The sequence below is a fragment of the Dermacentor andersoni genome, chromosome 2 (assembly GCF_023375885.2).
Source record: "Dermacentor andersoni chromosome 2, qqDerAnde1_hic_scaffold, whole genome shotgun sequence".
NCBI lineage: Eukaryota > Metazoa > Arthropoda > Arachnida > Ixodida > Ixodidae > Dermacentor > Dermacentor andersoni.
The window spans coordinates 10,616,679-10,738,574 of NC_092815.1; the positions used below are offsets into that span (position 1 = coordinate 10,616,679).

The 121,896-nt window shown below is 45.5% G+C and overlaps 1 protein-coding gene across 2 annotated transcripts; it reads right to left on the reverse strand.

Annotated features, from left to right (window-relative positions):
* Positions 1-45,102: 45,102 nt before the first annotated feature.
* LOC126543003 (uncharacterized) lies at positions 45,103-113,861 on the reverse strand. 2 transcript variants are annotated; one of them, XM_055077561.2, is made up of 16 exons: positions 113,445-113,861; positions 113,048-113,161; positions 112,538-112,617; positions 112,326-112,378; positions 105,096-105,256; positions 103,393-103,479; positions 102,764-102,888; positions 97,903-97,963; positions 97,647-97,734; positions 92,377-92,460; positions 91,632-91,709; positions 79,614-80,167; positions 56,230-56,786; positions 54,886-55,385; positions 46,659-46,741; positions 45,326-45,457 (listed from the first exon to the last, which is right to left on the reverse strand). In XM_055077561.2, the coding sequence occupies exons 1-15, from the start codon at positions 113,526-113,528 to the stop codon at positions 46,659-46,661; spliced, it is 2,709 nt and encodes a 902-aa protein (XP_054933536.1). In that variant the 5' UTR covers positions 113,529-113,861; the 3' UTR covers positions 45,326-45,457. The 2 variants fall into 2 exon arrangements, with proteins under 2 accessions (XP_054933535.1, XP_054933536.1); XM_055077560.2 differs by lacking the exon at positions 46,659-46,741 and having other exon boundaries at positions 45,103-45,457.
* Positions 113,862-121,896: the final 8,035 nt, after the last annotated feature.

Below are 121,896 nucleotides of genomic sequence, written 5' to 3' on the forward strand. Positions count from 1 at the left end.
CTGTGATAGCATGGTTTTGAACTATTTACCAGCAAGCAAATTAGCGGAATATGAGCCTGTGTAGGCTGCATTAGTGCTTCCCTAAGGAGTCGCCAGTTTTCCTCCACAGATCGGGGGGGAAAGTTACGTGTGAACGAGAAGTATAAATTGTCTAAACCTATGTTGATTGCAGTGAAGTCAGCCTTTTAATATTTAAATATGCGCTTAGGTGTCGAAGTGTATTTGTATAAGGATAGCTCTAATATAAGGTAAACGAGTAGCTGATCACTAAAACCAGGCATCAAAGAAACTGATGCAACTGTTTTTGGGATGGATGTGAAAACGAGGTCTAGAATATTATTGGCACGGGTGTGTTTACAAATCATTTGCACTAAGAAAAGGTCTAGCGTAAGCTCCACGAAATTGTTGAAGTGTTGGCAGGGTGACGTTAGGTTAGCCCAGTTAATTTTGGATTAATTAAAATCAAGTAAGAATATGTTAGCTTTTGAAATTTCGCTAAAATTGTCGTACAAATACTACATGAACGTATCTGCGCTGTCTGCCGATCGATAACACATTCTCAATACATTCTTAGAATGTGAAGATGGTACACAAACCAGGTTATTTCAAGAGGGCTTGAAATTTCGAGTGGAAAGACAATAATGCTCTTAACGGCTATCAACACCCCACCGCCCCGTCCCTGTATTTACGACAGATGCTGTAGTCAACTGATGGTTGTGGGAATTCGTCATCAATGATCTCGAAGTGAAGCCGCGTTTCTGCGAGTAGAAAAATATTGCAGATGCTGTTTTCTAGACGCGAGCAAACTTCAACACGTTTTGGAGTATACTGCGTATATTCGTGAAATATATCTAAAGCTGCGCTACAGCATTATGGACACGTGAAATCTCAGGTGGACGACAATCTGACGAGACTAGCTGCCTTTGAAACTGTTATCTCGATGATTGAATAACGCTGTCAGTGGAGTGAGTGAACACCACGCTGTCAGTGGAGTAAGTGAACACAGTATTTTCGATCTCTAGTTTACCGACGGCTAGATTAAACGACACATTTCTGGACTTCGCAAATCCGATTAACTTTTTTCTGGCTACACGTATTTGCAATGAAAAGTCTTCAAGAACAGCAAAATTTGTATTTCTGAACGCATAACCTTTTTCAATTACTATTTGCTTGCCCTTGAAGAAAGTGAGTTTTGTAATAACCATTCTGCATTTCCCCACTTGACATTTTCAAAGACAATCTGCACGCTCAACTTCCGAAGGTTGAATTGTAACGCCAAGCTCTTTTGAACATACATCAATGGCGTTGCCTTCTCACGCTGACCACGTTTCATTGGAATCGTTGGGGATGTCAAAAAGAACATTACATCACCTTAGTCGATTTTCGGTATCATCACACCTAGATTCAATAGTGTTAAGTTGCTCAGATATTGAAATAGTAATTTCAGGCGTGCGGACTGGCAATGCATCTTGGTTTTAAAGCGCAGCTCTTACGCGCCCATTCCCGCGGCGAGCGTTGGCGGCGGCGGCGTAACCAAGCGAACGAGCACAGCGAAAGATGAAAGCGAGCGCGAAGCGCAGCGGGGGATGGAAGGCGTGAGGAGGAAAGGGGAGAGGAGGGTGCAGCAGAACCACGAGGCGGAAAGCAGAGGAGGGCATGGGGAAAGCGTGAGGAGAAAAGCGTAGTGCGGCGACGATGGCTACAATATGGTGCCAGAGTAGCACGCGTCGTCTGGTAGGTCTGTCGGCGGCGGCTGCTGTGAATCGCGCCCACGTGCCACACCCGCGCGGGCCCTCGCGATCTCCCGATCAGCGAGGCAGTCGCGCCACACTTCGCTCCGTTTGCAGCGTGCCGCATGAGACAGATTGTCCGCGCCAGCCAATATATCGCAAAATGAAAGCACGTATAGAGCTGCGCTCAAATTCCTCTTTAAGAAGTACCGTAATCGTCAGCGATTTTTTTTTTTTTTGACGATGACATGTAAACCTCAAGAACACGTATCCTTGAAGATAACTGCTGCAATTGCACAGCGATAGAAGCTTGCCAGTGCTTAAGTGCCTGTGAATCGCTATGCATATCTGCCTGTCCACTTTCAATTATGGTTACGGGTTCTAAAAGATCAGTTAGCATTTCTTCAGGTCCTGGATTTTCCTCAATATCGCCAGAGAGAAGCACAGTCATTATCTCAACCCACATTAAATTAAATTATGGGGCTTTACGTGCCAAAACCACTTTCTGATTATGAGGCACGCCGTAGTGGGGGACTCTGGAAATTTAGACCCCCTGGGGTTCTTTAACGTGCACTTATAAATCTAAGTACACGGGTGTTTTCGCATTTCGCCCCCATCGAAATGCGGCCGCTGTGGCCGGGATTCGATCCCGCGACCTCGTGCTCAGCAGCCCAACACTATAGCCACTGAGCAACCACGGCGGGTTCTCAACCCACATTGCTATAAAGCTGCTGCAACGCTAACACAAGTTAGAGAGCTCAGTGGGGCACAACACCATGAATAGGCAACGTTTGCCACTCCGAACGAAAAATAATTGACTAGCCCTCCCGCCGTGCGAAAGTGGATGTCCAGCGAAGCTGTTGAAAACCACCACTACAACTGCTGAGGGGGCACGTAATGCTTTATTGCTTTAGAGTAATAGTACTAATGGTAACTTACAGTAATGGTAGTAATGGGAGCAATGGTGATTCAAACAGCACGCCGTCGCTGCTCGTATTGCCATTTCTTCCTCCCTTCGAGCTCCTCGTATTCACGCTGCTTCTCGGGAGTCCTAACTGTGCGTTGCCTACCTATAGCGATGCTGCAACAACAATGAAATCGGTTGCTAGGCTGGTTCTTTTATATGTGAAAGGCTAGTGACGTCACTCCCCACATCGCAAGCTGCCATCGCCGCGGCAGCTTGCGCAACATTAATCTTTACCGGGAAACGTATGTGGGGAGCGCCACGTGCTTCGCATTGTTATCAGGAGCGCCTTATCATCAATTATTTGGTTCGGATGCTTGTTTTCTACCTGTTCTTTATTTAAACAAGTGCTGTTCTGTATGTTCTATGCGTGATTTCAAAGAATGTATGAACTTTTCGCTTCACTTTTCTGAGTGATTTAAGCCTGCTTTACCTCCGTAGCGGCGTGGCCACTACCTCCGGGATCGGCCCACATTTGTGCCCACGGACGGCGCCGCGAAAAATATATATCAAAACGTTTATTAAAAAAAGTGCGGAAAGCGAGTGGGTGGAGCCCCTAATTCAGGGCCCCGCTGGCTTGAGCGGTCCGCCGTGCCTAGTCGAGGAGCGTTAGTTGCATCTCCCAATCCTCTCTGACGAGCCAAGTGTCCCGCTGCTCCCTTCCGGAAAGTTTGCCGGCTATTAAATTAAAATTAAATTATGGGGTTTTACGTGCCAAAACCACTTTCTGATTATGAGGCACGCCGTAGTGGAGGACTCCGGAAATTTCCACCACCTGGGGTTCTTTAACGTGCACCTAAGTCTAAGCACCACGGGTGTTTTCGCATTTCGCCCCCATCGAAATGCGGCCGCCGTAGCCCGGATTCGATCCCGCGGCCTCGTGCTCAGCAGCCCAACACCATAGCCACTGAACAACCACGGCGGGTAGTTTGCCGGCTATTCTCGGTGTATTAATTTTGGGTGGCCTCTTCTGGCAACCCCACGAAATGTGGGCGAGAGTTGGCCGGCCTTCTCACCATGGACAGCGAACGCTGTACAGCGTGGGGTGAATGGCATGCTTCAAATAAAGGTTTGGAAATGTGTGCGTCTGCATTCGGCGCCAGGTCATGACAGTCCCGCCTGGATAGGTCAGGGTGTGGTGGACTGTACTTTCTTCGATCGCGCCGTAGTTGCTCAAGGATGTCTCGTGGTAAGAAGGGGTTTCATCAGAGTGGTCGGCCGCTCGATTGACAAAAGCACGAGCTGCACCGTTCGCTGTCTCATTGCCCTCGAGTCGTGCGTGGCCTGGGCACCAGATAACCATGTGTTTCAGCGTTAGGTTGGATCCTAATAGGGCGAGTGGTGCTGTGTGGTAGCCTCCCGGTGAGGAAGAGTCTACATGTGAGTTGGGAATCTGTAAGAGTTGTCGACAATTGTCCCAGAGCGTTCTTAAGTTTTAATAGCTAGTGCGATGGCTCAACTTTCTGCGGTATTCGCAGATGCAACTCGAGCCGTGGCGCAAGTCACAAGCCCTTGATCTGCGGCAACTCTTACTACTGCGAGGGCATACTTGTAAGCACCACATCGAGCGACATCTGTGTCGACTGTATTCTTATTTCCCCCGAATTGCTGCATTAATTTTCGAGCTCGAGCAGTTCTACGACCCCGGAGCTATTTTGGACTCATGTTCTTGGGGATTGGAGTACTATCATCCTTTCACGAAGGATTTAGGCAGAGATTCCAGTTCTTCTCCCGCATACTGTGGACGAGTAAGGTAACCTACGCGGCAAAGTAATTTTCTGCCAGGGGAGGTTAAGCTAAGCCTCTCCCATTGAGATATGAGCATCGCTGCCCGTAGCTCCTCGTGGTTATTGTGAATCCCGAGGGCCGGCAGGCGTCCAGTAGAGGTTCCCTGTGATAGGCCGAGAGCCGCTTTGTAGGACGTTCTGATCAGCGCATCTAGGGCCTTCAGTTCTGTCTTCGTGGGGTCCTGGAAAGGGAGGCTATATGTGAGACTACTTAGCACAAAAGCCTGAACAAGCCGGATCGTCTCTGTTTCCTTGAAACCTTCTCGGTGTTAGGTTACTCTACGAATCATACTGGATATCAGTTTCACCGTAGTCCTAAAGGATTTAATTGTGTGGTCTACTCGTTTGTTGCTTTGCAGCCACAGTCCGAGGACTCGCATTTTCTGAACCTCCCTTATCTGGCTGTCTCCTAGAGATAGGGGGACCGGCTCGTGAGTTTGACGGCCTCGACCTCGAATCCTGATAAATTCTGATTTATTGGGAGCACAGCTCATTCCGCTTCTTCGAGCGAAGGTTTCAACAGCGGTCGCTGCTTCTTGCAGGATTTGTTCTTACGGTCCTAAGAGCCGCTGGTTGCCCATAGGGTAATATCGTCTGCATATAACGCGTACCCTAGCCCGGGTATGACGTCGAGTGTTTTGGCTAAGCGTCTCATGCCGATATTGAAAAGAAGGGGGGAAGAGTATCGCCCCTTGCGGTGTACCTCTATTGGGCATGGGAAAAGGGTCTGAGCGCGTAGTGCCAATGCCTATTGTCGCGATGCGAGAGGTCATGAAAGAGCGGGCGTAGTCATGGTGGTCAGATGACTACTATGACCACTAAAATAAAATTATTAGCACGTAATTTTATACGTTATCTTTCGCTATTTAATGGAATGGCGAAAGTCTAATTCTTTATTGAACTGAAATAAAATGGGTTGCTTCACTGCATCTATTTATTGTCAATTTTCACTTCAGTTGGAAGAGAAGTTTCATGTGTAAAACCGGCTAAGCAGTTAAATGAACTGTGCAGCAGACTTTTGAAGAGTGAAATGTTCAGACTCTATACACTTTTTCCATGTCTGTTGCACACCTCATTGCTTCCGCCGATGAAAAGACTCTTCAAGAACAGCGCATGCTCCGGAGCTATCAAGTACGACGCCATCTTGAAAAGGCCGCATGACGATGATTTTGTTTGCTTCTGTGATTGGCTGACGAAGTAACACAACCCCGCACGGTCCGTGTGCCTTGGTTGCTAACTGCTGTTCTTTTTAAGTTGTATTCTACTATAGAAATCTTTATTTTACAACTTCGCTTGTTTACTTGTTCTTGGCAGTGTTCTTCCTGTGCTTCTTTCCTGCGCGAGTCTATTTGATGTGGTTTTTTGTTTGCCAAGTAAAGGAGATGTGTATCCCGCAGGCCTACCTATGCGATACACCTTGTTTCATTTCTCTTTTGCGGGTTTACACGTCTTTATGGCGAATGGTGGATACTCATATTTGTACTAGTAAGGGTACCCCCCCCCCCCGTCATTTGCATAGAAGGTTACCTTGGGTCGCCCCCCACCCCCCTCCCCGAAAAAGAACCCTGGGTACGTGCCTGGACTGAGCGCTTGGGCTCAGTCAAGGCACCGCGCTGTAGAGAGCGCGGTTCGTAACCGCGCTCTCTACACTGGCCACGGATTCATCGACGTAAGCTTTTAGGCTTTGAAATTCTGCGTACATATGCTGCTGAAAATTTTGAATGGTTTGTAATTCATGCACAACTTGTTGGAGTGTGACCTCCATAAAATTCGGCGTCGTTATAACCTTGAAAGGCGTGCCTGCTGCTTTAGTATGTGCTGTTTTGTTCGGTTCGGTGCAGCGACTAGCCTTGAGGGAGGCCAACTCTCGCTTAATTTCTGCCAAGCTCTCGCGGAGAAGCTTGTTTTCGTTAATGATCTTCTGATATTCGGGATTTTCTGTTACAGGAGCAGTAGGAGAAACGACTCGTGCCCAGCTTACCATGTTATTTTGTGGCGCTTGCTTGGTCACAGTGCCGGGAGCCCCAGATTTAGGCGACTTTGACGATTGGGAATGAGGTGTGTTTTTGGCATTGGAGTTCTTTCATGTTCGCGATCTTGATCTGGATCGACGGCGAGTCCCTGATACCTCTGGCGAGGGATCCGATGCTGATTCTCCATCATCGGAACTGAACCAGTTGACGTGGCTTCGTTGAGCTGTCCTTCCGGTAGTCCGTTGAACGCCAGTCCTCGGCGTTCTTTCGCTTTGGGGTTTGAGACGTTTCTTACAGCTTTGGTCTCCTGTCATTTGACCCTCCCCACAGGAAGCACACTTGGGAGCGCACTCGTGTCCGGCTACAGGGTCCCGTTGTCCACATGTACGACATACTGGAGTGTCCGGCTGGGGACAGACGTACGATCGGTGACCCATTTGGTGACACACTTTGCACACCTGAGTGGGAATCTTATAGGGGTAGCGAGCAAGTTCTCCGTTGTAGTAGACGTAACGCGGCGTAATCGCTCCAAAAAAAGTGATAACGGCCGTTTTAGAGTTACGGAACATGCACGCTTGGAGAATTTCAACCCATTGCGTGCGTATGCGTAGATTCGCTTTTAGCGCTTCAGGCATCGTGTGCGGGTCCACGCCGTGAATGACGCCCTTGGTTGTCCCGTCACTTGTCGCTACAGAGGCGTTGACCGAATGAGGCCGGCTGTTGATGTTCAGCTTTGTAATACGTCTAACGCAGTCCGCCACTGTCTGGTGCGGCGTGGACACGATAAAGATGTTGAAGCCTGCCTTGATTCTGAGCAGAAATTGCTCACCTGATATTCTCCCACTGCATGCAGCAATCACGGCGTCCGCCAGTAGTGGACTAGTCAGGTTCTTGACCGGTAGCCCTTGATGCAGTCGCACCACTATCTTGAAATCGTCCTTCGGTAGGGGGGGGGGGGGGGGGGGGGGGTAACCACCTGTATGCTGGTTTGTGTTTACATTTTCCAGCTGCATGACCAGCTGAAACTTGTTGATTCTTCAAGGTCCCTGAATATCCCAGTGCTTTGATCTTCTTCTCTTTCGCATGGTTTCTTCTGTGCCGAAGCGTGAGTACCGTCTGCCAATCTCCGTCTGTTTGGCTCTCTGCCCCGGCGTTCTGGTCGCTGGGTCGTCTTGGAGTCGTGAGGTTGTGAGCAGCGGAGTCTTGAAAATCCTTGTTGTCAAGGTCCTGGTGGCTCGTGTCCGTCATCCGCGAGGATCCGGGACGCGCAGTCGCGCCGGAGGGTTGATTTGCAAAAGCCATCGACCGCGCATTCGCCCCACACTGGCGTTCCAGCGGCCGCCTACGTGGCGGCTTTGATCTTAGCGAGCTCGCACGAACGAAAGCTTGTAAAATAATAATTTCCGGCCACTCACAGCTGTGGGTAGTTTCACTCGAAGCGGGACCACTTTACAGACTCGTGATGATCGTGGAAATCGGTCGCACACACAATTTTCCACCAAAATGCAGGAAAATTCGCGGAGCGCATGTGGACACGACAGTACTCGCCGTCGCTACAAGCGCACTCCCCACGAAAAATGGTGACCAGCGAGAGGCCAGAAGTTTTGCTGTAAAACAGTCAAGGTGTCTAACATGGAACATTAACAAGGATGAGTGAGCCCTTACTGCAGCGATGTTGCGCCCGAGTGAAGCGCTTGCCGAGGGATCCTTTTGTAGACTGAGCATGAGGTTAATAACGGAAGCGGTAGATGTAGATCCAGGTTGCGGACCAATGCGGTTAGTGCAGCCACAAAGCACTGGTAGCGTCCAATGGTCGAGTAGATCCGGGGTCAGATATCTTGTTGGCGCGTTCGCACTGCACGCAGCAGCAGGCATTGAAGCCGCCGGGCACGCAGCTACGGGCACAGTCATCAGCACGTCCACCTGGAACATTAACAAGGGCGAGTGCGCCATTCCTGCAGCGATGTTGTGCCCTCTGCCGAAATTAATAGGATCACTCAACGTAGACACGCCCGTAAATGCTGGGCACTCCGTGGCAAGAGACGTTGTTGAGCAATGTACGAGCCGAGGCACGCCAGAAAGCTGCCCGCGCACGACAGGTGCAGAGGCGCTATTAAGATGGGCGTCGTCGTCCAGCGCCAATGTACGAAGCTGGAGACGAGATGTGGGGCCTGCGCAGACACGCAGTTAGAAAATGTGTGGAAAATGTGAGGGACCTCTCGTGATTACGGAACGGCTGGGCCCGAATACTTGGCGCGTGATTGGTACAACGTATGAAAGCGGCTCGAACAGACGCAGGGACAAAAAAAGCACATTTGCCTTGCACGTGTCTCGCCTGAAAAAAAAAATTTGGAGGAGGCTTAAGCTTCGCCTTTAACAGTGGAACGTGATAGCATTCAAACATGCAAAGATGCCTGACTGCTTGTGACGCTTCCCGGCAAGCGCAGCTTTCTTGCGGAGGCGCGAAGGTGAGCGCTATCTGGACGGTGTTGTTGCTAGGAGCCGAGCGGGCCGCGCCGCTCTATAGATGGCAGAAACGCTAGAAAAGGGGTCTGTGTTTGAGTTTCCGCGTAACAAAATTGTTTTATGGTATATTGTAATTACAATCTGACGCTATCATGTCTGTAGTTTGTATTTAGATCGTACTTTACGATTTTTCTGACGCGTTTTATTTTGAGGAATTCAATTATTTCAGTAAGGCCCCTGCGCCACGTGGAGGGCCTGCGTAGTTGTGATTCGGAATGATTTTTCGCCAAACAACGTCCGACGCTAACACCAAATTTTTTGACAGGCGCGGCCCTTATGCGTTGAAGCCCGTCGGAGATGATGTTCGCTTCACCTGAGCGAACGCAGAGTCGCCGATGGTGGGGAAGCTGAGGAGGAAGACGTGAGGTGAAAAAGAGGAGCTCTGGCGGTTGGTCGATTGTCTGTTTCTTTACAGTCAAAAGTTATTAGCGTGAGTGAAGGCCTGGCGTAACAAGCCAGCGTAAGCGAAAGGCCACGTTAAGGTTCCCGCATACACGAACCTTGACAGCGTCCATTTGAGCCATAATTTAACTATTTCGCAGTAAACAAGCCTACCACTGAATTATGAAAGTAAAAGCTTTTAAAAAAAGCAATCTGCCCTGTGTCTATTTTCGATCATATAGGATCCTATGTAAAATATTGACTCGCCATCCCGGCCCTGCGAAAGTGGATGGCCAGCGAAGCTGTTAGAAAACCACTAAAATGTCGTCGATGCGGATGTGAAATGTTCTTCGACACTCGTCATATTCGCGCTGCTCTTCCGGAGTCTCTGCGTGGTCTACCCGTAGCGGTCTTGCAATGAACTGAATGAATTGCTAGGCAGGTCGCCCTATTATATATGAAGTTCCGTGACGTCACTCACTGATTCGTATGCTGCTGTTGCCCCTTTCCCACCCGAGCAGCGTATGCAACCGTAATTTTTACCGGGGAGCGCACGCGGGGAGAAGGAACGTGCCTCGCATTGTTCACAGGCACCTTATCATCCATCATGAGCTTTTGACGCTTGTTTTGTGCTTTTCTTCATTGAAATGAATACTGAGCTGTGTGTAGTATGCCTGATTCCAAGGGAGATAGCGCTTTTCTTGCGGTTCATTTTTTTCTGGCGGACACGAAAAATCTTCACCAACTAGAGGCTAACAGCTTATTAAAATATGGGGTTTTACGTGTCAAAACCACTTTATGATTATGAGGCACGCCATAGTGGGGGACTCCGGAAATTTAGACCACCTGGGGTTCTTTAACGTGCGCCTAAATCTAAGCACACGTGTGTTTTCGAATTTCGCCCCCATCGATATGCGGCCGCCGTGGCCGGGATACGATCCCGCGAGGCTAACAGCTTCGCTGTAAAACACGTTCCCGTACGGTGATTGTATACGGGTCTCCCTGCTGAATAAATGCAGATAGAGTTGGAAATGGAAACGAAAAGTTTTGTCTCCCTTGAAATTTCGTGAGGGTGAGCAAATTAGACATCCGCTCTATAGGTCCTAAGATGGTAAGGCCAGTGACACACTTCTAAATCTCCTTTGAAGATCTAACTATATAAAAAAAAATCGCATGCAACTTTTTGTAGCTATGAAGGCAAAGCTATGGGGCGCGTGGCTGCTGCACATGTGTTACCGCGCCAAGTAGTCCGGCAGCGTTCGAGCGTGCTTTTGGTTGCTCGGAAAGGAAGCTGAATCGATGTACCATGTACGTGCGACGGTTTTGCGTTTGGCCGGACGCAAAGGGCAAGAACCACAAAATAAGTAAACTTTTACACTCAGTGGTGTGTTCTGTCCTAGTTGAATGTTGCTGATTATGTTTTCTCTTCCCCAGCCTAACCTAACGTGGTTTAAAACGCAGGACTCTTTTCAGAAGCGTTCTCATTTGTGCGCGCTTGGCCTCCGTAGCTTTCCCTTCATAACCACAGAAAGCTGTCCGCGAGTATAGTTTGCCTGCACCGTGCGTGTGACAGTTCTTGAAAAAAACGCGTGTTGTCTTTTCTTTTCTTGCGCGGCATCTGTCTTCTATCATCACCTCTGCTGCCATTTCCCACGCCGAAACGCATTCCTGTCTTCGCCACTGCCGCGTTCCTTATTTGTGAATTTCTCTTTCGCACAGCGGACGCATTTCGCCTGAACACCTCCGATGAGCGTCGCGCACAGTTTCATGCGTTTTTGCGAGTCTGTATTTTTGTGTACATGGCAACTCATTCAAGATCATTTTCTTGCGCGTTGAGTCTTTCTTCGTGTGTTTCCTTCCCTCGATTGCCTCAATATAACTTATATCAGCTTTTTCTTCTTCTTTTATCTTGTTCTTTTTCATTTTTTTTTAATTTTGTAAGGCTGCCCGCAACAAGCCGCGCAAGGAATGAGCCGCTTATTTTTCACCGTCCGGAGCGAGACTGCATTACGTTATCGAAGCGTCGACGAGCATGCGTATACGCATGCTCGTCGAAGGGAAGGGAAAAGAAGAAGGGAAAAGCAAGAAAGAAAAGACAGACGCGAGGAATCGGTAGAGTCAACGCTTCGGAGCTTTTGCATCACGCAGACGACGACAGAAGACCGAGGGATGAGAAGCTTCTCTCCATTCCTCGGAGGCGTCCAAGTCAGCTCACGCTTCTTTTTATGTTGATGATGCTGCTGCTTCTGTTGCTGAGCGATAACAACGCCCTGCGTCTATCGCCATTTTCGGCTCCTCCATCGACTTTCTCTCCCTGCATTTTTCGGCCGTCATAAATAAAAAACGAAAAAACCTCGCGGCATCAGCGACTCTGTTGCGACCTGACTCGTGCTTCCTTGTTTGCGAAAGCCACCGCGGTGATCGCGTGGCTTATAAATGAGCCTCGGGGAGGCTTTTGTGCTCGGCGGACAAGATGGGCGCGCGTGGCACGGCGCTTGCTTTCTATCCCGGAACGCTTGCTTGCCGCCTCGCGCGCGATGCCCGCGTCTCTCTCCCTCTTTTTTTTTTTTTTTTCGCCTCTTTCAGCTGTTACTTTATGCTCAGCAACCTCTGTTTCCGTCCCAGCTGCTCGCGGGAAAAGCGAGAAGAAAGGAAGCAACCAGCCTGAATGCTTGGTCCCGCTGCAGCGAACGCGGAAATCCTTAGTGCGTGGCCTATGCAGCACAAGGATCGACTTGTTCCGTGGTATGGCAAAAGAGTGAATGAAAATATCGGGTTCCTTTTAAGCGCCAAAGTCAGCAAAAGTCTTGCCTCTTAGAAAATGATTGATGAAGCTTTGCCTCCCTAAACGAAGCAAGGCGCACCAAAATAAACCATTACACAAGCATTCTTACGTCCCGCCGTCCGCGTCACAATGCACCAGCTGGGATCGAGATTTCGCGAACCAATGCCCAGCATAGTGACGGGTAATTAAGGAACGATTCATTCAGCGGTCTGCCAGACGTCGATTAGTGGATGTACGGGCCTTCGACGTGACTATATGAAAACAGGCAAAGGTATTTACTTTTATTTTAGAACTAGCTTCAGGTGGTGCTTTCCTATATAGTGTGTACAGATCATTCAGATTCAGCCAATGACAATACCCCACCTAGGGAGCACTTGGTTCACGTTTTCTTTTCGCTGTATGCGGTGGCGCTAGCTTCTGCGGTGTGAACTCCTACGTGGCACAATGTCCCATGGCATTGGACGTTACGAAGTCAAGTACTATTTACAAGGTGACCGGACGCTTTAGGCAGAACAGCAGAACTTCAATACAGAGAGGATGATGATATTTGGCCAACTGGAGAGGACTCCCATATACGCGTATGCGAAACCTCGCTTTGTCGGAGGAGTCGCGCGTAGCGATAATGGAATTGCCGCGCCTGCTCGGTCGCTGAGGCGACCAATGGGACAGCGACCGGAGCACAGAGCCGCCGCACCCTGGCGACCCGCTGCTGGGTGACGTCGCTCCGAGGGACGCGGCTTTGCGCTCGCTGCAGCTTCCCAGTTTCGGTTTTGCGCGGTTTGATAGCCGAAATGTGTCGTGCCACATTTCCTCGGGTAATCGCATTTTTCCAGATCCAAAAGCTGATATGGCCAGCCCGGAGAGTTCGCTTCAATTTCCCAATTATGATGCGCAAGCAGGAATTAAAAGCGCGCAAGTTAATTAATATATTTTTGTTAATTTGCGACTGATTACCACGTATCACACGTCACCCTGTGGTCGCCACCGCTGACGGCATGTTTCCGAAGGAACCACACTTTTATTTCAACACGGCTATTTTCAAATATTACTTAACGTCTCCGTAGAAACACCCTGCATACTTGCACGTGCGCGCTCGCCACAGAGGCAGGAATGAAACGCGCGAATCAGCGCGCGTCGAACGTGACCGGCGTTCTACGGGAGCATCACATCACATAGCAACAAGTTTCTTATAAAGGTAAGAGCATGCCAGATCGCGACGGTTGCAACGTTTTCTGCGCCGCAGTACAATAAATCAGTTTTCGTGCCGTCGCCGTCATACTACCTTGGATTATAAAAGTGCACAAGAGAAGAAAAAGAGGGCAGCACAGAGCGCACTGTCCAACTTATACGCCTCGTGTATCAACCGGTCGAGAGTCTCCACTTCCGCACTGCCGAAATTTATATATGGTGCCGAGTACATAATGCGGCTCACAATCAAAGCCTGCACTAGCAGGATCAGGATCGGTTCCTTGAGTCCCCTCTTCCTGCTGGTAATCCATTGCACGATGCGCAAGATATGCGTCGTCGTGTGTTGTAGCTTCTGTATGGCGTATCCTCCGCCCCGTCCTTTTGTAAGTGTAAGCCGAGGATACGAAGGCTGTCCACCTTGGTGATTACCCTATAAGTCCTAGTCATAGGTCGATGGTCAGCGCTAGGGCTGTTGATCGTCACCGTGGGTGCTTCTTGTTTATGAGGAGCGCCAACTTCTCCTGCACGCGTTGTAGTCTGCTTGTCTCCACGTCTCTTGCTACGACGTCTACTGCCGCCTGTAATGCATCTTGTTCTTTTCCTATGGACCCTCCGACCGTCCATATGGTGATGTCGTTTGCATACAAGGTATGTCTGATCCCCGGTAGTTCTCGAGTTGGGCAGGGGGTTTCATCATGGCCACACTGAAAAGTGTCGGAGACAGCATTGACCCTTGTGTCATTCCTCTATTAAGTGTGTCTACTCGCTCCGATCTCTCATTTCCCAGCCCTAATGCGGCTCTACTATCTGTTAGAAAAGCCCTCACGTAGCTGTAAGTTCGTCGGCCGCAATTTGTGTCAGCATGACTGGCTAGTATGGCTTCGAGCTCCACGTTGCCAATGGCCCCTTAGGTCTACCGCATGCAAGAATTGCTTTCGGATGCCAAAATAGACCGCCAAGTTTAAATTTCTACTCAGTTAGGTATAATCTAACTAACACACTGGAGCAATGGGAGGCACAATCCGCCAGCTCAGACCCGAAGGTGCAGAAGGCTCTTCTGGGTCACGTTCGGCTGGCGGCAGAAGCCAGTGGAGCCCTGGACTTGGGGCGCCACCCATCAAGCTCCTAATCCCCTATTCCCAATTCAAAAAAGTTATTCTCTCTCTCTCTCTCTTCGTGCAGCCACGGCGTTGCTGCATTCAGTACATCTTCTCTGAGCTGCAGAAGCACGTCTTGCGTTGACAAGTTGGGCCCAAAACCAAACATCGTGTTTGGCGTCAGTTGACGTTCTTGGAGAAGCGTTTGTAGCCTGTCTAGGATCACGCGTTCCATCAATTTACCGAGGCAAGACGTGAGTGAAATGGGTCTTATGCAGGCCGTTTCTCCTGGCTTTGACATTAGCGTAATATCCGCGTGTTTGAAATCCGGAGGTAAGGTCCCTCTGCTCCAGTGTATATTGAAGAGTTCCAGTATAGGCTGCACGGTTGCATCGCCCAGGTTACATAGCAACTTGTTGGTGATTGTCCTTGCCCGGGGTGGTGTTTCGAGGGAGTCTTGCGGTCGCTGGCATCAGCTGGGAACGCTCTATGTCCTGGTCATGCTCGCTCTTTTCTAGTCCGGCGTAGTCAGCAGCGTATCGGCTCCTAGTATCGGCTGGCCAATGTATATGCTTTGTAGGGCACACAATAGCTGATCATCTGTACCTCCGTAGTTGTGTAGTATTCGGCTCATCGTGTGGTTGCTTTCTCTCTTGCTCCGGGTTGGATCTAGTAGACGCCTGAGTATGTCCCACGTCTTCTCAGCGCCTAGCGTTCCTCGGAAGGAGTTACAGAACTGGTCCCAGTTCTGTCGTTCAAGCTGCTTCGTATAGCGCTCCGCCTAGTCCGTTAGCTTCCGATGAAGCCAAGGAAAGGATCACCGAAACTAGCTGTGATTGAAATTGAAATGTAGAAAATGAAGAAGAAAAGGGAAATGAAAGTGGACAAAAATATAACTTCCCGCCGGTGGGAGCCGAACCCATAACCTCCGCATTACGTGTGCGTTGCACAGCCAGCTGTGCTACGGCGACGGCTATCAATTCATTTCCTCAATTCAATCAATTATTTTCCATTTTCTTCTTTATTTTCTACGTCGCAATTTTCGCCACAGCTAATTTCCGCAATGCCTTCCTTGGTTTCATTGTATTTTGCCTTTCTGTGCTCATGAATTACAAAAATTGAACCCTTTGGTTTTCCTTCTCCTTCCGTTATATATATACTATAATACCGAGACCGATCAAGTTGTCCAGCGCTGTTTATTCCACCAAAGGCAACGCCCCCAGCTCACGCGCGAAGAAGTCGAAGAACAGTGAAGATGATGATGGCTATGTACAAATGAAAACGACGAAGTACGTTAATAGTGCTTACACTAACTTCCCCCCGTCATGGAAGCGGCCAGCCTGGCCGCAGATTAGAGATTATCTAAACGGGGAGTGAAGGGCTTCATCCGCGAGACGTGAACAATTTCAGCATTCCGGCGGCGCCGGTCAGTGACGGAGTGTACTGGGCGAACGAGATAGTTCACTGCAGATGTTTGCTGCACAACGGTGTATGGGCCAATGTAGCGTGGAAGGAACTTCTCACAGAGGCCTGGGGTGCGGACTGGAGTCCAAAGCAGGACTTGGTCTCCAGGGTGAAAACGTAGGTCACGGCGTTTGTTGTCGCAGTAACGCTTGCGCTCAGCTTGGGTAGCTTCTGTGCTTTGCCGGGCGATTTGACGGCAATGTGCAACTCGGGCAGCGAAATCTTCCGGAAGCGACGCGTTAGGCGAAGAAGGTGCGAAAAATAGTTCTCTGTCGAATATGGTGGAAGGAGATCGTCCATACACAAGGAAGAAAGGGCTGTAGCCGGTAGTTCGTTGAATAGCAGTGTTATATGCGAATGTCACAAAAGGAAGAATTTTATCCCAGTCAGTGTGGTCAGGACGGATGTACATGGAAATCATGTCAGACAGCGTACGGTGGAAGCGCTCAGTAAGGCCATTGGTTTGCGGATGATAAGTGGACGTAGATTTGTGGACGGTATTAGTGGCTCGAAGAACTTCCTCGAGGACTTGTGAAATGAACGCCTTGCCACGGTCACTGAGAAGAACGCGAGGAGCCCCATGGCGCAAGACGATGGCGCGCAAGAAAAAGTCGGCGACCTCAGAAGCGGTGCCGGATCGCAGAGGGGCAGTCTCGGCATATCTTGTTAAATGGTCGACCGAAGTGACAATCCAACGGTGACCGGAGGGTGTCAACGGCAAGGGACCATATAAATCAATGCCAACAAATTCAAAAGGTGCGTCCGGGCAAGGGAGAGGTTGTAGTAAACCGGCAGGAGGGGATGTCGAGCGTTTGCGGTGCTGACATGACGCACAAGAGGCAATGTATTTGGCCACCGTTGAGGATAGGCCAGGCCAGAAGCAGCGGGTCTTTATGCGGTCGTATGTCTTGTGGAAGCCTAAGTGGCCAGCCGATACATCGTCGTGAAGTGCCTCTAATACCCGCAAACGAAGGCAGCGAGGTAGAACTGGGACCCACCGGTGACCTGTTGGGTGGTAAATGTAGCGGTGTAGCACGCCACCTTGAAGGCGGAATTGTCGAAGTTGGCGTCGCAAGCGGCTGTTGGGCGGTTCGGCGAACCCACTAAGGCGATCCATGAGAGCTCGACAGTAGGAGTCGGCCCGCTGAAGCGAGACGAAATCAGAGCGTGATGAAAGCGTAACTTGGTCCAGGGATGTTATCGAGAGTTGGTGAGAGGCAGGCGTAGCATCGGAACGACGTGGTTGGGAAGACGACGGCGCGTTACCTGGAGAGAGTGAGAGTGGGCAGCGAGACAATGCGTCTGCATCATGATGGTGTTTTCCAGACTTGTACGTTATAGTGAAGTCATATTCCTGCAAGCGGAGTATCCAGCGTCCTAAGCGTCCTGACATGTTTTTCATTGATGACAGCCAACACAGAGCATGATGGTCGGTGACGATGGTGAAGTGGCGGCCGTAAAGGTATGGGCGAAATTTCTGAATCGACCAAACGATAGCCAGGCACTCTTGCTCTGTAATGGTGTAGTTCCGCTCAGCTGGAGAAAGTGTTCGGCTGGCATATGCTATGACTTGCTCTTTAGATGCTGTATTACGTTGCAGAAGTACTGCGCCAATACCTTGTGCGCTTGCGTCAGTATGGAGTATGGTGGGGGCACGATTATCGAAGTGGCGAAGCACTGGTCCGGAAGTAAGATGCCGCTTAAGAGCTTGAAAAGCCGACTCGCAGTCGCTAGTCCACGTGAAAGAGGCACCGGTAACCAGTAGCTTGTGTAGAGGAGCTGCTATTGCTGCGAAGTTGCGTATAAACCTACGAAAATATGACGCCAAGCCGAGGAAACTACGTAGATCTTTCTGTTGCTGGGGGCGAGGAAACTGAAGAACGGCACTAATCTTGTCGGGGTCAGGCTGGATGCCATCTTTTGAGACGACGTGACCCAATACTTTTATTGTTTTGGTTGCAAATTTGCATTTTTTTGTATTGATCTGGAGACCAGCATTCGCAAGGCACTTGAGAACTTCGTCTAATCGTTGAAGATGTTGGCTGAAGTCAGACGAAAAGATGACAATATCGTCCAGATAACAGAGGCATGTCTTCCATTTTAGACCACGAAGTACGTTGTCTATCATGCGCTCAAATGTGGCAGGAGCATTGCAAAGGCCAAAAGGCATCACGTTAAATTCATAAAGGCCATCCGGTGTAGCGAATGCGGTCTTTTCTTTGTCAGTCTCGTTCATCGGAATTTGCCAATATCCTGATCGAAGATCAATGCTGGAGAAATACTCCGCCCCTTGTAGTGTGTCCAAAGCGTCGTCAATTCGAGGTATTGGATATACGTCCTTGCGTGTGATCTTATTGAGCGCTCGATAATCCACGCAAAAGCGAACTGAGCCATCTTTCTTCTTTACCAGGACCACGGGAGACGCCCATGGGCTAGATGAAGGTCGTATTATCTTCCGCGCAAGCATGTCAGCGACCTGTTGTTCAATGACCTTTCGTTCGGACGGCGATACACGATAGGGGCGTCGTCGTATTATAGCGGAACCTTCGGTTTCGATACGGTGTGTAGCCGCAGGAGTTTGGCTCAACACAGAGGAACAGCTATCGAAACAGGCTTTGTGTTTTGCCAAGACCACCATTAAGGCTTCGGACTGCGCGGCTGTTAGGTCAGAACCAAGAACGGCTGGAGGAGGGAAAGAATCATCCAAACCTGAGGTTGGTGCTGGCGATGAAGAAGGGCAAAGCGTGACTAGAGAGATTGGTTGAGTGTCGGCGAGGGTTGCCACAGTCATCCCTTTGGGCAGCATCACAGGATCTGGGGTCGTGTTGCAAGCAGACAGAAGGGCGCGGCCGCGTGAAAACCGGACGAGACAGGTGGCAATGAGAATTCCGCGAGAAGTACAGCGGGAAGAAGGGGCGACTAGGGCGTCTCCGTCGGCGATCTGACTGGACGTTACGGCTACAACGTCTTCGTGACCAGGACGCAGGACGTAGTCTGAAGCGAGGACCAAGTTCACGCATGAAAGTGAAGAGTCCGCAACAGGTTCAAGCTCTGTATCTGTGATGTGGACAACTTCTTCTCTACATGAAATGACGGCTGAAGCAGAATGTAGGAAGTCCCAACCAAGTATAAGTTCATGGATACACGTTGGAAGGATGATAAACTCGATGTGGTGGCGTATGCCGTCGATGAGAACACGAGCAGTACACTGTCCGTCAGGGTGAATGAATGCATTATTAGCGCCACGCAAAATAGGTCCAAGATAAGGCGTTTTTACTTTACGGAGCCGGGAACACAGATCACTCCGAAGAACAGAAACGGCGGCACCGGTATCGATGAGAGCTGATGCGGGAACACCTTCGACAGTCACAGAAAGCATGTTGGCCGGGCGAACAGGAGGAATTTTTGAAGACCGATAAGAAGCAGTTTCCCCTCCAAAAACTGCAACAGTTAGTTTTCCGAGTGCTGGTCGACAAAATGGGAAGTGGGACGAAGTGGTGATGTAGAGCGCCGGTAAGGGGATGGAGAACGACGTCTGGCCGAACGGGAACTATGAGGCAGATTGGGAGCAGCTGGTGGAGACGGAGAACGCTGTTGAGGGAATGAGTGCGGTCCGGGATAGTAGTCGTCTGATCGGCGAGTGCGGTCTCTTTCGTGCTCAGCATAGCCTCGCCTTTCATCCTGCTGGCGCCGGCGGCAGAAGCGAGATATATGGCCGCGTATGCCACAGTAAAAACAAACCGGACGAGGTGGACGCCACTGAGGGTACGATGGCGCAGCAAGTGCTCTGGTTCCCATCGAAGCCAAATGGTCATAGGAAACGCCAGTAGGCACGGAAGTCACGGTAGGGGTGGGTAGCGAAACAACATCCGCGTAGGTAGGGGTGGAGCGCGCTACCGGAGCAAGATGCGTCGTGGGTGTAGTCATCGCTGTCAACTCCTGCTTTACGACCTCGCGCAAGTCGAAGGTGGGGGTTGGTGCGCAGGCAGCAGGGGGACGCTTTAGGTCTTGTAGTTGAAGCTCCTCGCGGATGATGGTGCGGATAAGAGCACGTAGATCTGGAGAATGAGCAACCTGAGGATCGCTGCTGTCATGTGGAAGACGAATAGACTGCAGCTCGTCGAGGCGTTGACACGTTGAAGTGATGTCTTGGACAGAAGCCGGATTTTGCACGATTAAGGCGTTGAACGCGACAGGCCCAATGCCTTTTAAGATGTGGCGAACGCGTTCGGCTTCCGTCATGCTAGGATTCGCACGGCGGCACAGAGCCAAGACATCCTCTATGTATGAGGTGTAAGACTCTTGGGGAAGTTGGCGGCGCGTTCCCAGCTTCTGTTTGGCGACTTCTGCACGGCCAGACGAGGAAGCGAAGATTTGCCGCAGCTTCGAGGTAAACGTGGTCCAATCCGCGATGTCGGTTTCGTGGTTGAAATACCACGTCTTTGCAACACCGGTCAAGTAGAAGGCGACGTGCCTCAATTTCTGGGTGTCGTTCCACTTGTTACAAGAACTCACGCGGTCGTAGTGGTCGATCCAATCGTCTACGTCATCACCGCGGAGTCCCGCAAAGACAGGGGGATCGCGCTGAGGGCTCGTCACAGTCCAAGAGGGCGCCGCAGGTGGGGTCGTCTGTGTGGTAGGGTTTGAGGCGCCGGAAGGGCCGGGGTCGGAAGTGTCCATTGTTGTAGGGGTAGTTGGGTGCAGGCGGCGACCGGAACGGAGCTCCAGGGAGGACGGGAACGCGAGAGGACGTCGGGATCTTGACGTACCTCCACCACTTTATAATACCGAGACCGATCAAGTTGTCCAGCGCTGTTTATTCCACCAAAGGCAACGCCCCCAGCTCACGCGCGAAGAAGTCGAAGAACAGTGAAGATGATGATGGCTATGTACAAATGAAAACGACGAAGTACGTTAATAGTGCTTACAATACATATATAGAACGGCTATAGAAAAGACATAATCTCAGTGAGAATGGTTTCGTCCGCCATTAAATCTAAATTCTTCATCCTCGCTTCTTGCCCTAGCCCACTTCGTCTTCTTTCATGCAACCAGCGCAGAGCGGTTCACTCTTCCGAACTTCTTTTGATTACACCTCTTACTGTAATACTTGCATATGTTGCTGGTAGAGTCGCACTCGGTTTGACCGGAGGCTCCGGTGTACTATATGTCCTTCAATATTCCATGCTGGTATGCGGTCTTGACTACTTGAAATGGTCGTAAAATTTAGAATATCAAGGCACAGCTCCTTTCCTCACAAGGACATAGTATCCAGGTTGTATGTCCGGTATCTCACTGTTGTGCCTTTATCAAGGTTTCTCTTCATGCGGCGCTTGTAGACCTGTTCTTTGACAGTTTCAGTGAGTTCAAGGTTTTCTAGGAGGCCTAGCTCACGATCTGCAGGAAGTACGGGTGCGGTGCCCACAGTGGCAAAATGAAGACTGCAGCCTAAACCAGTGGTGTACGATCTGTTGTGATGTGTGTCCGTGTGTCTCCTTTTTTGTCCTCGTCTTTACTACGCGCTCAACTACTACCATTCAAGGTGAACCAACAAGCCCATTTCGCCACACTTATCGTTTCACAGCGCCCTCGAGGCAGCACTTTCAGCCATCTGCAAAGTCTGCATACATCTTCATATACTGTGTGGCGTCTCGTATGGCACGTTCCGCTAGGCCGCTTGCTGCAGGTTGGTATGGAGAAGAATACTTGGTCCGTGCTCCTGTACCCGCTTCGATAACTTAGCACTCCGGAAAGCCGGCCCGTTGTCGCAGACTAGCGTCGTTGTGTGTTGAAACATTCAACCTTGATGAGATCCATAATGCTGTTTGCGTCTTCTTTATCAGTTTTACTTGCAATCATCCTTGTGCACACATCTATGGAAAGTAGGAAAGCTTGAGTTCGTTTGAATCCTTCCCCCTTCTTTTTGAGCTCCGCGAAATCCGGTTGAATTGCTTCGAACGGTACGCTTTGATATCCGGGCTTTGTCATAGCGTCTGTCGACTGCTTGAATTTAACTTTGTTCCCCTGGCACAGGTGGGATGCGCGAATGTAATTACTGATGTCGTTTTTCATGCCCGGCCATGCAAATCTCATGAGTTATTTCTTATATGTGCGCCAGAAGCCATCATGTCCGCCAGATCCAGGAGTGTTGTGGTACAGATGAAGAATCCTTTGAAACATAGTACCTTTCCACAACTTAATATTATTGATTACTTATATTCTCACTTTATCCGTGTACAAGCAGCGCTGGATTAAGGGGGGACTAAGGGGGCTGCTGCCCAGGGCCTCACCTCGGACAGTAGGAGAAGGGGGCCCATTTATTCTAACCTGCTTATTATATGGAACCATGGGCAACGGAACTTCGAGCGACATCTATGAAGCGAGAAACCCCAAACGAGCGGACGGGGCCCCCCGCCTAATGTAACAGCATGCGTTTAGCCTGATCATTTGGGGAGAGCTTGTCGAGCTGCAAAAACAGGAATCCCCCGCCACACCGGCGGGGCCCTCTTTCTTACGAGACGAGGTGCGTTTGCTTGGAAGAGTTTTCGTGGTTTACTGTCAGTCCGTCTGCCCAGTGCTGTCTGGAGAGGAGGGGCAAGGGGGAAACACCTAAAACATGTAATGTGAGATGAGTACCTAAATCTTCCTTGGCCCTCGTCACCACCACGCCACCCTCCACCTCACAAATAGTTCCGACGCTGTCCTTCTCATAGAAAGGATGTGCTGCAGTACCCAACAGTGCCTCCCATTCGACTTTTCTTTACCGTGATGGTAATTTGGGCGAGGGAGGATGAGTCCGATAGCAGATGACGATGAGTATGATGGCAGAGTCTAGGCAGGAAAGGAAAGAAGACGTCACACGTGCTTTTGTCCGCGTGCCGTGGGGCATGGAATGTTCACTGTTCGGGCTAGGGTTGTGGAAGAGTGAAGGGGGAAGTTGGAGAGCAGGACACAAAGGCCTGTCTCCAGGGCCCATTCCTGCCTAGTGGCTGCGCACCCTCGCGCGTGCTCGACGGGAAAAGTAGGTCACACTGGCCGCTGAACTTGCCAGAAAGAAGTAGACAAAGATGACTCAGAAACGACGAAGGGCGTGCAACTTCGCCCGCGCTAGGAGTCGCCCTCTCCCCTTCGTTCTCGCGCTCGGCGTCGACGGGGCAAAAAAAGATCGAGAACCTCCTAGAACAGACGATTGCTCCTAGCCAATAGGAAGACGAGACCGAAATGGGAGAAGGAGTGAGTTTGTACGGAGAAGGAAGGAATTTGTACAAGGAACTCTATGCGTATGTGAACGCCTGCTTTGGCGCAAGTAATAGACAGACGCGGCGCGCGTCTATAAAAGGAAGTTGATCGCGGGCTCCGATTCAGCCCCGATCCGCCGGTTAAGTTTGCATAAGCCCGCCCGCTGAGGAGCTTCCGGGGGACGCACCACTCTCGGCCAGCCACGCACCATACAGGAAGCGTGCGCCAGTCATCGGGACGGCCACCGTTGGACACCTGCGGTCGCGTCGGACTGACGAAGTGCCCGGTGAACAATTAGCATCCATTCATGCGAAAATGCTCGGTCGGAAGCATCAAAGTGGTGCGTCTAAACGAAAGGCGAAGTTAGAAAGAGAAGAGCGTGAAAAGAAGCTACCAAAGATGACAAAGTACCTACTGAATGCAGCTTCCGCGGAGCAGTATGATCGCTCTACCCAGAGTCCGTGTCAAACTCCCAATAGTACCGACTATGCTTCTGTAGAGGACTTGCCAACTCCATCACCACGGTTTCCTGGCAAGAAGCAAGGTTTGACTCATCTTGGTTGTCTGGATCCTGTGAAAACGGTGCCAACCTCGGTCGTCCATATTTCTGAGCAACCGACGATAACCGAGGCCTGTCCTGTTCCTGAGTCAGCAACGTCTATGCTAATCGGCCGGGCCCCTGCCACAGGACTCCAGGTGTCCGGTCGGCCACGCCCGATTTCTACTACTGCTGATCAACAGGTGCCAAATCTCCCCGATGAGCCTCCTTCTACTGACGAGCGCCAGGAAACAACACTCCAAGAGCCGACTCACTTGTTTCCTGTTAGTTTGGCTTCAAATAATCATGTTTCCACCCGCAAAGTGTGCCTCGGGAGGACGAATGAGACGGCTTCTCGTTGCGGCAACAGAGAAGTACAGACACCCCCGCAGCAAGAGGTACGTTGCGACATTCTCCGAAGTGACCCTGCTAAGTGGCCGGACGTTATTACTGACAGCTTTCGGAGTGTATGCCTTGAGAAAGGGCCATTGCATTTTCAAAATCGGGCAGAAAATTTTCCGTCTTCCGAAAGGCAATACAGAACTCAGAAACGCTATATGTCACCTCATCTTTTCGTGCGAAAGGCTGGGAATGGGGAGGCGTACGAGCGACACTGGTTAATGTACTCGGAGTCCAAAGGTTCCGTTTACTGTTTTATGTGCAAACTATTTTCGATTTCAAGCAACCGCAGTGCTTTCACCACGCACGGCTTTTCTGATTGGAAAAGAGCAGAAGAAAAGGTTTGCGCAGATGAAAATAGCGTCGAGCACCGGAACTACGTGGCAGCATGGCTCGCCCGCTCAAACTCGAGCAGCACAATTGACAAGGAGCTGGTTATGCATCTTGTCACTGAGACCGCTTACTGGACAGAGGTGTTGAAGAGCGTAGTCGTTGTAGTTAAGCTTCTAGCTGAGCGCAACCTAGCGTTTAGGGGCAGTGAGGACATCTTTAGTTCACCGAGGAATGGCAATTATATGGGAGTGCTTGAGGTCATTGCCAAGTTTGATCCCTTTCTAGAGGAGCACATCAAGCGCTACGGGAACAAAAGAAAAGGTCACCCATCGTATCTGTCAAAAACCATTTATGATGAATTTATCGATCATATGGCAAATACTGTCAAGGAACGTCTCGTTGACGAAGGGAAACGCGCAAAATACTTCTAATTGTTGATTCGACTCAAGACCTTACTCACGTCGATCAGCTGTCAGTTGTTTTACGATACTATTTAAATGGGAAAGTGTACGAACGTTTTCTTGGATTTGTTCCAATTGAATCGCATCCGGCTTGTATCTTTTCGATACCGTGATGTCCCTCTTGACGACCAATGGCATCTCAATTGATGATTGTAGGGGCCAAGCTTATGATAATGCGAGTAATATATCAGGAAAATACAAAGGACTACAAGCTCAAATAAAATACCTGAACGAATTGGCAGCCTACGTCCCGTGTGCTGGTCATTCACTGAACTTAGTTGACGCGTGTAGTGTTGACAGTTGCATTGAGGCAGTCAAAATTTTCACTGCAATTCAGAGACTGTATGTGTTCTTTGCTGCCTCACCTAAGCGATGGAGGTATCTTTTGGACAGCATGGGCAGAACTGGCCAGCAGCTTGTTTAGAAAAGTATCTCTGAGACCAGGTGGTCAAGACACGCTGAATCATGTAAGGTCATTCTGAAAAATTTCAATGCAGTTTTGTGTTGCCTTGAAGCTATATTAAAGAATGAGGAAGAAAACGGTGACACTAGGAACGAAGCGCACTCTCTCTTCAAGAAAATTACAAAACTAGAGACTGCATTCATGGCGATTTTCTGGAGTGAAATCTTGGAACGCTTTGACAAAACGAGCGTAGCACTTCAGAAACCAGGCCTAGACATTTCAACTGCTGTAGACCTGCTGAGCTCTCTAGAAGGCTTCGTTAATAGTTTGCGACCTCTCTTTGATGCCTTCGAAGAGAGAGCACGCACGCTAAGTGCCAATCAATGTTATCAGGATGAGGGCAAACGCATCGTTCTGAGTAAGCACCCAGACGGAAAAAGCGATAGTGCGCTACAAGGTAGAAAAAAGTTTATCGGAGAGACCTACAACGTTGTACATGACAGTCTAGGCTTTGCGAGTGCGAAAGGCTGCCTACACTGAACTCTGCGAAAGGTTCGGATTCTTAAAATTGCTGACAAAAGTTGGGAGCGAGGCCTCTCTGGCACAGTAGGCTGAGAAGTTGGTGAAAACCTACAAAATTGAGCCACCATTTCCCGCTGAAATGGTTCAGCTTGCGAACTTTCTGCCCAACCCTGTGTGCCAGGACACGAGTCCCCTGGGAATAATGAAGTTGCTGCACGAAAGAAAGCTTATTGATGTGTTTCCGAACCTTTCTATTGATTTGCGAATGTACTTAAGCATACCCGTGGCAAACTGTGAGACCGAACGATCGTTTTCCAAGTTGTCGCTGATAAAAAATCGCCTTCGTTCGAGCCTCCTTGACGACAAGGTGAACTCGCTTGCTATCATGTCCATTGAAAGTGACCTCCTCCACGATCAGAACAGACTATAGACTCTTCGAATAGAATAGACAGAATAGAATAGACAACAGACTCTTCGAACAGACTATATCTGATTTCGCCAAAGCGAAGGCTCGAAAGATACCATTTTAAAAGAGGACTGTTTGCACTATACATGAATAGTTCCAATAAGTTTCTTGTGTCGCCTCCTAGCCTCCACGTTGCCAATGAGACGCTGAGCAGTGTAATTCAAGATATGCAAATCTTCGTTGTTCGTCTCTTGTTTGTTCTTCTTGTGATATTTAGCGTGCTTATAAAGAACTGTATTTTTGTTGTGTTTGATAGTGCCACGTATATTTGGTGTCGTCCTTGCTTGTCTTATCTTTAACGAAAATATTTTCAAATAATGTTTTGTAATTACAGTTGGTAATTTTCATCTGTATTCCAGTGCATGTTTATGGTGTTTGTATTGCATTAAGTATTGTATACATATATTGCATATTTATAGAGTAACGGGTATAACAATTACTGCAGTCTGATGCTTGAATTTTAATAAAGGATGTTTTGGATACAACCATGTGTCTCCTCACGGGATTAAACTTAGTGATGCAAACAAAGTTTAGCTTCAGAAGGATAGACATCTGAGCTGTGTTGTCTTTTCTATGTTCTTGTTCGTCTTGAGTGCACTAAACTTTTCCTTAAAGCCTAGCTTTTGCTGCAAACAGAATGCAGATTAATAACAAAGTGAACATATGTGTTGGTGTTTACAACAGCACGCGTTTCAAGCAAGTTTTGTTGTTTTCCTTATAATAATAAGAATAACAATAATCCTGTTGATCGCACTTCGTTCTTTTTAATTTGGTGGAATTAAAATGAAACGTGGCATATTTCCAGTAGCGTAGCAGGTGACGGGGGGAAGGGGGGGGGGTCAGTATAGGGAAAGGGGGCCTGCATGCGCATTAGCGCAGGGCCCCCATTTTTCTTAATCGGGCCCTGTGTACAAGTAGTCTAGATACTGCGTCAGCACCAGTAAAGAGTGAGCCAGGGTGGTGCGATATTATGAAATCAAACTGTTGCAGAAAGTTGACTAATCAGACAGTGACCAATCTGACATTGATTGTGCCATGCTCAGAAGTTAAGTCAGCGCTAGATGGTCAGTGAAAAGCGTGAATTTTGCACATTCCAAGTAAGTACGAAAATATTGAAGAGCTTTTAAGACGGCCAGAGCTACCTTTTCTGTGGCAGAAAAGCGGCTTTCAGCGTATAGTTATAGTAGCCCACAACGTGGTGTTTGGCTCGATCAGCTTGTCTTGAGGGTTTCTGGTATAGAACTGCATCGGTTGCATAGTGTAACGCGTTCGTGTTCAGCACGAAACGGAGAGAAAAATCCAGTATTCACAAGATGCGGTCCGACGATGTTAGTTTTACCAGCTCACAATAGGCACTTTCACACTCCTTTTCCCTTTAAAAAGGCATGTTTTCTGGGTTCAGTGGAATTTGCCGTTCAGTGAATTTGTCGGTGGAATTCATTACAATGAACAACGACAAAACGCATTCTATACTTACACAAACAAAAGTCACACAGTTCATCACACGCTGTAGTAATGGATAAGTAAGGTTAAACTAAACTTATGCACATTGAAACACAAGCATTAAGCGAGTGAACACAAGTTTCGCTTGCACTCCTCTTCACAGTAGTGGAAGTGCGGTCAATTTTTTTCGTTCCTTCACTTAGTGCAATCTGCCAAAAGCCCTTGCAGAGACCTAGTAGTGAAAAACAATGGCAAACACCAGTTTCGTCAATGATGTCGTCGATTCTCAGCATTGGATAACGTATCAATTCGGTTTGACGATTGAGCATCCGGCAGTCCGTACAGAGGCGGAATGTTCCGTCTTCTTTTGGTGCAGTAGTCATAGGAGGATCAAATGGAGGCCATACCTGCGTCCAACATTTCTTGCAACTCATTTTTCAGCCATACTTTTTTATCTCTGGACATATTATAGGGTGCTCTACGAACCACTGTTTTATCTGCGACCTCGAAAGTAACGACATGTGATTTCATCTCTGGAGGATAGCTCCCCGTGGATGTAGGCTCTGGATACTTTAACTTTTGGGTGAACTGCGCGAGGACGGGACAAGAAAGGAAACAAACACGAGCGCAGACTATGAACATATAATTTATTTGAAAATGCACAGAGCATATATACTGACGCGAATGCACACGTGGTTAGTCGGGGAATGAGTATAGCTGTTATCCAAGGTAGTCAAGCTTTTTACTGCCACATAGATTCACGGGATGCTGACGCATTTTCCTCTTCTGTGGGTTGCGTGGGCCTCAAATATTTCGCGCGTGAGGCGATTCTTGTATATTTTCAATATAGTGATGCACGCAAACTCTGGTTTGCAACCGCAGCACGTCGACACGTGCAAAGCCAGATTGCTTCCTTGGCCGGTTCTGAGCGAGCATGTATGCTCTCTGAGGCGGTCATTAACACAACGTCCCGTCTGTCCGATATACGAGAGACCAAATGACAGAGGAACGTTGCACACAACACGCTGAGGCAACCCCCAAATTTCCTAACCTGCTTCTTCTTGCCCTTTTCGATCGTCGCATCGTCTCGGTTGACCAGCCTAAATAAATGTGCTAGTTCGTTGGGCGCCGAGAAAACAACCAGCACCCCGTCCTTTCCAGCAATTTTCTGGTGTGATGTGAAATCCTATGCATACAGTGAGCTTGATGACAGCAAATACACGGTCTCGCTATGACTCTTTCTCCGGGGCTTGTGATCCGCGGTAGTCAGTAGTGTGTCGTAGACTGCGGTAACTGGTCCTTCACGATCATCACAGTCATGATAGAAGCTTCCCAGGTGTTTGTTTATGAAGCTGTCTTCACACTCAGATTACAACAACGATTCTAGATGTTCCCTCAGCTTATAAGAATCAAGTTTTTCTGTTCTATCGTCTGGCTGACTTCTCAATGTAATGTTGGCACTGAAGTCTGTAGACAACTCAAAAGGTCATCAAATGTCATTGGACCTTTCAGCTTGACTTGACTACGGATGTCGATACACAACCCTTGCGTTACCAAAGCTAGAACTGCAGGAGACGGCAGCTTCGCTTCTGCAGAATACAATAGGCGACGCATTCAAGACAGTACTCAAGCAGAGCGCCACATGTATATTTAAGCCGCAGTGCAGGGTTCCTTCTTTTTACTGCGTTACCTTGGAAAGCCACTAAAAAGTTGCTTTTCCATAGCTCACAACACGTTGGTCCGTGATCCATGAGTTGTGCATCATACTATTTTCTGACGATAGCGCCCAAATGGTAGCGTATATTCAAAATATTTGTGTCATCGGAGTGCCGATGACACAAAGATTGTCCGATTGTCACAGGCGTACTCGAAAAACCACAGCCAATTGTGCGCACTTTGCGAGTATCCAGCAATAACATCCTGCTATCTCGTGCTGATTTCTCTTGATTAAGCGGTTGTACCAAAGTTCTCATTATTTGACATTGTTGCATCATGTGCCCTTACAGTTGTTCTGCAATAGTCAAGACAGGCTCACCTTCACGGCAGGCGAAACTCATTTAGGGTGCCACGGCGTGTGGGTTCAATAACGGGTTCGCTCTGTGTCTGGAGCAGTAGATGCACTGTCACCTATCCTGTTAGCATCAGGGCTCGACGGCTGATTGCAGCTACTTTCATCACCACTTTGATCAGCCCGGTAACTCCGCGAGGAAGGTCAGTCACTGGCTCACCGTGCGCTTGGTATCGGCTAAAAACGACAGACTCCGATAACGCCTGGTTGACCAAACACGTCTCGCACAAGTCTGGTCTTCAAAAGCTGTCGGTTGCGCCAAGAGGTAGCGTTCCTAACTAGAACGGCTATATATATATATATATATATTCAAATTAGATAAAGGCGGGGAAGTTAACCAGAGTTAAAACCTCCTGTTTGCTACCCTGCTCTAGGGCAAGGGAACGGTGACGTAAGGACAGAAAGAAGAGCGTGACAAAAATAAAAGCGTGAAAAGAAAGGACGTAATCTCAGTGAGACAGGTGTCGTCCACCATTTAACCTAAGTTCTTCGTATTCTTTTGTGTGTGTGTGTGCGTGTGCGTGTGCGTGTGCGTGCGTGTGTGTGCGTGTGCGTGTGCGTGTGCGTGTGCGTGCGTGTGTGTGTGTGTGTGTGTGTGTGTGTGTGTGTGTGTGTGTGTGTGTGTGTGTGTGTGTGTGTGTGTGTGTGTGTGTGTGTGTGTGTGTGTGTGTGTGTGTGTGTGTGTGTGTGTGTGCGCGCGCGCAGCCGTAGACAGCGCCGCGTTCACGTGCCAGTGTCCCCTTTCTTTTTCCATATCAACAGAAGGAAGGAAAAATATGTCGCGAAGAGCACCCCAGCGCTATCAGCGGTCGTATCTGGTCCTTTTCTTACGTGCACGTCTGCTTTCGCGCTGAATTACTGTTAACATGCACTGGCACGCAGCATGGCACAGAAGCAAAACCGCTACGTCCAACAGGAGGTAACACGAGCAGGTAAGTCAACACAATGCGGGGAGCCGTGGTGGCCGTGGCGACATCTCGCGAGACAGCGCGCAGCTCAGCCGACGAGCACAGCACGGCGGGGAGAAGCCGCCGCGCTTGAATTTCGCGACAATGCCTCGCCTGGAATTGATAGAACTATTTAACGTTGTCAATTGCACCGCCAAACACATGGTTTTGTAGACTGCCTTCTAAATAAACCATGAGCCATTCCACTCTGTGAAGGTGTTAATTAAGGGAGAACTAGAAATATTCCGTAAAATTACGAAAATTAATTAATAAAAATTAGGTCAAACTTTGTGAATGTGAATGACCAGCGAAACTGTGTAGCATACGACAAACAGGTGACAGAGAATTTTGAGCATAGGTACGAACACATTTATTGTCTTGATCGGCGCTCATCGTGACGAAAAGTACGCACACACATTCATTTCTATATATCCGCGTTCATTCGCGTTATACATTCGTTAAATACATTCGTGTTTTCGTTTCGCTATATATCGAGGCAAAGAAATTGAGACCGAGACCAACGCACCGACTGGCAGTAGGCCAGTGCCGTCAGCGCCTTCGCAGAGGGAGGAGCAGTAGGGGAACGCTGGCATGACGGGCGGCAACGGAGCCAGCTGTGGAAAAAGACGACAACGACCGCGCGAGCAGTGGCACGAGCCCGTTCGCGCAGTTACGCCGACGGGTGCCAACGAGCCAGCTGCGGCAGAAATCGACGACGAAAGCGCGAGTCGGCGTACGAGTTTGCATGAGCCATTGCTGATGATGATAGTTTTTGCTCACAGATTTGTTGAGGGACACAAAAAATGCACGGAACCCTAGCCATAAACAGCTTCGCTGTAAAAAATTATGCAGACTTAACGCACTCGCTGGAATCTTAACAGACACGGAGCAACCTGCCGTGGGAATCTACGTGAAGCGAAGCTCTAATGAAGCAGTTAATTGAATGTTATACAAGCGAATACGATGCGTACGAATGTGTTTTCACCCTATGCAGTGCGTAACCTAATGCAATACTTATCTTTATCCCCCGCAACGATCATAACTTTAATGTCACGCATTTCCTTTGTTACACACTACTCCGTTCATAAGCCATGCCGATATGAAACCACCAAGTCAGGCGGATGCGCTCTGTGAGGCAGCGATATCACGAGGATGAATGCAATGTGTGATGCTTGTCTATAGGAAGAATGGTAACGGGGAGTACATACGCATAGAAGTACAACACATATCTAGCAGCACATATCGCAGCGGCGCATACTCATGTTCGGCGACCTTTGTGCCTATGAATAAATTTTTACACAAACAGCATCAGCTGGTAAAGTGGGTGATGTGGCTAATATACCAATCGCGTTTTCTTAAGCAGGCATTAATACAAATGACTAACAGCCGGATGGGACTCTAATGAGATAGACTAGAAGAAGAAACAGGGGAAATAAATAAATGTGCTAGTACTTCCTTACGACATTGCGTGGGAGAAGGAGAGGTCACGGACGTCCAGGCGGACGTCCGGTTTGTTTGCTACCCTGTACTGGGAAAAGGGGTAACCGGTTCTAAAGAGACACAGAAGGGAAGAGAGATAGAGAGAGCACCAGTCGCGCGGCACTCGAAAGAGAACACCAAGTCTACAAGCGATCAGTGTGAAACGGTGTCGAATACGGCAACTGAACTTTTACATGAGTAGGTGTGGGTTCGCACCATCGCACCTATGTGCGTCATGCCGGGAGATAGAACGAGTAAACCATTTCCTCCTTTCCTTTGGAAGGTATAACCCCAAAAGAAAGACGTATACTTAAAGCAGCGCCTATCGCAATTTGATCTTAGTCCCTCTCAGCCCTTGATATTTTTATATTTTGGTGCTAGCGCCCTTGATCGTGTCTGAAAGGAAGTCTGTCAGATTGTGCATGAGTAAATCATTACCACAAGGAGGCTGACATGTTCCACACAGTTTTCCTTATTATTAACACTTTATTTGCATTTGTTATTCTACAACGGCTTCACCAAAAATCAGTATGATATCTCTTTAATTATATTTAGTATTTTCATTTGAATATATGCGATACAGACCATTGAGTTAGCAGGAAGGCAATCTATTATGTTTCCGTTGCAAACCTCGGTCACTCCATCCGCACCCCTTAGGTGCCATACAGTGGATGCAACAGCAACAACTTTCTGTCTTCTATAGGGGCGTCTGTAAACCATTTTTAATGCTATAATGCAAGATCTATGCGCCCGCGAGGTGTGAAGAGACACCGAAGTAAAGAACACAGAAATGAGAGCACCCCCCCCCCCCCCCCCCCCACCGACAGGAAGCACGCGTTTCATTAACAATTTGCTCTGTCACACAAGGGACCGCGAAAGAAAGCATGTTATGCCACTTCCTTGGGGACACTGCCACAGCTGTCAACGAGGAAATTTGTCCAAGGCTTAGGTGCCCGTGGAAGTGCGCATACAGACGGTCACACTAAAAACAAGTCTCTCGGAGAGAACAGCATGTTTCAAGTGTCACTTTGTTTGAATGTCATTGCTGTTACTGTGGCGCGCCTCGCTCTGTCGAGAGCTGAACACCGACGGGCAAACTTCCAATAATCTTAGCTGTCATCCCGGATGGTCGTTCGCTCGGTGTGTCGCAGCGTGGTTCGAGACGACAGCAAAGAAGGAACCACAATTAGCGAAACGTCTTACCCTGTCTTATGGAATAAGCAACAAAGTAAGTATAAGCTGTTCAGACGGTGTACGTGGCGTTCATTATATTTGTGTCTGTCTGCAAGTGCTCAATGTTGTCGCTGAAATCGTTTTAATTCATTCCAGCCTGAAAATGCCGGTAGAATTCTGCATTAGCTCTAAATGCACTGCTTCAGCTCAGCACAGTTTACGAAGCGGAGGAAGTCGTGTAAACCTGCTACTCTATTGCGCGAGATAGCGCTTTGTTGATGGATTACAAAGGCTTGTGAAATCAGATAAGAAAAAAGCGAGAGAAATAAGAAGGAAAAGAAGGACAATACTGACACGCGTGCTGTACATGTTCATTCCATAATCATCATCATCAGGTCGAGCGCCCATTTTCCAATTGGTTGGATGTAGAAGACGACGTGAACGACGTTGGTCGCTGTGGCGCTGCCCCCAGAGTGGGTACGTGCCAGTAGATCACAAGGATCTACATCTACAGCTTCAGCAAAGGCGCCATTCGCTGCCAGTGGGCTTCTTTCGCCTTTCCTCTCACGGTAATTTATATATTATAATACGCAGAATAGTTGCCACGTTTTGAATTGAAGCGTCTGTGGTAGCGGTGAGTGGTGTTCCTCATCTCCAACTGCACACAAACTATGTGAACGATCTAAGACAAGTAACCAATCATTGCCTAATTGCATTACGCAAGAAACATCAAGGACACCATCAAATGGAACAAGCAAGCGGTGCTTGATTGTCTTCGTCCTATATCTTCCATCTGCGCAGTTTAATGACAAATAGTCACCACTCGCCCAGCACTCAGTTCCGTACACTGAGTAACAACTGTCCGCCACTGCAGTGCGTGCGCGCAGGATTAACTGCATTGTGCCATCCTCTTTCGTTTTTCTTTTTACGTGGCAGTTGGAATTAATTTCAGAAGAGAAGCACGGATATTAGGCGAAGTATTTAAGCACTGCATTCAAACATGGCAGGAAACAATCCACCGTCATATACCACCCTTGACAAGCTGGAAATTTATCAAGCATTTTTGTCGGTCTCCATGATGCTGAACAAAAGACTCGTCTCCGCTTCATGTGCATTGTCACCGAATGAAGGTCCATACCTCATTCTTTCGAATGATTGTTTGCCAGTCAATTCATATGATTCAGCTGGAATCAGTATGCGAGCACCCTAAGATCTTTATGATGGAGACCTTTGAAGTGGAAACGTTCATTCCTCCATATTAATTTTGCAGAAATTACCAACATGAATATAACACACATCAGTGTGTGACCATACCGAGAAAATGAGGCATGAAAGAAAGGCAAGCAATACAGGAAAGTGTCCCATAAGGATCACAAACATCTCAAACAGAGCCCCAGCTCCTTTTCAATCACAACATAAAAGCAACTGAAAAGCGAAGGAAGCTATTACGATGGAGCGCATTACAGCAGCCATTCTAAACGTTTTCATTCCTCCAACGCTGGACGATCAAATAAATTGTTATTTCAGAATTTAATTCCTTTTATAGTTCTTGCTTTTGTTTCCTTCCCTGTTATTTGAGATGTACTTGAGATTACACAGGTCAATTGACGCGCAAAATTTCGAATATGCCACAAAGGACCCGTCGCTTAATTTGGAACACAGCATCGAGCAAGGGCATGAAGCTAAATAATATAACAGTGATCAGAAAGAATCTCTAAAAATGAGGAAAGATTCAGAATGAATGTGCTGATCGGTACGACCACTTGGTATAGAATTGACTATATTAGTGCACGGAGCACCTAGAGTCTATATATGACGAGAGATAAAGATTCCACAGATGTATTACACATCAGCGCAAAAAAAAAAAATATTCTGGGAAATCAGATAAGAAAAAAAGCGAAAGAAATAAGAAGGAAAAGAAGGACCAACCAATGACCAACCAGTAACAACGGCGAGCGATCATAGCCATATGTCAAGCCGCCTTTTTCATATAACCGACCGAGCCGCAGGACTGCGTTTGTTGGTAGACACAGATGCGGAGGTCAGCGTAATTCCTGTGTCCAAAGCTGACCGGCGTCTCCGCGCAATGGCAGCCCCCCTACAAGCTATCAACTCTTCCGTCATTGCAACTTACGGACAGAACTCTCTTACCCTCGATCTCGGTCGTAAGAGCAGGTTGTCATGGCTATTTTGGATATCAGATGTCCGCTATGTCATCTTAAGGGCTGATTTCTTGAGCCATATTCATCTACTCGTGGACATGAGCCACTGCCGCCTGATGAATAACATCACGGGCCTGTCAGTCAGCGGTTTTCTGTCACCCGCTACTGATCTCAACCCTACTTCATCAAACTGCTTACCTGCTCTACTCAACGAGTTTCCGGAGATTACTACACAGTCTCCAATGGATAAAGCGCCTACACACTGTAACCCATTCTATTGTTACCACAGGCTCGCCCGTTCACTGCCGGCCCCGCTGACTTGGTCCTGATACACTGCGAGTTGCCCGCAATGAATTCGAGCATAGTGAAACATGCGAGCGGAGTTCGGACGAAGAAGAGAACGAAGATATGCTGGCTCGCGTGCGGCGCTGTGAGCTGCTTTCGCTGAACGATACGTTTGCATTCTTCATCCTGTAAATAAACGCGATTCATCGTCACAATTGTGGTGGAGGTGCTAGGTAAGCCAGTACTACCTAGTGCTACCTGAAGGACACCGTCTGCCAACGACGGAAGCCCAACAGTACCAGCTTCGCCGCAGCCGTCGACTTGCGGGCCTGGCACCACTACCTCAAGAAATGAGCTCGAATGGAGACACCCAGCTAGCGTCGGCGAGGGCATCTTCTTACCACTACAGGGTGCCGTGGACCTTCACAGGAAAAGCCGGCGACGACGTGGATGGGTATCTCAGCCACTATCAGCGGGGGCGCCGATCCTACGCTTGGAATGCCGCTAGCCAGTTGTGTAACGTTGGTTTGTTCCCTGATTTTACTGCGTTGGTATGGTTTGAGAAACATGAGGACACTTTGATAACCTGAGAACTATTTATGGAGAAAATTAAGAAATGCTTTGGAGACCCAGCAACGAAGAAATGTGTGGAGCATACGTTGTCGTAAACGGCTCAAGTCACCGGGGAGACTTGCAGAACGTACATTGCAGAGATACTGAAGTTGTGCAATTCGGTGGACACCCACATGGCAGAAGACAAGGTGGCCATATTCTCAAAGGTATTGTCGAGAATGTTTATCACTTCCTCATCTGCAAGTGTGGAATCAGTGGCTGACGTGATTAATCACTGTACAACCTTCTAGGTCCTTAAAACACGTCGCATCCCTTCGAAGTTTGAACGTCTGGTCAACGTGACGACGGTCGCCGCCGTCGATATATGCCATGATTCACTACCTTCTGGCCTTTCCTCCACCATTCGTCTCATTGTACGCGAGGAACTACGTCGGCATGCTTCTGTTCCTGTGCAAGCTAGAGACACGCAGTGTAGTATACATACTATCAATGCTGCAAGTTTCGACGAGTGCAGCTACTCCAACCGCGGGCCTCTGCTGAGGGCTTCACTACCAATGGCCTCTTAACGTCAAGCCGTCTTATGCGCTCCGCGACAGTTACAGCTACAACAGCCGACCGTCTCCTTTCGTTCCAGAGTGGGAACAGTGTGCCCCGTACACTCACAATACCGCGGCTTTTGGTATGCTGCATGAACGCCCCATGTGCTACCAGTGCGATGTTCGTGGATACATCGCCCAGTTCTGCCTTACACGACGTCGCCCACGTACGACATATTCCGAGCGATGTGCAGCATTCCCCCGGCGAAGCCAACGGTCCGATTACACCTACTGGCCTTCGGATCCAACTGCCCAGCAGCCCGTTTACCGGCAGAACATCTGTAGTGACTCTGCCGCCTCTGTGCGAAGCCTCACGCCGCCTACTACGCGCAAGCGATGGTCGTCATCTCCCCGGCCACGGCTTTCATTTCTGCCACTGGGAAACTAGCCTGCGCGGCCGATGGAGGTGAGGTCGACGGATGCACCGCATTGCACACAAGTATGCCTCCACCAGTTTCGATGCTTCAAAACAAGATTTATTTATTTATTTATTTAGTATACCTCAACGGCCCCAGAGATGGGGTATTACATGAGGGATGGGCTGACTTTAACGAAACAGTGATTCGGGAACAGCCTTGAATTCATGGGCGTCGGAGTGGTGCGTGACGTTTGCAGGCAGACCGTTGCAGTCCCTTGCCGTTTCACAACTCAGGTTCATTAGCTTGGTGACGATATTCCCACAATGGCTTTAATAGACAGCGGAGCAACTGTTTCTGTGATGAGATTAATTTTCAAGGAACGACTTGGCCGTAAAGTTACGTTTTATTGGGACAGACCTACTGCCTTTCGGGCAATGATCGGCGCATCTCTGTGTCCAGTCGGTGTATGCACCAGACAAAGCAGTGAAGAAGAAACTAGGCATTGGCAAGAACCAGATGTATGCGTTAAGAGACAAAGCCGGCAATATCATTACTAATATGGATGAGATAGTTCAAGTGGCTGAGGAGTTCTATAGAGATTTATACAGTACCAGTAGCACCCACGACGATAATGTGAGTGAGAATAGCCTAGAGGAATTTGAAATCCCACCAGTAACTCCGGAAGAAGTAAAGAACGCCTTGGGAGCTATGCAAAGGGGGAAGGCAGCGGGGGAGGATCAGGTAACAGCAGATTTGTTGAAGGATGGTGGGAACATTGTTCTAGAAAAACTGGCCACTCTGTATACACAATGCCTCATGACCTCGAGCGTACCGGAATCTTGGAAGAATGCTAACATAATCCTAATCCACAAGAAAGGGAACGTCAAAGACTTAAAAAATTATAGACCGATCAGCTTACTGTCCGTTGCCTATAAACTATTTACTAAGGTAATCGCAAATAGAATCAGGAACACCTTAGACTTCTGTCAAGCAAATGACCAGGCAGGATTCTGTAAAGGCTACTCAACAATAGACCATATTCACACTATCAATCAGGTGATAGAGAAATGTGCGGAATATAACCAACCCTTATATATAGCTTTCATTGATTACGAGAAAGCGTTTGATTCTATCGAAACCGCAGCTGTCATGGAGGCATTACGGAATCAGGGTGTAGACGAGCCGTATGTAAAAATACTGAAAGATATCTATAGCAGCTCCACAGCCACCGTAGTCCTCCATAAAGAAAGCAACAAAATCCCAATAAAGAAAGGCGTCAGGCAGGGAGATACCATCTCTCCAATGCTATTCACAGCGTGTTTACAGGAGGTATTCAGAGACCTGGATTGGGAAGAATTGGGGATAAAAGTTAATGGAGAATACCTTAGTAACTTGCGATTCGCTGATGATATTGTCTTGCTTAGTAACTCAGGGGACCAACTGCAATGCATGCTCACTGACCTGGAAAGGCAAAGCAGAAGGGTGGGTCTGAAAATTAATCTGCAGAAAACTAAAGTAATGTTAAACAGTCTCGGAAGAGAACAGCAATTTACAATAGGTAGCCAGGCACTGGAAGTGGTAAGGGAATACATCTACTTAGGGCAGGTAGTGACGGCGGATCCGGATCACGAGACGGAAATAATCAGAAGAATAAGAATGGGCTGGGGTGCGTTTGGCAGGCATTCTCAGATCATGAACAGCAGGTTGCCATTATCCCTCAAGAGAAAAGTGTATAACAGCTGTGTCTTACCAGTACTCACGTACGGACGGCGCAACGAGCTAAGACGGCGTGAGGACGGCGCAACGAGCTATGGAAAGAAGAATGATAGGTGTAACGTTAAGGGATAAGAAAATAGCAGATTGGGTGAGGGAACAAACGCGAGTTAATGACATCTTAGTTGAAATCAAGAAAAAGAAATGGGCATGGGCAGGACATGTAATGAGGAGGGAAGATAACCGATGTTCATTAAGGGTTATGGACTGGATTCCAAGGGGAGGGAAGCGTAGCAGGGGGCGGCAGAAAGTTAGGTGGGCGGATGAGATTAAGCAGAGACATGGCCACAATTAGTACATGACGGGGGTAGTTGGAGAAGTATGGGAGAGGCCTTTGCCCTGCAGTGGGCGTAACCAGGATGATGATGATGATACGAAAAACGAGCATGTACTGCCGAGACGTCAACGGGGAAACTATATACAGGTTTACAGTAGTGTAGCTTCCGATGGCGTGGCGTCCGTGCCGAAAGGAAAGCGGCGGCAGATATATATATATATATATATATATATATATATATATATATATATATATATATATATATATATATTGTAACACTGCGTTTGAGACGAAGGGAAGAGGACGACGGATCTTTTTGCTGCGGAGCGCAAACCGAAACCGGTGCTGGACTGTTACCTAGTCTCATCCATGACCTATAAACGCGCCTCGTCCATAACAGTGTGTGTGTGTGTGTGTGTGTGTGTGTGTGTGTGTGTGTGTGCGCGCGCGCGCGCGCGTGCGTGCGTGCGTGCGTGCGTGCGTGCGTGCGTGCGCGTGTGTGCGTGTACGTGCGTGCGTGTACGTGCGTGCGTGCGCGCCAGGTGGACGTTTCTCTGGTTGATTCAGTTCCTTTAAAAACACAGGAAAGGAACGAAAGAATGTACGAAACGCCGGGGTCCGGTATAGTCACCAAAATCCTTCTCTTTAAATATACATATGCAGGGTCCATTATGAAAGTGTGTGCATTATGCATCATTATGTGCATTATTTTGTTATGACCTGACTATCCATAGCAGCGCGGTAAAACAGGTCGGGAAATGTGGCGAGGGTTCTGCCCTGCCAACGCAGCCGGTCGCAAGGATTGGGTGGCACTACGAACTGCCCGTCTCTAGAAACTAGAGCTGCAGCATCGGGCCGCGATTAGGCTCTGCCTGGGCACTCCCTGCAGCTCCCAAGTCACTACAACCTTGGCCGAGGCAGGAGCACGGCCCCTGTCGCTCCTCCTCCTGTAACAGGGGCTACGCCATGTTGACCGCCTCCACCATGGCCCAGACGACAGTGCCCTGCTGTCCCGACTGCGCTCGCGGCCCCATTCACAGATGGGCAGACTCTGTGGGCTGTACGAGGAGGTGATTGGGAGACCTCCAGCGAACAACGCACAGCTGCCTCCTCCCCAGAGACCACCCATACCCATCACCACAGAGCTGCCCGGCGTTTCCAAACAGCGCTCCCCGACTTGTGCCCTTCATCAGCAGACGGCTGCCTCCCTCCCGCATGAGGACTACGGAGGACACCTGCAGATCTACGTTGACGGCTCGGTGATGCCGGGCTCAGGCTCGTCGACTGCGGCCTGCGTGGTGCCCGCCTTGCGGAAGAGCAGGCAGTGTCGCCTCCCCGAACATGCGACGTCAACAGCGGCAGAGGTAGCAGGCCTCCACCTGGCTGTGGACTTACTCGCGGAGGAGCTGCCAGCGACCCCAGTGACCATCTACTGCGACTCCAAGGCGGCACTTCTAAGCCTGCAGAGGCCAGAAAGCGCCAGCCTTGGGGTCGCCCTGCTCTCGACAAGGCTGATGGCGCTCCAGGAGGTGGGCTGCTCAGTGTCCCTGCACTGGCTTCCAGCCCACGTAGGGATACCGGGCAACGACGAAGCTGGTGCACTGGCAAAGCGTGCCCACCACTGCGTGGTCCCGCCCAGCCTGGCAGTGACAGCCAGTGACTCCACAAGCGACAGGCTGTGACGTCATCCGCTGGCCTGTCATCCGGACAAGCGGATGTCCTTGGGCCGCCCTCCACGACCACTTTTGCAGCGCGGCCTCGCACGCAGGCAGACCTCCCTCCTGTTGTGAGGATTGGCTGCTGCTGGACTGGGGCTTGCCGCCACCAGCACGGACTCGTCGCCCCTCCAGCCTGCGCCTCCTGTGGGGAGCCCGTGACCGTGGTGGTGGTGGTGGTAACAACTTTATTGAGACTCTGCTCAGTTATGATCTGGCAGGCCCGAGTTCTAGAATGGCCCCTCACGAGGAGCGACCCTTTCGGCCCGGGCAACAAGGGCTTTTTGTAGTTTTTCATCCGGCGTTCTGAGCAGCTCCTCCCACGTCTGTTGTGAGGGAGCTGGCAGGAGCGACCTGGGAGGGGGTAAGCCCTCGCACCCCAAAGAATGTGATTTTGGGTAGCCAATGTTTGATTTGTGCAGTTTTGACATATTGGGTTCCATTGCCCGTTGGTAATTATGGCTAGCCAATGTGGGCTGGGGAACGATTTAGTTTGGATTCGACGCAGGATCGAGACTTGCGCTCGCGTGAGGCTTGCGTTTGGAGGCGGTGTTAGAGTTGTCGGACGATCCCACCGCTGTTACAGTTGTAGTTGTCGGACGATCTCGCCGCTGCCACCATTTGTAAGGGTTGAAGGTCGTAGAGAGGAACTCGGGAGGAACTAAGTGAACAGGGTTTATTTACAGGATTTACATTTTAAACATGGGATACATTTACACAGTCTAGCGAGACTCCCAAATGGAGCCCGCAAGACGAAGCATACAGCAAACGAGCACACAGCTCACGAGTACATTGACGAGCACGGAGCACGACGACGAGCACCCTCTAGCAGCCGACAACCGCTACTTATAAGCACTCTATTTGTCCCTAGTTCCCTAGGTGAGGAAAACGTTCGACCAGTCAATTCGTAGAAAGTTCTCGTGGTCGCCTTTGTGAAAAGGGGGTAGGGGTTTTACACACACACACATGCCGCACAGGTTTCGGTGCTCTCTCCGAGGGCCGACGACCTTTGCAGCGCAGTCGTCGTGGTATCCATTGTCCTGCGTCCCCGTAGATAGGTGGTCACGCCCGACCCCAGCCGGCGCCTCTAAATTTCAGAGCTGCCTTTTTCCTGTAGTCGCCACGTTTGTCGGCAGACTGTGACGAATCCTGGGGCCCCCGTACCGCAAAGCACCCTTTTGCCAGGAGGTTCCCCCTGCTGCAGAGACCATGACCACCCGGCAAATTAACCAACAATGCACAGGGCGCCAAACGTGGCCAGCCCTGCTGTCGTCGCCGATCCTCCAAACGAGGTGCACGGTCGGTTAGCGCTGTCCTCGCTGGTTCTCTTCGGGGAAGATCGCAACGCTCGCAGCTGCAACTGGCTGAGAAAACCTGCAGGTCCGCAACTCGGCAGGCCATTCCTAACAGCGGGTAGATTCGCCTTTTTTGCTTGTAGTATACAAGCAATTTGTAGTATATATATATATATATATATATATATATATATATACAGGGTCCATTATGAAAGTAATGTGCATTTTTTGGGAAAAATAGATTTATTGACCGGACCTGTACAAATGGTTAAAATTCAACGTACTCTCCCTCTGCATCAATACACTTGCGGAGACGAGTCTGCCACGCCTGGAAGGCACCCTGAAAGTCCTTGACTGGAATGTCTCTCAGGAACGCTGCAACATGTTTTTGGACGTTTTCCACGTTCTCCCAATGCTTTCCCTTCAGCGCTCTGTTCAGTCGGGGGGGAAAAAAAGTAGCATGGAGCCAAGTCGGGACTGTAAGGGGGATGGGGTACCACCAAGGTGTTGCTCCGGGCCATAAAGTTGATAACAATGAAGGATGTGTTGCTGGAAGCACTGTCATGGTGGAGCTTGGCCGTGTCTTTGATGTCAGCCCTCACGCGCGCGACCCGGCGTTTCTATCTCTTGAGCACCAAAAGGCTGAGTTGACAGTTTCTCCTTGCGGCACAAACTCAGAATGGACGATTCCTCGGGCGTCAAAGAAGACAATGAGCATAGTTTTGATGCGAGACTTGCTCATTCGCACTTTCTTTGTGCGGGGGATAATTCTGTGTGTGTGTGTGTGTGTGTGCGTGCGTGCGTGCGTGCGTGTGTGTGCGTGCGTGCGTGCGCGTGCGCGTGTGTGTGTGTGTGTGTGTGTGTGTGTGTGTGTGTGTGTGTGTGTGTGTGTGTGTGTGTGTGTGTGTGTGTGTGTGTGTGTGTGTGTATATATATATATATACTGACATGTGTACCTTTCTCCGGCGACCGCTGTTCACCAGCTAACAGATGTTAAACGTTATCACTTAGCGCAAAACGCACCTGCATGATTTGGAACTATGTGAACGTTATCGTTCATTCTATCAGTTGTGTATGTCCTCGCTGAACCTTCTATTGGAAGATCGCACGTGCAACACGAATTGTGTGGTAGTTTCTGGAAACCACGTAGGCACCAGCGATTACACTAGAACCTTCGACAAGTGATGTACAAAAGCCGACGCACTTGACCGGCTGATCGGATTTCGACAATCACCGACTGTGTTCGCCGCTATTGTAGTGTTTTGAGTGTAATTTGCTTTTGTGGGCACAGGTTCGCCCCATAAAAAGTTAGTTATGCTATTGACAGTTTTGCTGCTGTTTTTTTTTTTTCACCGTCACTGCCAGACACTCAAAAAATAGTTTGTATGCCACTGCTTATACAGTACTGTACAGTAACTTAGTGTTGCACAGCAAAGTACAGTAATAAATAAGGGCATCTGCAAGGTGGTGCTTAAAAAGTGAGAGATTGGACTGCTACTAGCTGCTAAGCCTCTGCCGAAGGTCAGTCTGAAATTGACTGCATACTTATGCAAGTGAAAACTATAGACAACGGCCAGGACTGCTCGTAAATAAGTTGTACATAGACTGTCGATATGCTGATGGATAAAAGCAACTCACTTGAAGAAAAAAATACAAGCTGCACTAGCTATTTGTCGAACAGAGTCGTCAAAACAACATGCACTCCTGGGCGTGTACCGACATTTGAGACATTGAGACAGCATAGATATGCAGCCAGAAAATTAGACAACAGAAGCTTCTCTCTCTTCACTGCACAATAAAAAAAATATCTAGCCAAATCAGCTCAAGCGCAAGTTTCGTGTTGTTTGACTGGGTAATTGCTAAGAGCACTGGAGGCTAGTTTTGATGACTCCTCGCATTGAAGTATTTTTAGACTCCCTAATGTGCTGATAATGGTCAAATCGGACTAATAGGTAAAGCGCAGACTTCCCTTTATTCGGTACATAGCACTGCTCATGAAAGAACTCAAGCGATTAATGCTTAACCGAGAGTCAAGAGCTGGAGCCCGCTGGCAATTTTCAAGCAATTTTCACAGGCACGTAACAAGAAACACCAAGGTGAAGCTTGGCAGGAAGAGAGTAGGTATGTACACACTGGTGAGAGGCCTGCATAGCAAAGCAGATGCATTTGCTTTAGTAGCAGCACTTCAATACAGCATATGCATCTTACATTTGTTGCACATTACAGTGGATTAGCTCACTTCTTCGTGCGCAAAGTGATGATGTTCAATTTCAATGAACAGCATCATGTTGTCACAAGTTATTGCATTCCCAAGAGTAAAGGAACTAACTAAACTAAATTGTGGGGTTTGACATACCAAAACCACAATCTGATTATAAGGCACGTCATAGTGGGCAGCTTCGGATTAATTTTGACCACCTGGGATTCTTTATAATGTGCATGTAAATCTCAGTACGCGGTTGCTTTTGCATTTCGCACTCATCAAAATACGATCACCGAGGCCGGGATTTGATCCCGCGACCACACCAGCACCACACTTAGCAGCACCACGCCAAAACCACTAAGCAACCATGGCAGGTGAGAGTCAAGGAATGCCTTGCCCAAGAGCAGCTAACAGCTCACGTACGCTTTAACTCCTACATGACGCACTGTGCAAAGCATCTTGATGCGAAGCTTGCACAAATGAGAGAACATGCAAAGGTCTGTTTACAGTATTTTTTTTTTTATTGCCAAATAAAATAAGCACTCCTGAGCACTTACCTCATGCTACAGGCAAAGCACAATACTATTTACAGATGGCCTCTGATCGACACTGACATTAAAGGAACTTCATTGGTATATTTACATTTGAAAAACCTCTTTATAGAACATGTCCAAAAGGCATACGAGAGGATAGACTGAAAAGGACTGGGCCAGCAAGCCTCCTCCATGTAGAATGTATTTTATGAAAACTTGACCATTTCGGATTCGACAGACCAGCACTATTGGGACCCACCAAACCTCGACGACTGTCTCGCAGAAATGGCTCTCCCAGATGTAGGCAGTTTTGGTTGAGCCTGTAAAGCAAGAAAACGGAAATACTATACCATAAAAATCTCAAGAAAGCCATCCAATGGCATGTGTACTTCAGCATGACCGGATAAGATGGTTGGAGCAGCAAAGCAAGTGCTACAAGCTATGTCTGGTGCCGTAGTATTAACCACAATAGGATTAATGTGCAGTGATGTCCTGACATTAGTAATCCATCACACCCAATCATTAACATCAACTACTGTATAGAACTTTCTCAGCAGCAATAAGCTTCTGTGATCTTGACTTTATGTACAAGCATCACATACAAAATTAACCCCGAGTGAAGTAAGCTATGCATTCAAGAAAAAGCATAAACAACATGGCATGTTGTCACGCTTTCTGATGTTCAGTCATTCCTACCACTACAAGGGCAGGGAATTTTGGACTTCTGTACAGTGAGCACAAATGGGCCACATGCACACAGCATGTGGTCCATTCATGCAGCACTATTTTCCATCATTCTTGTTTGGCACAAGTTCGAATTAAAAGAATGTCACTGCCTAATGTCTTCACAAGGTGAGGTGAACATAGCCAAGTACTGCTTGTTTCCACAGGGAAAACACGGCGAAGGTGGGAGATGAAAATTTAAGACGAAGAGCCAAAGGAGAACAAGGTGAAAGCAGGAGCCAACGTTTCGACAAGTGGACTTGTCTTCTTCAAGGCGACATATGCTTTCCTCGCAGTTTATATAGGTGGGGTTCATCTAAAGGGGAGAGGGCATAAGATGAGTGGGAGCGGCAACAAGCGAAAAAGTGTTAGCGGCGAGGGTGTCGAATTGAGAATGAAGGAGTACTGTGCACAAGGCCAGTGACACGGTCGTTTGTCAATCACGTGTCAATCAGACGCTGGAACACATGCGGCCATTAACACGCGAGTGACAGGCAGCCACGTCATTGGCCTTGTGCACAACACTCCTTTATTCTCAATTTGACACCCTCACCACAAACACACCTTTACTCATTGCCGCTCCCACCCGCCTTACCCTTTAGATGAACCTCACCTATATGTACTGCGGCGAGGAAAGCATATGTCACCTTGAAGAAGGCAAGTCCACTTGTCGAAACGTTGGCTCCTGCTTTCAACTTGTTCTCGTTTGACTCATTGTGTTTGTTTTCACAGCAATTTTACTTAAAACAGGCATACTAAGAAACCTTTTTAAGTCATGCAACTGTGTAAGTATTGTACCTAGAGGGCACCTCTTGGCCTTTTCCAGTCTGAGTTGGCCACAGAATCCCCTGGTCGCTTCAAGTTTGGATAGGTGTAGGATACTGCACCGAAATAACACAGAAACAAGCCCCCAAAACCCAAACCGCCCACACCAACAAAAAGCAAGGTCAAAACCCAGTGCATTGCACAAAACCAAAAAATTCAGTAAGAAATATGAGAAACAAAGAACATGAAAAAAAAATAGAAATAGAAAACAGTGCAACAGCAGAACAACGTTTCAGTATTTCAAATAATGTCCATCCGTCGATCGGCAAAGGTGCGCAATAAAAAGGAAAGAACAGGATGATGTTAGTTGCAGAAGATTGGGTCCAATAAATAGTGCGTCCAGGTTGGAAGAAGTCAGTTTTTCAGTTCCAAATGATGGACGTTGCACGTTGATCAGGGCATCGAAGGTTTGCATGGCAACGCCAAGTCACCAGCCGCAGAAGGCATGAAAGAAAAGAAGGTATGTCAGAAGTTAAAAAAACAGAAGTCTGAAGAGTGTCTGAGAAAATCAAATTAATCACACAAAAGCATTTACTGTTTCAACAAGCATATGCAGGTGCTAGTATATCAGAAGAAAAATATAGTGTTGAATTCCTGTGCAGCTCCTTTACAAAAGCAATACATTTTTTTTTAACAATACAAAACATATATTGCTTTGATACCCATTTCCAAATTTTCTGTATGGCAACACTTCATACAATATCGACATGTTTGCACAGCGCAAAAGACGAGGACTGAAGGAAGAACACAACACCAGACACTTCCTTCTTTTTTCGCTTTTTGCGCTGTGCAAACATTTTGTACGCAAACAGACAGGGACAAAAAAAAGGGTAACACAAGGACGAAGCGCTCGTCCTTGTGTTACCCTTTTCTTTGTCCCTGTCTGTTTGCGCATAAAAAGTTTTTTTAAATAATGAATCTGTTCCAACTAGGCCGACTCGCAGTTGTGCAAACATGTCGATATTGAATAAAACAACTCGCCCAAGCTTCCACCTTATCACTTCATACAGTTATGTTTTACTCTACATCTTTTGTCACAAGCAAGTTTGTCAGTGATTCCACAGGTACCTTTGAAAAGTGAAATGCTACAGTATTCCTTTCCTTCTAACAGCTCCATCCTAAAATTCCGTACTTAACCCTTTCATAGCTTTTTCTCATCAGTCTCGCGATATTAATAATCATCTAAAAATACATATGGCCACTACTTATTGGGATGTTCTTCATGCCACCAGCTTCACTGTCCATTGCCTTCTTGCCAATGCAATTCTTATTTGCCCCCTTCATCACACTAATCCAACTCAGCCTTCCAACCTTGGCCACAGTGTCTGCTATGTTGCCCTTGCCTCATGCAGTTATTATCAACTACCTTTCCTTATTCTGTGCAAGTCAATCTTGTTTCTCTTGTTCTGACTACTTGAAACATTTAAATTCCAGAATTCCTCACGAGAAGCGTAAGTGAACAGCTTTAACCCTTTGAAACAATGTATACACAATTGCTTATGCCAAAGTTGTGCATCAAAAGCAAAGGCACTGATGAAAGTAATGAAATCTAAAATGTGTCACATAGATCTTAAAACACTTCTGAATGGAATTGTGCAGCAAGTTTGAATAACAAGTGCAAGATGTTTTAATAACATGAGTGGAAATGTAGATGGTTGGGTATATTTATTCAGTGTGAGTACATCGTTGTATGTAGTGGGTTCACTCCTTTCATTGTTTTTGACAATTCTTTGCACCAGGCACAATTTTCAACTGACTGCACGGGTGCTTTTCAAGCCTGTTAGATATGAAATAGTTGATGTCCTCCAAGCTGATGTTCCTGAAGAAGTTTTCACATGGAGTCCACATCCTCTAGACATGACAACACACACTAAAGGACTGAAAATTGTTAATCTATTTTGCAGCTGTATGCTTTTTACGATTCTGGAAATGTAGGAGATGCAGTTCAGGTAAGTTTTAAATGAGGAGAATCAGCGCCTGAAAGGGTCAAGTAGTTTGCGATTATTGGATACATTATGAAACCAATGTCCTGAAGTTCACATGCACCACTGTCACAAACAATCAAGAACTACTTTAAGCTCTCCGTTTCACTAAATGCAATGTCTAGAAGAAAAACCAGCTGGTAAAATACAAACACCTGAAAGGCAAATTGCTTATTATTCTTGCCCCCTTCCAATGAACCATCATAGAGAGGAGTTACCATATAGTGCGGAATATAGGTCGAGGTTTTTTCCAAAAAATATTACTAAAGTTCACCCCTCGACTTATATACCGGCCCTTGGCACAACGTGAGTAGTCGTCTGGCAACCTGTAGGAGCGCAGACCTTTCGGCATCCGTATCGTTATCACCTCCTTGGTGACCGACACGGCCCAACGTTAACGCGGCCAGAGAATCCGGACTGCCCAAGGAACAATTCAAGGGCTCCATTTATTGGGCTCGTCGCTTCATGCGACGCAAGGGACTCGCACTTTGATGGCGCACATCAATCTGCCAGAAGCTGCCAGAGGCATACGAGGACAAGCTGGTCGAATTCCAGCGCTATGTTATCCGTCTCCGGCAGCAGCATGGCTACATGTTGGGACAGATCGGCAACGCTAATGAAACGCCGGTGTGGTTCGACATGCCGTCGCCCACCACAGTGTGCGAACGCGGCGCAAAAGAAGTCAAGCTTCTTTATATGAGGAACGAGCATTCGCGCTTCACGTTGATGCTCGCGTGTACTGCAGACGGCAGAAAGCTGCCCCCATACATAATATTCAAGAGGAAGACGCTGCCGAAAGAGGCTTTCCCGCGACATGTTGTCGTTCGCGTGAATGAAAAGGGCTATATGGATGAGGCCCTCATGCTCTATTGGATTAAGATCGTCTGGAATCAGCGACCCGGTGCACTCCTGCGGTGTCTGAGCATGCTCGTCTTGGATGCCTTTCACGGGCGCTTGACCGCAGGTGTGAAGCAGGCACTCCGGTACGGGAGGACGGAACTCGCCGTCATTCCGGGAGGCATGACGTCAACACTTCAGCCACTGGACGTCGTGCTCAACAAGCCCTTTAAAGACCGTGTCCGTGAACTATATAATCAGTGGATGGCCGGCGACAGCCCGACGACCCCAACCGGCCGGCTGCGCAGGCCGCCTCTCGCCACTGTGGCCACATGGGTGTCGCAGGCTTGGCGCTCGCTGCCCAACAATATGGTGGTGCGGGCATTCAAGAAGTGTTGCATTAGCAACTCCTTGGACAGCACCGAGGATGACATGTTGTGGGACGCAGCCAGTGAAAAGCAGTCGTCTTCGGACGAGAGTTCAGACAGCTCAAACGAATGAGCAGGTGACGAGTCTGGCGGCACAACTAAATAAAACGAAGTTTTGTGCCTTATTAATTTTTATGTTCACTTCTTTGCTTCAATGTAAGGGGGTCGACCTATATTCCGCCTCAACCTATATTCCACATTATACGGTACCACAGCTCTGCTGACAAAAACAAACTCCAATTGTTAGAGACCTGCAACCCAGTCATGTTCATCCACTTGGGATGCTTGGCAAGAAAACCTGCTTGCATGCAGCCACTCAACACATACGCAAAGAAACCCATGCTATCAAAAAAAGAAAATGCATACCACCACCAAAGACAACAGGAAATGCTAATACCACATTTCCATGAATACAATGAGAGCTTTGCAAAATTTTCGGCCTCAGAATGTGCTTCGCATTGCATTGTGACACAACTACTTTTTTTTTTTTTCCATGACACTTCAAGCTGCAGCGAGCTAAACCACAAGGCAGCATCACGACCACTGCTACACCTACAGAGCCGTGTTCGAACATACGCAACCGAGCACAGCTTTGCCATGTTCGATTGTGCCATGGGCACTCCTGGAGTGCTGCCTGTCCAATAACTTTTGTGGTGTGAAGAACAATGCAGTTCTCGCTGTCAATTACCAAGACGCCAGCAGTGCCAAGTAAATTGTGATTGTACTCGTCCTTTCACTGTATTTTGCGACAGCAGTTCACAGTAACAACGAATAAAGCACCCTGTGGTCACCCCAATTTATGCGTTATTTCCCATTCACCGTTTCTTTGCAGTATCACTTCACGTTATGATTCTAACGTAACATTTTCCTTTTCTGAGAGACTGAAAGTCCCCCCTCGCATTGTATTCCTGGTTGCGTCATATAAAGGGGCACTAAAAAGAAACAATATTTCGAGCTGTAGTAGTAAATTGTTCTTCCACAATCTTAACGTAAGAAGACGCTTAATATAAGCCAGGAAAAGGCACAATAATAAAAGACAGGTGGCGACGCCACCTTGGACTTCCTGCACCATCCAGCTGTGACGTCATGGATTCTGATGACTTCTGCTTAGGCCTAGTTAAGCTTTCGTAAGTAAAGGTCGACTGCATTGTATTGCAAATTAGCCAAAGACTCAACTTAGAAAGCTTGGAGAACTTTAAAGCGCCACAATGGCCAAAATATGAGAAAATACACGTAGTTCGAAACGTGATGTCACACTCACAAGCCGACGCTGAGGTTTCAGTGCTAAATTTTAAAAAAAGATAGAACTTTCACCTTCATTTTTATTTTATAATACTCAACCTTTTAGTGCTAAATTAATTAAAATAGTGTTTTGAAAGAATGCTTTATCAGGTTAAATTGTTTCATTATTTCTTTTTAGTGGCCCTTTGATGGGCCCCTCACCAAGTCTGGACATTTCTGAGCTGACAAGCGCAGTGCATACAATGCGCACTAGCAATTATGTCTGCTAAGTGGTACGTCCTATGTGCCGCAGAAAGAGCTTAAATTTCAAACCAAATGCAGTTTGGCCTTCTCACGGGCACCGTGCTCCCAGCCGGAGAGTCGACGTACATCACACAAGCGTGCCCACATAGGTGGCAGTGCTGCGACGTCACCCATAGTGACCCACGACTTCGAGAATTATTCAAGGCAATGTCGATTATTTGTTTAATCTGTTGCTTCAACAGACAAAGTAAAGTTTAGGGAAATAATAGAACACGCAAACCGAATGTCTACATCTTTGTTGTTTCACTTCGCACCACAGCAAGAGACGCACATACTTCCATTTCGTCTGCTTGTTCCCATGTCATGCAGCCGTGTGACAAAATCTGACCCGAAACACTGTCAGATTTCAAAAACACTACACCATTCAAAAACATCATTCATTTCCGAAAAGAGTCGGTCATCTTTGTTTGCCTCCGTCCTTTGGTCATCATCGCCGTGGTGCGATGTTCGCACTCGGTCAGCAGCTGCATTGCGACGTCGTCATCGTGGGTGACATTGAAATTACAAATGACGACAAAAGCGTCCATTACATCCAGTGCACAAGGCAGGGCCCGATGCATCTTGTTCACCGCACAACACTTTCGCAATGATGTCGTGTCGGGCCCTGAAGCGGGTCAGCCAACCTGTGCTTGCCTTAAAATCGTCGATGCCGAGCATGCAAGCATAGTTAAGTGCCTTTTGCTGCAGCACGCTTCCGCTGATTGGCATTTTCTTGGCACGCATGTCGAGGAACCATGTAAACAACGCCTTTTCAAGATCCTCATGTGCAGCTTGAGTCAACTTCTTCCATTTGGCGGACGCCCCCCCCGCAGAAAGAGCACTGGTGATCGCGTCCTTCGACTTCAAAATTGTCGACGGCGTGCTGTTGGAGATGCCGAACTCTGCTGCATACCTGCCCAAGATCCAAAATCGGGAGACTTTATATTCGCGCCAGCGGGGGGGGGGGGGTTGCATCACTATTTCAACATCTGGTGGCCTTAGCAACTCGGTGAAACATGTTTTTCATCAGTGTTTTTCGTTTTTACAACCATAGACCACTGCATGCCCCACCTTTCTTCATTAAGAATGTCCTCTGGAAGACTGTACACCTGTAGTGTGGCAAACTCAGCTTCGAGAGCATCTAAAGCGTCTTCAGCAGATTCATTGGAATCTCGTGGCAGCAGCTGAGGGAAACTCTGAATAAAGAAACGAAGACTCGAGAGCGATGCCTGTGAAATAAATTTCAGGTTGGCCACCTCCGCATTCTTCAGAGTTGAGTTTCAGAGTTGCATCGACATCCATAGCGCTTCGCCTCGTCGCATTTTGGAAATATTTTCCGTAGAGGAGGCCCAACATAGTCGCTGACACCAAGGGGTAGGTTGTGTTCAACGAGGAATCCCGTAAACACGCACTCCACATGTATGACACTGTCATCGCACTTGTTCCGGAGAAAGTTCACTATGTTGCCTTGCTGCTCAGCGGTGCGAACATAGCTTTGATGCTTCGCCGTGGAAACGTGCAGTTTCAAGTCGCCGTTGACACTGTGAGACACGCTGACGTCGCATCCAAACGTTCTACAAAATGCAAAATGTTCTCCTTTTCTTGATCTCAAAAAGCACGGAAATTCAGAAGTTCGCAATAACTTCTGCTAATACCTTTTCTTCGGCTTGGATAGCGCCATGGCATCAAGCAAACGAGAATTCTAACTTTACATGGTGCACCGCACACACGGCCTAGCCAACACTAATCATACACAAAAGCAGCAGCAACAAGATGCACCATGGAGGAAGGTATGGATGAAATGCAAGAACTACATTGGCTCTGGCTTTGGTCGGCTTACTAGGCGCTGTAGTCGGCTGCTTAGACGATGATACCGATGGTGCTAGTGCTGCCGTTGTTGGTGATGCTGACGATTATGATGCGGCTGTAGATTCCGCGATGCCGGTTTCGCAAAAACCATTATTGCGCGAACAGAGACCGCTTTTCGGAAGATATAAGATAGTGATCGTACAATCGGAAAGTTCAGTCAAAAATCGGGAGTCTCCCGAGCGAATCGGGAGGGTTGGCAGGTATGCTGCTGCAACGTCTCCTTTCTTTCTGCCGCTCGAAACCTCGCTGATGATTCACGCCTTCACCTCCAAAGAAAGAAACTTCCGCTTTGTCGCCATGCTGGCCGCGCGCACAAGCACAAACGAAAATCTGCGTCACCGCGTTGCACCAGCGATAGCGTGACCTATGATGGATACGGATTGGCTGTGGCTCCCATTTGGCAAAGTGGGCCTGCATCTTGTCGCAAGGCAGTTAGCCCCATCGTCATCACCACCAAACAATGGCACCCCTCCATGAGTTTGTTTATCGGCGACGATGCAGTGGGTGCATGTTTTTGGTGAACCTAAGCGGCGTGGATGTACGAAAAAAATTGGGGTTATGTTTATTTTATCGCAAAACAAATTTTAAAGCCCAGCTCCACCGAGCGAAAATTTCGTTGAAGCAAAAACAAGCCCGAAAAATTGTTCGTTGTGGCTAGAACTTTTTTGCATTGACTTCTATGGCTAGCTGACAGGGAATTGGAAATATTTCATTGAAGCGAAAATTTCGTTGAAGCGGCGTTCGTTGTAGCGGGGTTCGACTGTATGTCATTTTCTGCCATGTTCCAACGTCGCTATCATCCGCTGCGCGAAATGAGACTAATGCAACAGCTTGCGCACAAGACAGTCATTGGAAGTGCGCCATTCAGCAAAAACATGCGAGAGAGAGAGAGAGAGAGAGAGAGATAAATAAAAAGAAGGCGGGGCCCAAGATGTGTTTGTCACGTGATCCTCTAGCTCCGGTATGGGAGAATACAGGCAAAGAATTTCTCTAGCAGAGGCTAGACAGGGCAAGTAGAGAGAGTGTCTACGTTGGTGGTGTCATTTGCCTCCTGAAATCATGGGTTCACACCACTTCAAATATTTTTATCTCTGCTATTAATGAACATTTTAAGAAATTGTTATGGTAGAACAATTGTTAGAGGACATTTAACAACTTCCAGCATATAACCGATATTTTCTATGTGGCCTGGTGAGGGGCCCTTTAAGGAATGGTACACAATAGCAACAGTAAGGAAGGTGAAAACAAAAAAACAAAATGCATTTGCAATGGTGTTTAAGCTTCCCGCCCCTTGAGACTTTATGAAGTGCATAAGTTTTCAAGGATTATGAAGCACCTTTCCTTGCCTAACCCAATTCCTTACAGCGAAATGCACTGCAACGCACGTTACCAAAATAATGGCAGGATGAAAATGGCCAGGTCACAATATATCACGATAAAATAGAGCAGAGTGCAACAGAGAAAGAAATAAAACTGAAGGATGACAATCAACCAGTACACTTCAGAGCCCGCAGCACATGACGATAACAAGTTCCCAAATAGCTTATTACTAGGTCTTACCCAGTGAGCTGATTCTTGGTTGTGTAGGCTTGGCCTGCGATGGAGGGGGCATCATCTCCCAGTCTGACTTTTTCGTCCTGTTCTCAGCTGAGCGGGTGGCAGAAGTGCCATCAGAAACAGCTAACGATGTGCTTGACAGGCTATTACCATTAGTCCGCAATGTTGGTTTTGCATAGTTGTTATACTCCTCCTCTGGAAGTGCCGATGCCTGGTAACTGCTCAGATATGAAGACTTTGCCTGTGGTCGCAAACTCCGATAGTAGAGAGGTGTGAGGCCAGATGATGATGCCGCCTGGGAGGAGGCAGACAGTGTTGGTGCTGCCTGCCTGGCTGTAGGTGGAGATGTCTTTGAATCATTGTGGTTTGTGCAAGTGCGCGGTGATGGCGGTGGTGTTGATGGCTTTGAAGGCACAGATACATGTGTGGACTCCAAGGATGAAGCTTGCGCTGACGGGAACAAAGGTGGGGGCACAGTCATCGATGGTGGTGGGACACGAAACCTAAAAGAGAGAGGGGTGAGGGAACAACAAAGTTACCAGTTATTAGTAATTCTTTGAGAAGAAAAATTCTCAAAGAAATTGAAACACTACATTCCCAGGTGCTGAGCTTTCTCCCCTCAAAAATTAAAAAAGAGCAATGACACATCCAATAAAACCAAAGGAATGCCCATACTGGGCTGAAGCACAACAGCTACCTGACCAGAGAAGTTTCCTTATGTCATGTCTTAATGCTTAAAACTATAAAGTTACTAGATATCATTATTGTGTTGAAGAAAAAGAATTAAAAGACATGCTAACTGCCCAGCTGCCAAGTTAACATTAAAAAAACAAATATGACACTTACAGCCCAAAAAGGCGTGCATAGGCATTTACATTGAGGAAAGAGAGAACACCCATCTCTAGACTGTTGTGTGTAGGTATAAGGGGCACATGGCTGCTATCCAATGTGCTTTTGAACAGGCACTCCCATATGCTCAACAATACAGAAGGCATATGGTGAAACCAAGAGAGTTCTTATCAGAAAGGTCTATAGTACTCAGTCTCAACAATTCCAAAGCTACAAGTCACATCAGCCAATCAGAAAGGAAGAACCAGAAGGAAACAGCCGATTTACTGCCTGGAGCTAACCCCCTTGTCTATGATGGCTGCTGAATGGAAAGGTCACCTAAACGACAGCAGCACACATACAACAAGGCCTCCTAAGAATCACGTGGCTAGGTCTCGTTCCTAGCTGTAAGGTTCTAGCCTCTCATTTCACTGCATGGAGTTGTTGAGACTGAGAATATGTATTGCTGCACAACAGCAGCTAATAAGCAAGTTTATGGCCCCAAGAATAACTACTTGCCTCCAGCCATCATTTGCACTATAGTTGGGAGGTGGCACTGATGTATCGGTGGGTGGTGGTGCAGCTGTGTTGGCTGGCAGGGGCGCAGTTGTGTTCGTTGGTGGGGGCACAGTTGTGTCAGCCGGTGGGGCCACAGGCGTTTGTGGCACAACGGTTTGACTTGGTGGAAGTGACACAGTCGCGTTCACTGGAGATGGCACATTACCAAGTGGAGGCACCGCTGTGTTTGCAGGCGGGGGCACAGCCATATTGGGTGGTGGTACAGACGTATCTGTAGGCAGGGGCACTGTCACATGTGTTGACGACAGTGCAACAGTGGGGCTGCTTTGTGCCACAATGGCAGCTGAGGCAGCAGGGGCTCCAGTCACTGCTGATGCTCCTCCAATCGGTGCAACACCTGATGAAGCCGATATAGTTGCAACTGCTGGAACAGCGTGTGACGGCGGTGGAACATCATATTTCTTCTTAGCAGCGTACTGAGCATACTGGTGTCTCAGGTGAGGATATACAGTAGCAGATGTGATGGTAGATTGCAGTGATGGTGGTGGAACAGCCACCTGTGGGCAGCCAAGTTAGAAAGAGCCATTGTACAGTCCCTAGCATTTGCAGCATGGTTCTTGATATTTCCCTCATTTATAACTCACGAAGTCACCAGAAAAGTATAAATGTAAGCAAGCACAATAGTTTTCAAGCACCAAACCTAATAAAAAATTTTTGCATCTCCACAGACATGTCAAACAACCATGCAGTCAGAGAGTGCATTCCTTAACACACAAGAAAACTTAATGCTGGTGCAGTTTCACAAGCAAAAACATACATCCTAAAAATATAACAAGGAAAACTCATTATAAGCAACACATTGATTCTAATATAGTCCACACTGACAATAATGCTGCTTTCAACAAAAACATGTTTGAACATTTTTTTATACCTGCTGCAAATGATGCTGAACTTTTCACGTGACATTGACTTGAATGTGCTAGCTCGACCCATGTCCTAGCCAGAACTGTTAGAAATACTTTGCAGCAAGAAGTACTTCAATGTGTTCAGCAGAAGCGTAGTTATCGGCAGACAAAGATTGCCTGTGATACCCTTTGCAGTGCTTCTGCTTCTTCTTCAATGCCTTGCACTGCGAAGGCTACTGCAAAGCGGGGTAGTGCAGACAATGCTTTGCCCTATTGAATGTCACCGTGATGCGCAGTTCAAATTTGATTTCGGATGTTCATATAGCACTTATGATTTTGGCACTTACGATTCACCAAACTCAGAGGCTATCCCTCAGCTTACATTACAGTTCACAGTGTCCCACCCTTTTTCTGTGCTACAGTGTGCTAGATAGCTACACGTGAACATTCTTGCACTGAGTAACATGAGTAACACATTTTCTTTTGCACTTATCTCTACAACAATCCCACAATTACTGAGAGCCGAACAAACTTACTCTTCATGTTCGCTCGTGCAAGTACGTATCTGGCATGCCCATCTGCTAAGCGATGGATGCCGCACTCCGCACTCACGTTGAAAGGATTCCTAATGTAACAAGCTTAGGCCACGATGGTGACACACCTCGAGGGTAGGCAACTTAGAAAGCAGACAACCTGTTCTATCAGATGTTCGCGCTCAGGCCTTTATAGTGATGTCACCCACAGACACCAACCAGAGCATGTTTTTTTTTTAGCAAGCGTGCGCGTTGCAGCACCCTGCGGCGGCCGCGGTATCTACACTACACTGCAGATGCAGCTATACGCAACTGGTACCTAACCATGTACACAACAGAGTTGGAGTGCATGCTCGCATTCATATGCTCCTGTCTGGCTGTGCTATGCGGCAATATAGTGAGCGGAGGACCAGCTTTGTCCTGTGCCAGCTTGACTGATAGATAGTAACCACATTCAAATTGCACATTTTGCACAGTAGCTCAATACGAAGTGGTATGCCAAGGTGTCTAGCCAGGATCAGCCAGGAGCTAGTGCGCGCCAGCAAGTGCACGTCTGGTCTGACTTTAAATGTTGCGTGGTTCAAGGCTAGTTGAGTGTTCAAAACTAAGAGAACTTAGCAAGACTCGATGGCTACAGCACTAATAATCAGTGTGGCCAAAGTTTCATTCCTACGCGGGCATGCACGGCCACTGTGGGCCCTGCTGAGTGATAGTATACAATAGTAGATGATGTATGATAGTTTTACTTCCTACTCAAATTCGAAAAGCAGATTTTCGCTTATTTCAGCCTGTTTGTTAAACTGCATCAAATATTGTATCGCAATAATAAAAACAGTAGGAGACAAAATTGGCTGTTCCGTATCGCCTAGCGACCTGGACATTGTTCATCGCGTACCAACCAGAGCTAACGACAAGAAAAATATCATTGCTTGGCTCTGGTATTGTGAGCAAAGCGTGTACAGCCAAACTCTGTCTTAGTGACATTGGATTTTCTGGCTCATTTAACGCTCCCGTCTTTGTAAACGAGCCTCTGACCCCATCTAACAAGGCTCTCTTTTCCAAAGCCCTAACTTTGAAGAAAGAAAGGAACTGGACGTTCCTTTGGACGGACAACTGCCAAATCAAGGCTAGGAAGACTACTAACAGCAATGTTCTCTGCATTCGAGACGAATCTGACCTAACCAAAATAGACTAGAGCTCATTGTTTAACCAATTGACATAACAATTATGGATTCCCTACTGAAACCACATTAAGTGAATTCCTTTTTAAGTGGATTTCCTTCCATCATTCATTTTAATGCGAGGGGTTTCGTAAGCACTTTCACGCAATCGATAATTTTTTCGAATCGCTAACTACTTCGTTTTCACTAATTGCCATTACTGAAACTTGGTTATCTGATGACGACAAAAATTTGTACTGCTTCCCTAACTATAAATCGGAATACTGCAATATATTAATGAGCTGTCACAGTGGTGCGGCCATATATGTTTCTCCTAATATTGCTTATCAAAGACACGACCTTTCCTTAACCATTACTAATTGCAAATCTGTTTAGATTGAATTCAGTAACCGCTCCTTGCTCAGGACAACAAGAATTTCATATTTGGCTGCATTTACCGTTCTCCTTCATCAGTTAATGATTTCTGTACCAACCTTGATCATATCTAACCCATATCACTAGAAAATAAAAATGTTGTTATAATGGGTGATATAAATATTAATTTACTCGATGAAACATCACCCATATGTATTCACTATACTAGTTTGTTCCATAGCTACAGATATGATTGTTTATTTGGCGTCCCCACACGCCAAGTTTCTAACCGCACAGGAACACTTATTGATCACGCTCTTTTCTAACCTTCATTCACTAGAGGCCAAAGTTTTGCACCTGGACATCACTGATCATCATTATTCCCTGCTCTTAAGCTTCTATTCCAACGTACGACCTTGCCCACCTTCACACAATAAAGATGTTCTGGACAAAGTCGGCATCATAACTGCTGTTGCTAACACAACTTGGTCTGAAATTAAATCACTAAACGACCCACAGAAAGCCCTTTCAACATTTTTTTCACGTATTATATAATACTTACGACATTTCACCTCCAAAAAGAAATGTGAAAAAACTGTAGCATTTTCTCACAATCCATGGATCTCACAGTAGTTATTAACAGCTTTGTGCAAACGGGACAGCTTATATAGGAAAAACAAAAGGCAACTGTTGAACATGAACTTACGTGCCCAATATAAAAGCTTCTATAACACTCTTACCTCTAAACTAAAATCAGCTAAATGATAGTATATAGAGCAAAAAATTTTACAGGCGGCTAATAACACTAAAAAAAAATGGGACATTGTAAACTCCTTCTTAAACAATAACACACGACTAAACCAAGTATCCAGAATTTTAAATGATGGAGTGGAGCTCAATTCCCCTGCCGATATAGCTGAGGCTTTTAGTAGTTTTTTCTTTCTTAATTTACCTTCTCCTACACAGGCCATCAGCATGAATCGTCTACCTCATTCATTGCTTCTATTTCCTACAACACCAGAAGAAATAACTGCTGTTATAAATGATCTAAAAATGACATGCGCTGGAATTGATGAGGTCCACCCTGCTAACATTAAATTGCTTGTGCACTTAATTCCAGATATACTTTAATTTAATGTTAATTTATTATTCAAGACTGGTTTATTTCCTTCTGATCTTAAGCATGGCAAAATCATTCCAGTTTTTAAAAAAGGCGACAGCTCATTATTAAATAACTACAGACCTATTTGCATTTTACCATTCTTTGGGAAAGTTATTGAGAAACTAATTGAAATTCGGCTAACCAAATACCTTTCTAAATTTAATATCCTCTCTTCATGCCAGTTTGGTTTTCGCCATGGATATTTTACAAAGCTGGCACTCATTCACCTTACTGACCAACTAAAAAAATTAATTGACGAAGGATTTCTCGCCACCTCAGTTTTTATCGATCTAATGCAAGCACTTGATAGCATAAATCATAATATCCTTTTCTCTAAACTCGAAGCAATTGGTATTTGTGGGCCTGCACTCTCACTACTAAAAAGCTACTTATATAACAGAGTTCAAGTTGTTTCTATTTCCAATGATTATTCTCAACAGCAAATTACTAACGTTGGTGTGCACCAGGGATCTATCCTGGAGCCACTTCTGTTTTTGGTTTATATTAATGATTTACCTAACTGTCTTGCTTCCACAAAACACATTCTGTACGCAGATGACAACACTATATTCACCTATCATAAAGATATCTCATCTCTCGTTAATAAGTTAAATGCCGACTTAGAAAATATCCTAAGGTGGTGTAATCTTGACATATTATCTATTAATACAACTAAGACTAAATTTGTTGTATTCTTTTCACATCAGCGAAACATACCATCCATTCCAACTATCACTTTTGGTCCTAACCGCCTTCCTCCAAGTTCATGTTCATCTTCCCTTGGTATTCTACTTGATTGTAATTTGAAATATCACAATTATATTGCTCGCATAAAAAAGAAAATAGCTTATGGTATATGCATCTTAATTAAAACACACCCTTGCTTCACACGTACCACATTACTCTCGCTTTACCACTCTTTTGTCCACACTCACATTACTTATGGCATAATATGTTGGGAAAACACCTATAGTACTCATATTGGGTCTCTCCAGACAGTTCAGAACCGAGCCATAAGAATAACTTACAGTACATGCTTTTCTAATGCCAATTCCCTACTACATGAGAATAACATCCTTACCATTTCTGGACTCACTAAATACAACCTAGGTATTTTATTTTTCTACAGATTCGTGAATAATGAGCTACCATCGATCCCATTTTCACCATCTAACCTGATGATTCATAGTACCACCAGATTTGCATTGAATAACAATTTTCTTTTACCAAGAATCCGCACTAACTATGGTAAACAGACAGTAAATTCACTTCTATATCAACATGGAACATTCTTCCTTTCACAATGAAAACGCAAGATCTTTATCACATTTTAAGAGAGAACTAAAAATGCATTTTTTATTGACAGATTAACGACAAGGATTACTGTAATCGATCTTTGTTCGCATTTTTTTTTTCTTTGGTTGTATATAAACTGTTGGTATTTTGTTCCCGCACAATTTTTCCTGCCACCATGAGATATGCTAAACCTTGTTATTATTTGTAATCAATTCTGTATTTTGTTCTGTAACCGTTCCTTTCTTGTTGCTCGTATACTTCCTCATTATATGCTACTGTTGCTTTGAGATGTTAACAATAACTGTTCTTGTATAGGAGGTCCTGATTCAGTCTGACTATGGGACCTCCTTCTGCATACTAAACGCTTGTAATGTGACCCAACTTCTAATAATAAAATCTGATTCTGATCCTAACAATAGGAAGAAGCACACTGATTCAAGCAACCTTCTTTATTGATGTCAACTATTGGCCGATAGAAGCCATGTATGGGATTTTGCTATATGGTGAAATATGCCAGTCGAAAAAGAGTGAGGAGAAGACTTGTGTAAAAAGAGAGCATTTGAGAAAAAGGTGACTTTGCACTCTGTTTGCAGGCTCCACGCACCACACACAACTACAAAATTTGGCTGAGATGTTTATAGCAGCTAGTGCTATCCGCTGACTGTGTTTTTTTCCCCCAAGTCTAAGGGGTGATTCAGGACCCCTTTAAGTTAGCTTTAAGTAGCTGCAGTACTTAAAAGCCAGCTCTGGGCAGTTTCTTGCACCACCCTCAAAAACAGTCCGTGCCTATGTTTCAACAGTGCAATATATTAACTCCGATGGATTTACGCGACACTTGACCCAAATTTATGGCAGCTGACAGCTTCGATTGAGCTAGTGTATCTATGTTGTGACAGACCTGTTTTAGTTAAAGCCATGTTATGATGAACACTGGTCAAGAAAATGGAAAAAGGTAAACCTCAGTATTCTTGATCCTCCTTTAACAATTTTCACCATACTATCAGCTACAGCTAAGGTTCAGCATTTTCGGTTTTAGCTGACAAAAATAAAATTAAAGAAACTGTCTATTTGTTTGGGTTGGGCTCAGTTTTAAGTGAGAAGAGTGAGTAAACAATTTTCCTCAAAAGCCAAGATGGTGATCAGCTCGCAGCTGCAAACCTACACACAACCTACAGCAAGAAACCTACAGCAAGAAACCTGGTGAGGTCAAAGTCACCTGCCACCCAAGCTACCTTTACTCTATTTGCATCTGTTTTGCCTGTCGCTGCAATGAAAATGAGAAGCGGGGAGAAGAGGTGTGCAGAAAAGGCCAAGGGAGCTCTGGCCAGGGTCCTTGGAAGTCTCTGTGCGACGGTGGTGGGCAAACTGGGAGGGTTCCCTCATGGCAGTGCAGGGCCGAATATACCTTGTCATTTTTTTTTTTTCTTCTGCATTATCCGCTGGATTTCATAACCTTGATAATGTTACAGATAATGTCTCTCTCTATTTTCTTCAATATCAACTGTGTTTTGTAAGTTCCTGCATAGCCACAGAGCCACACAGCATTTTACCCTTGCTAGACACTTATTTTGCATGTTGAATGTGTGTTCCATCACAAGTGTGTGGAAGGGTAGGATGAGCAGCCATACATTATTCACCGTCAACAAAATTAGCAAGAGATATTCACCAAAAAAAGAAAAAGAAATAGTAAGCTTGAAAAGTTTATCCACCAGAAAAAGCCGATAAATGTTAATCTAAAAGATACACTCACAGAAGGAAAATAAAATTTGGGTGGAAATAAAAATCGAAAACACTGAACCCTAGATTAGCATACCAAGGACAGAAAGGTTAAAAAAGAACTGCATTTATGAAACATGAAAGTACTGCACAACATTGTAGTGCAACATTAAAGGTGAAAGCAAGCACAGGAGTGCCTACTATACATAAAACCATCATGTTTTATCATGCTGTAATCTCTCCACATATTTCATTCTGTACCTTTATTGCAACATGAAATGAAAACTAAGGATGGGGCTTATGTTCGGAAAGAGTATTCTGGAACCTTAGTGCCCCTCATACTTGAGCCCCACTTGCAAAGGCTTACTTGCACATTGATTTTTACCAATTTATGTGTTCACTCCTATGGCATGTGCCAGATATAATTAGGAATTGGAGCTTTCAGTCTTTACCGATAAATGTTGAAAACTACCTGCCGATTCCATAAAATGCAGTTTAAATCAAAAAGTGCCACATTTGAAAGTTCATCATGGCTTGTCCCACTGAATTCACACATGACTGAATCCCTTCAAGTGCATTGGGTGTTCATGCTTAACCCTTTGAGGGTCGATTTTTTTTGCCATATGCGACTGCCCAGGGTCGATTTTTTTTTATTGCAGATTCCGACTCTTCTTAGGGATTTATTTTGAAAAAAAATTACCATGATTTTTCTAGGGTGACCGTAAAAGTGAGAAAAAGATATTTTGTGTTGGTATATATGCACTCTTCATTCATGAATAACAATAAAAAAGGAAATGAACTTATCAGAATTAAAAATTTGATGCATCTTTATGCACATAGTTCAAGGCTTTGAAAATCCGCACACGAGAATATTTCGCAAGCCTCAAATGTTCCTGCTCTTACACTAATAGGTATGCCCATAGCGTAATCGAACTGCGTAGGTGCACACACTCAGGAAAACTATTTGGTTGTGTGCCCATCAAAAAAAAGCACTTCCTCTAATCTTCATCTTATCGCCAACCAGCTAGGGCAATTAGTTTTCGCAAGTCTTAAAAGAAAGAAAAGAAATGGAAACGCATGCACGGCGGCATCTTTCCTATGTGCACCACTGTGAGCACTAAACGAGCAAGAAACAAGCGGTCGCCCTTTGAGCGATTAGAAACGAGATAGCCATCAGTTTCGCAAGCAAAAAAAGCCGAAACTGCCCACAAAACAAAATCCAAACGGCCGCCCGCCCGCGCGCACGCCAATGCGCGAGCGGTAGTACATAGACGCGCGGGAGCAAACTAGCGCTAAAACAAACCATGCAAAGAAAACCAGGAGGGAGGTGCGCAAAAAAAATTCCCTGTATCCTCGCATAGTGGCAGCACACGACAGAAAAAAAAAGTTAGGAAATTGGCGCTCTTTTTAAACATACAGACGGCGTCGTAAATATATGGCATCGACCATTTTCGGACTTGTTCGCGGCGCCGTATATTTACGTCATTGACTGTCAAAGATACACTGACATCAAAATTTCAAACTCGAGATGTTCATGTAGCTCAGTTCTATTGCTCACATAGGTAAATCTGACAGAGTATTGATGGCGAATGTTGCCTAGAAAGTGTTTTAATATGGGTTTAAAGTAAGTGAGAATGCTCATCCAAGTTGGCAGAATCTCGCGACATCGTGATCAATTTGATACATTTAGTGGCTGCTAGGGTTGTGCGTCTGTTTGCAAGAGACACATGGTACAATCTGGCGTCTGACTTGTACCAATACTCCACGCAACAGATTGCCAAGTTCCAACGCAATGTGGCTTTGGATTGGACGATGTACGAACGACCAAGTCGCACAGACTATGTGATATCTGAACAGAGCGGCACCAGTGGCAGGCTGGTTTTCGCCAGTCCATCATAACAGCCGAGGCGAGGCGTTCACGTCTTATCGTTGCTCACACAGGCATAAAAATCAACTACAGTTTATTTCTAACACGAAATAGTAACTAATAGAATAAAGTTATGTTGAAAGTGTGTCTGTTCTGCAAAGCAGTGCCTAGTACTAAAACATGAGCGTGATCGGGAGAGCTGTGATGCGAGATAATTTCGCCTCAGCTTACACGTTTGCTCTTCATACCCTCGGCATCAAGAAAACAAACTGAATTTATTAAAGCACAATATAATTGTGCAAACTTCAATCATGTTGGCAAAAATAAGTGCTCTACTGAGGAGCTGCAGCAGGATCGCAAGCATCGTCAACTGCGACGGCCAGCAAGTAGGCTTGGCTTGATCAGCGGCTGCCACTGGAGCCGCAAGTCATCGAACAGTATCCTTTTGTAAACTGTTTGTCACTCGCATGGTGACATACTCGTGTAAAGCAAAGAAGCGTCATGCAAAGACGTTTGTTTTGTACTTCCTGGTTATGAAAATTACCATGATTCTGACGCCGATGAATGGTGTAACACACTTGCCACTAGTAGACGAATTCTGCAACTGCAACCTCCTTAACATCACCAGTTCTTGAGCACACAAGACCACATGTCAGGTCAATTGAGACCGCCTTTGGTCTGGTGCTAATTTCTTATGGTTTTGGGAGCGTGTCACAAAGCGACGTTAAAATTTATCACAATTAACAACTCTAGCATTACATATACGTCACACTGGAACACTTGTGGTTTCATTTCGTGATGGTCAGACACAGACCTACTCATAAAGCATAAAAGTCACAAACAAAAATCTTGCTGTCAGTTGTCCTTTAACCCTTTAAGGACAGAAGACAAGCTCAGCTCGGTAAACAAAACATCCCAAAAAGACAAATGGCGAGACTAGCTCTTCCAGCACCTTTTTGTTTTTTTGTACAGGACTGAAGATGACGAGCGCCTGCGTTGCTCTGCGCTTCTTCTAGATGACATGCTTTATTTTGTGCTTGTTGTAAAGCATGTCATCATTTTGTGCTTGTGTAAACATCCAGTGGCACAAGGAGCTGTTGAGTGATGCTCAAAGCTTAAACTCACTTGTGTACAGTGAAATTCACTCTCATTACAGTGTAAAAAACTTTTTGTTCTTAATAAACTTCACCTTGCAGACAGAATTTCTTTGCAAGATCTTGCCTTATATGATCCTCAGAATTGTTTGCACTTGATTTTAGGAGCAAAAACTAACTATATGCAGTGATGCACACGTTTGTTGCAGCGTAAACAAAAATTTGTTTACAGAGTAAAATGTAAGTTTCTGATAGAAATTTTTCCTGTGGTCTAGCTTTATATGATCGTCAGACTTATTTGCACGGAAATAATATTAATTTTCCTTTTTAAAGATTTTTTTTTTCGCATTTTTATCATCCTTAAAGGATGGTACATGGTACCCCTTACTCGCACTCAGCCAGTACAGCAGCTTTCACTATGTAGGAGTGTGAATGGGGTGTCTGGATGAGGGGCCTTTTTCTTTTCTCCAGCCTTGCCCAAAGCTTGCTCGAATTCTGGGGGCCTTGCCAACCATGTCATGACAAAGGGATTGATTGAATAAGGCAGCTCTGTGCACATAGATTACTCCCCGCTCTTCCTGTGTATGCACATCAGGTAGCGTGTCCAGCAGTGGAATAAGCAATAGGGATGTGGTAACAGGGCAAAAAATGCAGCAGATCCAACAAGTTGGAATCTATATCAATTTTCGTCAAACATGGATGCCTATGAAGATCATGCCTGCAGATCAAACCTTCTATTTTATAGCATAACCAACCACTTGGAAGAAACTCGGAACAAAGCCGAGGGTTTGCTGATTGAACTATGCAAAACAAAGCTTAACGTTGATTTGCAGCCAGTTGACATTAAACACACACAGGATTGGCTCTTTTGATGTAAACAAAACAAGACCTATAATTGTCAAGTTCGCGAACTTCGAAGTTAGAGCGCGTTTTGGCAAACTCAGGTAAATTTAAAGATACTGATTTCAGTGTATCATCAGACTATTCACCAAATACTCCGCTCGCCCGCAAAAAACTTGTTGCATTTGCAAAACCTCAAGGCAAACATTATAAGGTTCATCACAACAGGTTAATAATGAATAGCACCACCTATGTATATGATCATTCTACGGACAAAGTAATCCAACGACCATCATAGCTAAAAGATGATACTGGTGAACAACAAAGAAAATGTCTTCTTTCGATTTTATATACTAACATAAGAAGCATTTTGCCAAAGCTCGACTCAGTTTCTAACCTTATTTCCACGACAGATAGCAACGTTCTCATTCTAACGGAAACTTGGTTAAACACAACCATTGACAACACCGAAATTCAGATTGCCTTAACCGACTTCGATATCTTCCGTTGCAATCGTGGTGTGAGGCGAGGAGGAGGAGTGTTAATAGCCACTAGCAGCAACCTTCATTGTTTCAAAATTGATATCTCCTCTCCATTGGAAATACTGTTTGTGTGCACTAAAAATTCTCACCCACCCTTAATATTAGGATCTTGTTACCGTCCTCCTGATGCAGATTCAAGCTTTGTTGCATGCTTCCATGAGGCACTTTACATTCTAACACATTCTTTTCCTAATGCGCCAATCATTCTGTTTGGTGACTTCAACTTTCCAACAAAAGTATGGTCTGACATAGCACTGACATTATCGAAACACAACACAGAAAGTGAATTTCTCAACATGTGTCTTACGTTCGGCTTATCTCAGCTCATCTTCAACCCAACAAGGCATATAAATCAATCATCCAGATTGCTCGACCTCTTCTTTACCACGCATACTGACAACTTTTCTGAGCTAACAGTTTTGCCCGGGCTTAGTGATCATGCTGTAATTCACGCTACTTATCAATTTCATATAGCATATCCCCCAAAATAAGAAAAATCATTACGCTCTACGGCAGAGGTGATCATGTGGCGTTCAATGAAAAGTTAAGTCAGTTCAGTTACTCCTTTCTTGAAACGTTCATTTGTCGTTCCGTTGAAGATAACTGGTTAATGTTTAAATCCAAAATGCCGGAACTAACGAAAGCTCATATTCCTACCATCACTGTAACTGAACGGCCCTCATCCCCTTGGTTTAATAATGCATTAAAATGCCTGAACAATAAAAAGAAAAGGCTTTATCGTATCGCCAAGCAATCTAACATGTCATGCGCATGGGAAAAGTACCGCTGCATTGACCAAATGTTTCAGTCACAAGCTAACAAAACTAAGCGGTCATTCTTTTCAACCTCACTTCCCGATATACTACGTAATAACCCTAATAAATTCTGGAAGATTGTCAATCCATGCCCAAGGAAATTGACCAAAATACTTGACCAAAATGGCGTCCCTATCCCGGATACTGAACTCGCAACAACACTTAATTCAACATTCTGTTCAGTTTTTACATAAGAACCTGAAGGAAATCTTCCTTAGTTTACTAACCCTCAATATCCTCTCATGCCAGCCATCACGTTTGAACCTGATGGAATTTGCAGTCTAACAGAATCTTTGAAGCTAACTTCATCAGCTAGTATTGACGAAATTAATGCAAAAGTGCTTAAAGATACAAGAGATGTCACTAGTGTCATCTTATCACAAATTTTTCAGCAGTCACTCTCGTCTGGACGTCTGGAGTGGTGTCACAGGACTGGAAGACAGGCTGGAAGCTTCTTCAACATTATGTCTTGACTACTAGCCAATTTCCATTACCAGTGTTTGTTCCAAACTGATGGAGCATGTCATCTTTTCCCACATCATGAGATTTCTAATTTCTAACTTCTTCCATCATAGTCAGCACAGATTTCTTAAGAATTTATCTTGCGATACTCAACTTGCACTCTTTATAAATGACATCAGTTCCCAATTAGACCTTAATATACCTGTAGACTCATTGTTTTTAGCCTTCGAGAAAGCTTTTGATAAGGTTCCCCACAATCGTCTTTTCTTGAAACTTTCAGTCCTGAATCTCAATCCCCTAATTTATAATTCGTTGCGCAGTTTTCCGACTGGCCGGCAACAGTTCGTTTTGCAAATAACTTTTCATCTCCTCTGTCTCCTGTGCTTTCTGTGGTTCCTCGAGGTTCTGTTCTTGGCCCCCTTCTCTTCTTAATCTACATTAATGATCTTCCTAACGATATATCTTCTAACAAACGCCTATTTGCGGACGACTGTGTTATTTACCGACCCATTTACAGCAGCTCAGATATCCCTGTCCTACAGCGTGACTTACAAACAGTTGAAAAATGGTGTAAGGCATGGTTAGTCATTAAATATAAATAAAACCTCATTAATCTCTTTCCATCATCGGCATTCTTATGTAGCACTCTCATATCTCTTAGGTAACTCAGTAATATCATCTGTAACATGTTATAAATAGCTAGGACACAATATCTTTCATGGTCCTCTCACATCGCTAAAAATAACGAGGCTAACCACACCTTAGGCTTCCCCCGGCGAAATCTGAAATTTGCCCCTCCTTCGGTAAAAACTCTTGCCTACAAACTGTGGTAAGGCCAAAACTTGAATACGCATGCTCAGTTTGAGACCCTCATCATACTAACCTTTCTAACACGCTTGAATCTGTCCAGAACCGCGGAGCCCGATTTATCTTTCATGACTATTCTTCATATACTAGTGTCACAGTGCTAAAATCTAATGTGAATCTTTCCAGTCTAGAAACGAGATGTCAAGTGTCCAGGCTCATTCTATATCGCAAGTTTTATCATGCCCCGATTGGTAACAGCGTCATATCACCAGCTCACCGCCATTCATCCTGGACTAATCATTCAAAGTCAGTATACCCCCAGCATGCGCACACATTATCCCATCTGCATTCGTTTCCCCACGTACAGTGAGAGACTGGAATGATCTGCCTGAAGAAGCGATGGACCACTCCAGTGCGATCGAGTTCAAGACTGCTATCGAACACCTTCTTCTTTGAAGCTGCCCACCTCTCGTGTAAAACCACTCTCCAGGGGCATTTGAGGAATAAAATAAATAAATAAATACACAGCGGACCTCTGTGTGAGTGCATATGGAGTCAAAACAGGAGTTGGTGTTTACTGAATGTCCACACAAAGCGACACGGAAGGCTTTATTCAGGCATTCTAGAGAGGCTAATGCAATGCCACTGCCGTGATGCAAGAAGGCAAGCTTTCTGGTACTTATTTTGTTTGTTTTTTTCCACCGCCCGACCGGCACCACCACGGACGGACGGACGGAAGGATGGATGGATGGATGCTATCAGCATCTCCTTTGAAATGTGGTGGTTGGTTGCGCCACGAGGCTTTCATTATTATTTTGCGTAATCTTCTACCTATAGTTAAAATGAAAAAAAAAATAGATTCCCAGCAACAAACTTTCTTAACCACTACTGGGAACTTTGTTCTTGTATGCCTCCTTTGTTTGTGATCTCCCAACTTTTCTGCCACCAAACTTCCAATTGCTTCTTACTGATTTTTATAGCAGGCATGTTTACTTTCCCCCTGTTATCGCTGAACCCAATCGTTTCAAGGAGGCCAGAGGAGCCTAAACTTACCGCTGGGTAGATATTTTCACATTCTAATAAAACATATTCCATTGTTTCTGTAGCTTTACGACAGCATGTGCATGGTTCTTCTTCCTTATTGTACCTCGCTCGTTAGGTACGCATTCTAAGGCATTCTGATCTCACTTTGAAAAGTAAAGCGCTTCCCTTTGAGTTATCATAAAATGTTTCTTTCCTGATTTCAAATTTTCCACTTGGGTAGTTATTCAGAGCAGGTTTCTTTTCATCGCCGCCATACATGGGATTGTCTCAGCCTCTCTGACTTTGCGTTTGATGCTCTTTGTTGCCATGTCACTTACTATACCGGTCGCATAGTTGCTAGTAAGCTTACTAGTTCTTTTCCTCTACTCTGTTTTGCTGTATAAACATCTGAAAACTCTAGCAACCCATTTACTATCTTCCATATTGCCAAGTCATTGCTCAAAATCAATTTTATTCTGCGCTTTCCTCACTTCGAAACTTGTCCAGCCCACATCACCCTGCAAAGCTTAATTTGTAGTCTTCCCGTGAGCGCCCAATACGAGGCATCCTACTGACCTTTGGTTGCCACACAGTCCTAATTGTACCCCTGACTTCAAGAAAACAACTACTCTTCCAATGCAACTCCTGGGACCATTACACCTTTCCACATACCCCGGAGCACCTCGTACCTACTTTGTCCCCATAGCACTCTGTGTTTCATTATGGCGTAATTTCTCTTCCCTTTCACTATTACCGTTTTTTCCTGCGTCTCCAGATATCTATCGCCTTCATTTATCCACACACCAAGGTACTTGTTATTTTTTTACTCAAGGCATTTCCTGGCCATGTATCAACACTGTCTGTTCACTGTTTTCATTGCATACAGTAAAACCTGATTTTAATGCTAAATTTTAATCCTAAATTCTGACCTTCTTGCTCACAGGCATCAGTCAAATATTGCATATCAGTTTGCTTGCTAGCAAGCAACACAATGCCGTCCGCATAAACCAAACCTGGAAGCTGCTGCTCTACTACTGTACCCGCCTGTTTGTATGAGAGATTAAACCCGATATTGCTTCCTTCTAGCGCCCTCTCCATTCTCACCATGTACATCATAAACAGCAGTGGGTATCCCTGCCTCAGACCCTTGTTGATATCAACTTTCTGCTCGCTCCTCCTTTTTGCTCGCTCATCATAAAGGGCATCCCTGCCTCAGACCCTTGTTGATATCAACTTTCTGCCCGCTCCTCATCCCTTCCCTTTCAACGCAAACAGTATTTTCGAGGTAAACCTCTCTCAAAATATGTATACAATCACTGCCTAAGCCTTCCCGTTTCATAATATGCCACAAAATGTTGCGGTCTACATTGTGATGCACTCCTGTAATGTCTAAAGAAGCCAACTATCATGGTCTCCTTTCTACTCTGGATATTTCAATACACTGAATAAGAACAAATAAGTGACCATCCAGATGCCTACCAATCCTGAAGCCATTCTGATGTTCACCCAACATGTCATTACTCTCTATCCATGCTTGCAGTTTTAATTTAATTGCCAGCATTGTTAACCTGTATAATACTTTAGTAATGGTCAACAGTGTATATGAGGGAATTCTATCTTTTTCCCCCTTTCCTTTAATAAATTCGTTTTACCTTGTCGCCAACTGTCTGGTATTCACCTATCTTGTAAGCATTTTTCTACTGCTTTCAACAGAGCTTCCTTAATTTTTGGTCCTAGTTCATCAATCAGCCTAACGGGAACCTTGTCTAACCCTGTGACTGTACGCTTAGGAATTTTCTCTTTGGCTTTCATCTAGTTGAAATTTCTTAGCACCAGGTCCTCTTCCACCTGGTTCTCGCTCAAGCTCTTTTTTTCTCTAAAACAACCTCGTCATTGCCTTGGAATGATTCAGCTGTTATTTTTCGGATGTAATTTGCACCACCACTGCCGCAGATGCGAGCGCCATTAGGTGGTGGTGCAAGGAACCCAGCAATGCACATACTCTGCTGTGGCTTGTTGGCCTATTCGGCAAGAGAATAGCCAGGCCACAGCAAGCACACTCCCGAAACCCAGCAAAATTCGCGAAAGAAAGCTCTGCTTTTAAATGTGATGCCTTCCAAGCAAGAGTGCCGACAAGTGCCATATTTTTCAAGAATTATAAATGCTGATAAAGGCCTGCCAAATTTCAAAAATATATATGTCAAAAAATACAATCCATAGATATAATGAACTTGCTTTCTTGCATCAGGCTTGACAGCATCAACTAAATTATGTACTGTTCAACATATCCCAGAACTAAGGAGTGCAACTTGCACCGCACTCAACAAATTCATACCTAACATAGTATGCCAGAATCCAGGGAAAACACGGGGAAGGCAGAAAATGGAAATTCAATACGATGGGCAAAACAAGAACAAGGTAAAAGCGGGAGCCAAGGTTTCAACAAGTGAACTCGTCTTTTCCAAGGCTTGAAAAAGACAAGTCCACTAGTCAAAACATTGGCTCCCGCTTTTACCTTGTTCTCGTTTTGCTCATCGTATAAGATGCCCTAGTAACCGGTGTGGTAAAACCAATCTTATTAGTGAATATTTTAAGTAGACAAAAGTGTCTAATTCTGTTTCACAAACAAAAAAATCATTTATTTTAGTATATCCCTCTTGATGTGTTCAGTACTGTGAAGCACCACACACTAAAAATGGCACAAAATGTGTCAACAGTCCTTTGCACAAAATTTTACATTTCATTTGTTGTGCTGTACACTTAAGTAGATCATATATGTAAATTGTATTATAACATACAATGAAAAAAACAACAATGGGAAAAGTTTTGGTTTTGAGTTCTCTTTACTATAACATTTTAATTTTTTCTTTTGCTTTATTCATGCGATTATTAAAGAAGTTTGCACAAAAAGTTCCTCAGTCAGTAGCCAAAGATAGTGGAAGCTCATTATCTGTACACTTAAGTAGATCATATATGTAAATTGTATTATAACATACAATGAAAAAAACAACAATGGGAAAAGTTTTGGTTTTGAGTTCTCTTTACTATAACATTTTAATTTTTTCTTTTGCTTTATTCATGCGATTATTAAAGAAGTTTGCACAAAAAGTTCCTCAGTCAGTAGCCAAAGATAGTGGAAGCTCATTATTGAAGTTAAATGTGAACAGTTAAAAATGGCGAGAGCCAATGCCATAGTGTGTTAGATATTCAAATTATATTGCGCAACAAGAAATGACACGGATGGATGGACGACACAACAAGCGCATGTTAGATATGTCGTGGCATTTAACTGAATCTATGAAGTGCAGGCAAAATAAATGAAACCCTGAAAATTCAAAATTTTGTACTATAGTGCCACTGTGCCAAGCAGGAGTAGTAAAGTGCTCCGAGAGTTTCATGCAAAGTGCTCTGAGGATTTGCGAGTAGAATCCAACTAAGAAATACAACAAATAATTAAGGGATCATAAGTGCTGGCACATACAGCAGAGATTGCGTTAAGCGCAATGGTTTTGTGCAGACCGCAACCACTGCTAATGGCTTCTGTCACCAGGCTCACGCACGTATCATCATGTACCACCAATTCTAGACTGCCACATTATTCGTACACAACTGTGTAGTGACTCAAGAGTCCAAGGTCACCATAATGCCATTCAAAATATTAGTTCACTATACAGACCTGACAAGCCTACATAGCTACGTCCATTTCTTTCGTCATCGCTGAGGCCCTCATAAGCTCGCTTCCAGCTGATATTTCCATATCTTGAATCACTGCCGATGCATTTGGAGCATATCCACGAGACAATGTGCTCAAATGTGACGTGCACCCAGTGTGGCTCCTACACTGGCACAACAGATGACCAAGTAGCGAGTTCTGCCTTCCGGGTGCCAGTTTGTGTTTTTAGCCACCCTCCAGCTACATTTGCATGCAAAACATGCGCAAATGGTGATTTCACTTTCAGACAAGATTGTTCTCTTTTCTTGTCACAAAGATAACACACATTAACCATACAGAATTGGGAGTGTGGAAGAAAATCAGCTCGCTAAATCGCACGATAACTTGCATGGTGTTTAGGATGCTCGTTACAGTGGATTTTGCTATACTGATGTTTGTTGTATTGAGGTTCGACAGTACAGTCTTTAAACTGCGCCTCTTGCCAACCATTGTAATGTGCAATGAATGACTTCTCGAGTTTTACATGCCAAAATCACGATTTGATTATGAGCCACGCCATAGTGGGGGACTCCGGATTCAGTTTGACCACCAGAGGCGGTCTTTAATGTGCCCTCAATTCACGGGACACAGGCATTTTTGCATTTCACCCCCATCGAATTGCAGCCACCGTAGCCAGGGTTCGATCTTACAACCTCATGCTTAGCAGCGCAACACCACATCCGCTAAGCCACCACAGTGGGCAACTGTGCAGACAATTTCCCAAGGCATATACTGGCCCAAACTGAAGACCCTCTTATATGCCATGTAGCATAACTGTCAAAACAGCTAGCAATAATTAAAGAAGGAATACCTATACAAAATGTCCTCAGTACAAAACAGTTGCAATTTTAATGCAAAAAGAAGTAAGTTCTTGCCGGATAAAGTTATACAGTTAAACCTCAATATAACAAATTTTAATATGATGAAATTCTTGACATACCGAAATATATAACTTTTCATAACTTCTCGTCCATAGAACATGTATTTAAACTTTAATATAATGAAGTGTGTTTATACACAATTTCAATATAATGAAATTTCACTGCTGCTGCAAAGGAATAATGACACAAGAAATGGAAACTTCCTTAGACGCAGATCATCAAATGGTTGAAATATAAGCGGCTGCTTGTGAATGCACCTCTCAAATCGCACACCACGCAACCGAGAGTGATTGCCTAAACGGAGCAACGTCATGTATCACCCTCACAGTGTCAAAACGTTCCATCAAGAGTGATTTTATTAACACATGCCTCACTTTTAACTTATCTCGGCTTTTCATGAAGGCTACAAGAGAATGCGCACGTTCACCCAACGTACTAGACCTCGTGCTCACAACCCATGCTGATCACATCACACCACTCATGCACTTGCCTGGCCTCAGTGATCATGCAGTATTTCAAGGTACATAATCTTGTGACCTAGCACACATTAAAAAAGCAAACGAAAATGCTAACACTTTAGGATAAAGGTGGCTATGGCGCCATTAACAAAGAATTAAACTACTTTTGCATAGATTTTATCAATGACTTCTCTTGGCATTCAGTTGAGTCGAAAATAATAGAAAAATTAAAAGAATCAGTTGATTTATACGTCCCCACCATCACCATAACAGAACGTCCAGCTTCACCGTGGTTTAACATGTCAAAGCGACTAAAAACAAAAAAACAAATAAAACACACTTTCTGCATGCAGTAGGTGCCACATCATAGAAAAGAAATTTCATTCTCTTGCTGCCAAAATGAAACGTTCCTTCCCATCATCCACATTTACCAGCTATGTTGCAAAACAATATTAAACAATTCTGGCAAGTTATAAACCCTGTCCGTCTATATCCTCTGTCATGACCTCCACTTTCCTATGCAAAACGAGGACGTTGCTGAAATACTACATGCTACGTTTGCTTCAGTGTTTACTGAGGAGCCCGTAGGCAATCTGCCAGATTACCCCAAAACTGATCACCGTGAGATGCCCGGTACGTATCACATTTGAAGATAGCAGCATAATAAAGATAACCGAGTGTCTGAAACTGAGGGACAACAACAATGTTGGTCAAACTGTGGCCAGACCTCTGTTTGAGCGCGGGAGTCGCATAAGTGTGTTGCCGTACATACACACTGTCTCCCATAATGAAAAACATTGCTCAACAAACTAATGCAGATGTGGTCTTCTCAGCAGCAGACAAGCTGGAAAAGCTGTGCAAGGTCACGGCTCCAAACGCACATAAGAATCTTGGCTGCAAAATGAAGCAAAAAAAATTTGTAGTTGGTGCTGCATTAGTAATTTATTGCTTACCACTGTCATGTGGTCACAGCTATGTAGGGCAAACTAGCCGTTGCCTTGGCAATCGATTGCACGTGCACAGTAACAATGTCAAAAATGTGGTCGGTGGCTTTCTTGCAATGCATTTGTAAGAGTTGCGGTTGTGTTCTGTTGTCTCACACTTGCAGAATTGTTGGCCGAAATATGAATCAGCTTACAAGAGAGATTATCGAAGCAGAGAAATAGAAAAGATGGGTGAAATGTGCATAAGCATGCCATCTATCGCGCCAACAAGAAAAGAATTTGATTTTCTGGGTGTGCCAGCCTCGCTTGTGTAGATTGTTGACTCATAGTGCCTTGGTGTTCTACGCACTAATGTGCTCAGATTATGTGATGTATAAAAGTAGCATCGAAATCAAAAATAAATTGTTGGAAGTAGCGCCTGTGTGTGCGTGCGTTTACGCGCCTTATGTTTTTTGTCCATGTTTTCCTTGTGCTTGCACAGTTCTCAAAAACAAACTAACAGCATTAGCTGAAATCGATTGCATCTATGCAAGGGTCCTAAAATATACAAAATACATTTCCAGTGCTCTTTTATCGCACATTGTCTAACAATCCCTCGCTATAGGCATTGTAATGATTGGAAGGTTGGCAAAATAATTCCCATGCACCAAAATGGGCCCGAATCATCGCAAGAAAACTACCGCCCTATATCCATTACAAGTGTTTCTTCAAATATAATGGAGCACATAATCTATTCACATCATGAAATTTCAACTATCTGTAAGTTCTTTTCACCTCTGCCAACATGGATTCCTAAAAGATTGCTCGTGCCCTATTCAATTAGCTCTGTTCATTAATGATATCAGCACCAGCCTAGACATCAGTGTACCTGCCGACATGCTTTTAGACTTCAATTTAGAGAAAACATTTGACAAAGTTGCTCACCAATGCCTTCTACTGAAACTCTCCGATTTAACCCTTAACCCCCTTGTCCTAAATTAAGTGCGTGACTTGCTTACTAATCATCAGCAGTTTGTGTGGGCTAAGAACCATGCATCTCGTAACACACCCGTTGTCTCAGGCATGCCCCCGAGCACGGATCTGGGTTCCTTACTTTTCCTAATTTATATATATATGATCTTCCTAATAATATCTCCTCTAACATTTTATTATTCGCCAACGGCTGTGTTATTTACCACAGCATCAATAACAACCTTGACTCTACCAAACTCCAAGAGGATCTGTATCATGTCGAAAAAAAATGTTGCAACATGTGGCTGATGTCCCTCAATACAAAGAAGACTGAGCTGGCATCTGCCCGTCTTGTGATCTTACATGGTCGTCTCACATAATTAACATCACAAACGATGCTAACCACACCCTTGCTTATTCATGACGTAGCCTGCATTCCACCCAGTCCTCTGTAAAAATACTTGCTTACCAAACACTGGCATGAATGAAACTCGAGTACACCAGCGCAATTCGGGACCCCCATCAGATTAACCTTTCAAACATGTTGGAATCAAGTCCAAAATCGTGCTGCAAGGTTACCTTATTCAGAATACTCTTATCTAGCGGTACAGCACTAAAATCCCGAGCCAATCTTCCCAGTTTTGAATGCTGCCACAAAATTTTGAGACTTTCCACTTACCACAAACTTTATCACTTGTCAATTAACCATGCCGTCATCACTCCACCTCACCGACTATCGCTCCGCATAAGTCAGCTGTTCACATGCCCACACTTCTGCACATATGAATTCATTTTTCGTCCAAATGGTAAAAGACTGGAACAAGTTACTCGTAGATGCTGTAAACAACACTGACCACGATAAATTTAAAGCAGTTCTGGCATACAGTGTGAAATAGTGTTAAGCCTGGCTTGCTCTTTCCATGTTGTAATGTGCTGCATTGAAATCTTTTTATGTGTGTATCATGCGAACTTTTTTTTTACTGCGCTGAGTATTACACATGTCCACATTTACTTATTTTACTGCTATATGTGTTGTATTTACTACTTGTTTGTCTTTGTTATTCATAGTTATTTTGCATTCTTGTAATTAGCCTTTCTTTGTTGTTGCTGACTTGTTTCTATGTATGCTTGGTCATTCCTCATGTCAAACCCTTGAACTATATGACTTGAACTATTTTGACTATAAGATCCAATCGTGCCCAACCTGCTGTATGCTTTCGCTGTGCCAAGAAGGGTGAGCCAAGAAGGATGGTGGCCTCACGAGTGCAGTTTTCCTCCCGTGCAAGCAACGGGAAAGGAAGGGGGGGTGGCTGTGGAGCAACCTCGCAGCAACACGACCAAGTGCGTGCAAATTTTTTTATTGTAGACACCCTAATGGATCAGAACCATATGTACAACCTCTGTACTTGTTATAGCTGTTGGCACAACAGCTATGTTCCAGAGATTTACAATCGTGGGAAAAAAAATTGTAGCTTAAAAAACAGAAAATTGTTTAACACACTTGATACTCTAGTAAAACAGCCCTGTATAAGATGAACATAAAGGTAATAACTTTAAGACTTAAATCTTAAAAGAGCTTTTTTAAGAGTTGGTGACATACCTTAATATGTGCATATCTGTGAAAAATTTGCTACACACTCCACCATTCAGAACAGGAAAACATGACAGGCGTTACCTGTATCCCCTTGGGCCGTCAGCCAGACAACCCTCCGCAAAAAATATTTTTTGGGGAAAAAAACCTGTTCAAAATGTGATGGCCTTGCTGCAGCTGTACATACACACAAAATGTCAACATGCTGCCAGAAAGTAATGGCAAATCATCCCTACACCGATGAACGCACCTGATAGGGCTGTTGTAGTGTAGCTGGGAGCTGGCCAGGCTGCTGCAACTGCTGCTGCTGCTGCTGCTGTTGCTGCTGCTGCTGCTGCTGCTGAAGTAAAAGCCGAGACGCTTGGAGTGTGGCTGCCTCTGCTTGCTGCTGCTGTTGCTGCTGCTGCTGAGCCTGCTGTAATTGCTGTGCATGTTGCTGCTGTTGAAGAAGTTGCTGTTCTGCTTGCTGCTGTGCCTGCTGCTGAAGCTGTTGCTGAGCCTGTTGTTGAGCCTCATGAATCTGCTGCTGCTGTAGTTGTTGCTGCAGCTGTTGTTGCTGGAGCTGCTGTTGAAGTTGCTGCTGCTGCAAATGCTGTTGCTGTAATTGCTGCTGTTGCAGCTGCTGTTGCTGCAGCTGGTGTTGCTGCAGCTGCTGCTGTTGCAGCTGGTGTTGTTGATGCTGCTGTAGTTGCTGTAACTGCTGTGGCTGCAACTGAGCCATGGCAGTCTGAGCGGCCATGACAGCTTGCGTTGGGTACATTACGGTTGCCTGAGTCTGAGGTAGCGCCGTCACATAGCTCACACCTGCGGAAGAACCCCCACCAGCGTTTGTCATCCTGGGGGCACTGAACCACACGAACTCAACTAAACGAATGATGGACGCCACAATGCTCTAGAGCATGGGTTCTCAAAGTGGGTTCTGTGGAACCAAGGGGTTCTGCAGGCCCCTCCTCAGGGTTCCACAAGCCAGTGATAAGTTTTCCCTGGTTCTGCACTTGCAAAGTCACTAAGACTGTGGACAAGAAGTGTGCTCAATCCAAGGGATCTCTATTACCCAAAAGCACATCACAGTACGTAACAGAAACGTGCGAGCTGCACAATAAGTCTGCTAGCAGCTTGTAGCCACCCAGCCTCCGAAAATGGGCAGCATGCCTAAGCTTTCACACTTGTATCTCAAAGGCAGTAACTTACCCCATGCGTATCTCTCCTGTTTGTAGATAAGGGCTAGACAGGTGCCGCTAGCATGCACATTGACATATAAGTCAGAGGATTTGAAAAAAAGATGCATGGAGTAGCACAACACAGTTGGTTTTAGTAGGGTAGCTCGGCAGGCATTAAACGCCACAAATGTACAACGCAAAAGAGCAAGAATGGTGCTAGCGTCCAACCAAAACGAAGCAGCGGTGTTCGCATTGCCATAGTCATCAGCGAAAATCATACGTGATACTTGTCTGACAGGAATGCTGGAACACTTCATGCCTAATTGTGCCTTTAGAGCCTTTGTTGTTGCGTTTATCACCCTGCATAACACTACATTGGCAGCTGGCCGTGTGCCTTCATAACTGCGCAGTCACCAACCATGATCGCATTGATAGCCAGCACAATTTTGTCTGCAGCAGTTGTGGTAAACAGTAGTTTCGTTTTGACTCAGTGTGCGCGTTGGCCACGTGCCTTCAAAACTGCATAGTCGCCATTCGTGATCGCATCAATATCAATCGCAGTTTCATCCGCAGTTGTTGCAGAAAATGGTTGTTTTATTTTGACTTGGAGCATGCGCCAGCCGCCTGCTTTCAGAACTGCAGTCCATGATCACGTCAATAGTAACCGCGGTTTTGTCCGCAGCAGTTGTGAGAAACAGTTGTTTCACTTTGACTCAGTGCAAAGCTGTTGAGGATGAAAAGCGCCAGCTACAGCATGATGAATGGACGCTTTCTTGGCGACCAGCTCACTGGCAAAGAAATAATCAGGATGTATGCACGGTAGTGAAAAACGTTTTTCAGATGAAGACGTGCCACTGCCATGCTGCAAATGAAGTTGCAAGGCCTTCACCACTGTGAGCACTAATGAGTCACAAGATGATGAAAACTGCAGCTTCCACAATGCTTTTATGCATAGAAACGGGATCTGCTGATTCATTCAGTAAATAAAAGCGTGTTGCCATAGTAACCATTTGCTTATTGTTTTGTTACCCTTGATAATTCTACATTTTGTTAATTTGAAGATTTTTTTTCAGTCTCGTGAAATCCAAATTAACAAGGTTTTACCATCGTCAGAGTCGGCACTAATTCCAAAACCACTTTTCATGAAATGTTTTAAGTGTTCCCATGTAATATGCTCCGAAAACTGTCATTCTTTCTCAGCACGCCTTGGTTGCGATGTTGCCTTGTCTTGGCTCATGACGACTGCACCCAGTTTGCACCACGTGGGTTGCACATCACCGTCAAAATAGCCTGCTCACCACCACCGTTGGCCCCAAATGTGTTGTGTGCTACACCTAGCTTCTATTATTCTACATTACCCTGCCCACTATCACTGTTTGCCCCAAACGTGTTGCACACTTCACATAGCCTCTCTACAAGGGGGGAGTTCCTCGGCACTTCATGGAGCTGAGTAGGGTTTCCTGGGACCAACATGCTTGAGAACCCCTGCTTTAGAGCCAGCTCAAGGACCAAGCCACTTAGGAAATGCACACACACTAGTACAAATCTTGAATACAAACCCTGCTGATTTACGGGCACCCAACACAACACACCGTGTGCACAATGAAACTCCTAATGCTAAGAAGCAGCTGATCCCACCTGAAGGGAAAAGGTTAGACCAAGAACAGTGAAACTGAAGAAACTCAGCAGATGGTCTCCTCAAACACTAAAATGTCTTCTTCATTCTACTCAGACAGCAGGCACCCTTGCACTAAACATTCCCAAGCACTTAAGAAAGCAAGTGAATAATTACCGTATTTACATGATTCTAACATACACATTTTCCTGAACAAAATGAATCCAAAAATTCCCTTTGCCATTACTATCTGATACAAAACTGAAGCAGTGTTCACGGCACTGGCTACTGTAACTGCCAGCAGGACTGCCACTGTCATCATAAGATGGCGACAGAACAAGTTTTTTACACAAGGTGCCGACAATAGCACTTCGCTTTCATTACAAAAACTTATTTGAGGAAGTTATATTTAGGAGGGCACTGGTTTGGGCTGGTTGGTAACAATCCATAATAAATATTATTTGCGCACGGCTTGAAATGAGGGCTAAGCTTGTGTCTGTCATTTCCTAGTCCTCGTTTCAAGTGGTGCACAAATAACATTTATCATGGATTATATTTAGGCTTGTGTGAATATTTATTTGATATTTTCGAATATTTGATTGAATATTATGCTGTTCAATATACGATCTGGCTCAAATTTCAATATTCACAATTTCTGAAGTATTCTCAAACAATTGATCAACAGTTTTGGTGTCGTGAGCAAGTCGCATCGCATGGCTCATAGCCAAGACAAGTAATTTACAGTCGCTGACTGCCTTTCGCACTTGCTCAATTATTCAAGCATTAATCTCACCCACCATTACCTTCTATTTTGAACCATACAAAAGACACACACACACATACATACAGATACATACAGCAGTTATGGACGCCATAACGTATCTGGCTAGATTATTCAGGCGTGATCCAGACACATGACAACATTAAATATGGCGGCAGAAGAAAATTATTGGCTTTCAGTTTGTCCCTCATACTCTCCCTTTCGCTGGCAAAATGGTTTCCCAGCCTCTTGAGAGACCAATGGCTGCTGCAAGTTGATTTGTGTTGACTTCGCACTAAACAAATCAAGCCATAAATTTGGTTGCCGACACTCGGCGAAACAGCAATGGTTAGGCCTAACAGCCAAGGCGGGTGTCGCAATGGGCTGGCTGAAAAACCACCACCAGAAGTTTGCCGCTTATTGGTGACTGTACCTCAGATCACACGCGTGGTCTAAACTGAGGGTCGCAGAAGCAGCGAGCATGCGTTCAGAGCACTTACTGGACAGAGCTCGTTAAGCTCACCTGCATATGGATAGCACAACCCAACTGCTGGGATCGCGCAGTCAAGGTCATACTTTTTAACAACACACCATGGGTGAACATGAAACACTACCGCAGCCTCAACCATTAGGAAATTTCGATGAGAGTTGTGGTAATGCGCGACTCTCACGCGTCCCCCGATACCATATTTACTTGCATAATGATCACACTCGCGTAATGATCGCACCCCTGAAATTCGTCGTCAAAATTCGATTTTTTTAATTTCCCGTGTAAAATCGCACCCCGAACTTGCCGCAGCGATATGTCGTGTGCCAAGTCTAGCTAATATTGATTGCGCTTACCATCTGTTGAATGCTACGCGAACGACTCTTCAAGACAAACCAAGCAGTCTGCACGCACCAAACATTCTTAAGTAGATGCCTCATTTCATTACTTTCATCACTTTCCGCACTTCCATGACAAAAAGAGGTACAACCAAACTTGCCTTTATTATGGGTAGGCTTTATAATGGTTGTGGTCAACAAAAACAAAAAAGGCGCCTTTCGTTTCTTTTCATCTGCACTCGTGGGCACGCAACAAATCGCGAGCGCCAATGATAGTAGCCACGTTAAAAGTGTACCCTATTCATACGCCGACGCTTGTAACACAGCTAAGATATTCGCTCACCCTTAGCGGAAACGTGCCGTATTAGGTTAGTACTGAAAACAGATGCCGCAGTTTCCGCAGCATGCCGGACATGTGTTTCTATGTCACTGGCAGCTAAGCGCGCCCATCTGTTTCTGTCCCCTCAAAGTGGACATGGCTATGTTATTGCCGCAAGCTTGCAGATACTAACGTATTATTCCTTACTGATACGGAAGAAACTGTTTCAATGCACGTAATGTACTCAGGTGAAGAAAAAAAAATCGCGTTCGGCGCGTTCGGCTTGCTCCGCCGGCAGCCATTTTTGTTTTGATGTCTCGCAGCAAACGCGGGAAGATAATTTTTTTTTGTTTTTCGCAGGAAATTTAACCCGCGTAATTATCGCACACCTGATTTTGCGGCAATTTTTCTGACAAGTGCGATCATTATACGAGTAAATATGGTATGCTGTTTTCTCGCATATCTCCCATATCCTGTAATCCGGCTTCGCCACGTGGCTTCACTGCAGCGGTCGGTACGCTTGCAGGGTAGTACGAGAGATGGCGCAAGTGTTGCTCTGCTAACGCCACCTAACGGCGGGGTTACATGGCGCAAAAAGGAGAAGGCTCCTCCTCTTTGGCTCGGGGTTGGCAAGCGGCGCGGACGTCTGCGTGGACGTTCTGCACATGCGCCGATCCATGCTTCTGTGAGACCGTCTCGCGAGGCCTACCTCAGAATGGACGAACATGATCGTTTGAACATGCCAGTGAACATGCCACTGTTCACGTGACCGTACACACAAACAACCAGGCGTTGGTGTCCAGCATGGGGTGAACATATTCGCTCGTTATTCGGTCGCGGTGAGTCGGACTTCCACGATTTATCGCACGCCCATCAGCATGTTTTGTGGATAACAGCTCGGCGAGCAGGCATTAGTCTATGAAAGGTGCAATAAATGCCCTTGTGATTGTTTGCACTACTGTGTTGTTGTTCCTTTGTCCCAAGAGCATGGATGAGAACCCCACAGAGTAAAGCACAACTGTGAGCAAAAGCGTGTAAACGAATTCCCAGTTCTGCTGGCATTGTAAAAGATGGAACTTGCATTTCTGCATGAAGAGAAACAGTGCTTTCAAAATAAACTGAATCAAGATGAGTCTATTTCCTTCTTTGCAAGAGGTAAAACAAGTTAGATTTCTAAACATCTGGCACTTAGTTAAAGCTTTATGCAAGCTGCACAGCTATTCGAACTATTCATTTTGAAGTTATTCAGCACTAATTAGGATTCATTTGTTGGTTAGTTTGCTTCAAATTAAAAAAATTATATTCACACAAGCCTAGCCATTTTATTTGCTGATCTTGCAGTTATGGAGCTGCATTTCAGGCTTCTGACATCTTATTGAATTGCATTCATAACAAGACAACCTAGCAAAGTGGATGGTCAAGATGTTGGCCACTGTAGCATTCATGATTGCAGAATCATTCAATAAATGTGAAATATCAAGTGCAGTGGACCGTACTGGGAAAAGCACGATTTATAGACCATAATAACAAGCTAGCAGAGATGACAGACATTTTAAGTGTGAATAAATTTACATTCTGTCAAGGTGAATCCTGCTGGTCTCATTTTGTTCTGACTATGAATACAATATTGGAAGCATGCTATAGGGTGTGCATCAGGTATAGGTGCAAATTATTTTCTTACATTGAAACCATCAAAAATGGGAGCATGTTAGATTTCGAGGCACATTAGAATCTTGTAAATACAGTAATCAACATAAATGTCTATGGAGTGCATCTAGTCAACATGGTCAGACAGCATAGAGTTCAATGACAAGAAACAAAAGCCTCAGACAAAAAGGTATCAGCAACACTCAAAAGGAGAAACGGTACAAAAAGTAAAGAGTCAAGCACAAGTTATCAAAGAAGTTGGAAGGCCTGTGAAAAACAGAAAGCTCACAAGAGTAAAAGACACGTATACATTTATCTATGGGTTGGCATTACCGTTGGTTAACATACTGCATTCTACCCAGCGCCCAGGACCCACAAGCTGGTATCTTTTTACTAACTCACTGAGCAACTGTTTGGAAAAGTACCTATTATTCAATGTTGCTAGTTCAGCCTTTCTCCTTTAGGAAGCAGTGCCTGCAAATTTCCCATCCATGTGGTAGCATGTGTGCTGATCGTCGTCTTTTCAAGTTTTCTTTTGGTAACCCTTTTTTACCTGTCTCAGCTGCATGAACACTAAAATTACATACAAAATGAGCAATAAAAGACGGACATGTGATCATCACTTGAAAGTCTTGGCATTCCATATGCACATGAGGCATTCGAATTCATGTTTGTAATTGTATGGTAACATGGTGCTATAGTGCGTAAGATTTGGCCTCCTTCTGTCAGACGTGGTAAGGTTCCTACTTTTATGCCTTTTGGTTGCCTCTTAGTTACAGGCATTCTGTAAGAATATATGCAATGGCAGCAATCAGAAATACAAGCATGAATTTTTTTAAAGCGTAGCTTACCACACAATAACAAGGCACTCACATTTGTGTTTGTGAATGCTTGGTACGTTAGTGGTTCTAGCATTCAGACTTTTTCCTAAAATTTTCCAGTTTGGCTCATTCTCTTCTGAATCAACAGAGTCCATTTTTAATGCATCTAGCATTTAGGAGTTTACTCAGATTTAATGTGACTGCCTAACCGTTTTCGTAAGCTGACCCCAAAGAGCGTTAACACAGACTCGTATGTGGGAGACAATCGGTACTACTTCAAGCGCCACTTTCTGAAAGATCAGTAAGAAATAATCCCCCATTGTGCTCCACCTATAAAACCTCTATCATCACCCATAACACACAGTGCAATTAGTGCTACAAATAAGCACCTCTGAAAGCATGCAAGACACATTCTTCAATAGCAATCGGGATTATTTCTCGATATATTTGTATATAAATGAAAGTTAGATTACGCTACAAATGGCCATCGTATGCATAAAGTGCATACTTAGTGACAGTGAAGAGCATAGATTTGCATTACATTATGGTGCAATGTTACCAAATGGTAATATACACATTTTTAGTTTATTTCTGAAATAAACAAATTCGTTTATGGACAATGGTTTAGAAGTAGTTTAGTAAGCGCAACAAGTTAGCAATAATTTTTTTAGTTATTTTCTTCATATATGGCACCATGGAGGGTAAATAGTTGAAGAAGATAGACAGTGCCTATAGTGCTACAAGTGAGCTTAAATTTTAATATGCCCCATCATCCTTTACATACACAGCAATGAAACCAGAAAACACTGCTTGGAAGCACTGAAGTGTTAGATTAACATAGGTTCAATAGTATGTTTAATTGAAAACAGATGAAGTATTTCCTCCTACATCTCAGATGAGCAAAGGGTACCAGGGCTCCCAAAAGGTATTTTAAAGCCTCAACAAGCTAGTTAGATGTTATGGACAGGTTGTTACATATTACGGGTGAGGTGAGTATGAGTCCACAAAGATTCGCTATGGAAAGCTGTACGGCAAAAGCTTGTTAATTTGATTCTTAATTAAATTATGGGGATTTACGTGCCAAAACCATGAACCGATTATGAGACATGCTGTGGTGGGAGACTCCGAAAATTTGGACCACCTGAGGTTCTTTAATGTGCACCTCAATCTAAGTACACGGGTGTCTTCGCATTTCGCCCCCATCAAAATGCGGCCGCCGTGACCAGGATTTGATCCCGCAACCTCCTGCTTAGAAGCACAACACCAGAGCCACTAAGCAACAGCGGCGGGTAACTGGATCCTTGAACATTGAATAAGCTGAGCCTTACTAATAAATTAGGCTTCTGCAATACCAAAAAGCCTCTCTTACTGTGAGAAGAGGTTCGATAAGCCAGAAAACAAAAAAGAAACGAAAAACTGGCAGCAACACAAGGGTGTCTACCAAGTTGATATTTCCAAATTCTCCGAGTTTTCCAGGTTTTCCCTGAGTGGCTTTGTAAAATTCCCTAAGTGACACAGAACTTTCTTTTAGAAGACGGGTTGACACCATGTCGCCTGATGCTGTCACTCTCTAAGCAGGTTAAAAAATAAAAAAAAAAAAACACTTAACCCAGTTTATCTAGCAAGGAGTAGTGTTTATTTTATTCAAAAAGAAAACAGAAGGGAGGGGTTAGTGCAATGCACAGAAAATAAAACTTGTTCGAAGAAAATGGCAAAAGCAATTGCGAATAGAGTTGAACATTCTTAAATTTCAAATAAAAAGAAGATGCATACAGAAGCAATTATTTTCGAATATGAGCTATTTCTATATATTGATAGCAAGCTTATTGGCATGAGGCCCAAATTTTGTCACAAGTGAGATTCTCGCTCAACAGCTTTTAAGTCAACCTCAACTGTTCTGACATATTCTCAGCCTGCACGCAATGCCTCAGTGTTGTGTTTCGCTGCTTTAAAGAGTTGATTTTGGTTTAGATGAGGGACACCTGCATCCTGGCGTCAGCCAACACTTTATTTTTTGAGCTTGAGCTCCTTTATAGAAGTGGCGGCACACTTCCTTTCCTGTTCATTCCTCCATGCATAGGTCCTTTCTGTTCCCATCCTCCTGCCTCCGCGTGTTCGCCGCATCACCATTTGAAGCATCCTCTTGATCAGTTGCACGGTCAACGTCCGATTTTTCGGACACTTTAGGGGCCATGAGAAGATACGAAAATTGAGCAGCTCGAGAAAATGAATGCACGTCTTTTACTGCCTGGAGGGCTCAAATTGCCAAGGCACAACTGAAGAAGCTCTGAATGCCTGCCAGTACACTTATTAGGCATATCGGTGCTCATACTGTGACAGGAGATGGCAGGTGCACACATGTACAATTAAGGAATACATACCATGTCCCATAACAATTGCTCCTTCTCACGCTTGTTATGCTTCACTGCAATACTTTCGCGTATGCTTCACCGCGTAACATTACTGTACTAAGGCGACGCTAACTTTCGGGAACCAGCATTATGCAATGCGCCGTGCTTTCTGAGCTTCAAAGCCATTCGCGAGAACCACAAAGGCGGAGTCAGTGCCATTGCTGTCAGCGGCGAATTCTTTCAATGAAAAACACGGTACCGAACGGCAAGAACCTTAAGAGCGAATGTCGAAGCAGCTAGGGCCTAGCATTGCCTTGATGGTGGCTACAGCTGCCAGCCGATCTGTGCGAGAACGCCGGTTCGAGGCGGAGAGGTACTCAAAATGGCGCCGGTGTTGGCTTTGATTAATGCCATTTTGGACCTGCAGTCACGACAAAAAGTCTGGAAAATCGGACGGTGAAGAGTCCTTGCATCCGAAATTTCCTACATGCTTATACACCGACTCTATGGGGTATGCGTGGCGGTGCCGCGAACCTGTCCAAATTATTGGGCGTCCAGAAAGTCGGTTGTTGACTGTACACTGGCAACTCCTCCAGCCGACGATATGGTGTCAAAGTAGATTCATTATAATTCCTCTCTATTCCTCGAGCCAGCATTAGCACAACTTTCGTTCCCTTTTAATAACATTACAGCTAATTTTCCCCAATAGAAGCAGAACTTCCTTGAGTTTTTTGTGAGTATTTCCAGACTATTCAAAATCCCTGAGAATTCCCGGTTTTCCCAGTTGGTAGACACCCTGAACACCACCTTGAAGTTCCTGAAGGACATTAAGAAATATGAATGTCAGTTCCAGTCTAGTATTTGATTGCTTATTGGTAGAGATACGACTATGAACCCAAGACAGAACGTGGCAACTTCCAAGAACTTCAACTGTGCCACAACAGCCCAAATATAACAAGGTCAACGTCAACAGTGAGCTGTAGCGCTAGAAGGAGTGTGCATCAACATGATTTGCACTTGAAATCAAACCAAACCTGACAAGAACTCTCAGACACAACCCCCTCCCCATATTTTTGCCCCACCCACATTTCACATCATTGCTATACAGGACATCTATTAGAGTTTTAGAATAAAGGCCCCAAATGGTTTGGAGCCCCAAAGAAATAGCGTTAAAGCCACTGCGCATGCACGAGACACAAACTGTGTTTGGGTTTTGCGTCGGGCAAGCTATTTCAGTGATTCTGAGAGAGCCCCAAAAATTGCCCCAAAAGATTTGCGTAAACAAATATAGTCGCACCCATCGAAGCAACGGCTCTAACCTAGCACCAAACTGGGTTCGATTCGTGGTAACGCGTGAAGTTCACAAGCTAGGAGAAGTGACTGCCGTTATCGCTTTCTCTCAACTGGGGTGTGTTATGAAGATTGACGCCGCCGACTCCGAATTCGATTGTGGAATTTATGGCTCGTAGGCCTAACATGGCTTAGCTTGGCTGGTGAAGGCACATAAAATTGGTTACTCAAAACTAAGGACAACCAACTGTTTGCTTACAAATAACCTCTAAATTGTAATTAAACACGAATACACAAAAGTCAAAATTACTATTCTTATCACAAAATGGTATATTTTATTTAATTATTTTTAATACCTTTCCTTTGACGCCGTGGTGGCACTGTCGGTGCAAGGCGCTATCCGCAAATGCAAAGCCCTATTTTAAAGCTCTTTACTCCTGCGTGCCCCAACGCTAACACCTGAAAAGCTCCTTGGGGCACCAAACTATTGGGGCTCCTATTCTAAAACTCTCTATTAATTCCTCTGTGTGCTTTGTCCATTTCCTATAATCTTTCTCAGGGTGCTAATGACTCCCTATAAGCACTTAAGGAGAGAGTGACATTTACGCCTTCCAAACCACCTAAGCATGGTGCCCTACACCTCAAGGCACCATGAGCAATCCAATGTTATGCTTTGGTACCTATAGTGAACGTGCACCACAATATGGCTCTGCCCAGGAATGAGGACTACGTATGGGAGATGGCTCTGAGAACTGATCAAACCGAATTATAAGCAATGGCTTATGGATAATGAGTTCTATAAGCCTCTGCTACAGCTCCTATAAGAGTTGTTCAATAAAGACTGAGGTTGATGCTCTGGAACCTTTATTTCTGAAAATTATGCAGCGGCACTTTTATCCCTTTCTGTTTGCTGCCCAGAAAGAAAAATGCATGCGCCCCATCGTTTCTACCAAGCCTAAAAGCATGAGTGAAGCCATCTTTTGCCACCTTCTTAAAGATGGCCTCCGTTGTCTTGACTACACCTTGCTCCATGTCAAAGCAATGTCCTTCTCTACCGGTCCCCAAAGCATCAGAACGATCCCCTTACCCATTCTACAGTCTTATGCACCTTCTTTATGTACAAACCATTATGCTCAGGTCATCAAACTCAAATCCCTTGACATATTTAAGCTTGTTTGATTGCCCTAGCTGCTACCACTAGCTATAGCTGGACAGCTATGTACAGCCAGCCACAAAACCATACACGACATTATTTAGCCTTTCAGAGTGATTCATTAAATCTTATCCGAGCAGAAATCCACATTTGTCATGGAATCCATGTCCCATAAACATTTGTGACCAACTGTACATGTGCTGGTCATCATACATTTTTTTGCGGCAAGTTATTACGTTACTCAGATTCATCTGACCACTAGAACAAGAGCTCAAAAAGCAGAAAGTATGAATGGAGAAAGAGAGAGAACTCGAGACAGTGGCTCACTTGAAGGCAAGCCTTGTGACATGGGCAGCACAAAGGATGCTGACTGGGCTCCCATCACCCCAGGGCTCACCAGAATGCCTGCAGCCACAACAGAAGCACAGTGCAAAAACTGAGCACACTAGCTGCTCTGACATCACATCACATTGTCCTGTGCGCTGATGGCCAACAGCTCCGAGATGCGTTGACATGGCACAGTTTCTCTCCATCAGCAAAGCTAACTGTTTACACTTTGGTATGCCCACAAATCCATTTGAAGCTGGTGCAACTGGAAGCATTCGTGCAGAAGCAGCGATTGTGAGCGTGCACCATATCTTGACAACACAGTGTTCAGTGAAAACGATCCCGGTGCACAGAAGATTGTCTAGGCAGCAACTTTACTGAGTGACAATTACAAGAACAAAGAAAAATTTGATTTGATCATTTGGTAAACACTGCCACTACAAAACAGGAATGCAGAACAGGCTTTTACAGCCAACACAACCATGTGATTACAGTGAATTGAGTACTGGTGAAAAAAATTACGAGCAACAGCTTAGCTTAGAGGCACAATGATAACAAAAAGGAACAAAAAGAAGCTCAAAGAACAAATGGCTACCACCTAGCACCAGTAATAATCTGTTCAGCCTGCAACAATGCAGAGTGTGATGAAGACTAGGTGCACTGAATATAATGGAAACTGCATGCCAAGAGCAGCAAAACAACCAACTAAACAGTGTCAAAATGAGGAACAACACCATGCCCTCACCCTGAGCTTGCACTTCTCCTGCAGTTGCAACAGGCTGGAAGACCTGGCCCAGGCCTGTGATGACAGGTGCACCTGATGCCAGTTCTACGTTGCATTGTGGCAACGCACCATTGCATATGCGAGAAAACAGCCAAAAAATATGGGCACAGCACCATCACATACAAAAGCAGTTGATAGAAACCTTGCACAGCTATAAACAATAAGCTCGTCTTGTACTCTCAGATCTCACAATCTTCACACGTAGTGGGTCCTTGGCACATGCTTACACATTTACCGTAATTTTGACTGTGCTATAGAATCTAAAGTGAAACTACTGCTGCTAATAATACTACACTGCACATACTGTGCTGAAAGAAACATATCTTTCTGCAAGTGCTACAGTAAACTCTCAGTTGTATGAACGTTGGCTTAACGAATATTTCAGAATAACAAGCTTTTAAAAAATGCCCGGCAGTCTTCCTATGCAAAAATCTTTCAGTTAAGCAAATTTCTGAATAGCAAATACTTCAGTTGAACAAACTTGATCAGTGAACGTGGGCTCATTTTTTAAAATCAGTTCAAGGAAGTTTTGCACTCTGCAGCACTGGCATAGTTGGTGCTCGCCGCCCCCAAATCAGCCCTTCAGCGGCAGCTATGTGCAGTGACAGTGACCTCATTACCTGAGCTGAACTGTCAGATCTGGAAACTGTTTCCAGCGTTCATCCCAATAAAGAAGAATGTGACGAAGAAGATGCAATGTCAGCGGCAGATTCAAATCCTGTAGTTCTAACTGAGGCTGTAGGATGCCTTGGAAAGTTGCGAGACTTCATGTCTCAGCAACAAGCTGTGCCAGGGGAAATGCCCGAAAACATACTCTCTGGACAGCTTTATTACTTCTTGCGTTTTAAGAGCACCAGCGCAAATTAAAATTATATTTTTTAAGCAGCAAAGTAACTTATGCACTTCATATATACTCTCGTTACAATGGACCCTGATAATCCGACAAAAAATGTCCATTTTATCGTAAGTCCATAATATCCGAAACGCTTCACTTCCGAAGCTTTCGTTGCGATGTCTAACAACTTTATGTCAAAGAGTGAGTGACGAACGTCCAAAATAAAAAAACAAACGAAAAAGTCAGTTTCTCCCGAAAGGTGAGGCATCGATTGCGATAGCAAAGTAAGCAAGATAAGCGCAGCAGCAGCAGTGAGCGAACTGACCTTCGTGTCATCTCTCGCTTCAATGCAAACTAATTCTCGAAAGCACAGCGCACACGAAGCTACCAGCACTGGGCCATAGGCGTATCTACCGGGGGCAGAGGGGGCAAGAGGGGCACTTGCCCCACCACTTTCAAAAATGGGGGGTCAAAGTATGTCCTTTGCCCCCTCCCCCCTCCACTTTTGAAAGCATGTACTTTTGGCTGCATGCTGGAAAGTAGAACAAAACTACAGCTGAAGCTAAATTTTCCGTCTTAATAGAGTGACCACATAAGTAATGCTTTTCTTTACTCCGCATCCCCTGCTTAGACAGCGAGGATCGTCTTTTGTGCCTTCTCAGGACGCCCTATAGCGGACGACACGTGGGATTGGGCATACACACTCGTGTTGCGGAGAACGTCTGACGTTGGGCAGTTACCGTCCTAACAAATGTCAGCTTGCACAACTTGCATCATGCCCACGTTCTTGGGACCGCTATTTCCGTATTCAAAAACACAATCAGCTTGGTACATTTACCCTGTGGGTGAGGGGAAGGTCCAGATAAAGCGTTACACTCAGCCGCGCCTAACGACTGGCGTGCCTTGCGGCATGAAATCATTGGTTTATCAAATGCTAGAACTAGGTATTTAATCTCTAAATAGAGATAGCCTATGTAGCGTTGCAGTATCCGTATATTACCAATGTTAAGGTGTTTATTTGACCGGACTAGGAGCAGCGCAGCGGTGACAGTCTAGGCAGAGCATGGACTCCAAGTGAGAGTGGCATTTACGAGCAAAAGCACTGAAGAGGATGATCCATTATATCATTCCAATCCTTCTCTACAATTACCCCCGGAAACGAAAAGGGGGCCACCCAGCAACCTAACAGCTTGTCACTATGACATAGTAGGTCTTGAGGCGGTCGATGTTGACTATGTCTCGTCCACAACGGTATACAGAACGTTCGCAACGACAACACGAGCGGTGCATGCCATTATGGGGTGAATAGACTGGGTGCTGGCTGTACATCAACTATTTAATCAAACCTCTTTCAGGTATAACTGTCTCGTGTAATCACGACATCATAGATATGCTAGTGAAAATGACCTTGGTCGAACATGCACAGCCATTTCAATACCAATAGTACACTGACTTAAAATTCTTTTAAAGGAATGTGTCGCTTCTGACTTTGACGATTTCATTTCCAGGCTGTTTTTAAATAAGAGCTACACTATTACTTCTTTCCCAGCAGGAGAAAGAAATAGCAGATATTCCGTATTTTGAAAAATGAGGGCCACTTTTTTGTGACGTGTACCAAAAATTCGCACTGTGTCTTATGTGCTCTGAAAACAGTTACTGATAGTCGCTTTCTCCCAATTTTTATGCAGTATACACTGCATTTAGTTGTTTTCCCCCGGTATCCTGGGTAAAATATGTGGGGTACGAAGTACGAAGTAATGTTCCGAGTGACGAGCGATGTATGTTTATTCTGTGCAGATTCATAACAGCCTTTGCAGAAAGTTGCTCACTGAAGCGTTCTAGAGTGTCATACTGCCACTAATCTAAATGTTTCCCAGACTCCTAAAAGAGCACAAGAGACGGTTGACATTCCGTGAAAATAGAGGGAATTTTAAATGCAGTGCATTGCGAAACTTACCTGCTTTAAATGGAAATGTTGCAGATACTAATTACTACATCCAGATTTTTCCATGTATTTTCATGCATCATATGAGATCCATAGTTTGTTTCTCCTATGTCCACGGTGAGCTAAACAAGGCATATTGTTTATATTGGGGGAAAGATATGGGCATGGTATGGCCAATGTGTAGGCAATGTTCGAAGTGGGTGGTTTAAATGCGCATTTTCCAGTATAATACATATACAAGTGCTCCATCGTTATTCGTCTGTTTTACGAGCGGTGTAAAACTTGGACGGCTGCGCTGACATAATTACAACTACAACTGAGGTCCAATTTTGCGAACATAAGGGGAACAATCCACCAAGTTCATGTGCGATGGTAAATGCGTGTTGATCAAATACAGCGTTAAAAAAAATTGTAAAAATTTGTAAAAAGTAGTATCTAGGTTTCCCAGTGTCCCAAGAGAGCTCTGCATTTCACATATTTTATATGTTGAAGGAATAGGCAGCATTTTAAGTGTTAATGTTTCTGGCTGATTTAGAAGCGTAACAAAACTTATTACACCGTCGTCATTTCTTTCTTTTTTCTCTTTTTTTTTTTTTACTTTTTCATGCATGACCTATTAGATTCGCCTGGTACCTTCACCGAAATAAAAGAGAGATATTCGTTTTGTTTGGCGACTGCAAGGACAAGTTAATGGGTACGGTTAATGGGGACAGGTTAATACATGGACTTTCGCAATAAATTACATATGCAAGCGCTCTAGAGTGCTATGAGTGTGCCTAACGAGCTGGAGAGAATTGAGCCACTGCGCTGGCAGAGCTATAAAAGCTGCCAAGACCAAATTTAGTGAGAAATACATTGCAGATTGCTTTCAAGATAGGGCACCCACGCAGCTTATCCACATTGCAGATTGCTTTCAATATATGGGGTCCGCGCGGGTGCACACTTTGTCCACATCGCAGATAGCTTTCAAGATACAATGCCCGCGCACCTTGTCCACATCGCAGATCGCTTTCAAGATACAGCCCCCGCGCACGCGCGAACTTTGTCTATATTGCAGATCGCTTTCACGATACAGCGCCGGTGCACTTTGTCCACATGGCAGATCACTTTCAAGATATGCTGCCCACACACTTTGTCAACATCACAGATCGCTTTCAAGATACGGCACCCGCATGGGCGCACACTTTGTCCACATCGCAGATCGCTTTCGAGATACGGCGTCTGCGTGGGCGCGCACTTTGTCCATCTCGCAGATCACTTTCAAGATACAGCGGCCGCGCCGTAAGCAGCAGTCATCGGAGTATAACCTGCTCTCTCTCTCACCTAGCAACCCTCACCCCGTGCCTCGCACGTGAAAGAAGACGGCACGTTTTCCGCCCCGCCTGCCTCCCTTGCCTGCTCAATATTGAGCCCCAATCGTCGGCTGACCCTTCAGCCCTTGTCCACACAGCCAAAGCTCGTTTTATGCGCCCGATTATTAAAAAATTGATGCTAATTTCGTTCGCAGTAACCGATGGTCCGTTGTAGCGCAGTCCATTAAGAGCTTAATTCATTGCATGAATAAAATAAGTAGAACAAACTAATGCTGAAATGTGGTCTGTTGTATCAAAAAGTATGTTGTAAGCAGGTCCATTATATGCAGGTCCGTTGTACGCAGGTCCGTTGTGCGCAGGTCCACTGTAACGAGCGTAGACTGTATTGATGTACATATAACTCCATAAATTGCATTTCACACTTTTGAATCGATGTCTGCTGTGCCTTATGCTGTTCCATGTTCCAGTGAATATTCAGTTTAGTGAACTTCTAGTTAAGTGAACTATTTCGTTGGGTCCCTTGAAGTTCACTCAAGTGAGAGTTCACTGTACTTGCATGTGCGATACCCCATGTACTAGACCAGACTTAGAGGGACCCCACTATCAAAGACTGTTTGTAATAACTGGGCACATCACAACATAGTTTCTGCCTTTGCAAGTGTCGAAGATGTAGCTCCTTACCTTACACTGACCATATTCCATTAAGGCACACGTGAGCAGCTCAAAGTAATTCATTTATTTAATTGGTTTAACATTCCAAAGCCACACAGGGGTTCTGAGATGAGAGGTGCAATAGTGGAGGACTCTGGATTAATCAGGGCTTTCTGGTGTTCTTTAACGTGTTCTCTGTACATGAGTATTTTTGTGCTGTGACCTCATTGATATGCAATTGCCATAACAAAGAATCAACCTCGGTGCTTTGTTCTCAGCTGCAGAATACCATAGCCAAGGAAGGACAGCAGGCGGTGGTATCTCAAATGCAGTTAAAAAATTCGCATTAGGTGTTCATGCACTAACAATTTTGACCAAGGTTATGAGCAAGCGGATTTGTACAAACTGGCTACATCATGTTAGCCAAAGGCAACATTGACTTGTGGGCACATCAAACTGAAATGTTTAAGTAATATGCAACACTTACGTTGATTAGCAGCAGCCTGGGTCATGGCAGACTGGAATGTCAGGGCAGCCAGCTGTTGTTGCTGCCACTCTGCAAAGTCTGTGTGCGTCTGCAAACACACAACCACAAATCAGCCAACAAAACTTGCTTGTATGTGCTCTTACTAGCCAAAAGTGGTGTTAGAGCATTGCTCAAATTTCTTTACACTCACAATCGCTACTAGGAGAGTATAGTTACAATGTAATGCATAAAAATGACAAATAGGCTCTCTACTCACTGTTTGGATCAGGCTAATAGCCAGTGACTTGGCCGCTTGCAACCCTTCTAAAGTCGGATGCCTGGCAACAAAAACAGAAGTGTCACTTAGCTGGAGATTTTTTTCAGCTCATAAGGAAGCATGCAAAGTAAACTTTAACAGCACTGCTTATTATCCAGCTTGAAAAGGTTGAAGAAGGCAGGCCCTTTCACAGTGAATTACAGTAAAGTGTTGCTATAGTTAAGCTGAAGGGGGAGCCAGAATTACTTATTACAGTAGAACCTTGTTCATGCATTTTGGAAAAAACTTACCAACCGTGAAAACGTACAATCCGAAGCCATTCGAAAATTTGGCATACTCAATTGCAGTTGACATCTACATAATGTGAAGTGTTGCGCAAAGCACTGCAGCACGAGATGCTGACACACATTGTTTTTATGGCTTTGGCAAGCTTATGTTTGCACTACTCGAATTTGGCCTTGGTCAACAGCCTCTTCGGGCGGGGCATTTTGGTAGTAAGTTTCAGCGCGCCCACTTGACAAGAGATGCCAATGCGTGTCAACCTGCAGGGGCCCAGGAGGTCTGAAGGGTGCTTTATAATTTTCTTATTGCGTATTGTTTTAAGATGGCAACGGGACACCGAAACGAAATCAAACTGGCAGGCAATGCCAGAATACAATGCCGTCAGAGCGAAACATCAGGCTCACTTCATGCCAACCGGAAGCATGGAACGGCGTCACATTTGGCTTATTGCCTATTAAATGTATGCAGTAGGCTTCCAAGGGCACTAAGCCACAGGCAAGGTCAAACAGCTAGATAAATGAACAGGTTATCGTAACAGGGTTGGTGGCGACAGCTGTGCATGCACGGTGCGGCGACCCGTGAGACTGGCTGGTACTTGTAGAAAAAACCGACTGCATGTTGACATTTTCACATGATGCTCTTTTCTTGCTTGCTCTTGATCGCATGGGCCCTGCACCTTTACTTGTTTACATTGGATTTAACGAACAGAAAACATATCATACGACTGCATCTTAGCAATGTACTGAATGTTGGTGCAGAAAGTTCCGTGTTTTCCAGGAATCCATTAACCGGTGCATTAAGCAAATACTCGCACTGGGAAATTGTACAAAACGGGATTGTACGAGGGTTGATCCAGAAATAAGGTTCCCAAAGAGCTCCAGCCCCACGGGAAGGTGCGAGGCGAAATCGGGCAACACTGCTGCACGCGGCTGTTCCCCTACTCTCGATTCCCCTTGGCCGCGCTTCGCTGCGCCGCTCATGCTTGGCTCAGCAGCCATCCAATATGGAGGTTCTCATTGTTGGTCCTGCCAAGTGCGACATACATTCCGTAATTCGCTTTTTGCATGCCAAAGGGACTCCACCAGTGGATATTCATCTTCAGTTAACAGAAGTGTACGGCGACAAGTGTATGTTCATTCAACACATCAGAAAGTGGTGCAGAGAGTTTGGTGCCGGTCGAAAGGAAGTCCACGATGAAGAACGGAGTGGAAGACCGTCAGTTTCTGAGGCGGATATCGAGATGGTCCAATGCAATGTGCTTCAACACAGGAGGATCATCATCCGTGAACTTGTTGCTCAAATTCCTGGGAGTTCTTACGGTACAGCGGAAAGAGCTTTGACTGAAAAATTGGGGTATCAAAAGTGTTGTGCTCGATGAGTAGCGTGGCTATTGACATCAGACCACAAGGAGAAATGCCTTGGCTGTGCTCGCCAGTTTCTTCAAAAGTGTCAAGAAGATAAGGAAGGATTGTTGGACTCCATTGTTATGGGAGACGAAACGTGGGTGTTTCATGTTTCATTTGCAACACTAAGAAAACTCAGGCGAGCTATCCAGAACCGTCGGCAAGGACGACTGGCGCTGCCTCATGGCAACACCTGACCTCGCGTCTCCTGTCAAACCCAGAAACTTTTGACAAACTTTGGGTAGATTGTCGTGCCCCCTCCCCCCCCCCCCCCCGCCTCCAACGTGTAGTCCAGACCTCACGCCTACTGGTTATCACTTGTTCCCCAAGTTAAAGGAACATTTGAGTGGCCAATGGTTCCGGAGCGACAATGAAGTCAAAGAAGAGGTGAAACGCTTTCTCAAATTGTTGGCGGCAGAGTTCTACGACATTGGGACACAGAAATTGGAGCACAGTCTATAAAAATACGTACAAAACGATGGCGATTATGTAGAAAAATAGAGCAAAGTTTCATCTTTCCAATGATGTAAATTTCTGAGAATAAACAATGTTATCTATCCCTAAAATTGATGGGAACCTTATTTCTGGATCAACCCTCATATCTACGAGGTTCTACTGTAGAATCCATTACTTCATCATATTTTTTAAATTAATTACATTCTGGAGTCATGTTTCATTCCACCATAGCCGACCACAACCTTCCACCAATGTGCAGCATGTTGTGTGCTCAGAGCACAGTGGTAAGGTGGCAGCTGTATGGAGCAAGAGTGGACTTGGCAGTGCGGCCAGTTTGCGAGTTGCCAGGTAGCCGACAGATTGCACAAGTTCTGAACAGTCGCGTCAAGTAGCGTCTCGCGCCACCGTTTGTCAGCCCCATCAGTGTGAAATAATCAGTAAATCTTCATTATGAACTAAAGAAAGTTTGTAATATCCATTTATAGGAAATTTAACTTATGGGTCTTTATGGAAATTTCAAGGGGAACCACAATTACTTCGTATTAAACTGTTTGAATATAATGAGGTTTCATTGCATAGTTTAACGCAAACAGAATGAATTCAAAAGGGGATTGAAAAATATGGTAACAGACAACTCATTGATGTAAGGGCACTGATGTGTGCTTTAAGAGAAACCAGTATATTCCCAAAGTATGTTGCTGGATGAGTTGGGACATGTTCATGAATATGAAACGACAAGCATGAAAAAAGTACTAGGACAAGGAAGACGACAGGACATGTGCTCCTGTTAGATGACATGATATCATCTTGCTTGTCCTCGTACCTTTTCTGTGCTCACGTTTCCATATTCATGAACACCAGCACATCTTTATAAGCAAGAGAAAGATTGATCACACAAGCATTCGATGCCATCACTCAAAGGCCAGGCTTTTTGACATATCACTAGTAAATACTGAAGCACAGGTTTCACCAGCTTCATCTATGCAGTAGAGCCTGTGTCACAAACAGAAAAGCACACATTCTGCAGAAAGACGGTCAAAATCAGGAAAGGCGAGAACGCTCCCTTAAACTGCTATGCCTTTCAGAGGCAGCAAACAGTGGCAACGGCAGCACTGCTGTACAAGACTGGGCACACTGCAGTTACAGGCATGTTCACTACATGTGCTCCAAGCTTGAAAGAAATAATACCGTATTTACTCGATTTTAACCCTTTCAGGGTCAATGACGTAAATATACGGCGCCGCGAACAAGTCCAAAATGGTCGATGCCGTATATTTGTGGCGCCGTCTGTACGTTTAAAAAGCGCGCCAATTTTCAAACTTTTTCTTTCCTGGCATGTGCTGTCACTATGTGGAGATACAGTCAATTTTTTCTTGCGCCTCACTCTCATGGTTTTCGTTGCATGGTTTGTTTTAGAGCTAGTTTGCTCCAGCGCATCTATATACTACCGCTCGCGCATTGGTGCGCGCGTGGGCGGGCGAGGGTTTGGGTTTTGTTCCACGGGCAGTTTCGGCTTCTTGAGCTCGCAAAACTGATAGCTATCTCGTTAGTAATCACTCAAAGGGGCGACCGCCTGTTTCTCGCTCGTTTAATGCTTATAGAGGCGCGCATAGGGAGGACGTCACCATGCATGCATTTCCTTTGTTCTTTCCTTTTCCTTTTTTTTTTTTTTTTTTTTGAGACTCGAGAAATCTAATTGCCTCTTGTTGGTGATAAGATGACGCTTAGCGGAAGTTTGTCACATATTTTGCACTTTTGGCGGGCACACAACCATACAGTTTTCTTGAGCGTGCTCACCTACGCAGTCCAATTACGCTATGGACGTAAATATTAGTGTAGGAGCAGGAACATTTGAGACTTGCAAAATATTCTCGTGTGCATTTTCTAAGCCTTGAACTATGTGTATAACAATGCATCAACTTTTTAATTCTTATAAGTTTATTTCCTTTTTTATTGTTGTTATTCATGAATAAACAGTATATATAACCAACGTAAAATATTTTTTTCTCACTTTACGATCACCCTAGAAAAATTACGGTAATTTTTTTTCGAAATAGGTCCCTCAGCAGAATTGGAATCTACACGAAAAAAAATCAAGCCTGGGCGGTTGCATATGGTGAAAAGAATCGACCCTGAAAGGGTTAAGCACCCCCTTTTTTTTATGATCGTGATGCCAAAAGTGAACAGGGTGCTTAGATTCAAAAAATCTAAAATGACCCTCCCCCACCTTCTTTTTGCAGCAATATGTGACAGGCTCAAGAAATAACATTTTATTTGGAAAACACTAAAAAAACACGGATACCTAGGTGGAGACAATGAACCTACTGCTTGTGTGGGTTCAAAAAGCAACGCATGCCTGCTGATCAGGGTCACTTTCAGCTAGTTTTGGGGAGAGGCTTAGTTTTTGGCGTCCTGTGCCACCATCTGTCGTGTAGCGTCGAAACACAGCAACGCAAGACACGACCGCCTGGATCAGCGCACGGCAGCAAGAAACACCTGCCGCGCACGCCGATTCAGGCAGCCATGCACAAGAAGCCGGAGACTGCGCCGCCGCTGCCACAGCACCACCTCGGGACTCAGACGGCTCCAGCTGGACGACAGAGTGAGCAAGCGCGCTTGGCAGCCCTGGCTACCCCTTCTTTTTCGCAAAAATAGCAGGGGGTGCTCAGAATCACAAAAATACGGTAATAGATGGAGAACAGCTAAAAACTGACACTTACGTGATGTGAATGTGAAGTGGTTCGAATGCTTCCCTACCCGAAGTTGGGTCTAAGAATCCAGAACCTTTCCCACGAAGGGTCACATTGGCACCTGTTGTCGTTTTGATGTGATCAAGGTAGGCACCCTGCACCCATAGAGGAGCAAGTTTAGTTTTAATGCTCACATTCATGGGTCACGAACTATTCTCACAACACTACTTTATGCTGATTTAAAATTCACCTTAGATGAAATTAGCCTGGCGTTAGTCTTTTTCATGAGAATGTGTGCCCGAGCCATTGTGGTGGGAAAAGATGCCACATGAATTGATCGAGACAGCATGGCACAAACGGATGCCTTTCTTTTGCACTCATTGTGTCTGGGGATGTACAATAATCGTAGCCAGGTGAGCCAGTAAAGGGCAGTGAAAGCAAATGCGAGAAATAAGCAATGTGCCACACAAATTCAATCGCGTCTTATATCTCACCACTATGACCACATGCGCTGCCTTTTGTGAGATCTGTTCCCCATGCAAGGCCGGCACCTGACTTGTGCAAGAGGCCTCGCCCAAGTGCTGTTTGCATCCAGAAAAAAGGCCGATTTGAAAAATTGTCTATTTACGAATGTCAACAGACCACAAGAGACAACTCACCCCAGGTCCAAGAATCTTCTCCCGTACCGGAAAAGTCATTGGAGCGTGTTCAAGGCCCACAAATATTTTGTCTTGGATGTAGTGATGCTGGATAATGGCACATACAAAAGATAGCCAGTTTTATTCTCACAGGAAAATAAGGCCAACAAATTATGTCCAAGAATCACAAGGTACTTCATAAATGAAGAACATATCATAAAAATGAATTGGACAATTCTACCACAAGGTAAGCTAGCAACACTGGTGAACACTACAATAAGCTGAAAATTTAGCAGTAAAGATGACAATAATCTGAAAATTTAGCAGTAAGGATGACAAGATAAAATGTGCCACACAGAGCTCTAACATAAAAGAAAATGTTTTGCACACAATAGTATCTGTAGCAAAGTGTGGCTAATGAATTGTGCAGCCATAACGCACCAACTGCCCCCCTTAAAACATGACCGCAATCAGCAGAGTCCACAACACACAATCTGCAACCTCAATGCTATAAAAAGGCAACAGGTTAGATTTTGTAAGAACTATAGACGGAAAGCTTAGCCTCAGTAAGCCCACCTTATCCAACTACTATGCGCTTTGGGAGTAACAGTGCTGAAGAGATGATGAAGACAAAGTGATCCACATGTACAAATGCATAACACAATGTTTTTTTCTAGCACTGTATTTATAAGCTATAAGTTCAACCCCAAGTTTAGCCCAGTGTCAGGCAAACATTAAAGATGACCTCACTGCTCATCTAGCACTTTCATCTAGCACCAGGTGACTGGTACAAAAGACTCTCCTTGGACTGTGGCTGGTGTTTGATCAACGTTAGAGAAGAACCCCGTCTGCACTGCTCTCATGTGGGTGTGGGGCAAGTACAATACATGTGCATCATCATTTCAGATATCTGAAAGCTTTTTTGGTCATTGCTGCAACAGGATGAATGCACTTATTTTCATCAAGTCAGCTAGAAGGACAATTTGCTAATTTATCAGAAGCCTATTTACCCCCCCTACAGAAAACGAAAATACTGAAATATTAAAGGGAATGAGAATTAGTGCTTAGTACTCCCTTCTTTTGAAGCTGTGAAGTATGTTTACCAAGGCCAAGTAGTCACTAGGATCATGAGATTAAAATTTACAGAAAAATGACCACAGAGGTTGCGATGCTCATGGCATGCACACTCGAGTCAAGAATAACCGCTTACCTGCATCCTTGAATAGAAAATTAGAAATAGTATCTTTTGCCAATAATTACCTATAGGAATAAAACTCTGAAGATGACAAGCTTAGCTAAGGACTGTATAAGCACAATGGAATTAAAAATGATAGGCATAACATTGAGACAAAAAGACAACAGTGTCAGTTACAATTATAGAGAAATCATAGCTAATATTCCAGTTGCCATAACGAAGAGGAAGTGGAGTTGGGCAGGTGCCATAATGCAGTCAGTGCACACCTTACAGGTGATTTATTAGCGTGCCGAGAGGCAGGAAACGATGTCACAGACAGCAATGAGATTAAGACATTTGCTGGAAGGACCAAAGAAGGCATCATCCTGCAACCCTCTTGTCAATCTATCAGCCGAATTTTAAAAAAAGTTAAACCTTATAGCAGAAAAGGGCAGGGTCTCCAAGTTTGTGTTGTGCACTGGGGCTGTCAAGCGAAAGGCACATTATGGCAGCTGCAAACTATGTTGTAGGTAATTAGAAGGAAACTTACTCCAGCTGCCTGGGCTGTGAGTAGACTGATAGCAGCAGCTGCCATGGCGTTTGACTCGGCGATTTGCTGCTGCACAAGCTCTGCAGTGGGGTCACTGGCTGTGAAATTCGGATCATCCTTGGCATGCTCTCGAATCACCATGTTGATTCGTGCCATGGCCTCTGAGGAGTGAGGACTAACATAAGACACATATGTGCAACAGTTGAAGTCAGCTCACACACAAGCCCGCTTTAACACCAGCCGATTGTGCCTTCAAAAATGCTATTTGTCACTGAGAGCAATCCTGAAATATTTTAGTAATTTGCATCAATATTACTCCATTTTGCCAAAAATAAGTACGAACACAACAAATGTTACTTACTGTCAAAAATTAACCTAGCTTGCTGCATGAACAAAATAGCTTGGCAGGTTTCCCAGAAATCAAACTACATTTTTGCCACTAAGAGCAAATTATGAGACGTAATTCAACATAGTCCACCATAATGTAGCATAAAACATGCAATGGTTACATTTTCACTGCTTAATGCATGAATTTTTAAGCATGAAATGCTTTTAGCTCCCATTGTCAGTGACCTTCATGTGGCCTTGAACCAAAGCCAGGGCGATTATCCAGGCACTCAAACGAGAACATCCAGGCAATTTGCAAGAACAAAACCAGATCATCCAAGCTACCATACAAGACCACATTACACACACTAGTTACTTCTCAAACAAGTTACAAAAAACATTGCTTCTGAGTTCTTCCTAATGTTTGTTCACAATATCACTCAAGCTATAACTTCTAGTACGCTGAAGTTTTATTTGTGATTTCCAATAGCGACATTCAAAAGGTAGATACAGGGCACTATATATTTGATTGTCATTTTTTGGCACAGTGTGTTCTTTTCAACGCCACCGGTCCGTGAGACCGGGGCACGTCCAATAACGAAAATAACACTTTTGTAGCGCGAAGTGAATAAATACTGCATGTTTTTTTCCCCTTTCATCGCACTCTCTCTGAGTTCCGTTTTCGACAGGTAAGTAGGTGATCTCATGCTATTTGGTTAAACAGTACTACCGTTTAATACGTACTTTTTCCGAGCTCCGGCCAACTACGGTTTAACGAGGTTTCACTGTACATCCATTTTACGATTGTGGCTCAAATCGTCTCCAACTAATCTGCTTTGCTGGTAGCCCTTTCATGCTTACATCTACTCTCGATTACGAGATAGCCAGGATTCTTATTTTCTTCTGACAACGCTCAACAAGCCTTTATTTAGGCCAGAAATGTCCAAACCCTAATTTTCTAAAGAAATGCAGAGTTGCGATTTTATAAGCAATGATTGTCGCATATCATACAAGAAACATGAAGTTATGAGTGCATATTGTGAGCATACAGAAAGGCAATCAAACTGCAGAAAACCTGCAAAATATATCTCAGCCAGTGAAAAAAAGCTTTAAACCTTGTTGCGAAAAATGTAGTACATTATTTGCAGTGAAATCTAGTTATACATTTCATTAAAATTTAATGATCTTGCCAATTATTGACAAATTGATAGCCCCATTATCTACCACAACTTTTTGGAGCACTTCCTTTTATATGCATTTTTGCTTTGCATAGTCTTTAAAGGGGCCTTGAACCATACCTCAGGCTTGGTGAAATAACATAGCCAGCGGGTAAGATATGCTGCTGTGAACATCTCAGCCAATTTTTGCTGTCGAACACGGTGTACGGAGCTCGCAAGCGGATCACGAAGTCACCTTTCTCTCAAACCTTCTTTCAACAGAAGGCCCTGTCCTCACTCTCTGATGGACACGTTATTTCGTCATCAGATGCTTTATTTTGCGATTCCCTTAGACAGCTGCTATTGGCCGATAGCTAACATCATGCTGTGGTTGGCTACATGACTTAGATGCTGCGGCCACCGCAAAGTGCCGCCACGAGTCCGCTGGCTAAGCACACTGCAGCTCGGTGAGGACAACCGAGTTTGGCTTCTGTTTAACGTGTTGTAGGCACCAAAGGCAGAAGTCATGGCGTCTACGTTAACATCCAAAATGAAATCTGAACTGCATGCCACGGTGACATTTTGAAGGCACAGCATTGTGGGCACGCCCCACTGCGCCGTAGCCCTTGCAGTGCAAGGCATTGACAAAGGAACGGGAGCACAGCGAAGGCCATGCTTGATTGCCAATAACTCCGCTTTTGCTGAATGCACTGAAGTACTTCTTGCGGCAAAGTATTTCTGAAATAGTCTATTTTTGCTTCAAATGCCTTTCTCCACTTCAATAAGAAGTGGTTCCAGGCCCCTTTAAGAGAACAATGCATGCCAGATGAATTCCTTGTTCCTCTTCCTTCTTCAGTTTTGTTGCTGCTGCTGTCATCAATTCTTGAAATATGGCAGGCCCATATTCATAACCATGCTGGCCTTTTCATTTTCTACCATATTTGTAACAATAATGGTACTAAGAAACAGTATAGCCTGTAAAACATATTTTGCCACCAAACTTGCTCACTAATAAGAAAACAAATACTTTCTCTTCTCCACAAAACAACTCACAACTGCATGCTTTGTCATACTGATATAGCAATTAATGCTTGTCTCACAGGACAACCAGAATATGCTAATAGTTTTTAGCATAAATAAATGCACGACACGAGAAGGCACACAGAACACAGCGCTACTAACAATTGATGCTTTATTGCACTTGGTCGCATAAATGCAGCACCGTACAAAAAGCCCCGTTTACATGAATGCGACAGTGGCGCATCGCATTTCCAAGCGCATTTGGGAAAGGCGATGCGACGCCGTTTACATGTAGCGCATTAACTCTCACGAGAACGTAGCGCCACATGGTGTCGTATAAGGGAAGTCCAGCCAACTTCCGGTGTAACTGATTTCAGGTAGTGGGCCGAGTGCACATTGGTGGCTGAGTGCCAAGAAACAGACAGTTTTAGTTTAACGTACGCAACTTATAGCATACGCTATACGCTATAGTATAGCGTACGCTAAGCAGTGCACGTTTTTTACAGTTTTAGTTGGCCAGCGAGATCTTCGGTTATGAGAGGCCATATGCAGTCATTGCGGCTATTTCCCGACTGTAGCGATAGGTAGCGCTGACATCTCGAATGTTTCTTTCGTTAGACTTCGACTCGTTCGAAACGAGAAGCAATCTCGAAAACATCACAAGGTTATCCATAATACTCTGTTGTCGAAGCGGCCTGAGACTAAGCGAAAGCCGTTTACACAATCATTTGCAGCGAACGAAGTGCATTTTACAAAAGCAACGCCAAATTCAATTCGAAGCGGGCAGCCGGGACCGCCGCCATGTTGGTGACTAATTCCTTCCCGTCATTCCTAATGCGACGATCCTGCGTTTACATGCTCCGCGAGAGTCGACTCTCGCCTGTAAATCTACCCTCGCCTGGCGCATTAATGCGATGCGCCTTCCTAGCGCATTACTGCTGTTTACATGAATGTGATGCGCTAGAAATGCGATGCGATGCGACTCTGTCACATTCATGTAAACGCGGCTAAAGACAGAAAGGGAGCGTAAAGTTACCACAGCATCACAGATCGCCTAACAGCCTAACAATTCACTGCTCCCATGAAAAAAACGGTATCTCCTTCTCTGACAGCGTGACAGATGGGCAGCTCAAGCAATCTTTGTTTCTGTTCATTTCAAACGTCTCTAACCACGTCCTCTTGTCACTTGATCAGAATGTCTCGGCATCACTCTTAGACTTCTTAAATGAAGGTTTGTAGCCACAGCACATGTAGTGTGCAGCAACACGACCGGTTACTGCAAGTTTATCAACATTGTTTCAGTGCTCCTCATAAGCGATCACTGAGACATCGGCCAGTTTGTCCCAAATATTCTTCCTACATGACAATGCAATCCAGTAAACTACACCTTCCATACATTGGACAACAAACTATTCGCGATGATATTGTATCACAAGCATTGCGTTCTTCCTTGGGATTATTAACTTTCGTGCACAAGCTAGAAAGTTTATGTGGGGCAGAAAAAAACAACGTCCACTTCAACTCTTCCTGTAATCTCCTTGAGATTGTGGCCAACATTATGTAGATACGGCACCACAACCTCATTTTTACTTCTGCGTGGCTGCAAGGCGGCACCAGGACTATTAGCTTCACTTTTTAACGCGACAGCATTAAGGAGCTCCTGTCGCTGAAAAGCCGGTGTCGTCGGCGTCTGTGCCGGCGCCAGCGGCGTTGGCCGTGAGCGATAAATCCCAGAAGGCACTTCATAAACAAAAAACATCTTGCAAGATGGGCTCGTGGGAATCGAACCAGGGTTTCCGGAGTGTGAGACGGAGACGCTACCACTCAGCCACGAGTTCGTCCCTTCAAAACGGGACAAAATCGCCTCTAGTGAATGCGGTGTTGCCTTAAAGTTTTACTGCGGTGTATATCGGTAATTATGACCATGTAACTTACAGAAGTCGCAGTTTCACGAGTAGCGAAGTACGTTTCCGCTACATTTCTTCTGCGCCCTGCACACACACAGAGCCATTTTGCGGCAAACACAGAAGACCCCCTCCTCGCAATGTACGGCGCTGCCCCGACACGTGGCGCGCCACTCGCCCCATGATCGCGTCCGCCTAACATGGCGCGTCTGGGTCCGGCTATCTGTGCCGATCGAGACGTTTGGCTGGCGTAGAGCGTTTGAGTAGGCGTTGCGAACGGGGTGCGATAACGCTATCGCGTTCCACTCTTGAAGGCGGAGCTTAAGCGTCCTCCAATTTTTCTTAACATGCTGCCAGCCACCACCATCAGCAACTGCAAAGGGTAGCCAGCTGCGCAGAGTCGCGAAACCTGGTTATCGAAATGTTTTTGCATAAGATGCTGGCAGGATTTCAGAAGTAAAATTTTAAAACATAGGTTCATGATGCCCCTCTTATCTAATTTCGAGTCTCCAGATGCGTATGGAAGCAGGGGCTTCTTTCCTCTTGGCTTATAACACCAATATGTATGGGTGCTTAAAACATGAAGGGTTAGGTCTAAGATCCTATCATGTCTTTCAACAGACTCTTCACAGGTTAAGGTGAGAGGTTTTGGCATTCACGGAAAACGTAGCAGACTGTTGTTGTGGCAACCGCAGTGCAATCACTGTCACATTCTAAAATCCACAAATAGTCATCCGTGTATCTGAATACTTTTGCAACCGCTGTTGTTTCCAAGCGAGAGCACAAAGTCCTGTCATAATGTGCGAGAAAAAGGTCACTTAAAGGGCCCCTCACCAAGCCTCATTGCAAATTTTGGTTATATGCTGGAAGTTGTTACGCGTCCTCTAGGGAGCGTTCTGCCGGAAAATTTTTTAAAGTCGGCTCATTAATAGACAAATAGAAAGAAATATTTCATTGCCACGAACCCATGATTTCAGCAGGCAGGCTCCACTGCATAGCGAGACTCCCTCTCTATTCGCCCCGTCTAGCCTTTGCAAGCGAAATTCCCTCCCTGCGTTCTCCCAAGCTGGAACTCGAGGATCGCATGACACATGCGGCACGGGCCTCGCCTTAACTTCCTTTTTTCTCCTTCTCACTTTTTTTTTCGGTGCTATGCATTTCCGCTGACGGCGTCGCGCACGGGCTGTTGTCTCGTTCGTGCAGCACAGGATTTTGCGCGCTGTGCACAAGGAAACATGACTAGTGGTATAATTCAGTGGTACACGAATACTGAGGCAGAACAAGCGGATCGCAGAGCATGATCACGCGCTGGAGCACGGTAGAAAATGGCATAGTTTCGGTACCTACGCATGTGACTGCACGATCGTGGGAACAAGCAGAGGAAGCGGAAGTACATCTCTCTTGCTTCGATGCGAAAGGCAAAAACATGCAGACATTCCGTTTGTGTGTTCCATTATTTCTCTAAACTTCAATTCGTCAATTCAAGCAACAGATCACACAAATAACAGATGGTGCCTTGAATAATTCTTGAAGTCATGTGTCCCCACGAGCGACGTCACGCTGCAGACTCGAGTATGTTGGCGCAGGGACGCGACTACGTCATCCGCCGGCTTGGAGCGCGGCGGCAGCGAGAAGAAAAAACTATGTTCCATTTGAAATTTCAGGTCTTTGCACGGCATGTAGCAATGTAATATTTTGCAGACACGATCATTATCACGTATGCTCTGCCCTTGTAAGCTGAAAATGGCCAGACCTGGTGAGTGAGGGACCCTTTAAAGTCGGGGCGATCCCAAGCAGAAACGCAATGCTTGTGATACAAATCATCGCAAACAGTTTGTTGTCAAATGTGTGGAAGGTGTAGTTTACTGCATTACATTGTCATGTGGGAAACAATATCTGGGACAAACTGTCAGATGGCTCAACAATCACCTATGAGAGCACTCAAAAAATGTTGATAAACTGGCAGTAACCAGTCATCTTGCTGCACACTGCATGCACTGTGGCTGCAAACCTTTGTTTAAGAAGACTAGAGACATTCTGATCAAGTGACAAGGGAAATCGTTAGAGACGTTTGAAGTGAACAGAAACAAAGCGTGAGCTGCCCATCTATCGTGTTGTCAGAGAAGGAGATACTGTTCTTGTCACGGTAGCAGTGGTTTTTTTATGCTGTTAGACGGTCTCTGATGCTGTGGTAACGTTACACTCCCTTTCCATCTTTTATTGTACCATGCTATATATACTGCGACCAAGTACAACAAAGCATCAGTTGCTAGTAGTGCTGTGTCCTGTGTGCCTTCTCTCGTGTTGTGCGTTTCTTTGTGCTAAAACACTATTAACATGCAATAACAACTAGCCCACCAGCATGTTTTGTTGAACCAGAATATCTTTCTCATTCAAAATCCTACAGTAGGATGATAAGCAGCAAATAAACACCCTTGTATATTTTGTGTGCTCATTTTAAGTGTAAAAATTCTAAAAATAGCCTGTTTATTTAGGAAACTTACACGAACTGCCACCATGCGTTCTTTAAAAAAGGAACAGAAAGAAAGGAAACCTAAAAGATGACTTCCAGAATTATGGTCACTGTGTATTTCATTGCTAGACATGAGAGAGATTCCAGGTAAATAAGTACAATTTTCTCTCTTTTTGGTTCTGTTAAGTTTGAAGTTGTTGTTCTATGTGTATCATTTACATACAACTTGCAATAGGGGACTCACCGAACAAGTATATTCACTGAATGTGGCGTTTCTCCATTGTACAAGAAAACATCAGCTTTCTGCAACATGACACTGCCAAGAAATGGGCCTACATGCAACACTTACTTTCAATTGCATCCACTGTTGAGGCTTGAATATGCAAATACAATGCTCTGTCTCTGTAATAGTAAAGTTAGAAAAATTTAAATGTGCTTCCTCTCTTCCACAACTTACACCAAGACGCATTAAAATAGCAAGCAAACTCATGCCTCAATGAAAAGCAAAGCAAATTCCAATACACAATTCTAATTTTATGAAAATTATGAGCAATGTCTCACCCAGATCCTGAATTTAATTTTTCCATTCCACTCATGTAGCGACCCCTTGTAGACATAACTGCACCAGTCGAACGGCATATCTGCAATAGCACAGCATATTTCAGGACAGCGCCTGGACAGTTTCACAACTACAATAGCACAGCAAAGGCTACAGTGTACATCTTTGTCCAAAGGTACTCGAGTCAATCCACACAAAAGCAAACTTTTTCCATTGGGTGTTTAGCAAGGCCTGCACGACATTTCCACCGCAGAAAAATTCTGGGCCCTAGAACTGCTACACGTAGCAGTTCCGAGTACATGTGCAGTTTCATGTTTATACTTCGCACAAAGGATCTAATTTAGTACGCCAAGCACGAGTAGGCGACAAGAACTCAACTGCTGGTCGTTCGAACCTAGAGCTAGTTCACCAATAACATTTTTGGTCAGATACTGCAGATGCGAGCGTATGCTTTGATGCAAGCACTTGCACATTCCCACACACATTTTAGCGAAGTCTGTCTGAAAGCTCACCTCCTCCTGAAAAATTCCCTTTGTCAAGACGTTGCGCGCAGGTAAGGGCGCGTCGTTTATCTCCACTTCGGTTGTGAACAAGTCTCCCGAACTGCGGCCTGTGACACCATTGATCTGTAAAAAATACGCAGCGTTCGGACAAAATTTAAGCGCATTGCCCGTTGCCTGCCGTTGTCCCACGGCCACTTTCGATCGCAATCAAGCCCAATCCAGATTGAAATTCTCGACCGTTTTTGGCTCCTTCCCGTAGCTTACGCAAGGAAGGCAATAGCGACAGGGAACTTCGATTCATACCGGGCCCGATCGCGATCGAAAGAGCGCGATGTGACACCCGTATAATGTTCGACGGTCGACTGCACATTTCAGGAAACACGAAAACGCAGCTACGAAATCTTACCTTCAACTTTCCCTTGGCGACAAGCATTGCGTTTACTCTTTCCGCAGCCTCGGCGGCAACCGCAAGGCAGCTTTTACTGCTCATCTTGGTCGCCCTACAAAATACACGCGAAACAAGGGCTCCTACTCAAATGTACCCAACAGGAGCTGACACTATCCGTAGCTATCTACACGCATCGGTCCGCTAAGCCTATCGAGCCAAGCCAACTAGTCAACGTAGGTCCAGCAGCCGTTTTTCCAAGGTGTGAGACACAAACTAATATTGTAATCACACAAAAGAACAATGCGACACACGCGGCTGCATATGCTCTGGCATCAAGCAAATTAAGCAGTTCTTATAGTAATTTCGCTGCAGCTAAACTGGCAACACAAGCGCAGAACAGCGCAAAAGATAACCTCCCGAGAGCGAGAACGAGAGAGCGAACAGCGTACAGTTTCGGTTTGGTCTCTCCATCTTTTTTCCACCACCACCTACTGCCACGACCTACGTGCCATGAGAGTGAATCTCTGCAACGCTTCTTTTTGACATGCCGCAAGTTCACTGTTCAAAGGAAATGACTTTTGGAAGAACCCTTCCAAAACTCTTCCAGTAATCCTTTCCTTTGGGGCTACCGTACTGCGGGTTACAGATAGATAGAGAGATAAACTTTATTAAAAGAATAATCAGAAAAACCGCTAATAGTCGGGGCCCTTAGTCCAGGGCTCCGCTGGCTCTTGCCATCTTCTCAGCTCTCCTTATTAGCTTGAGCTGGTCGTCGAAGGCCGAGCTGGACAGCAGCGCCTCCCATTGCTTCCTCGTGGTGTTCGTGTCTGGGTGTTCTATGTTGTGTAGTGTGCACTCCCACTTAATGGGTTGGTGTGGCCCCACACCATGGGCATTCGTCCCTGTAGGCTGTGGAGTGTATCCGATGTAATATGTGTAGGTTCGTGTAAGTGCCTGTCTGGAGCCCAGGCAGCGGCATCTTCTGTCTTTAGATTTCGATGGGGTGGTGGATATCGCAAGCGACGCCCTCTGTGGTAGTTCACGATGGCTGAATACTCGAGGTCGACAGGGTCCAGTTCTTCTGCACCCGGCGTGGTGAGTGCTCGGTTATGTACAAATCCTCGAGCTGCTCTGTTTGCCTGCAGGTTGCCCGTGATGCCAGTGTGGCCCGGTATCCAGATGATGGTGTGGGTGGTGAAGTCCTGCAGGGTCCTCCCTTCTTATTTTCTTTTTTTTTAGTATTCCGGCTAGGACTTGTGCAGCAGGTCTTCCAATTCTTCCCTGTAGGAAGTTGCATGCAGGCCTGCTGGGAATCCGTGAGGATCGTCAGTGGTTGGTTTGCGTGTAGGCCCTCGCGGATGGCTAACGCGATGGCCAGCTCTTCGGCTTCCGTAATCGTGCAGGGGCGGGTCGATGCAGCGGAGGTAACGTGGCCTCGGTGGTCGCATGCCACTGCAACTGCGCCCTTGTTGTTCGTCCCATACATGGCGGCGTCCGTAAAACGGGCCGTGGTATTGAACTTGAACGCTTTCTCCATGTACTGGGCCCTTGCTCTCCGCCTGCCGGAGTGTTAGGTTAGGGTCCATGTTGCGTGGTATCGGGACAACGTGAAACCTGTCCTGGACGTGACGAGCTATCAAGAAGGTTTCTTGGGTTCGTGTTGTTATTGCTGGGAACACCAAGGTTTGTAGGACCTGCCGGTCCGTGCGAGTCCGCGCAAGTCTGTTGTTACGAGACGTAAAGGGCTTCTGTCAGTTCTCTGAGGGTGTTGTGCAACCCTAGCGCCAATAATTTTTCAGTAGATGTACTCATCGGCAGGCGGAGAGCGGTCTTCAAAGCCATCCTCAATAGTGTGTCGGCCTGCTTCGTCTCGGACTGTGTGAGGTGGTAGTAAGGCAGGCTGTATGTGATTCTGCTCACCACCAGGCTACTGACCAGTCGGAGCGTGTCCCTTTCGGGTTACAGACACACACCCCGAGAAACATTTGCACTATTTGGAAGTTATCTTGTAACCTTGTAACACAGTAATAGAATGCAGCGGTGGCGTAGAGATAGAATATCCTCCTCGCGTGCAAGAGGACCGTGGTTCGAATGCCGGTGCCGCGCAATTTTCGACAGGATTAAAAAAAGAAATCCGCGTGTTGATAAAATTGCATAAACAGGCCTGGAGTGCGGCCTGATCCTGGTGACCAGAACCGGTAACGCACGCACACCCTCACCACAGCAGGATTGGCCACCCTGGTGAAGTACTTGGCCACAACCTCCTATATGAATACGACAATCAAATCCCGGCCCTCAGTCCCCAGCGGCTGCGAAGCAACTGACCACTGCGGCGGTCAGACCTGTGACGCAGCAGAGCTAGCTAGGGTGCTAAGCATAGTTTCATATTAGTATACCTAGAGCGAAATCTGGCGCTGCGATCGTCCGGACGAACACCATTGTTGACGTCACGAGGCGCCCGACCAATCACAGGTGGAAACGAGTCGCACGAGCTGCCCCGATTCTGCTGCTGCACTTTTCGTTGAAATAAAATCTGTTTGCGCTCTCTTTCACTCAATTTCGATGCGATATTCGAATTCGGAAGGTTGAAAACCATGAAGTACAGCTCTTAACTCATTTTTTTCTGGAGAACCTTTGAGCTTTCAGACTGGCGCTTGGAATAATTTGAGGGGGAAGAACTGTAGTACTATTTTAGAGAGCACAGCAATTCGGAAAGCTAAATTTAAAAACAAAAGGTAAGGAGGTTAACAAGACAGGATATCGTGTTTGCACGATCGGTTGCAATAATAACTGCAAATCTAATACAAAAGAGAAATAGAGGTAATTTGGGCACAAGTACAGATGAACAAATACCAGGGTAACTGAATATCCGGTGACTAATAACCAGTGGCGTAGCCAGAAATTTCGTTCGGGGGGGGGGGGGGGGGGGAGCTCACATTGCAGCTCGGCCTCCTCCTAAGAGGAAACATTAGGTCGGATGCTCCTATCTAAATACATGTAGAAAGAGAATTCGTTTTTCTCGGCAACCACTGCACCAAATTTGATAAGGTTTGTAGCATTTAAAAGAAAAACTCATATTCTAGTGACTGCTTGTTTCGAATGACCGATTTAGGTCGTCGATATTTTTTTAAAAAGTGGCAAAAATCGAAAATTTTCGGAAAACGAAACAATGAAGGTTACAACTCTGGAAATCAGCAATGAAAATTGATATCACAATTCTGTGAATTGAACATAATAGTACATCTACAGCGGACAAATTTTATATGTTACACATGAGCCTCAAAAAATTAAGTATTATGGAAATACGGCTCTTGCAGAACCCTTGTACATAAAATAACCAATTCATGTAAGATACAAAAAGACATATCGAATTTGTCCGCTTTGAATGGTGTAATGGATGCCGTTACAGAACCGCGCCTGAAGACACCCCTCTTTCCGCCGGCTTGACTGGGCGCAAATTGCAAAGAATGCTCCGGTATCCAGTAGCCCGAGCTCATGCACCCGATGCGTTGCGCCGCAGAATTGTCGGCTGCAGCTCTATCAACACCCCGCGAAATAATTGCACGAATGTGCGGGCTAAAAAATTCAATTCGCGAAATGGTCGCTAAACTACTCGCCTTAGCGGAACGTTTCATGTGAGGTGCGCTCGTGCTGCGCGTTCATGCTGGGAGCAGGAGTCGCTAAACACACAGTGAGGCGTTGTAAGGCGTTGGGTTCTTGGTTCTTGGGTCCCTCTTCCGTTCAGAACGCGCAGCGAAGACGAACAAAGACACCAGCAACAGGGCGTTCAACCAGCGCGCCCGGCGCTCGCGTTTACGGCGAAGCGTTCGTTGAGAGCGACGTTGCATAAGTGGGGCCGTCAAAAGTCGCGAATGGGATTCTCTGGATCGTCTTCAGACTCGGTTCGGCCGAAGAGTTTGGCGGCGTATGACTCGACAGGCTGTAGTCTCGGGCCCACCGCGATGTCCGGCTCGCTTTTACTTCCCCTCTCCCGCTCGCTCCGAGAAGCCACTGCGAAACCTGCCGTTATGTTTCACGCTTTCCTTCATACCCTCGAAAGTTTCAGAAAACTGTTGTTGTTGTGTGACTTCATGTCACAAGTACAGTGTCTGTATCAGCTGCACAGAGCTTTATAAAAAAAAAGGTGAATTTTGTAAGGATATTTCCCGATCGAGATTCTATGAAGTTATGCCTTTTTGTGATTACTAGAAACTCGGTAGCGCGAAAAATATCGCAGATAACTAATAACCATATCCTTAATAATCCCGTAATTAGTACTTATAGAGGAAGCACTTCAATTCGAGAATTGAGGACTCAAAGTCATATTATTAACTGAACAAAAACTTCTTAAACAAAATCGTTTTGGGTGCTACAACCTACAGTACTTTGGCATTGCGGGCGGCGCCCAGTATATGGCAGCAGCGAAAGAAATATGAAATAGTGGACCAGTGACGTTGATCACTTAATCCTCTCCATTGCAAGTGCAGACCAACAGTAGTGCAAGCTTTCGCTGGCACGGGCTTCATCGCGGCCTTTTCTTTCTTTTTTATGGTGACGCCAAGAATCGACGCGAAGCGTGCTCTATTCTGTTGCCAATCTTGCAGTGGTACCGGAGCTCGGATAATCACGTTTGTCCGTATAGCAGCAAATGAAAACAAGGCTTTATTGATCAGAATGAAGAGAACTCGTAAATGTCATAGCAATGGCGCCCGCGCAGCGGGGAGGCAGGTAGCGTTTTCTAATAGGGTGGGGAGATCAGCGTCACTGACAAACAATCTAATTTTCGTTTTCGTTCAGGGCTGCCCACAGACAAAATACTGCGTGCCATAGTACCTACGACGATTTTTGTGAAGTTGTCGTTGGGCAAGATATGAATGTCGGGCTTCAATTTTGCAAATGCAATATTGCCGCTAAAATTGGCAATTAAAACTTTATTTTAAAGATATTTTTTGTTACTTGTGACGTGAGTCATGTTTTCCACGATGCCGCATTTGTATTGGCTGCCAAGCTTTACAGTCTGACAGAAGATGTGCACATGGGCTTATCACACGTTATCAGTGCAGCACCCTGTGTTATTTGGCGCAGGAAAAACAGCGTGTATATTTGCTGCATTCGCGATCTCTGGGAAAGAAAGCGAAGGAGAGGAGGACCCGGGGAACCTGCACGGTATCCAAGGCGGCTGTACTGGTGCTGAAACCCGGAAATTGTCGATATCCTCGCCTTCGTCGACTACATCAGGGGGGGGGGGGGGGGTGACAGAAGACCTATGGGCCGCGGGTGCCAGACGACCTAACTACGCCACTGTGTACACGGCAGCCATACGGTGACTAACTTCTTTTTGGGAAACCACCTTCAGCTGACAAAAACCTCACGGCACCACGCTGCTCAACTTCTGGAGCGTCCATTACGTCACGCAACCATGTTCAACCCAGTGTACGAGCGCATTAAAGAACATTTATCCTCACACCTGCGTGCCACTTTTGTAAATGAGAGATGCCTGCGTGCTACGCGCAGGCCTTGCAGATAATGAACAGAACCATAATTGCGCGGGGTGGGTAGGCTCACTGTCATTTGACTCGCCCTCGTACATTACAAATGCGAAGATACAATGGAATATACAAATGCGAAGATACAGCTTGATAAATGGCAAAAAATTGCCACTGGAGGCAAGGTTCACTGCACGTATACACAAAACCTCGCAACAAAATATCCAAAGATACGTATAAGTCTCCAATAAATCTACGTATCTAAGAAAAAGTCATGGTATATAATGGGTCAAACAAGGCAAATAAACATGTTGGGCAATCACAGATTCACAGAATCCTAGATCCCGCCCCGATTCCATCCACTCCCCCCCGATGCATTGCGCGCGACGGAAGGCGGCGCGCTTGCTCCCCGCTTTTTTCCTTTGCGCACAAAAGACTGAGCCACCATCGTCGGCTCACCCATTCCCTCCCCCCACCCCCCACACACTTTCACTCGCACATACAGCATGCGGCGTGCGGTCACGATGTTATCGCCCTTGGACTTTATGCGGAACATGAGGGCGACGGCAGGAATGCGCCTAGAGTCTCCATATAATTGCTATCGCAATAATATAATAAGTGTGTCCGGCAGCTGAAGCGTCCCATGGCCTGTTACTTTCCGCAAAAGATGTAACAAAATAGAACTTACACCATGCGATAATTCGCTGTGCCGCAACGTTTCTTTTTTTTTCATTTTTGGGGCGGGGGAACCATAATAGAGACTTTTAGCGTGTCCGGTATTCCGGCAAGTGCGCGCGGTTTGCCGGTTTAGCGGGGGCGTAAACGTGAGCGGCCAGATTGGTGGCGCCAGCTGGTGGTGCAAAGCTCAACCACACAAACACAGAGCTAATTACTATTCGTGTTCACAATTACGCCGCTGCCAAAAATTTGCACCACTAGCGAAGCAGGATATAGTGGGTTAATGCAGTTTTAGCTCTGTGTTTGTCTGGTTGAACTCCAAGGTCCAAGGGCGGTCACGATGTTATCGCCCTTGGACTTTATGCGGAACATGAGGGCGACGGCAGGAATGCGCCTAGAGTCTCCATATAATTGCTATCGCAATAATATAATAAGTGTGTCCGGCAGCTGAAGCGTCCCATGGCCTGTTACTTTCCGCAAAAGATGTAACAAAATAGAACTTACACCATGCGATAATTCGCTGCGCCGCAACGTTTCTTTTTTTTTTCATTTTTGGGGAGGGGGAACCATAATAGAGACTTTTAGCGTGTCCGGTATTCCGGCAAGTGCGCGCGGTTTGCCGGTTTAGCGGGGGCGTAAACGTGAGCGGCCAGATTGGTGGCGCCAGCTGGTGGTGCAAAGCTCAACCACACAAACACAGAGCTAATTACTAATCGTGTTCACAATTACGCCGCTGCCAAAAATTTGCACCACTAGCGAAGCAGGATATAGTGGATTAATGCAGTTTTAGCTCTGTGTTTGTCTGGTTGAACTCTACGCTACCAGGCGGCTGCAGCTAAAGCCCCTTGATAGCTGCAGCGATCTGGCTACGCCCCCGCAAATCCGGCAATCCGCCCAAACCGCTCCCGTTTACCGGAATAGCGGACAGGCTAAAAGTCTCTAATGAAAAAAGAAAACGCAAAGTATGTTGGTCACAATCGAATGCCTACTTTGGGCAACTAATGTGGCTATTAAAGGAATATCGAAGAAAACACGAGACGCTTGGTCCACCAAGAACAATGCGCATACTGCTCGGTATTCTACACCGGCGAGACGAGACTTCCTGGAGAGGTTGTGCTCAAGCGAACGCGGTGCAATCGGTCGAGTCCCCACAGTGATGGCGGCGAGCGACCATTGTTTCTTTTTCTCGTCTGCTAGCTAGAAAGCGTCCAAAACTCTGCCAGGCAAAAATGCACTCGGCCAGAGAACGCGCACCGAAGCGCGCCGCGCGGTGGTCGGGGCAATACGAAAAAAACGCATGCGCTCTGGCTGGCTCTGGCAGCCCCCGGGTAGGGGAGCGAGAACAAAAAAAAAAAAGAATAGAAAATTGAAGAGGCTCAATGTGCCCTCCCGATTAAAAGTCGAAGTAGAAAAATAAATAAGAACATAGTTACCTTGGCTCTGGTTTTAGTGTCTTCCCTGGATGCTTTGGCGCAGGTGAAAAAAAAATGATCTTTTTTTATGTGACATGACGGCACGAATGAACCACCACAACGCTTCGTCCCATCGGGCCTCAGTGCGGGCTTTGTCAACTTGTCTGATAGTGTGTTGATGTAGCTTGTCTCATTGTATGGCCCGTTGTACGACTTCGGAAAAGTTAATGCACCTTTGGCATCAAATATTTATGGGAACATTAAACTTAAAAATTTCCACAATTGAATATCTAAAGCACACGCTTGGAAATGTCAATGCACCTTTCACATCAAAAGTTTATGAGAACTTTATACCCATAATGTTTCGGAATTGACATCCACGCGCTTCGTAGATTCCATGATAGAGTGTAGATTCCGCGGCCTCCGCGAGAGGCCACGGCGAGCCCGTTTGTCATCAAAACGCCATTGAAAGTTTGTGCACGGATGGGGCTGCTTGCGTTATGCGACTCCCGGTGCATGGGCGTTGCCGCGAAATCCAACACGAGTTCGCAATTTTCGCGGTGAAATGGCTTTTCGAGCGTGAAAAATATTGGAGGAAGCTTAAGAGGAAGCTTTAGCTCGGGTGCTCCTATCTAAATACATGTAAAAGGAGAATTCGTTTTTCTCGGCAACCACTGCACCAAATTTGACGAGGTTTGTTGCATTTAAAAGAAAAACTTAAAATCTAGTGACTGTTGGTTTCGAATTTTCTATATAGGTCGTCAATTTTTTATTAAAGATCTAATCGCAAATTTTCAGAAAACGAAGCTATCAAGTTTACAACTCTAACTCAGCAAGAATAGGTGATATCGCAATTCTGTGAATTGTACCTAATAGCACATCTAAAGCGGGCAA

Excerpts from the sequence above, each read along its gene's own strand:
- LOC126543003 (XM_055077560.2), bottom strand. The coding sequence starts at position 113,528 with ATGAGCAGTAAAAGCTGCCTTGCGGTTGCCGCCGAGGCTGCGGAAAGA. Across the intron at positions 102,889-103,392 it reads AGAAGATTCTTGGACCTGGG|GGTGCCTACCTTGATCACAT; the intron begins GTGAGTTGTCTC and ends CTATGGGTGCAG. Across the intron at positions 55,386-56,229 it reads AGTGCAAATGATGGCTGGAG|GTTTCGTGTCCCACCACCAT; the intron begins GCAAGTAGTTAT and ends TCTCTCTTTTAG.